The sequence below is a fragment of the Molossus molossus genome, unplaced genomic scaffold (assembly GCF_014108415.1).
Source record: "Molossus molossus isolate mMolMol1 unplaced genomic scaffold, mMolMol1.p scaffold_m16_p_20, whole genome shotgun sequence".
Lineage (NCBI taxonomy): Eukaryota > Metazoa > Chordata > Mammalia > Chiroptera > Molossidae > Molossus > Molossus molossus.
Window position 1 is genome coordinate 20,543,748 of NW_023425356.1, and position 125,871 is coordinate 20,669,618.

General features: G+C 41.2%; 2 protein-coding genes and 1 non-coding gene across 8 annotated transcripts in view; 1 reads left to right on the top strand and 2 right to left on the bottom strand.

Moving 5' to 3' along the window:
- Window positions 1-1,779, top strand: part of CELF3 (CUGBP Elav-like family member 3) — a 14,026-nt gene extending 12,247 nt beyond the window's left edge. For 5 of the 6 annotated variants that reach the window (XM_036272477.1, XM_036272472.1, XM_036272475.1 and 2 more), the window contains one exon: window positions 1,003-1,779. The gene's annotated coding sequence lies outside the window, so the exon portion shown is untranslated. Of the gene's footprint in view, window positions 1-302; window positions 337-1,002 lie in introns of those variants that run through there. The other variant, XM_036272473.1, reaches the window with a different exon arrangement.
- An 8,944-nt stretch (window positions 1,780-10,723) lies between these two features.
- On the bottom strand, window positions 10,724-98,767 carry SNX27 (sorting nexin 27). Its single transcript, XM_036271938.1, has 12 exons — window positions 98,469-98,767; window positions 68,007-68,238; window positions 36,139-36,331; window positions 34,244-34,308; window positions 32,557-32,661; window positions 28,452-28,530; window positions 26,008-26,171; window positions 21,765-21,854; window positions 12,612-12,761; window positions 12,175-12,303; window positions 11,713-11,772; window positions 10,724-10,853 (listed from the first exon to the last, which is right to left on the bottom strand). Exons 1-12 carry the CDS (start codon window positions 98,765-98,767, stop codon window positions 10,806-10,808), a joined length of 1,614 nt encoding a protein of 537 aa, XP_036127831.1. The 3' UTR covers window positions 10,724-10,805.
- Window positions 85,161-85,267, bottom strand: LOC118638096. Its single transcript, XR_004961053.1, has one exon. It is a non-coding gene; the product is annotated as a U6 spliceosomal RNA (small nuclear RNA).
- Window positions 98,768-125,871: the final 27,104 nt, after the last annotated feature.

Below are 125,871 nucleotides of genomic sequence, written 5' to 3' on the forward strand. Positions count from 1 at the left end.
GCACAGAACAGATGGGGGGGTCCCAGCCTCCGGCCTCGGGGGCAGTATTCGGTTCAGGCAGAGGAGCTGAAATGCTGGACCGCGGTGAGTCTCACCGAACAGGTCCCCTCCACTCCATCGCCCTCCACCACCTCCACCTCATGGCCCAGAGCTATGAGCTTTGGTTACTTTCATGTTGTTTAATCTCCTTTGGACCAAACCCTCGAAAAAATACAACCCAAGAACAATACCCACATTTTCTGTTTCTCCCCCTTTCCCCCCAATTCTGGCTGCTTAACTCCCCCCACCCTGGGGGCCCCCAGCCCAGGGCCCGTGTCCATTGTCGGCCGAAGCCCCCATCCCCGGACCCCTGCTCCGGGCCCCTGTAAGTTGCATGGAACGAGCGTGTTGTCTTTGGAGCCAATTGTTTGTTATTTGGGGAGGGGGCCGCGGAGGGAAGCGCCCCCCAGCCCAGGGTCAGGGCCGGGGGCAGCTCGCGGGATGTGCTTGGTTAACAGTGGTTGGTGACTGTGGTCTGTGCTCTGTGCATTTCTCTCTGGCTTTCTCCGTTCCTTTCTGGAAAGGAATGAGAGCACGGGCCCTGGGCTCTCCCCAGCCTGCTCTGCCCTCCCGTTAGCAGATGCCCTCTGCTCTCTCCTCAGGTGTCTGCCCCAACATGGCACCCTGCTCCTCCTTCCCGAGTTATCTCTGCCTGCCTGTTTGCTGTCTCATTTCTTTGCCTCTCTCCCCCTCTAGTCCCTGTCTCTGTATCTTCTGGTCTTTCTTTTTCTCATGGGCTGTTTGAATATTTCCTTCCTAATATCTTTGGTTTCTTGAATCATCTGCCCTCCCTCCCATCTCCTCCATCCCTGCCCCTTGTCCAATGGCTGGGGGGCCGGATGGTTCAGTTTGGACTGAGGCCTTTCTGGTGACCTGCCTTCCTCAGCCCCCTCCCCCGAAGCCCGTGACCTGCACTGGCTGCTGTCTTCCCCATGGCTTCACCTGTGTTTCCTTCCTTCACAGGTCTGGAGACACCACAGGAAGGGGCTCCTCACCCCCTCCCCACGCCTGGCCCTAGCCCTCTCTGCACATCTGCTCTGGGCCTCGACTGGGCTCTGGGGCAAAAGCTGCTTCATGGTTCTTGGGGCACAGGACACCGGCCCATTCCCGCCACCCTGCCCCTCCTCGAGGGCCTGTTTCCTCCCAGGTGCCCTTTTGGCCTTTGTGAGGGAGCGAGGAACAGGCTTGAAGGCTCTGGGGTATCTGCCTTCTGTTTGGGGCTCCTGTGATGGGCCTTCCGTGCCCAGCCTTCCCACTTGCCTCCGGCCAGTGGGCCTGTCCTGCCTGTGCAGCCCGGGAGGGCAGCGGGGCCTCCCATGTGCTCCTCGCCCCCTGCTCCCAGCCTCTTCCCCACAGTAGGGGTTTCTCAGAAGCTGGTTCTCATGCTCCCTGCCACCCTCAGCTAGAGGTAGGATATCCCTGAACCCTGGGTTCCCAGCCCTAAAACTCACTGCCTCCCCTAAGGGCCCCCCCTCTAAGGAGGGTGTGGGGGAGCCCTGAGGGCTGCCTCTCCGCCAGTCAGCCACAGAGACCCTCCTCCTCTCACGAGGAAAGACCTCCCCAAACCCCTAAAAATGTTTACAGTCTTTGCTGGTCCCTCCGTGTAAATACCACCACCAGCTGTGCGTTACCCAGCCGGCCTGGCCGGACGCTGCCATCTCTCTTCTGGGAGTTTAGACAATGTTTCCCCCGGATTTCTTCTCTCTTGATTTCTCCCTTTGCTTTGGGGGGTAATTGGGTATTTGGGAGGAGGGGTGTGGGGAGGGATACAGGGGTTTATTACCTGGTCATTTTCTTTAGGAAGAGGTTTTAGGGAAAAGCAGCGGGGTGGGGGTGGGAGTGGTTTGGGGAGACTGGGAGTCAGTTTCAGACACTTCTCTATGCTTAACTTATTTATTTATTGCATTTTACTTTTAAAGAGTTCGTCTTTTCTGTCTAAATAAAGAAAAAAGTTTAAAAGCATCAAATAAGAGTCCTGGGAGGCCGAGGGTAGGGTCTGTGCACGTTGGGGAGGAGGAGGGAAGTGAGGAGAGAGAGGCTTGGGAGGGAACTGTCGGGAAGGGCCAGCCCTTGCTGTGAGCAGTGTCCAGGCCGGCGTGGCTTCGCGACCCCCGCTTCTGTGGGGCTCAGTTCCGCGGGGCTCTGCACAGCTGGGCCCCGCCCCGAGGGAAGAAAGCAGGTCAGCAGGCCTCTTCTGTATCCAGCCGTGTACCTCCTCGGGCTCACATCCTGACCTGCCCTGAACTGGCCAGTGGGCAGACAGGTGCCACCACCATGACCAGAATTCACTCTTTATGTGTATCTCCTCATTCAGCCTCCCATCAACCCTGTGAGGCAGGAAATGATTTTACACAGAGACATGGAGGCTTTGGAGGGTCATCAACCTACCCAGACTCACAAAGTTGCAGGGGTTAAACCCAGTTTGTCAAGCCCCCAGGCCCATGATGCTCTCCTCTCACAGGTTCAACAACCTGTCCTTTGACCTGAGGCAAAGATCCTAAGAAGCACCAAGCAGACGGCAGCAGTGACCCCATCAAGCAGAAGGTGGGCTGTATGAGCCCTAAGGTCCCTCCAGCTCCTAGATTCTTCTGTGAATGCTTTAGGGCTGGGCGCAGGGAGCTCACACAGCTGGAGTCTCTCTGACTTCATGGCACACGGGACATTTGTTTCTAGGCAGCTGCCTGCTGCCCACCCTCATTATGCCCCTGCTTAGAAACTTGCTCACCTTCTCGCTGCCGTGCGGCCTCAGGCCAGAGCTGTCCTGTGACAGGACAAGTGAATCCCTGTAACTCACCCCCACCTCAGCCCACACTTTGGCCTTCTCTTAAAAAAACTGCCCTGAACTAAGAATAGTTCAAAAGAGAAGCAATATGTGAAGTACTATAGAAACGTTATCTGTGGACACTGTTTTAGGAGTAGTCTCTTGGATTGGTAGAGATCAGAGGTGGGATCTTACTTGGAAGGAAGAGAATCCATATAGACACAGCATCTGAAATCTTAATAGAGGTAGAGGGTCCGCGTGCGTGTGCGTGTGTGTGTGTGTGTGTGTGTGTGTGGTCAGAGACGGGAAGAGAGTGTAAAGACAGCAGGAGCTGGTATCAACATTATGAATTTTCCCTTCGCCACCAGTTCTGGGTCAGGACAGAACGACGGAAGAGGGGGTTTTAGCCCAAAGGGTATCTCCCAGAGTGATTTACCGGGACACAAGGGGTGGCACGTAACAGGACTGGTAAGTTTCTTCCCTCCTGGCATTCTCCCAGGTCTCAGGCAGCCGACACAAACACTGAAGACTGACTACATTTACTGTATCACTGCTCAGTAGCCGAGTCCCCTCCCACAAGGCTGTTGCCAGATTTTCTCCAGAGAAGCAGTAGATAATTAAGGTTGAATGATGGGGATGAAGGAGACACAGCGGAGTCTTTTTGGAGGAAACAAAACAACTTTTGGGCAGGGATTCTCTAGGTCCTTCGACAGCAAAAACGTAGGAAGCCATCTGAGACAGAAAAGGAGGCTCCTAACTTGTTTCTTGTATCAACAGACTTTTCAGGCCTAATGGCTTCAAATAGTAGAAAGGGTTTACAGGAGGGACAGTTCTGCTAGCTACCGAAGTTCACTTAACATCTCTTCTGAGCAGGAGAGACCTCGGTAATAAAACGGGACAGCAGCACAAATAGGAACGGGAACAACAGGGTGACCTCACTTCAGACCAAGCCAAAGGACTCAGACCAGCTCCTTCTGCAATGACCAAGGTGCTGCTCCAATGTAAACGGCAGCACTAAGAGGGAAGGAAAACACCTTCTCCAGGCAGAGGACTGGAGCCAACAGGTTAACAGCAGGGATGGGAGAAGCTTTCCAGTTACAGGAAGGAAAAGATACCTAGAAAAACACCCCTAGTCAGGGGGACTACAGCGATGAGAATGTGTGTGGGAGTTCTGGATAATTCTTTCCATGCATTCCCATCCCATCTAGTTTTAGCTCCCCTGAAATGTGCAAACGTCATGCAAGGGGTCCCATTTCCTCCCAGTCTATCCCCTGCGGTAGCTTGAGAGCCCCAGCCTCTGCCTTTCAGGATTTGCCTTCTAATTCTGCTAAAATTCCAAAGCCTTTCTTTCGCAGCCTTGGCTGGTGTCTGTGAAGGAAGGACTCTCCACCCACGGCCAGCCTCTCTCTCCTCCGTATCTGAGAAATGCAGAGCCCTGATGAAAGTTCCTGGTTCTCAGAAGATTCTCCTTCTCTGGCATTTTTTGGTCAATTTCCCTCAGTCAGCTTCCTCCCCATAAATGGGGTTCCCTTCCAATATGCTGCATCCTCTCATTTGCTGGATGAAAATGTCTCACCTAGTTTTTCTCCTGAACTCAGTTCTGCGCACCCTCCTCCCTCAGACCCCTCACTAGTAAGCAGCACCACTATGTACCCACACTTTGATTACACCCTCTCTCTCTCATCTCCGGTCCAATCCAAGTGCAAAGTACTGCTTCTCCCTCTAAAACACTGTCGATATACTCAGTCTCTCCATCTCCACTGTCATCAACACTGTCCCGGTCACCCTCACCCCGAGAGGCCTGCAGTGTCATCTTCCTGTTCCCCTCCTGCTCTCCTACCGCCTGTTCTCCACGGAACCAGTGATCTACACACGCACTCACAGCTATTTAGTGAGTGCCTACTCCGCCTCGTTCACCCCAAACAGTGCCCAGAACATCAGAGGTGCTCAGCACATAGGAACTATCTAGTTCTCATCTGGCGTAAATCACATTATGGACGGATTAGGTCGAAAGCTAAAATATTTTCTCCCCTGAAGTTTCAATTCTTAAATATTTCTATTTTCTTGTCACCTAGACATGAAACCTTGAGAGTTTTTCAGTCCTTGCACGTATGTTGTCATTAAGTCACAGAAGATTTAACTTCCATAATTTTTCCTATCCATCTCCCCCTTCCAATGACCACTGCCTCCACTCAGTTAACTAATCACAGCAGCCTCTTCATTGATTTTCTGTATATATTCCGAAACATCAATGTTTCAAAACTACAGCTGATTAAAAACAACAAAACTCTGGGTCTCCCCCTTCCTTCCTTGTTTTGTAGAGTACTTCACCCTGGCAGTCAAGGCTCTTCAAAGCCTTATCTTCCATCTTATTCCTACAGAGACTAACTCCTAACCAAACAGGACTGTTGGGCGTTCATCTGGACGAGGCTGACCCCCCCCCCCACTCGCTCCCCATGGCTAGCGTGGGGCGTGTTTGGCTCAATCCAGCTGAGTGCCTTCTTGTTGAAAAGCTGCTCACCCCAAACAGTGCACATTCAGCACCACTTCCTTCATGACAGTTGCCTCCACAGAGGTCCTTCTCCCCCTTTTTCTGGTTGTTATAGCACTTAAAGCTGCCACTGCTGTGTATCATGGTCACCTGTAAACATCTCGCTCCTCTAGGAGGCTGAAAGCACAGCATGCTTCTTGCTTCGCGCTTTCTGGGGCAGTACCTAACACTGCCCTGCACCCAGGAGGTATCCACGAAGTGTTCACTGACTCTAACTTCCATAATTCTAACTCCACAATTTCACTTCTACTTCTCTGTGGACTCTTTGCTTGAAGAACCCCGCCCCCCCCATTAGAATAGTTAACATTTATCAGGTTCCAATTACTCAACGTTGATGGCTGAGTAAATAAGATCCAGACCGATATCTCTCTCTAAACTGCCAAACAAAATGTCAAACTCATCCTTGCTTTATGGTCTTCAATCAGGGAGCAAAAGCAAATAGTCAAGGGTTATAAAAACAGGAAGGTTTATAAAAATAATAAAAATATCTGACCTGTCCTGGCCAGTTTGGTTCAGCGGTTAGAGCATCAGTCCGTGGACCAGAGTCCCAGGTTCGGTTCCCGCTAAGGACACATACCTTGGTTGTGGTTTGTCCCTGGCCCTGGTGGGGCTGTGTGGGTGGCGACCACTTGATGTGTCTCTCTCACATCGATGTTTCTCTCTCTCTTCCTCCCTCTTTCCCTCCCACTCTATCTGAAGATAAATGCAAAAATGTCCTCAGGTGAGGATAAAAAAAAAAATCTGACCTAACACAAATGCTGAGGTTTTCAGAGCAGATTCAGTCCATGAACTAGAAATGCACAGAAAGGAGTCTTACTTGTAAGAGTAGGTACTCATGCTCTGACAGGTTTGGCTCAGTGGTCAGAGTGTCGGTCTGGGGACCAACGAGTTGTGGGTTCAATTACCAGTCAAGGACACATGCCTTGGTTGCAGGTTCAATTCCCAGCCCTGGGCTGGGTCATGGGGGCGGCAACCAATGTGTCTCTCTTACGTTGAAGTTTCTCTCTCCCTCCTCTGTCTCCCACCCTTCTTCCCATTCTACCTGGAAAAAAAAACAAAAAACACAACAGGTAAGGATTTAAAACAAAAAAGAGCAGGCACTCAGGCCACAGCACCTAAGAGCACTCTGTGAAGCAAAGCGCAGGCACTCCGGTACTAAGCTGGCATCGGGCGGTATGAACCTTTCAGTCCAGATTCCAGGCAAGTTTCCTGAGTTACCTGAACGACGACAAAGTGTACACATATTGCTGGGGATGGGGAGACTAAGAGGTGTCCCAAGGACTCTGCCAGGCTCTATCTGCATAAGGCCGAGGCGAGACCTGTGAGCCAACATGGATTCTGTGCAGCCGGCACAATCAACTCTGAGACCTAAGGGAGAAGGAATCTCTGAAGGAACTACTGAAGGCAGGTCTGACCAGAGGCCTCCCAGCTTCTCTTCTCACCCTTCCCCATCGCCTGCCCTCAAAAGATTGCCTCACTTGCGACCTGGGATAACTGGCTAAATGTTCCTTCCATTTCCAGACTGAACATTCTAACTCAAACCTCAAAGGTCCCTCATCCCTCTTCACTCCTTTCCACGCAACCCAAAGGATTTGTAGTCTAGGAAACCAAAGAATAGTTTCATCAATAAATCAATTTATTTAAAAGAATATGTTACAATTAATTACACTAAGTGACATTACCAAACAATTTTAGAGTGGTTAGCTCTAGAACAAGGAATGAAAGAAACACTGTTAGCCATTATGTGTCTATTTTCTCTTCACATTTCTTAAATCACAAATAAAAAATACAAGATACTGCAGTGAAAATACAATTAGAGTTTCTCTCAAATAAATTAAAAGTGTACATGGCCTGGGGAAAACTGAAGCCCAGCTCACTGGCTTAAAAAGGGGGCATGATAGAAAACTGGTGTCCAACTTTAGCAATTGGTCAAGTGCCTCGACCCTGTATCACTCCCCTCTCGGATTCCAATCTCCCCCTGAGCCCTAAGCTTCCCACACACCTGAGATTATTGCTGAGGAGAGAGCTGATGTTGTCCTGGTGTGAGTGAGGCCTGGCACGATGTGCTCAGTTTTCGGAGAAGGAAGACAGGAGGTGGGATTGGACGATGAGGTGCTAAAGCACACCCATTGCCTCTATTCTCTCTCTCTCTCTCTCTCTCTCTCAGTATTCAACCACATCCTCCTTCCTCCAAAAGGAAGCTAATGTGACACAATGAATCTGGTGCAATAACCTAGCAGCATGTTGGGAGTCCAACAGACCAAATGGTTTCTACTGCTACTTCAGTCCAGCTAGCGCATGATGGAGAGAAGGGAGGGCACAACAGTCCCTCCAGGACTGGGGACTTGAGATCAACCAGGATGCAGTCCCTTTTAAGAAAACTGCCTCCTAGGAGCCAGACCCATAGCTGGCAAATTCTGAGATGAGAGAGAGGTGTCGCCTCCTGTCAATGCCCTATATTGCTGCTCCAAGCATTGGGTCAGGGACTACAAAAGGGGATAACCCAAAGCTACTGGCCTGGGTAATTAAAGGATGAAACCAGATGGGCCAGGCATGGAGATGTTGGACATTTATCTAATTCCTCCCTGAGAGCTCTGTCCAGGCCTAGGAGTTGCCCTGAGCACTCACCTGTGCTGAGCTTAGGCCTAGGGCAAGGGGAGGGCAGAAAAATGGAGAGCAGAATATAAAGAGCAGAGAGCCCAAAGCATGGCCCAAGGGGACCTTTCTGCAGGGACAGGCTTCTCAGGGCCTGCGTTTTCTCCTGATCCATAAAAAAAAAAAAAAATCAGGGCTTTTACCAAAGAGGATAGAAATTGAGTGTGGAGAAGGGGAAGTCAGTAAGAGACCGGGAAACTCCTGCTGGCTCTGCTGGGGCAAGGCAGGGGGAAAGGGGCGCCATTCCATTCCCCAGAGACAAACTGCAAAGAAGCCTCCCTGAACAGAACCCAGGACTAACAAAGGTAGCAGGGACTAGAAAGGAAATGCAGAGATGGGGGGAAAGAAGTGTCACACTAACACTGCGTCATGCAAAGAAGGCGGGATCCTCTGGAGCTCCACAGACACACTGGCCTCGCCTCCAATGCCCGGCCTGCTGTGGGTAGAAGAGTGGAAGGTGCTATTCCCTGGGGCCTCCCCTTACCGTGCTGCAGCTGGGTGTTTTGTTGGTGGTACAGCCTCAAGTAGTGGTTGTTCCTACACAGATTCTGCCAACAGACAACCTACTTATGGGGCCTCCACCCAATCTCCAAAGCACCAAGTGAATTCTGTCAGAAAGGGGGCAGAGCAGCATCTATGCATGCTAAGGGGCCTCCATCCAAAGGGCATCCCCACTACATCTCGTATCCAGAGGTCAGCGCCTGGGCTATAATGTGGCCTCCTGGATTTGTTCGTGCCTAGCCCACTCTGAGGGAACAGGGGCAAACTGCTGCTATTTTTTATAGTTGGAACAAAGCTGGTGTCAAAGTCTCTTTAGCATCTTGGAGTGGAAAATCAACATATCTTTCCAGGGTCCTTTGGCTCATTATTAAATTCATTTCAGCCAAAATAAATTACTCCTGTGTCAAAGCCTTGAAATCAGGGATCACGCTCTGCAACTTGAAATACTTAGCATTCCTACATTTTGCACTGTGATTCCACCTGGGTTTGGAGTAGGGGAGAAAAGACAGGACATCCTATATGATCCTACACACTCCCCTGGCAAACAGCTGCCAGGATAACAAAGTGAGAAAAAAAGAGGCCTCATGATGATCTGCAAAAACAAGTTACAAAAAAAGAAACTTCAAACCACCCCAACACTGCTCAGTGGAGTTGATGACAACCAACTATGGTTGCCTCCCAGTTAGACAAAGTAAAGGATGCCACCCTGTGGAGGTTTTTGTTTAGAAGGTGGAGAAGGGAAAAGAAAAGAAGGCTCAAAGATGTGTTTCAGTTGCATAGAGCCTGACTTAGAGGTCCGAGGGCACTATCTGAATACATAGCCGGGGGCGGAGATGCTGCCCTACTCCAGTCAGCCCTGGCCCCTATCCTGGGATATACTATGCTCTTAGGTCTCAGAAGTTCTAACTGCAAGGTCAGATTAGGAGCTCTTTAAGGGACAAAAAGGTTTTCTTTCTGTCTCCTTTTAATTAGAAGTTGAAATCCAACCCAAATCAACCATATTCCTACTACTCCTTCTTGGGTCCTCAGAGGGCTTGGACAGGCTGTGGCTTGGTTGGCACAGACCACTGACACATGCCAAGTTTCCCCAAGGCCTTGGGGATACTGTCAGATCCCTCCCACACAGCTGTTTAAGGAAGTCACAGAGAATGTAATAGTTATTGGTCACGAATCTAGTAGGGAAAAGCTTATGTACAGCTTATGTACATAGGGTACTTCTTCCTTCCTTTCCCTACCTAAGTCCAATCTTTGTGCCTAAAGGTATCAGCTTTAACTCTGGTCCCTAGTACTACCCCCCGCTTCAGAAAAGGCAGGGAAATGGGAAATTAAAACCATGAAGTGTTTCGGGTTCCTGTGACATTAACCTCCTGAGCCCACCCTCCCCCCATTCTAGGCCAGTTGAGGGAAAGTGTACAGGGGACCAACGGGAGCAGGAAGATGTGGAATGTGGCTAGAAAGCCATGAATGGGAGAGAGAGATGGACCAGGAAAAATGTCTTGGAATTAAGAGACCACATCAAGTCTGTAGACCCCTGCAGCCTTGCTGCCCTCTGGGGACATGCCCCTCCCCCCTCCACAACAGCTTCTTGGAAGAAAAAGAAACTTTGCTCCTTGCTCCTCAGACTCTACAATAAAACCATGAGCCAGAATCTTCACTCAATACAAAAAAGGGGGCAAAAAAACCCAAGCAGGTTGTAAACTTTTCGAGTCCTTCATGAGGAGAGGTATTTTCCCTGTAAAATTTTTTTTTCCTTTTAAAAGTTTGTTTCAAAATAAAGAGAGCAAGAGAGAAGTCATGAATTCTAGTGAAAGGTGTGTAAAAACACAAGCTAAAAAAGGTACTGCCATCAATATGAAATTTAAAAAGAAATATATATATGTATATACGTGCAGCTAATTCGTGTATATATAATTTTTACATACATACATATATATGTCTGAACAGTGCAAATGGATGGAGTTCATAGTTCCAGTTTTAAAAATATAGTACACGGAGAGTCTGTTGGTACGAGGCCCGGGTGAAAGGACAAAGATACCTTTGGCGAGTTGGTTGGGCTTATTTCTTTTCCTATCTTAACTCAGTTGACTCCTGGTACGGACCAATCTGTAGTTTTCTACTGGCTCAATTCCAGAAATAAGAAATTCAGAAGGATTATTAATAATATTTAGTTTAGGGCTTTTGAATATAATGACTTTTTTCCTTTTCCTCTTCTTTTGTGTTAATGGTTACTCTGCCTGACATGGGAGACAAAGGGGATAAGACGATGAAGGTGAAGAGAAGGGAAGGGATAAGAAAAGGCTAGGTGGCCACATCCCTCTGCTGTGACCTCACCATCTGGAAAATGTTCTGAAAGAAAAAAAAAAGGAAAGAGTTACTGGGAAGCCTTAGATGTCTACATCTCCTCCCATCTGGAGACAACCGTTCAAACAGAAATCAGAAAATATACAACTGGATGACTCAAGCTGAATGGCTTCTTCCCCCAATGTAACTTCCCATCTAGAACCACAGACTTTTAGAGCTGGAAAGGACCTCGGCTATTAATTATCTGGCTCAGCCTTTCCATTTTACACGTGAGAAAAGATGAGAAAACTGGACTCTAAGGAGACTGATTTGCCTGAAATCACAGAGAAAAAGCCAGGGGGGAACCCAGATCTGGTGCCCAAAGCCCAATGTTCTTTCTACTATACCAAGAATATACATTTTCATGTTCCTGACTCTTCTGCTGAACCTCAGAAACACTTTTGTGAGACTAAGTAGTTAATTATTCAGCATCTTCCTAATTCTCCTTCAGCACTGGCATATTCAGACAGCAGTAAAGCAGGAGCAAAGACCTGCCCACACATACGCAGTCTTGGTTGGCCTAGACAAGGTGGCTACAACTGCGTACCCTTCTGGGTCAGGAACAGCATGATGGAGAGTAATTTGATAGAAACAGGCAGAGGAGGGTCCATGAAGTCATGATAGACAGGGTAGCCTGCAGCCAATGGCCATCCTCCAGACAAGGGAAGAAGCAGGGCTTTTTACAGTCTGCCCAGCATCCAAAGGCTATCCTCTCTGGAAGAGTACCCTGGCTCACATGGGATCACCAGCCTAACAGTTCCAGAAAGATGGAGATGGAGGTAAGGCTACCAGGTATTTGGCCATAGGCCTATACATTTTAAACAAACAAAGATGAAATAAACTATTCAAGATTGTTTAGAGTTACCTCTTTTCTCCACTTGAGCTCACAGAACACCCTCTCGAAGCATTCATGCATGTAATTGAACTGAAAAAAAAAACAACAACAACAACATAGCAACACTCACTGACTTCTCAGGACCAGGTATCATAGGGCCTTGCCTTTGAACTTCTGCTCCCAGTCACCTCACCTTCCAAACTTGCTCAGCCTAGACAAAAATCCTGACCAGTCCCATGAAACCTAGGCCTGGCTCATCTACTATTCTCTGGCTCCTTCTAGTGGTAACTGTGAATCAAGCCGGAAGTGAAATTGCCAATCCTAGTTGGGCCTGAAGGAAAGACAGGAGAACCTGGGGCTCTAGAATTCAAACAGGTTCAGATCTCAAGACCATGGCTATCTCTACAGCTGTCTCTACTTAAGCATTTAGTTTAAGGAGAACATTAAGCCCAATCTACTTGCCCCAAGCATGCTTCCCCATCTACCACTCACATATGGTGTGAAGATTTTAACCCATCGAGGCTTCTTCTCTCCTCGCGCATATTCAAAACAGAAGGCCATTCCTTCTTCATCTGTATCCCATCGCTGCATCTCATCCCATTCAAATGCTATTACCTGGTTCTAAACAACCGGAAACAAGAATGTAAGTTTGAGAATGCTGGGAGCTTAATTAGAGGGTTCTGAACCAGGCAGCAGAAGAGAAATGGATAGAGATGTCTGCATCATTTCAGGGAAAACACTGACAGAAGAATAAAAGTCAGTGTAACACATGAAGGTATGGATTAGTGTGAATCCAGTGCCTATTTATCTACCCCAGCCCAAACAGTTTTGACGTCACACCACCACCACCACCCAGAAGGAACTAAAACACAAGTGAGTATCCAAGTACCACCAGTGTTCCTAGCCCCAACCCCATGCGGAACTCTCACCTCCAGCTGTCCTTCTTCAGTGCAAGCATGAAGTTTAAAGTGCGTGATGCTGATGGCTGTGATAACGTGCCCCTTCCTCCTGGAGTCACAGGCACAGTGGGGGAAGATGATTTCATTGTAACCCTCACAAGTTCTTAGCATGTTGAGGTACTAGGGGGGGAAAAAAGGAAAAATGTTACTATGGAACTAAACCACCATGAAGAGCTACTGAGATGGCACAGAACATAGAGAATCCTCTTATCCAACAACCTGAAGACCTTGCCTCTGGCCTCACACCCATCCCTAAATTGGAACAGGATTCCAAGACAATTCTTTATCCCACTTCCAACCTCCAATCTTTCTCTACTTAAAAAACCCGGCTGGGCCCTGGCCAGTTTGGCTCAGCGGTTGGAGCGTCAGCCTGCGGTACAGAGAGACCCGGGTTCGGTTCCCGCTAAGGGCACGTACCTCGGTTGCAGTCTGTCCCCGGCTCTGGTTGGTTGTGCGGGTGGCAGCCACTCTATGTGTCCCTTCATGTCGATGTTTCTCTCTCTCTCTCTTCACCCCGGCTGGAGTGACTCAGTGGTTGAGCGTCAACCCATGCACCAAGAGATCACCGGTTCAATTTCTGGTCAGGGCACATGCCCAGGTTATAGGCCAAATCCCCATTAGGGGGCATGCAGGAGTTGGCCAATCGATGTTCTATCTCATTGATATTTCTACCTCTCTCTCCCTCTCCCTTTCTCTCTCTCTAAAACCAATAAAACAAAACAAAACAGATATACAAATAAGGCCAGAAGAGACACTGTAACCAAAACTGCTAGGACTAGAAGGGAACTCACAATGCCACTCCGACTCTCTATTTCTACTGTACCTTAGGGATGGGAATCAAATCTATCCTTCTAATTAAGGAAAGAGGGCTAATGTTTCCATCTCTTCTCCAATCAAAAGTTATAATGATCTGTCCTGGCCGGTTTGGCTCAGCGGTGAGAGTGTTGGCCCATAGACCAGAGAGTCCCGGGTTCGGTTCCCACTAAGGGCATGTACCTTAGTTGCAGTTTGTTCCTGGCCCCCGTTGGGGTCGTGTGGGTGGCAACCAGTTGATGTGTCTCTCTCACATCAATGTTTCTCTCTCTCTACCTCCTTCTCTCCCTCCTGCTCTATCTGAAGATAAATGCAAAAATGTCCTCGGTGAGAAAAAAAAAAAAAAAAAAAAAATATATATATATATATATATATGTATAAATTTTAAAAATAAAAAAAGTTATATGATCTGCCCGGCCAGTGTGGCTCAGTGGTTGAGCATAGACCCATGCACCAAGAGGTCACCGGTTCGATTCCCGATCAGGGTTGTGGGCCCAATTCCCAGTGGGAGGCATGTAGGAGGTGGCCAAATGATGTTCTCTCTCATTGATGTTTCTATCTCTTTCTCCTTTCCTCTCTTTCTAAAAATCAATAAAGAAAAAAAAAGGTATAATGATCTTGATGATGATGATTAAGCTATCTGAGACTTAAAAACTAATCATTTTAGCCCAGCCAGTGTGGCTCAGTGGATTCAGTGTCATCATGGATTGAGAGGTCCCAGTTTGATTACCGGTCACGGCACATGCCTGGGTTTTGGGCTCAATCCCCAGTAGAGGGCTTGCAGAAGACAGCTGATGGGTATTTCTCTCTCTCTCCCTTCCTCTCTCTCGAAAATATCAAAAAACATATTTAAGAAAATCTAGTCATTTTACAGAACCCAGGGTAATATGAGACTTGCTTAATGCCACAGGTACTAAGAAGTGGTAAGTAAAGTTTATTTTCTTGGTCACTAATTTTTTCTCTATCACCAACTAGTCCCCAAATCAGCCCCACGATCCCTTGGGTCTCCTTAAAGAGCATCTAGACCAAAAAAACAAGTGACACATATGATCCACACAGGTACAATGCTACAAGCCTAATCCAGAGAGGTCTCTGAACTACTGACTAACTTAACTCTGTCCTTTCTCCTCTACAATTAAGGCTGGCCTCTCTTTCACTCAACTCACTAGTTTGAGATAAGAGAAGAGAGAGTAAAAGAAGACAAGTGGGAAGGAGAGTAGAAGAGAAATAGGGAAAAGATGATTAAAAAAAGACTCATGGACTCTGCCCTGGTTTCCTCTAGGGACTGCCTGGGAAACAAGCAAAGAGTCTTGCATATCACACAGGAAGAACAGGGAACACTGGTGATGTGTGTGGAGTGTTGGAGAGAAGACAAAGGCACAACACCCTAATAGATTTTAATTAGATGGGCAGGGAGACTAGAATTCACCAGAGAGTTGCCTTAGGCCTTACCAAGAGAGAAGAGAAGAAGGGACAGAGGCACCAAAAGGACCCTAGGCAATCTATGGCTCTGGTACCAATGAATGGCACCTAAGACAGCTGCTACTGACACCAGAGACTGTCTGGGAAAACTAAAGGCCCAGGGAAAAAATTACTCCCTTTCCTACTTTCTATTTAGTTCTGCTTAGGTAAAATAATAGCAACTTCAAAGGGGGAAATTATTTTATTATTATTATTTTTTTATCCTTACCCGAAGACATTTTTGCATTTATCTTCAGATAGAGCAGGAGGGAGAGAGAGGGAAGATAAAGAGAGAGAGAGAGAGAGAGAAACATTGATGTGACAGAGACACATCGACTGGTTGCCACCCACATGACCCCAACCAGGGCCGGGACAAACTGCAACCAAGGTACGTGCCCTTAGCGGCAACCGAACCCAGGACTCTTTTGGTCTGCGGGTCAATGCTCTAAATGCTGAGCCAAACTGGCCAGGGCTTATTATTATTATTTTTAATTCTCACCTGAGGATATGTTTTTATTGGTTTTAAAGGATCAAATCCACAACCTAGGCATGTGCCCTGACTGAGAATCAAACCCACACTCCAACCAACTGAGCCACATTGGCCAGGGCCGAAGGGAAAAAAAATTATAAAAGGGTAGCAAGAACACAGGGGTAGGGGTCAATTCAGAAGTGCCACAATACTTTAGTTGCATCATTTTTCTTCTCTCATTTCTCCTTCCACCACCCTATTCCATTCCCCTTTATCACCTCCTTCTTGTGTCAGTGATCTGTGGATACGGCTTAGCCCTGCTATTGACACTATGAACAGAAAGAAATCCCTGGACACTATACTTTGGTAAATATGACGGGCAGTGTCATAGAAGAGAACTCTTCTAAGGTAATAAGAAGCAAAGATTGGGACAGGAAGCAGTACAGAGGGTTAATCAAGAGCCTGGCCTTAAATCCTGTCCCTATCACTTCCTGTTGGGCAAGATACTTTTAATTCAAGCAAATTACTAAAATCCCAGGAGCCTTGGTTTCATCTTCTGTAAAAAGGGAATAATAGACCTACATCACAATTATTTGCAAGCATTACAGTCTCTAGCACAGCATTTAGTGCATAATTAGGTATCCAATAAATGATAGCTTAAAAAATAAATTTTTTTTTTTTATCCTCACCCGAGGACATTTTTCCATTTTTTGTTCAGGTAGAGTGGGAGGGAGAGAGAGGAACAGAGAGAGAGAGAGAAACATCGATGTGAAAGGGACACATCGAGTGGCTGCCACCCGCACAACCGACAAGGGCCGGGGACAAACTGCAACCGGGGTACGCACCCTTAGCGGGAACCGAACCCGGGTCTCTCAGGACCGCAGGCCGACGCTCTAACCGCTGAGCCAAACCGGCCAGGGCTTAAAAAATAATTTTAAGGACTCTATTATCCTTAGTCAAGGGACTCAACTATTTTCGCTCTCAAGAATGCCCTGTGACCCCAAGCAGAGGACCCTAGGGCCAGGTGCTCCCTCTCACATTTTGCACAGCTAGCTTCCAGGCCTATTTGCTGTGTTGATAGCAATTGACCTGGGCTTAGTGGGGAAGGAGTTCTGTCTTCATACCACAACCCAGCCCAAAGCCAGGGATCCACCATTTGTAGTTTTTAACAACTAAGCATTTCTTTTCTGTACAAAATCCAATAAAAAAAATTCCTATGACTTGCACCTTAAAAAAAAAAGAATGCCCTGAGAAATTATATATATGGAAATTACTTTTAAAAACTCCAGGGGAGCCCTGGCCAGTTTGGCTCAGCGGTTGGAACATCGGCCTATGGTCCAGAGAGACCCAGGTTCGGTTCCTGCTAAGGGCACGTACCTCAGTTGCAGTTTGTCCCCAGCTCTGGTTGGGTCGTGCGGGTGGCAACCACTTGATGTGTCCCTTTCACGTTGATGTTTCTCTCTCTCTCTGTTCCTCTCTCTCCCTCCCGCTCTATCTGAACAAAGAATGGAAAAATGTCCTCCGGTGAGGATAAAAAAATAAAACTCCAGGAGAAAAAAGTACAAGTGAGACAGATGAAACCCAAATGGCAGAAAGTTGAATGCTGCTAAAGCTGGGTAATGGGTACATGGAGGCTAAATATACTATTCTTTCAACTTCTTTATATATTTGAAAATTTTACAATAAAATGTTAGAAGAAAAAAGAAAACTGCCCTGCAATCAGGCCTGCAGCACTCAATTCAAGTCATCCTCCTAAAACAGTCATCAAAAACTTTCCGCATGCTCAATAAGCAGCAAATTCTGCTCAAAGATGCTGAAGAACCCTGCAATGCCAGAAGGCGTTACACAGCCTTGAGATTAGTTCTGTGCATGTACTTCAACAAAAATGGCTTACACATAACACATTTGCTGAGAGTTCTCTTCTTTGAGAGGCAACAGTACTACTATAAAAAATGTTTCTGCCATATATCTGAGAGTTTTACTATATAGATTTTTTTCACAGGGAGAAATATGCAGACAAAGGGAGAAATTAGGAAAAGACATGGGAAGAGATGAAGAGCTCTGCGTATCCTGAACAATCTGTGACCTTGCATAAGTTACTTTACTCAGGGGCTTCCCCTCTGCCATCTGAGAATAAAGGACACTGCTTCCACCCTCTTTTCTCTGATGTAGAGAAAACATGCTTTGGAGCCAGACAGAAATGGGTTCAAATCCTAGTTCTACTTCTAACAAGCTTTATGATCTTGGGTAATAATCTTCCTCTCTCAGACTCCACCCCTCCTCTGCAAAGTGGGGGATAACACCTGTATGGTTGTTGTAAGGAGGAAATAAGAATGCACACATAGTATCCAGAACAGTACCAGACACATATATGTGCCCCTCTATCCCCTTTGAATCAAAAAGCTGATTTATATCTCTATATTCAGAAATGTAATCCTTGAAAACAAAGGACCTCCAGGGGACTTCCTAATGACATCGTTCTAAAAATAACCTGAGTGGAAACTAAGGACATCTGTGGCTTTGGTGAGAAGACAGAAGTAAAGGGCCATCGGGGAAACTTAAGGTTTTCAAGATTCTCGGGTCAGGTAGCATTTCTCAACTGTAAATGGGTGATCTCTACATTCCTGGACTTGCACAAAGCATAAAGAGGTACCAGGTTTTATACACATCCAAAATTTCCAAAAGTAAAGTGCATTTTTGTTTTCAAACAGATTTACATAAGAGTGTAAGTTATATATTTAAAACACAGTATTTTCTTGTCCATTCTCTTTTCATATTAAATTTTGAGTACATATGCACCCTAAATTGCCTTCCTTGATTCACATACCACTCAGATGATGGTCCACATTAGACCAGAGAAAAGAAAAGGTATAGCTCAGAACACTTTGTGAATGTTCAATATTTAGCAAGGTAGGTAAATCAGAAACAGGACACATTAAAGCAGAGACTCAGTACTTAACAGAGCAGAACACTTTAGGTGAGTGGGTTGAGGTCCATTCTGAAGAACTATCTGTTCTCCCAAACAACTTGCCAAGGGTCAAACCAGGTCTAATATTGAAGTAAGGGCTTGCGAGGCACCTTGGGAGCCAACTCTCTCAAACCCCTAGAGTAGTGATTCTGAAGCAACTTAAGTTTCAGAATCACTCGGGTGCTTCTGTAAAAACCTTATTGAAAATTCCTAGATCCTACCACCCACAGAGATTCTGGCTTAGTAAATATGAGATGGGATCCAGATATCTACATTGTGAACAGGCTTTACAGGGGATTCCCATGAAATTGAACTGGGGACCATACTATGAGAAACACTGACTTTAACATTTACTGCTTTGTGTGAAATCACTATAAATTATGTTGAGAAACACTAACAGAAATTTCTTATTTGTCAGTTCAACAATGGCAAAATCAGGCGACTTCGACATAAGGAAAACTTAAGTTCCAAATGTCTGCTGCTTGTGTGAGAGTAAAAAAAGAAAAAAGAAAGACAAAATATCTCTTGCACATTACATTCTCAACCATCCAAATTTAAGATTCAATCTAATTTTGTAAGTAGAAAACAAAAACATTTTTGAGCCCTAGACAGTTTGGCTCAGCAGTTACGAATGCAGGGTCTTGGGTTTGCTTCCTGGTCAAGGAACCTACCTGGGTTGTAGGTTTAATCCCTGATCCCAGCGGGTATGAGAGGCAACCAATCGATGTGTGTCTCTCACCTCTCTCTCCCTCTCTTTCCCTCTCTCCTTCCCTCCTATTCCATCTGAAAATCAATGGGAAAAAATCCTCAGGTGAAGATTAACAAAGAAACAAAAAAAAAAACATTTTTTTTTTTATCACATTTGGGTTACAAACTATGGCAAAGATACAAACTGTCTTTTGTATTTAGAGAACAAGGCAAGTTCACAAAACTTAATTTATCTATCAAGAACTCTGGAGTATTTTTTTAAGATTCTCCTTGACAGCTGGCAATCTGAACATCTATTTTATAGGAAAAAAACTAGAACTGAAAAATTTGTTGAAGTTCTCACAGTGATATGGCAACTAATCATAGTGATATGACCTAATCTTAGGCCTATCAAGCATACAAAGTTGCTATAGATAATGGTATCAAGACCTATGGGCTCTGAAGGATTCATCTGTTTCATTGTACTGACCATGACTACTGACTAAAAGCTAATGTCTTTGAACACTATCATTTGAATACATGAAATCATATTTAAGTATGATTTGATGGATTTTCTTTAAAATCTGATTGTAGTATTATGGGGCTAGTACACACTTGTATGTTGGCAGTAGGTTTATAAGAGAAAAGAATTCCATAAATGTTTAAGCATATTTTATACTCAATTCCAATGACCCACAGGAAAACACATCAATGTACCAAGTGCATTTATATTCTTAGCTGGGTGATTACAAGATGCAAACTTGAGTTTGAAAATGATTTCATAATAGATTACTAGGCTTGTTAAATTCAGATTTTCTATATTTTGCCACAGAACAACCCCAGCCTATTTATTTATCTAGCACCTAGTACTGTGCCTGGCACACAGTCAGTATTCAACAAATACTTTCGGCTAAACGCATAAATGTGTTTGGATGCAAAAAAAAAAAAAAAAAATGATGCATTCCACAGTGGTATTATCAGAGGCCCTTATGAAATTATTTTGATTGTTTGGAAAAGGCAAAGAACTATTGCAGAGGTTGATGGTCTTTTAGTATTTGGCCCTTTTTACCAAAACGATGCAGATGTGTTGGTCAGAATTACACATTAATATGTAAAAGACAATGCCATTATCTTAAAGAACAGGAAGGTGAGTTTTAAAACCCTGTCTCTCACATATTAAAATTCCATGAAAAATTCTGCTAATTATATAGACTTAATCTTACTTAAAACATTTTTTGTTGCCTATTTCAGCCTACTGGTATGTACAACATTCGTAGATGGTTCCCTGATCTTTGGCAATTTACTTTTCATCATGTAAGTGATAAAATAACTATCCCAGCTAGATAAGATTACGGGCTAAGTTTGATAGCTGATTTGTATATTCTTATTCCAACCCAATTAATTTAGATGGATGAACATTACCTCATAGAAAGTATACAGAAGGTACAAAGAAATTCAAGTGATGTATAAGAATAATTACCAATGCAATTACTGCCTTATGTGGAGTCATGAAAAATTATAATTGGAAAAATTTCAAATATATGTGAATTTGCTAAGAAAGAAAATTTAAAATTCTATGAGAAGTTTTACAAGTGTTCATAACAAACGTCATTTTTGACAACTTCCATCCTTGTATTTATGGCAGATACAAATTAAAAACTAATTTTAAAACATTTAAGGAATATTCTAGGAAGCCCTCTCCATAATAACTTTCTGTGATGATAAAAATGTTCTGATAGCCCAGCCAGTGTGGCTCAGTGGTTGAGCATTGAGCCATGCACCGAGAGGTCGCCAGTTCTATTCCCAGTCAGGAAACATGCCCAGGTTGTAGGCCCAATCCCAGTGGGGGTCATGCAGGAGGCAGCTAGTCAATGTTCTCTTTCATTGATGTTTCTATTTCTCTCTCCCTTTCTCTCTAAAATCAATACAGTCGGCCCTTGTTTGTTGCAGTTAATCACTTCCGGACTCTACCGAGATAAATGAATTTCCGCGAAGTAGGATTCTTTATATACAGTTGTCCCTCAACACTTCGGGCTTCGACTTTTGCGGCTTCATTCTACTGCGTTTTTCTCAAATATAGTATAGTATTTTAAAAAACCGCGATTGAGCGAAGCCACGAAAGTGGAAGTCACGAAAGTCAGAGCACATAGTGGTGAGGGATGACTGTAAACAAAAAAAAAATGTTCTGGAGACAAATCACAGAACTTATATGCATGTATGCATAACCAATGGACATGGACAACAAAGCTGGGGTCAGAGTGGGGGGGATGCAGAGGAGGGTGTCAATGGGGTAAAAAAGGAGAAACATCTGTAACAAAAAAAATGTTCTGGTAGCCTGGCCAGTGTGGTTCAGTGGATTGAGTGTCATCCTATGGACTGAGAGGTCCTGGTTCAATTCCCAGTCAAGCCACATGCCTGGGTTGCGGACTTGATCCCCAGTGGGGGGCATGCAGGAAGAAGGCAATGGATGTTTCTCTCTGACATCAATGTTTCTCTCTCTCTCGGAAAAATCAATAAAAACATATTTTTTAAAATGTGCCCTGACCGGCAATTGAACCAGCGACCTAGTGCATGGGTCAATGCTCACCACTGAGCTACACCAGCCGGGCATGCCCTCTTTTTTTAATTAGCTAAGCTATTGACCAGCTGCAACATCTTTCAAAAATGACTGCAACAACAGGCTTAAAAGATAAGAAGAGGCATTTTATAAAGAGAGTAAACCTACCATGACCATTTTCCTTTGTTCATATAGCTTCTGTAATTGGTAAGACTTTTCCTCTGCTTTGATGTAACCTTTTTTCACATCATCGACAGCCTGTCACCAAAACAAAGGCAGGGAAGAAAGAAATGTAAAAATCACTATCAAGTACATTCTTGATAAAAATAGAGACACAGATTCATTTTCAAAGAAACTCTTATCCATATGGACATTCATCATCACCGGTGATGTATCTGAGCTGTCCAATACAATAGCTACTAGCCACATGTGGCTACTCTACAACTTGAAATGTCATTTACCAATATGCACTTAAGTAAGTCACTTAAACCCTCTCAGTCTATAAATCAGGAATAATATTCATCTCATAGGTAGACAACAAAATGAGATAACAGATTTTAAGAGTTTCGTATAGATAAATAGTTACTATTATCATTGCTACGAACATCATTTAGCTGTTAAGTTCTAAGAACCATACATGGATATTAATGTCCTCCCTGGGACTGCCTAATGAAAAGATTATGCCCATTCCCTCCATACAAATGAGGGCTCACTTAGGCACAGAGGAGATGCTCAGTAAGAACGGCCACACATGTCCTGAAGGACCGGAACACTTATTTTTTTGTTTTTAATCTTCACCCGAGGTTATTTTTCTATTTATCTTCAGATAGAGTGGGAGGGAGAGAGAGGGAGAGAAAGGGAAAGAAAGAGAAACATCATCGTGAGAAGGACACATCGATGGGTTGCCTCTGCACGAACCCGATCAGGGCCGGGGAGAAAATGCAAGTGAGGTATGTGCCCTTGGTTGGAATTGAACCCATGACTCATTGGTCTGTGGGCCTATGCTCTACCACTGAGCCAAACCAGCCAGGGCTAAATACTTGTTCTTTTTTATCCTCACCCCAAGACATTTTTCCATTTTTTGTTCAGGTAGAGTGGGAGGAAGAGAGAGAGAGAAACATCGATGTGAAAGGGACACATCAAGTGGCTGCCACCCGCACGACCAACCAGGGCTGGGGACAAACTGCAGCCGAGGTACGTACCCTTAGTGGGAACCGAACCTGGGACTCTCTGGACCGCAGGTCGACGCTCTAACCGCTGAGCCAAACCAGCCAGGGCAACACTTGTTTTTTTAAATCATCAAGAGACTTGACTGCTCTAGGCCAAATAAAACCAATTACTGGAAAGTTGAGAGCTAAGAGGGGAAACAAACAAATAAATACTGGTCTAACTAATTCCTTTCCCATGTAACAAAGTGTTATTTAGCTAAGGGAAAGGCTTTTCTGACGATCAAATAACAATACTGTATTTGTTTTATTCATATCCCCAATACCTAGAACTATGTCTAACTTGGAATAGCACTTAAATATTTGAACATTTCCCCAGGGCAGAAAGTGGATCAGAGTGAACATCTATTCCAGCAACTTTAAGTGAAATATTTTCATACAGGGCAGCAAAAATGTTCTCTCCTCTCTTCTCTCATTTCTAATCAAGATTATATATCTTGAAGGCATAGAGGGGAGAAATGGTAATGGGGAAAAAAAGGTTCCATTGCTTGACTAGCCCATGTGACTCTCACCAACTCTTCCACAATAACCAAACTCCAAACTCCTCTCAATTCATGCAAACATTCATTTTGTAAAAACTGTTGACAGTTCTCATCTGCTGTCTCCTCTCCTATTCTTTGTCCTGGCAGGTATACGCCTTTAAAATTCCATTACTATTATTTTAGCAAGCTTTCAGGAAGGTGTAGCTTAAAAGTGTGTTCAATCTGCTAGGTTTAACCAGAATTTAAATGTATCCTACCATAAATTTCGACCTTATTCATTTTTTTAAGGAAAAGGCTTATTATCATTTTGATCTAATATTTCATCAACTCTATGGTGCACATTTTTTCATATTTTATCATCTCTAAAATTGGGATGCATCTTATAATCAATGATGTGTCCATTTAATTGGTAGCTCTTTTCTCTTTTTTAGCAGCACATAAAACAATAGTATATCTTATAATCAATGGCATCTTGGAATTGATGAAATAATTAGATACATTAGATCTTCCCATGAAAAGATGATACAAAAAGAAACTAAAATTAAGTAAGGAAAACAATAATATCATTTTCCAAATGGCACAAAAGTTTACCTAGTCAAGCAAAACATCATTTGAACCCTTCTGCCCTACTGGGAATGTAAAATAGTGTAGCTGCTATGGAAAACAGCATAGCAGTTCTCCAAAAATTATAAACAGAATTACCATATGAACCAGCAATCCCAATTCTGGGTATATTAAAAGCAGGATTAAAGAGATATTTACACACCCATGTTCATAACAGCATTATTCATAATAGCAAAGAGGTAGGAAAAAAACCAATGTCCATCCACAGATGACTAGATAAACAAAATGAGGCATACACATACAATGAAATATTATTTTGCCTTAAAAAGGAAGAAAATTCTGTTGGTTATTATAACATGAATGAGCCTTGAGGATATTATGCTAAGTGAAATAAGCCAGTCACAAAAAGATAAATACTGGATGATTCCACTTACATGATCAGAAAACAGATCTCAGCAAAGCTATGCTAAGACTACACCCTATTGTTGAGCCTGTACTTGAACCAAATATTCTGACTCCGAGCTAATTTTCTCATTCCAATCATACAAGGCTCTGCTATAAATTCATTATTTATGGAGTCATAGTAATAATATAAACACTGAATACTGATCTAATACCTATTATAATTTGCCTATGTTAGGAAGATGGGAGAGAGAAAAAGGTATGGGTATTAGTGAAAATGGGGAACAAAATGGAGACTCTTGTCCTTTAGTGGGAAATGAAGAGATGCTGTCTGAATCTGGAAAACCACGTAGGAGCAATATAACCAAGTTATAACAGAGACATGAAAGTAAATATTTTTTTTAAAAAGCTAAAAGAGGTAAAAAATGATTGCCTTTGTGGAAAGATGAAGTGGGGCAACTAATATTTTTCATAATAACCTATGTAGAACTATAAACTGTAGAACTTTAAACTCTATTGAGACAGGTCAGTGAGCCAGGACAAGTAGAACAGGGAAACAGAGACAGATAGCTGATCAAACCGACAGAGCCATTTACAGGAGATACACACCTCCCTAGAGATAACATCTAGGCCTCAGTTGTATTTCAGCTCCAGACCCAGAAAAGCAGCAAAACCAGGTGGGTGAGACCAGGACCAGCTGCAGTGACTAATGACCCCCTGCCCTGACACTGACCAATCAGTGAGGACCACGACCCTGAAGGAGCACACCTAGAAAACTGATGAATATTCTGCTGAAACCCTCCAGAGACCTCCTCTAAGATTCCCACAAGTAAGAGAGAAATAAAAGCCTCAAGACAAAGGACCCAGTGCGCACTCTCCTTCCCAGCAGCATGCTCACAACCCCCACCCCCAGCATGTATCTCCTAGGCTCTAAGGGTCCCCACAAGGCTTGCAACCAGGGTAGCAATGGGCAGTGGCAATTTATCCCAGGCAAACCCCCTGAACCTGTCCCCAAGGCCCCCTTTTTCTCTGACTTCTTTAGTGAGCCAAAGCAGACCAGCCTAGGCTTATTTCCCCAGCCCTTTCTTGTTCCACTGTCCCAAGCTTTTTTTTTTCCCCAATTTTTTTTCTTTATTGATTTTAGAGAGAGAGAGAGAGAGAAACATCGATGAGAAAGAACACTGACTGGCCACCTCCTGCATGCCCCCACTGGTGATTTGGCCCACAACCTGGGCATGTGCCCTGACTGGGAATCAAACTGGCGATTTCTTGGTGTATGGGTCGATGCTCAACCAGTGAGCCACACCAGCTGGGCTCACTCTCCCAAGCTTTAATAAATGTCCTCTAAAATTCACCTGGACTCGTGCTGTGAAACTCTTCCTGCACAAAGTCAAGAACCCACACACTACTGGCCTGGCCCTAAGCAAACCCATTTGGGGCCAGGTCTCCTTTTCGGTAATACTATGTATGTGTAATTTTGATGAACATTTTTTCAGAAGGTCCACAGCCATATGCTCATTTTCTGTTGTTTAAATAAACACATTTTAAGTTCCAGGTTATCTTCATTTCTTAAGCGTATTAATCTTTTTGTGACATGGGATAGCACATTTTACAAATTTAACTAAGATCCAGGAGGCAAAGCAGGTTACCCAAAGATTCACACTGAATTGGCCAATTATCCACTCCATACAAACAGAAAAAAGAATCAGGCCTTTCCAAGAAGATTAATTCACCCACCTGATGAAAGAAGTAGGTAACAGCCAGGTCATTGTCATTTAAGAGGATTTCTTCTTCTGTCGTAAAAAGCCACTTTCGAATGGTCAGGCAGGTGCCTGGCACAGCTGATGTGTAATTCTGGACGTAGAGTTTATGAGGAAATTCATTAGGTGCCAGCTTACGTACTAAAGAGAAGACAAAACAAAGAAAGCTAGAGTGAAAAAATATATAAGAAACTTCCCTAGTATAAACTATAGATAAAATATAAACAGGAAGATCAAGAATGGCAGATTTTCGCCCTGGCCGGTTTGGCTCAGTGGTTAAGAGTGTCGGCCTGAGGTCCAGAGAGACCTGGGTTCAGTTCCTGCTAAGGGCACATCCCTAGGTTGCAGTTTGTCCCCGGCCCTGGTTGGCTTGTGCAGGAGGCAGCCACTCAATGTGTCCCTTTCACGTAGATGTTTCTCTCTCTCTTCCTATCTCTCCCTCCCACTCTATCTGAGCAAAAAATAGAAAAATGTCTTCTGATGAGCATAAAAAAATAAATAAAAAGAATGCCCGATTTTCATTAACCAGAACACTGGCTTAGATCCATCAAGGAGCTCTGCCTTAGGATGGCAAAATAACTATTTGTCTAACCAAATCTATCCCTTCTAATTATGACCATGGCCAGTTGGGCCTCAAACTGACTGAACTCTATCACCTGAATGACCTGCCATTCAGTTAACATGCTGACTCTGCAGATAATACCTACTACAAACTCAATTAAAATATCCGACCCATTATCTGGTAAGTTATAGTAATGTCTACTGAACACTTTTATTTTTTATTTTTTTTAATCCTCATCCGAGGACAATTTTCCATTTTGTTCAGATAGAGTGGGAAAGAGAGAGAGAGAGAGAAACATCGATGTGGAAGGGACACAATGAGTGGCTGCCACCCGCACGACCCAACCAGGGCCGGGGACAAACTGCAACCGAGGTACATGCCCTTAGCGGGAACCAAACCCAGGATCTCTCTGGACCACGGGCTGACACTCTAACCACTGAGCCAAACCGGCCAGTGCTCTACTGAACACTTTTAAAGCAAACCTCTCCTCTTACCTAGCTATGTGCAGAGTCTCTCATGCGGCAATTCTCAATGTTTTTGTTATTGTCAAGAGTTGAAAGGCTCTCCCTACCCCACCCCACAACTCTAAGACATTCATCAAAGTGAAAAGTGTCTTCTGAGTAAAGTTACGTCCTCTTTCTAACAATGCACAAGCAGGATGAAACACTACCAATTTTAATATCTACACTGATTTTCTTTGGAAAGGCTCAGTTTTCTTCTCTTGATGTTTACTTGGCTTTATAACACTGCAAAAGACAGGTTTAATATTTCCTTTTTTTAAATTAGCTAAAGTATAGCAAAGAGGGATAAGATTAGAATCCAAGTGTCCTGGTTCCCTAGCAATTCTTTGTAACATTTCTATCTGCCTAGTTAGACTGTAGGGAGTTGGCAAGATAAAGAATAATAGGGACATGGTCACTTCAAGGGGGATCAAAATTATTCTACATTGACCTGAGACAGCAAGGCAACTCAAGTCTACTGACTCTCCCCCTTTCTGGGATGAGAAAGATCTGATCAATCAATATTATGTCATTTCTGGCCTTAGGGGTGTAAACTATAGGAAATAAACTATTAGGAAATCTATGTCATCCAGGGCAAGCATTCAGACTTCCTCCCCTTTGTGGTCTCAATGCAACCAGTGTGACCAACATCCCTAGCTTTTATGAAATAATAAATAAGACAAGTTTCCTATATTGATATAATAAAATTCCTAGGAAGAGGTTATCTATTTACAAAACAACTTAGATATTCATCAAAGCAATGGTTTTAAAGCAATATATCTAACTCCCGAAAACAAAAAACTATTCTTGAAAATCTACAAAAAGCATAAAGATACTAATATAGTCGCTAAATAGAACAACCCCTCTTTTTAAGGCTGTTTCATTGAACTATATTAATTTTGAGTCTCTGATTTAAAAGAACCTCATGAAAGTATCCACTTCAGCCCTGGGTGCAGGTAACTTATACTTTACAAAAGAGGAAAAAGAATCAACAGTGACTAGATACCCTTTGACTTGGACTTAATGGATTTGCCTGGACTGCTTGTTGGAGACCATCCTAATGAATCAAATCTCCCCTGGGTCTTCGAGCTCTTCTCTAGGCAGACAGTTCTCTAGTCTGACAGATTCTGGGATTTTCAGTCTGACAGTATTAGAACAAAGTACTCCCAAACAAAACTTAATATTAGCCCTGGCCAGTTTGACTCAGTGGTTGAGCGTCAGTCTGTGGACCAGAGACTCCCGGGTTCGGTTCCTGCTAGGGGCATGTACCACCAACAAAAACAAAAACAAAACAAAAAAACCCCCGAACAAACAAACAAACAAAAAAACAACAACTTAATATTAGCCACTGGCACTTACCAAAGGAATGGTTAATCACTTCAAATAAGGCAAAGTAATTCATTGTTGTACTGTCCATGCCAACCTTTGCTGCAATAGCCTAAATTGTAAACAGGATAGATTAGTTTCAAAAGAACTAAATCAGCCAATGCTGTGGAAAAAGACAAATGTATGCATGTGGAGGGGGAAAACAGAGGTTTTGCTGTCTTGGTTTCACATAAACTAAATTCATGGTCTATAGCTATTCATCTTTGTACGTATGTACATGCACCCACACATACGTATGTATGAAATTAAAGGAAAAAAATACCTGTATTTGATCCAAACAGCTATGATCTCGTAAGTATGAGTTTCTCCCCTCTAATTCAAGCTGATAATAGTTTCTCCTTAAATCTATCAGCTTTCCTCTCAGCTCACAAGAGTCTTTTTTTTTTAAATCCTCACCCGAGGACATTCCTCCATTTTTTGTTCATACAGAGTGGGAGGAAGAGAGAGAGAGAAACATCGATGTGAAAGGGACACATCGAGTGGCTGTCACCCACACAACCCAACCAGAGCTGGGGACAAACTACAACCGAGGTACATGGGGGAACTGAACCTGGGTCTCTCTGGACCGCAGGTGGAAGCTCTAACCGCTGAGCCAAACCGGTCAGGGCCACAAGGGTCTTTTTTAACGGCACTTACAAGAAATGTGCTAGATAAGAACAGAACTTAAGAAAAAATAAATTCTTAAATATTCAGTCTTGTATATTCAGCCTACATTTAACATAAGCTATTAACATACAAGATCTATATCTCTGGTCCTGGCTGGTTTGGCTCAGCTGTTAGAGTGTCAGCCTGCGGTCCAAAGAGGCCCAGGTTCTGTTCCCACTAAGAGCACGTACCTCGGTTGCGGTTTGTCCCCGGCCCTGGTTGGTGGTGCGGGTGGCAGCCACTTGATGTGTCCCTTTCGTGTCGATGTTTCTCTCTCTCTCTCTCTCTTCCTCTCTCTTCCTCCCACTCTGTCTCAACAAAAAATGGAGGAATGTCCTCAGGTGAGGATAAAAAAAGATCTATATCTCTGGTTCTTGAGCTTAAAATACTGTTTATCAATTTTGTTCACACTTCACAAGTTATTCTTGTTTATTTTTCAGATAATCTGTGTCTCGAGCTGGGGACCTCCATTTCCTAAGAATCACCATGATCAATATAACATAAAAATAGCAAAATTTTGGGACAACAGAGGCATTTTAAACAAGGGTCAGTCCTTCTCTCTAGGAAGTAAGGTCCTAATACGACAAATACAAAAATAAAATAAAAAAAGACTTCATGTGCAAATAAATGAAAGTGAAATTATATATAAATAACAACAAAACACAAAGCAAAAAACACAAACTAGTAATACCAAAATTCCTTTTCATGCTCAATCCCCATATAAATAAGGTGGTTAACTGAACAAGACAAAATTATTGGATGTTAATGTCTTAGTACACCAAATATTATATCCTTCTTCCCAACTGCTCACATATCAGACCTAGGTTTATTCCTGACATGAGAGAAGAACTGGAGATTATCAGTGTTCTAACTTACTATTCTTTACTATTCTATACTATCCTGAATAGAAACTGAAATGCTCTCAAGGTTTGGAAAATGGGTTATAGCTAGAAGTCTCAGTAACAGGGTGAGGGGGAAATATGCAAATACATTAAGCCTTGCTAGAGAAATAGAAAGAAAAAAAACAACCATCAGCACCCTGGCAGGTTTGGCTCAGCGGTACAGCGTCGTCGCCAAGGGCATGTTCCTTGGTTGTGGTTCGTCTCCAGCCCTGGTTGGGGTCATGTGGGAGGCAACCAGTCGATGTGTCCCTCTCATGTCGATGTTTCTCTCTCTCTCCCTTTCTCTCCCTCTCTCTCCCACTCTTTCTAAAGATAAATGGAAAAATATCCTCAGGTGAGGATTAACAAAAAAAAAATTAAAAACAAAACAAAAACATCAGCAAGTGATAAAATTAACATTTTCCTTACAATCATCCCACCATTTTATAATCTCAGAAATATCTCAGATCCTACACATATCCTTTGCACTCGTATACAGTATATGAATATATATAAGAGATAGATTTTTTTGTTTGTTTGCTACAAAGGAGAAATAAGCATTAATATCCAGAAACCTGCTAGTCTCCCTGAAAATCCTGATCAAATCAGGACTGAAGACCAACGAAAAGGCCTAAAAGCAACAATTATACCCATCACTCAGATATCCAAGTACCATTTCTCACTGAAAGGAAACAGGACTCCTTAGAGAAATGGCTGATTCTAGATCTAGCATAGAAAATATACAAAGATGAGCCCCAAATATCTTTTTATACCAAAAAGCAAGGATGTTATAAACAAATAGGCTGCATCAAAAGAATACAGGAGCAGACAATGGAGGAGCTCCCATTAGTCAAAGATGGAAGAATCTGAGCATCACAAAGATAATACATTCATGCTGAATATCTAAAAACCCACATAACACTAACAAAATAAAATAAAATAATCTCATTGGACATCATTGGAATCAACTAGGGCACCAATTCTTAACTCTGAAAATTGGCAATATAAGGAAAGAAATATTTATCTTTCCCTTATCAAAAACTATATTTCAGGATAACTAAATACCCATAGTTGATAAGGAAAAGTTCTTTACAGAATAATTCTAGTTAGGAGATGTGAAGAAATAAGAAAATTTAAAAATCAACACTTTGCCCTGGCCAGTTTGGCTCAGTGGTTGGAGCGTCAGCCTGTGGACCAGAGAGTCCCAGGTTCGGTTCCCGCTAAGGGCACGTACCAAAAAAAATTAACTCTTTGCAACCCTTAATGAAGCCACTGGTTAAAGGAGCAATAATCAGTGATATGCTCATTTGATAAACGATCAATGGAGAACGTTACAATGGTGAGATTCGTTTATCACCACCTAAACCTACTGATACTGTATTCCTCCTGGTGAGAAGCAATATGAAGTAGCTAGCATCGATTATGAAGTATTCTTATCAAAATAGCTGAACCTGGATCTAATCAAGCCTCTAGAGCAAATGTCCACTTATAAAACATATAAGGAGACAGAAAGACATACTAAATGACACAAATATATAAAAGAAACAAACAGCCCTGGTTGGTTCGGCTCAGCGATTAGAGCCTGTAGACCAGGGGGTTGCGGGTTCGATTCTCAGTCAAGGGCACATACCTGGGTTGCAGATTCAATCCCCCACCCAGTTGGGGTCATGTGGGAAGCAGCCAGTAGATGTGTCTCTCTCACATCAATGTCTCTCTTTCTCTCTCTCTCTCTCTCTCCCCCTCCTTCCATCCCTCCCTTTCTCTCTCTCTAAAAATCAATGAAAAAATATCCTCAGGTGAGGATTAACAAAAAATAAATTTTAAAAATATGCATTCTTATTTTTAAAAATAAAATAAAAGAAATGAATAAATTCTGAATATGGGACATTCCACAGGACACGGACCCAGTTTCTGCAATGAAACAATGATATGGAAAAAAAGTTGGGGAAGGGAAGAGAGACTGCTCTATTTTAAAACAAACATAAAAACCAAATGTGATATATTTAGATCCAGTTTTTAACCAACCAACTATAAAAATATTATTTTTTGATAACTGGGAAAATTTGACTGTTGATTTGTTAATAGTTAATATCAAAAAAGTATTGTTAATTCTTAGGTTTGTTAATGGCTTTGTGGTTATGTAAGAAGAATGTTTACATTTTTTAGAGATGTATACTGAAATACACACAGGTCCAATAACATGAAATTTGCTTTAAAATATTCAAACAGAAGGGGGAGATATCTAGAGCAAATGTGGAAAAATCTTGATGACTATGACGTAAGTCGTGAACAGACAGAGGTTCATTGTACTATTCTGTTTTCGTGTACATTATAAAGTTTTTACAACTAAAGGGTCAAGGGGGCTAATCAGAACCGCCACTACCTGGGCATTTACTGTACCTTTCTTTTAAGGAGGACAAACAATACTAGCTAACATTTAATAAACTTATTTGCCAGATACTCCAAGCACTTATATGTGTTAACTTGTTTAATCTATCTTCTTTAGTTCTAAACAATGCAATGTCAAGTTTACTTGTTCAAATTTACTTTACCTGATATACTTGGTCTGTAGTACTGTTCTTTTTAACCCTGACTGTAACCGTTGTTCCATCTGGTAATGCTACTCTCAGCTCTACATCAGACACACCATTGTAATTCTGGGGAGAAGGCACAGAAAAAGAATTTATGAACCAGAATATCCTCATTCTCCTTATAACATGCTAGCTAAACAACAACCTAAACATGTGATAGAAAGTGAGTTCCAATGAAAAGGGGAGAAAAGATACCTTATAAATCAATATATTTATAAGTCATTAAGCTGACTTTAGGGTGCAGAAGTTAACCTTTAAGATGAACAGGGAGAAAAGAAATATGTTGAAGCCAAAATGTTCACATTTAAAAACAGAAAACTTATGTGAAACAGACTAGGGCAATCACAGATAAGATTTTTCACTTATTTTCAAACATTCAGAACTCACAAATAAGAAAAAAAGACAACTGAAAGCAGTAGTTCCAACCAATATTCTCTGGCTTAATATGGTTAGGCATGTTATATTGGCTCAAGTAGCATCCTAAATTCCTTTCTAAATCCTGAAATAATCACTTTTGCAAGGAAAATTGATGAAACTCAGAAATCTGAGTTAGTCTGATGCCCAATTTTCTTCTAGCAAAGAGTAAACAATATTTATCCTCCATAATTCAAAAGAAATCATTCACTCTCACTGCTTTTGATGATTAACACATTCCTCTTAACAGATTTCTGACCTTGTAATTTTTATTAGAGAGTAACAACTATTTAAGAACAAGTCCATCTTCATTTACCACTTTTTTAAAAAGTACTATTCAATGCCTAAAACCATCCTAAGCATTACTTTGTTATAAGCCCTCATCTGAAATAAACTTAGAATCTAGTTGGGAAAATAAGACATATACATACAAAATAATCAGTGGATAACACACTATTAATACAGTAGCATTACATATTCATTCTTCTACCAGTTAATATTTATTAAGCACCTATAATATGCTTGACATGTGATAAGACACTGGGAATAAAAAGATGATCAAGATTTAGCTCTTGTTCTAGAGATCTCTTGTACAGCATGGTGACCACAGTTAACAGTACTATACTGTATACTGAAATTTGCTAAGAGGGTAGGTCTTAAGTGCTTTCACCACAAAAGGAAGGAAGGAAGGAAGGAAGGAAGGAAGGAAGGAAGGAAGGAAGGAAGGAAGGAAGGAAGGAAGGAAGGAAGGAAGGAAGGAAGAAAGGAAGGACGGACTGCTAATTAGCTTGATTGTGGTGATCACAATATATACACACATTAAAATAGCAAGTTGTGTACCTCAAATATATACAATTCCTATTTGTCAATTATACCTCAATAAAGCTAAAAAAAATATTTAACTCTTACCTACTGGTAGCTCACATTAAAAATATAAAGAAATAATCTGATTATATGTATAAAAAATTAAGAGAATGAGATACCAACAAAGTGATAATTAAGTGGTACTGACTGCAAAAATTCCTGGGGGAATAACAAAATCAATGACATCAGTAACAGGGAAGACTTCAAAGAGAAAGTGGACCTAGCACTAGGTCTTAAAGGATAAGGAAAACATAAAAAAAAAAAAAAAAAAAAAAAGACTGAAAAAATAGACATCTGCTATAATTGATATCTTTATTTTCCCCCACAGTGAGCCAAGAGGTAAACATTCACTGTAGGGGTAGTCACTTACCTCGTCTGATTCTGACAGGAATTCCTGCATGATGTCACTCTCACCAATGACTCGTATTGAACACACTGTAGAAAACAAAGATAGAATATGGCACAAAGCTCAAAAATCAAGAATATAAAGCCAAGTACTTGTCAAGGTTTAAGTGTAAAACATTAGTACCAGGCAATGCTGAGGTAGTATGTCATCCCTAACATATGATATTTTAAGACACAAGAAATATTCATATAAATATGAACAAGAACAGAGGAGTAATAGAATGTACAAAAATATAGCTTGCTAAAAATATTGAACATAGCCAAGGAAGTCACAAAAAAAGAGAAATTAAAGTTCAGTAAATTTAACTTTGTAGTCTTGTGTGAACTATTAACGAGCTAGACAACAGAGCAAGGGCAAGGTCAATTACAAATAAGCCAAACACAAAATTGAAATACATAAGGAAAAGCATCTATTTGGCCTAGGATCAGGCCAGCTAGAGAACTATAAACATTTAAAGCCATTTGGGCCCTGGCCGGTTTGGCTCAGCGGTTAGAGCGTCGGCCTGCGGTCCGGAGAGACCCAGGTTCAGTTCCCGCTAAGGGCATGTGCTTCGGTTGCAGTTTGTCCCCGGCCCTGGTTGGTCGTGCGGGTGGCAGCCACTCGATGTGTCCCTTCACGTCGATGTTTCTATCTCTCTCTCCCTTCCTCTCTCTCCCTCCCACTCTATCTGTACAAAAAATGGAAAAGTGTTCTCGGATGAGGATAAAAAAAAAAAAAAAAAAAAGCCATTTGGGGGGATATGGGTAGGTAGTTAATTATTAAACTGAGCACATCTTCTCACCTCATAATTTGAGCTTTAAAACAACAACAAAAAGAAAGGAAAGAAGGCAGTAGGAAAGCAGACAGGTGGGTAGCTAATCGTCTAAATCTAAGCAAGCTAATTTCCTGACACCCTCATAAGCATGTCAAGTTACACTGATGATTTTACTTTATTTTATTTAAAAAAACTGTACACTTCTCATTTCCAAAGGGCTGTGTTTAGAGGCCATTCCCTGTTAGAAAAAAGCTAAAAACAAATGAGGTTTCACTACTTCTACAGGGAAAATAATTTTTCTTCAGGGATAAAGCTCTTTGCCAAAGTTTAAAAAAAATTCAACTAGGTCAATTAGTTCTCACACAAAGACACAGAATTACCAAATACCACATAAGACCATTATTCTATTAAATTAGTATTTTAAAGAAAAGCCTATTGCTCAGCTAGCAAAATATGTTAACGCTATAATGTAGCGAAGTAAGGTCTTCTCTGAGCCACAAAATAAACTTTTTTTTTTTTTCAGGATATCTGTGTCATTTCCCCCAACTTTCTAGATAAACAAGTGCTTCAGCATCTACATTCACAAATTCCTTATGTACTGTTTGGAAGTCGTTTCAAAACTTCTACCTATAACCTGCCTATAACAAGGGGACTTTAGATTTCCTACAACTCAGCAAACCTATCTATGGACACGTAAGAGGAATGAGGAGTTTTCAAGGAGGATATGCCAGTGATACTCCCACTTAGTTCCCAAATCAATTCAGTATGTTGTTGAGTCAGTCTGTATGTGTTTGCTGGCAAATAATATAACCCTATAAATAAAGGTCTTTAATGCCAAAACTAATTATGTATTTTTGTCTTTTGTTATTATGTGTTCAGTGAGTCAATAAAATAGGCTATTAATCACTGTACTGGACATTTCGGTCTTGGCTTCAAAGCTCAGATTATTCAACACCTATAGTTAGAAATTTGACTTACTTTTACTACTGTGTTTCATGAAACTTATGCAGTTTTTCATGAAACTTAGTTATGCAGTTTAGGATTTGCAACATCTACCTAGACCCTATGTCTACTCAAGATAGTAGAGTTTAATAGGCTAGCTTACCTTTTTCTAGATATTCTTCCAAACCTCGTCGTCGGGCATCTAATTGCTGCTCTGATAAAGAGAATGGCCACTTCCCTGGAAGTCGGGGAAATGTAAAGTTGGCAAACTCTCTCTTCAGGTTCTGGTGTAGGATGGCAAACTCCCGGTACCGCTTAGAACATAGCTGCCTCCCTGCCATGTAAACATTGTATACCTGGTGGGGGAAGAACAAAAAAAGCCTATTTACTACAAATTAAATCACAGAATCATCAAAAGTCAGGCTCAGAATGATATTGGTGAGGTATATTCTGCTACAGAGAAATGTTCAAGGTCATTGTAAATTTAAGACTTATTTTTAATAAATATGCCCAATATTATATGTATAAAAGAGGACTACTCCCTTCAAAGGGGCCATAATCTTATTTTTGTTAATAAAATTACCTCCAAAACACTTTTAAATATCTTCAAAAGTGCCCTGGCCAGTTTGGCTCAGCGGTTAAGAGCGTTGGCCCGAGGACGAATGAGTCCCAGGTTTGATTCCGGTCAAGGGTATGTATTTCAGCTGCAGTTTGTCCCCAGCCCTGGTTGGGTGGTGCAGGAGGCAACCAGTCGATGTGGCTCTATCACGTGGATGTTTCTCTCTGCCTGTCTCTTTCCCTCCCTCCCTCCCACTCTATCTGCTGATAAGCAGAAAAATATCCTCAGGTGAGGAATAAAAACAATCTTCAAAAGCAATTATGAGCTCTAAAGGCAGATGTTATTCTCAGAAAGTTAAAAGTCATTCAAAGACAATGTGGTAAATACTGTGAATGAACAAGCATGCAAATTTGGAGAGAGATGTAAAAAGCTAGGGTTAATTTTAAAGTAATGTAATCACTGATAATTGTGTGTGGCCCAAACTTTCAAAGAAAAGGTCTAAAGATGATATAAGCAATAGTGGCTTTTTTGTTAGATTTTTTTGTTAAAAACTCCTTTCCTGAAGTCAGACATCCCTAGCTTTGTTCATCATTAAAACAGGGTTAACAAAAAAATTAAAGAATACATGAACTCTAAGGACCTCCTCGTAATAATAAAGTTATAATCCTCATGAAGAAACCAGCAGAAATTTTTGTCTACTATTCACAGAGACATGCCAAGATTCTAGCACAGGACCTGGCACATAGCAGGCACTCAGCAAATATTTGATGAAGACATGAATGTGTGCATGTGCAATTCCTGAATATGTGCCCTTATAAAGGAAAGTGGTATAATATGTAATCGAAAAACATCAAATAATCCAACTTACTTTGTATTCTTGAACATATCAAATAATGCAGAGATGGGAATTTTAGTCCCAAATCACATTACTGGCTTAGCAAAAATCATTCCGAATTTTAAATGTATTCACAAAACAGGTCATCTATTCATGTAATCAAGAGTTCATCATTGAGAATGTATAGGCCAAAGCCTTTCCTTCAAGCTCAGGAAGAACTTTTTCCATGCTTCTATGCATAAATTAAATAAAAAAATAAAATAATTTATTCATTCAAAACTCGTTTTCCCACAACTCTCCTCCTATAACCCCTCCCCAAATTAAAAGCAAAGCCTCTAATCACTATCAAATGGCCTTCAGGGATGTATATGATCCTGATCAATGAGTTTTCTTCCTGTGATTATCACTCAAATTTATCACTGCTTGCTAAATTACAAAAGCATAAAAGAGAAAATGGTCTTCCCCTCAGACAAGACTACATATTCCCTTAAGGGCAGGTGGTCTCAAGAAGTCTTATTCAGTCTATCTGGTCTCAATAACATCACCATTCCTTTGCTTAAAAAGCAAGTCCACAGCCATATTGGTATTATAAATCAGCCTGCGTTCCTCACACAAGGAAGGAAGGTAGGTAAAACTAGCTAACGGAATTGCTGGTTCAAAGATATTCTCCAATGTCTTTTTCCAAGGTAGATGGAGTACAGTAGTTCTTTGACAAGCTAGGAGAACTACAGCTGCATTTCCTCCATGGTGCTCACTTGAGTGATCTTCAGTCCAGTAAAACATTTCGTAGGGTGGAAGAACCCTACAACTTGAGAGGCCTTTGTGACAACTTCAACAACAAATTCTAAAATTTGATTCAACTTTCAGTTTCTTTATAAGGTGAGAAGAGTAACATCCAAGAGTCCCTCAGCCACCCATTTAAATGTGATGTGAAGTCAAAGGGAACAGAAATATACATATGATGCTTGGTATAGATATAATCATTTAAAAAGAAAAAGAAAAAAAAAGACTGCTTCATTTAGTCTCTGCTGAGGTCCTCTGCCTAAAAACCATGAATATACATGGTCCATGAGAAATGAGTCTCACTACAAATGAGAATGTCCATCTAAAATATATTCTCTGGCCCTGGCCACTTTGGCTCAAGGGTTAGAGCGTTGGCCCACAAACCAAAGGGTCATGGGTTCAATTCCAGTCAAGGGCATGTACCCGGGTTGTAGGCTCGATTCCCAGCCCCAGTTGAGGTCGTGCGGGAAGCAATCAACTGATCTGTCTCTCTCACATGAATGTTTCTCTCTCTTCCCCTCCCTCCCTTCTACTCTATCTAAAAATTAATGGAAAAATATCTTTGGGTGAGGAATATACACACACACACACATTACATACATATATATATACACACACACACATACACACACACATATATATTCCCCCCCCCTGGACTTGAAGGATAACATAATCAAATATGAATTAATGATATATACCTAGTAGTCAGTGCTTCTGGGATCTTTCTATCTTAATTTAAATCCTCAGACTTGTTTGCTCACACATGGAATTAGATGAATGTAGTCTAACTTGTGAGAGTACACTGAATTTAACACGATCACTGGTCATTCTTCTCCAAATGACCATATCCTACAAAAACTTCCAAGTTGGAATATTTACACTGCAAAGCCAGCTGTCTGAGGGTAACGAGTTTCAGGTCTCTTGACATACACTTTGATGAGTTAGACCCCAATAAATGAAATGGAATTAATAATGGGTGGGGAAAACGTAAAGCTTATCTGATTAGTGATATAGTTTTGTCTCTGTATTCTGCAAGGCAAGCTACAAAATTCATCTTTGAAATAACTTCTAAATTTCTCAATATGTAAACATTGAAAATCGATGCCATGCTACTTCTCTCTCTATCCTCATGACTTAGTTCTATGGAATGAATGCCAGAAGATGTAACTGACACATTCCTTTTTTTAAAAAATGTTTTTATTGATTGATTTTATAGAGTGAAGAAGAGGGAGAGAGAGAGAAGAGCTTTTAAATGGTAATCTATCATTTTATGTAGGCTCTAAATATTACAGTGTTCTCATTTTCTCAAACTTCTAGTAACCAACCCACAGGAGTTGTGCTACTGAACACATAGAAGAGAATCTCCTTATACAATGCAAAAGTAATTAGAAAAAAAGTAGAATGATGACATTTTGGCTATGGCAATATCACCCAAGTTCAGCTTCCCAATGTCAAATAGACATTGAACTGGTTCATGATATCGATCTAGATCAATCTTCTTTGTACATATGATCAACAAACTGTTTCCAATGCCACCCTGCTTATTCATCTTGTTTTTAGCTAAAAATTCACCTTTAAAAGGATTCAATTTGCTATTCACAAACTGCTTATGATACCAACAGGAAATCTAGCACTCAGCTGATTTCTGGGTGTAATCCATGAGATCCTTAACTAAGGGATTCTTCCCAGATGCTAAAGAATTTAGACTCCTTCTTGGAAAGAAAAAAGCATAAAGGCAACAACGTGCTTTTAAATAACTCAGGTTTATCATGTGTGCATGTGTGTTTTCCCTAATGTGACTCATAAATGGTCTCTATAACTTTTCTTTTTCTTTACTTGGACCTCTGGTGTATAGAACTAGATTAATCATAATCCTTTGTTCATAACAGTCTCCTTATGATGAGCTCTTTGTTTGAATATCTGATTAGTTATTTTTAATCTTGTAAAAAGTAAACTAAAAGCTAAGACTTTGACAGTAACTTATTTCTAACCATACAGTCTGCCTCCTTCATCTCATCTCCCTGTTTCCCTAACCCCTCCCCTCAAATGATCATACTCAACCACATTCATTCTTCTCTTGCTTTTCCTTTTATACTTTTTTCCCTGTATTTATATATAACCCTTGAAATTTTATTTTTTATTTTAATTTTTAAAGGGTATTTTAGTTTTATACAAAGGTTATCTTACAGAATGATACCTTTTGGGATTTATTTTTTTCACTTAGTCTTATCCACAGTGTAATATATCTTTGTGGTTTATTCTGTTGTATATAACACACTATTATTTTGCTCTCTAAACTCTGTTCTCCCATTGATGGGCATTTGGGTTGTTTCTGAGTTTTTACTATTGTGAATGCTGCTGCTATGGATATTTGTATGCAAGCCTCCTGTTGTACATGTGTAAGAGATTCTCCTAGGTATATACCTAAGAGTGAAACTATAGACTAGTCAGTCTAAGGAGATAACACCAACCTGTAAGCTAAAGTAGTTGCATCAATTTATACTCCCTTCAGTAATATTAAAAAGATCCTTTTAATTTTTGCCAGTGAAATGGGTGTGAAAAGATTTCTCACTGTGGTCCTAATTTACATTTCCTTAATTACTACTAATGTTGACAATCTCTTCATGTTAGTATCCTTTTCTGTAAAATACCTTTTCGTATGTTTTGTCCACTGTTATATTGAGTTTTTGTGCTTTGTTCATTCATTTGCAGAGCTCTTTATATGTTCTTCATTTAATCTTTTCATTTGTGCGTATTGTGAATAACTCTTCCTAGTATATGTCTCCTCACTTTAAAGTATCTTAATTTTTTAAAATTAGTCCATTTCAAAAGTCTAATTTATCAATACTTTTATAACCAATGCTTTCTGTGTCTTAAGAAAGTTTTGCTATCCCCAGAATATAAAAGCTCTTCACCTATACTTTATACTAAGAGCTTTAAATTTTTTGTCATTTAAGTACTTAATTCATTTGGGACTGATTTTTCTATAGAGTATGAAGTATAGAGTTCCACTGGTATTGCTTTTAAAGCCAAGAATATTTCAAATCAAATTTTAATTAAATTACCCCCAAAAATAAATATTCTACTTTGATAGGGCAATCTGGGAATTTCTGGATGGTCTGTAATTAACCTCCCACTGTAAACAACTAGAAAACTGGATACAGTACAGGAAACAACTATTTTCAGATAATACACAGCTAAAAACTATGATTCATGAGAAAAGAGAAATAAACAAGATGAGCCTTATCATAACCTAGGCTTTCTATCTAGAGGTAACTCCTGAACTGTGATTTAGACAGGAGCCCCAAAACAGAGTTCAGCAACTTCACTGAGTTGAGGAAACAGAGACTAGAGTTTAGGAAGGCCAAAGCAGCTAGAATATGCAGAACAGAGTACATAAGAGGAAGGAGCCAGATACAGAGCTCCAGAAATCTGCATAAGATCCCCTTGAACTTTGGTTGAATAATAGTAATACCAGGGTAAACTGTAAAATAAACAATTCCTGGAGATCAAAAAGGGTATAGAATCATTTGACTTCACTCCAGCCAGAATAGAGAGACCTCCCTTTAAACTACATGGCATTCAGAAAAGAAATTTAAAAAGCCATGATTTAGGAGTGGGGCTAAATTATTTCTAGAGTAAAAGCTATTTTAAACTCACCTTAAAAGAGCTTAAAAAAAAACACAACACCTTAGACTTCCAGTCAAGATGGCGGGTAGGTAAAGATGGTACTCACGTCCTCCCACAACTACATCAAAATTACAACTAAACGCCCTGGCCAGTTTGGCTCAGAGGTTAGAGCATCGGCCTGCGGTTCAGAGAGACCCGGGTTCGGTTCCCGCTAAGGGCACGTACTTCGGTTGCAGTTTGTCCCCGGCCCTGGTTGGTCGTGCGGGTGGCAGCCACTCGATGTGTCCCTTCACGTCGATGTTTCTCTCTCTCTCTCCCTTCCTCTCTCTCCCTCCCACTCTATCTGTACAAAAAATGGAAAAATATCCTCGGGTGAGGATAAAAAAAAACAAAAATTACAACTAAACTACAGAACAACCATCATTCAGAACCACCTGACATCAAGCTGAATAGACGTCCTACAACTACGGAATTAAAGAAGTCACATGGAGACTGGTAGGAGAGGCAGAGGCACAAACCCGCTGGTCCAACACCCATGTGTGGTAGATAAAAATCAGGAGGATATCTTGGCTGTGAAGGTCCTTCTGGAGGAGTGAGGGGTCCCAGCTCAGGGTTCCAATGCCAGGAAGAAAAATCCCCAAAATGTCTGGCTGTAAAAACCAGCAGGAACTGAGGTTGAGGGAGGCTAAGGCTGCTGGAGCCCCAGGCAGTTCCTCTTAAAGGGCCCTACTCTGACTCGCTCCTTCTGGGCCCCAGCACTGGGGAGGCAGCTTGAAAGGCACCAGAGACCTATGGGGAAGAACTGAGTTGTTGGGCATCAGGGCAAGGGCTGGAGAGGTAGCTTTCTCAAAACATGCTGGCAGTGGTCTTTGTGGTCTTTGTTCCTTTGGTGAGTCCTTCCCTAACAAGGCCCGCTGACTCTCCAGCAACCTGGCTCACACTGTTTGCCCCACCCTGGTGATTCCCTGAGGCCCTGCCCCACCCAAACTTCAAGCTCACCCAAGCTATTTCCAGTGGCTTTACCATGAGATTGGCCGGCCTGTCTTGAATCTTGCTTCAGATTTTCCTAAAATCTCTCAAACAAGCAGCATCTGGTCTCAGTGAGCCCATACCTCTCATTAAGTGGCCCCAGGCCTGGCACTAGAAGCAGCCAGCCTTGGTTCACAACTTGGCTTTTCCTGGGCACCTCCATGCCCAGCACAAGAAGCAGCCGTATACAGATCACTTTGCAGCTTATGCCGGGTGGGCCCAAGTAGAACACAGGCAGTGGCTGACCTTGCACCAGAACCAGCACACCCAGTAGACAGCTTCAGACCACATTGAAGCACCACCACCCAACCACCTCCAAAAGTGACACATTCAGTGAGTGGACTCAGTGGGTACCAGAGCCCTGCTGAAGTAAGTCTTACTCTGTGTGTTGGGCCCCTACAGCAGTGATCCTCCAGGGGAGTCAGAGGCCAGTGGTCAGTGGGCACAGCCAGTCCTTGCAGCTGATCAGCCTGAGTAAATCCCTCCCCATTGATGTGCCAATAGCAGTCAAAACTCAATTACAACAGAAGGGTATACAGTCCACACTAGGGATGCACCTCGAGGGCCCAGCTGGGGTCATCAAAAAGGCTGTTACCACTAGACCATACAGGACACTTACAACAGTAGGCCACACTACAAAGCCTAGGAGACATAGCAACACTACCTAATACATAGACACAGACACAGGAGAGCAGCCAAAATGAAGAGACAAAGAAACATGTCCCAAGTGAAAGACCAGAACAAAATTCCAGGAAAAGAACTAAACAAAATGGAGATAAGCAATCAATCAGATGCAGAGTTCAAAACACTGGTAATAAGGATGCTCAAGGAACTTAGTGAGACCTACAAGGAACTTTAAGGAGAACTCCAAGGAACTTAGTGAGAACATCAACAACATAAAAAAAGACCAGTCAGGCCCTAGCCAGTTTGGCTCAGCTGTTAGAGCATCTGCCTGCGGACCAGAGAGACCCGAGTTTGGTTCCTGCTAAAGGTGCGTACCTCGGCTGCAGTTTGTTCCTGGCCCCAGTTGGGGTTATGTGGGTGGCAACCAGTCGATGTGTCTCTCTCACATAGATGTTTCTCTCTCTCTCTCTCTCCCTCCCTCTCTCCCTCCCATTCTATCTGAAGATAAATGCAAAAAATGTTCTAGGGTGAGGATAAGAAATAAAAAAGGACCAGTCAGGCCCTGGCCAGTTTTGCTCAGTGGTTAGAGTGTTGGCCTGTGGTCCAGAGAGACCCAGGTTTGGTTCCCGCGAGGGGCGCATATCTCGGTCACGGTTTGTCCCCAGCCCTGGTTGGTCGTGCGGGTGTTGGCCACTCAATGTGTCCCTTTCACATCGATGTTTCTCTCTCTCTTTCTTCCTCTCTCTCCCTCCCACTCTATCTGAACAAAAAATGGGAGAATGTCCTTGGGTGAGATTTAAAAAAAAAAAAAGGACCAGTCAGAAATGAAGGATGCACTAACTGAAGAATAATTTACAGGGAATCAATAGTAGAGTAGGTGAATCCAAGAAGCAAACCATCAAATTGGAATATAAAGAAGCAAAAAACACCCAATCAGAACAGCAAAAAAAAAAAAAAGAATCCAAAAAAAAAAGAGAACAGTGTAAGGAGCCTCTGGGACAACTTCAAGTGTACCAACATTCGCATCATGGGAGTGCCAGAAGGAGAAGAGAGAGAGCAAGAAATTGAACACCTATTTGAAAAAATAATGACAGAAAAGTTCCCTAACTTGGTGAAGGAAACAGACACACAGGAAACAGAAGTCCAGGAAGCACAGACAGTCTCAAACGAGATGAACCAGCCCTGGCCGGTTTGGTTCAGCAGTTAGAGCATCAGCCGGTGGAACACAGAGTCCTGGGTTCGGTCCCCACTAAGGGCACATACATCAATCGCAGTTTGGCCCTGGCCTTGGTTGCGGTCGTGTGTGTCTCTCTCACATTGATGTTTCTCTCTCTCTCTCTCTCTCCCCCCCGCTCCCTCCCACTCAATCTGAAAATAAGTGCAAAAATGTCCTCAGGTGAGAATAAAAACAGTAATTAAAAAAAAAAAATGAACCCAAAGAGGTCCACACCAAGACACATCATCATCAAAATGCCAAAGGTTAAAGACAAAGAGAGAATCTTAAAAGTAGCAAGAGAAAAGCAGTTAGTTACCTACAACAAAGGAGCTCCCATAAGACTGTCAGCTGATTTCTCAAAAGAAACTTTGCAGGTCAGAAGGGAGTGGCAAGAGATACTCAAAGTGATGAAAAGCAACAACCTACAACCAAGATTACTCTATCCTGCAAAGCTATCATTTAGAATTGATGGACATATAAAGAGTTTCCCAGACAAGAAAAAGCTAAAGGGGTTCATCACCACCAAAACACTACTATTATATGAAATGCTGAAGCGTCTTCTTGAAGGAGAATAAGAACAAAAATATGAACTATAAAATGGCAATAAATACATATCTATCGACAATTGAATCTACAAACAAAACGAACAAGAAACAGACTCATAGATACAGAGAACTTTTTGTTGCTATTCAAATGGAAAGGGGCTGGGAGGATGGGTGAAGAAGATGAAGGAATTGAGAAGTACAAATTGGGTCCAGCCGGTGTGGTTCAGTGGTTGAGCATCAACCCATGCACCAAGAGGTTGCCAGTTCAATTCCCAGTCAGGGCACATGCCCAGGTTGTGGGCCAAATCCCCAGTGGGGAGCATGCAGGAGGTGGCCAATAGATGTTCTTTCTCATCGATGTTTCTATCTCTCCTCTCTCTAAAATCAATAAAGAAAAAAAATTTTAATAAAAAGAATCAGAGTAATCTGTAAGTAATTTAGCTGCATGCCAGAAAAATTTTTAAAAATCCAATACTCTTTAAAGGAATATAACAAAATCTAACACCCAATAGTAGTAAATGCACAGTCTGCAATATCCAATCAAAAATTACCAGACAAGCCCTGGACGGTATGGCTTGGCAGTTAGAACATTGGCCTGTGGACCAGAGAGTCTCAGGTTCGGTTTCCGCTAGGGGCATGTACCAAAAAATAAATAAATAAATAAAATTACCAGACAAGAAAGAAGCATGAAAATTTGACCTGCAACCTGGAAAAAATATCAATCAGTAGAAATAGACTCAGAAATGACAGACAAAAAGGAATTAGCAGTCCCTGGCCAGTTTGGCTCAGTGGTTAGAGTGTTGGCCCACAAACCAATGAGTCGTGGATTTGATTCCAGTCAAGGGCATGTACATTGGTTGCGGTTAGTCCCTGGTCCTGGTCGGGTTGTGAGGGAGGCAACCAGTCGATGTGGCCACATCAGGCCCCATGGGTGTTTCTCTCTCTCTCCCTCCCTCCCTCTTTCCTTCCCACTCTATTTAATGATAAATAGAAAAAAATATCCTTGGGTGAGGAATAAAAACAAATAAATAAAATAAAAGTTAAAAAAGAATTAGCAGACAGGGACAGTAAGCAGTGATCATAGGCTGCTTCTGCTTTAGCATTTAGGAAGCTTAAAGAATAGCAATCCCACTCCAGACATAAGAGAGTTCTGCTCACTTGCAAGTCTTCTCCATGGGCCTTTTCTGCTCACAAGAATGACTAGAGGCAGGGTAGGACTCTAGAAATACTCTTCCTTGGTAGTCTAGGCATAAGGGAGGTGACTGGCATTGTTAGGAGACAGACACAATACATCATCCACTTCCCTTAGACCCTTCTCTTCTACTGAGCAAAAGCCTTAATTCTTGGGGAATGGGCAGCAAACCCTCTAATTCAGAGGGCAAAGACAAAGATCCACTGTTTCTGGGGAAAGAGTAAAAATAACAGAAAATCAACAAGGAAAGAGTGGCCTTAAATGATAATTAGACCAAATGGATTTAATTGATATTTTTAGAGCATTTCACCCCAAAGCAGCAGACTATATTCTTTTCAAATGCACATGGAATATTTTCCAGGATAGACCACCTTGGGCCACAAAACATATTTCAATAAATTTGAGAAGACTGAAATCACACCAGGCTTCTTCTAAAACCACAGTGGCATGAAAGTAGAAATCAATTACAAAAAAATAACTGAAAAACACACAAACACATGGAGGCTAAATAATATGTTACTAAACAATGAATGGGTTAACAATGAGATCAGCAAGAAATAAAAAGATATCAGAGCAGAAATAAACAAAATAGAGTCTAAACTAATAATACTAAAAATAAAAATAAAATTAATGAAACCAAGAGCTGGTTCTTTAAAAAGATAAACAAGATGGATAAACCTTTAACCAGACTCAACAGGAAAAAATGAAAGAGAAGTGACAACTGACATCACAGAAATACAAAAGATTATAAGAAAATACCATGAACAACTAACTAGATGCCAACAAACTGGACAATCTGGAAGAAATGAATAAATTCCTAGAAACATACACTCTTCCAAGTGTAAATCAAAAAGAAACAGAAAATCTAAACAGACCAATTACTACCAACAAAATCAAATCAGAAATAAAGAAAAACTTCAATAAACATAGTCCTAGATCAGATGGCTTCACAGGCAAATTTTACCAAACATTCAGAGAATAGTAATCACCTATCCTTCTCAAATGATTCCAAAAAATTCAAGAGAAGGGAAAGCTCCCGAGATCATTTTACAAGGCCACAATTTTCCTGACTCCAAAACCAGACAAAGACATTACAAAAAAAGAAAATTACAGGCCAATATCCCCGATGAACATAGATGCAAAAATCCTCAACAAAATATTAGCAAACAGAATTCAGCAATATATTAAAAAGATCACATACCATGATCAAGTGGGATTTGTTCCTGGAATCCAATGTTGGTTTAATATCCGCAAATCAATTAATAATGTGATAAACCATATAAACGAAACAAAGGATAAAAACCATCTGATCATATCAATTGATGCAGAAAGAGCATTTGACAAAATCCAGCATCCATTTATGATAAAAATGCTCAGCAAAGCAGGAATAGAGAAAACATACCTCAACATAATAAAGACCATATATGATAAACCCATAGCTAACATACTCAACAAGGAAAAGCTAAAAGCATATTCCTTAAGATCAAGAACAAGACACGGTTGTCTACTTTCACTACTTTTGTTCAACATAGTCCTAGCCATAGCAATCAAACAAAGAAAAAGGAAGAAAAGGTACCCAAATTGGAAAGGAAGAAGTAAAACTGTCATTACTTGATGATAGGATAATATTATATAGAAAGAAGCCTAAATATTCCACCAAAAAATACTAGAACTGATAAATGAATTCAGTAAAGTAGCAGGATATAAAATTAATATTCAGAAATCAGCTGCATTTTTAAACACCAATAAAGAACTAGCATGCCTGGCTGGTATGGCTCAGTGGATTGAGTGTTGTCCCAGGGACTGAGAGTTCCTGGTTTGATTCCCGGTCAGGGCACATGCTCAGGTTGCAGGCTTGATCCCCAGTGGGGGGTATGCAAGAGGCAGCCAATCGACATTTCTCTCTCACATCAATGTTTCTACCTCTTTCTCCCTTCCTCTCTTTCTAAAAAAATCAATTAAAAAATATATTTTTTAAAAAAGAGCTATCAAAAAGAGAAATTAAGAAAACAATCCCAGCCCTGGCCAGTTTGGAGGCTTAGCGGTTAGAGGGTCAGCCCGTGGACCAGAGAGGCCTGGGTTCAGTTTCCGCTAAAGGCACGTACCTCGGTTGCAGTTTGTCCTCGGCACTGGTTGGGGTCATGTGGGTGGCCCCAACCAGGATGTGGAGAAAAGGGAACCCTCATGCACTGTTGGTGGAATTGTAAGAGGGTACAGTCACTATGAAAAAGAGTAGAGAGGTTCCTCAAAAACTTAAAAACATAACTACCTCATGATGCAAGTAATTCCATTTCTGGGTATATATCCAAAGAAATCCAAAACGTTACTTCAAAAAGATATATGCATCTCCCTATGTTCATTTCAATGTTACTTACAACAGCCCAGATATGGAAGCAACCCAAGTGCCCATCTACAGATGAGTGGATAAAGAACATGTAGTACCTATGTATAATGGAATGTCACTCGGCTATACAAAAGAAATAAAATCTTGCCATTTGCAACATTAATGGACCTGGAAGGTATTATGCTAAGTAAAATAAATCGGAGAAAAACAAATACCATATGACTTTACTTATATGTGGAAAATAACAAAATAAACAAACAAATCAGAAACAGATTCAGAGATAGAGAACAAACTAAGGGTTACCAGATGGGAGGGGGGTTGGAGAGCTAGGTGAAAAAGGTGAAGGGATTAAGAAATGTAAACAAGCCCTGGCCAGTTTGGCTCAGCGATTGAGCGTCAGCCTGCAGACAAGAGAGTCCCGGGTTCGGTTCCCACTAGGGGCATGTACCACAAAAAAAAAAAAAGAAAAGAAATGCAAACAAGTAACTGTAAATAGTCATGGGGATGTAAAGCACAACACAGAGAAACAGTCAATAATACCGCAATGACTAGAGTGCCAGGTGGGTACTAGAATTATTGGGGGGATCACATCACTTATATATTAATTCTATAATCATCGAACCACTATGCTATACACCTGAAACTAATACAAAATAATACTGAATGTCAATTGTAATTTTAAAAACAATTTAACATAAAAAAAAAGGGTCAAAGAAAAATCTTTTACCCCTGGGGAGAGTCCGGAAAATATAAGGTGGGACAAGACGTTTAAGGTTGTTTGCATAGAAAATAATATGATAGCCCTGGCTGGTTTGGCTCAGTGGTTAGAGTGGTTAGACCAGAGAGTCCCAGGTTCAGTTCCCGCTAAGGGCACATACCTCGGTTGCAGTTTGTCCCCGGCCCTGGTTGGGGTTGTGTGGGTGGCAACCACTCGATGTGTCTCTCTCACATCGATGTTTCTCTCTCTCCCCCCCTGGCCCTCCCGCTCTATCTGAAGAAAAATGCAAAAATGTACTCAGGTGAGGATAAAAAATAATACAATAATTAATAAATAATAATACAAGAATAAACTCCATGTTTTGTGTAGTTATAACTGTAAACCTACTTTTGCCCCACCCTGTATCTTAGGCCCAGATTCCTATCCTGATACTGTAACTTAGGTTTGCTATATCAGGGGGAGGGACAAGAAACTTTCCCATGACTAACCACAGACACAGGGCTGACTGGCAGTGTTAAAGGAATAAGGGCAAAAAAACTGTCTCACTAGTAAGATACAGGTACACAGGGCCTGCGTAAGACTAAGTCTGAACCAGACAACATGGCACTGATATACCTCTACCAAAAATCTAGTCCAAGAGAAAAGCAAGAGCAGTCTACCAGTGGAGGACAGGCCAGAGTGTGGAAAGAGAACCTATCTGGGGTACAGGTCTGCAGGCTAAAAACTGAGAGGAAAGGGAGAACAGATCACAAGGAAAAATCCTCCACCCCAGCCTCCACTCTAAACACAGATAGTCTACTGTTAAGATTTAAAGCCTATGGCATAATAAAGGTAATGATAGCCACAAAAGGCAAATTGAGCTTAATTAACTCAATTCACTAAAAGAAGAATTAGCTTGCCCATTTTAAAGTTCAAACACTTTTTACTTCAGTCTCTAATATTCTACACATGATGCTGGGCATATAATCAAATATTACAGGACAGCAAAGCAAGACCAAAAACAAACTCAAAACAATTACGTCAAAGACATAAAGCAGTCTCAGACATATCAAGATGTTGAAACTATCATACAGGGACTTTAAAATAATTACAATTACTACATTATAAGATTTAATGGAAAGGGTAAATAACATGTGTGAAGATGGGAATATTCAGAAGATAGAGAACATTAAAAGAAAATGATATAAATAAGAAACATGGTAACGGAGATGAATTTCTCTAGCAGGTTCATCAGTAAATTGAATCCAGCTGAGGAAATCAGTAAAGTTGAAAAGAGGGTAATGCAAATAACCTCAACTCAAAAAAGAGACAAGAAAAAATAAAAATAGAATATCCGAAGGCTGCAGGAAAGTATCAAACAGTCCAACATACATGCAATTGAAATCTCAGAAGGATGAGAGAAAAAGAATGAAGCTGAAAAAATATCTGATGACACATTGGCTAAGAATTTTTTAACATAATAAAGTATATCAAACCACAGATCTACAAAGTTTAGAAAATCCCAAGCAGGATAAATACAAAAAAAGACTGGAGTGACATTTAAAAGGACTGAAAAAGAGACATCCATCCCCAGGCATGAGAAGCACAGACCAGCAGCTGAGACCCATACCCAAAAACTACAGCAAAAACTGAGCAGGAGTTGAGCCCCACGGGGCAGCAGCACTCCCCAGCCACCAGCGGCGGCTCCTGGGGCTCCATAGAGGCCTGTGCAGTCCTGCAGCTCACAAGTGCAGTGGGAAGCCGGAGCCCCAGAAGGACTGGTGCAATCCAGCTGCCCATGGGTCCTGCGGGGTGCTGGGGCGCCAGAGAAGCCTGTGCGACCAAGCAGCCCACAAGAGCGGTGGGAAGCTGGAGCCTGACAGGGACTGGTGCAATCCAGCTGCCTGCCCACGGGACCTGCAGGGTGCTGGGGCACCAGAGAGGCCTGTGCAATCCAGGTACCCTCAGGGCCTACAGTGTGCTGAAGCATCAGAGAGGCCTGTGCGACCTAGCAGCCCATAAGATAGGCATAGAGCCAGATCCCCAAAGGGAATGTGAGATCCAGTTACCTGTGGGACCTGCAGGGTGCGCGGAGCACCAGAGAGGCCTGTGTGACCCAGCTGCACACAAGATAGGCCTAGAGGATGTGAAAATGGAGGCGGAGTGAATGGAAGCTACACAGATGATTTCGCAGGACCAAACGGGAAATACACCTAAAATAAAGACAAATCCTCAGAAAAAAGCAACAGAAAAGCAGCAGGACAGGACTATATAACCAGGGACACTGGTAGAATCTGTGGAGACGCAAGAGGGTGGCGGGCTGGGAGCCCATGGACAACAACAGTCTTAGCTGTGAGCAACACCCTTGGGGAATAAACGCCAAGCCCACTCCACAACGCAGAGAGCCAGGACAGAGTGCTAAAATAGCCACAGCCACTCACATGGGGCCTACAGCAGAGGGAGGGCAGACTGGACTGGAACTCTGTGGGGACACCCGGAATTTGGAGGGCACTCAGAGTTTTTGCTGAGTTGCAGCCACAAAGGACAGTGGCCAGTGTGCTCCTTCCCAGAGCTGTGGGGAAAAGCAGCAGCTACCCCCCTAAGAGATTCAGCCTTTCCCAGGTGAGGCAAAGAAATGCAAATTGAGCCCTGGCCGGTTTGGCTCAGCGGTTAGAGTATTGGCCTGCGGTCCGGAGAGACCCGGGTTCGGTTCCTGCTAAGGGCATGTACTTCGGTTGCAGTTTGTCCCCGGCCCTGGTTGATCGTGCGGGTGGCAGCCACTCGATGTGTCCCTTCACGTCGATGTTTCTCTCTCTCTCTCCCTCCCACTCTATCTGTACAAAAAAAAAAAGAAATGCAAATTGAGGCTCATTAACAGCCAGCATCTATCCCACCCTCTGGAAATCCTCTTATACAGAACACCAAGGCTACATTCCAAGGCATTGAGTAACTGAGACTACTAGCCACCAGGAAGAAGCTAGAGGACAACTGAACCTTCCCTGGGCTTGCAAATCTACCCAGGAAAGTACGACGTGACAGTGGTGTTTAACATGGGGCCATCCAGGCTCATCCAAACCCAGTAGAGGGAGCCACAAACAGCAGAACACCAACACCCACAGGGAAAATTTGGCAGGCTCCAAAACCCACTAGATAGCCAAAATGGTGAAACAAAAAAACAAATCCCAAATGGAAGAACAAGAGAACTCTCAAAGATGAGATAAATGAAATGCAGCTAAGCAAATTATCAAAAGTAGAATCAGAGCCATGATCTTGAGGAAGCTCAACAGCATGAGTGAGGACATTAGCACCATGAGTAAAGATATAGAAACATTGAAAACCAACCAAGTGGAAATGAAGAATGACATAACAGAAATTAAGAACACATTAGAAGGACTAACCAGCAGAGTAGAGGAAGCTGAGGACCGGATCAGTGAATTAGAAGACAGGGTAGAAAAAAATCAACCAATCAGAAAACCAAAAGGAAAAAACAATTAAAAAACAGAAAGACAGCTTAAGAGAACTGTGGGACAACTGGAAACGTAATAACATTCACATCATAGGAGTCCCTGAAGAGAAAGAAAATGGGCAAGGGTTAGAGAATATATTTGAAGAAATAGTGACAGAAAACTTTCCTAACTTGGTGAATGAAAAAGACATTCAAGTTCAAGAAGCACCGAGAGCCCCAAGTAAGAAGAACCCAAACAAGCCCACACCAAGACACACAGTAATTAAAATGCCAAAAATTAAAGACAAAGAGTGAATCCTAAAGGCAGCAAGAGATAAGCAAAAGGTTACCTACAAAGGAAACCCCATAAGGCTCTCAGCTGACTTCTCAACTGAAACACTACAGGCCAGAAGGGAGTGGCATGAAGTAATCAAGGTCATGAAAAACAAGGATCTGAATCCAAGACTACTCTATCCAGCAAGGCTATCATTCAAAATAGAAGGTCAAATAAAGAGCTTCCCAGTCAAAAAAAAAGGCTAAGAGAATATATTAACACCAAACAAGCACTGCAAGATATGCTAAAAGAACGGCTGTAATTAGTAGAAGAAATAGGAAGAAAAATAGAACCACACTCAACAAAAATGGCAATAAATAAGTACATATCAATAATCACCTTAAATGTGAATGGTTTGAATGCTCTGATAAAAAGACACAGAGTAGCTGACTGGATAAGAAAGCACGACTCACATATATGTTGTCTACAAGAGACCCACCTCACAACAAAAGACTCATACATGTTGAAAGTGAAGGGATGGGGAAAAAAATCTTTCAATCAAACAGAAAGAAAAAAAAAAGCTGGGGTAGCAATACTCATATATGATAAAGTAGATTTTCAAATGAAGGCCATAACTAGAGACAAAGAAGGCCACTACATAATATTGAAAGGATCTATCCAACAGGAAGATATAACCTTGGTAAACATATATGCACCCAATATAGGAGCACCAACATATATTAAAAATCTTCTGGAGGACTTCAAAGGAGAAATCAACAGCAATACAATCAAAGCAGGAGATTTCAACACCCCACTGACATCACTGGATAAATCCTCTAGACAAAAAATTAACAAGGAAACAGAGACTCTAAATGAAGCACTAGATCAAATGGATTTAATAGATATCTACAGAGAATTACACCCCAAAACTACAGAATTCACATTCTTCTCAAGTGCACATGGGACATTCTCAAAGATAGACCACATGTTAGGACACAAACTAAGTCTCTAAAAGTTCAAGAAGATTCTAATCATATCAAGCATCTTCTCAGATTACAATGGCATAAAACTAGAAATCGCCCTGGCCGGTTTGGCTCAGCGGTTGGAGCGTCGGCCTGTGGTCCTAAGAGACCCGGGTTTGGTTCCCGCTAAGGGCGTGTACCTCGGTTGCAGTTTGTCCCTGGCTCTCGTCAGTCAGTCGTGCGGGAGGCAGCCACTCGATGTGTTTCTTTCACATCGATGTTTCTCTCTCTCTCTGTTCCTCTCTCTCCCTCCCACTCTACCTGAACAAAAAATGGAAAAATGTCCTCGGGTGAGGATAAAAAAAAAAACACAAAAACTAGAAATCAATTGCAACAAGAACATGCAAAGACATTTGAAAACATGGAGGCTAAATAGCATGTTATTGAACAATAACTGGGTTACCATGGAGATCGAGAAAGAAATTAAAAACTTCCTGGAAACCAATGAAAATGAACACACAACAACACAAAATCTAAGGGATGCAGCGAAAGCAGTTGTGAGAGGGAAGTTCACAGCACTACAGGTCTACCTCAAGAAGCAAGAAAAATTTCTAATAGACTATCTAACCTCACAACTTAAAGAACTAGAAAGCAGCCCTGGCCGGTTTGGCTCATAGGTTGGAGCATCGGCCTGCAGTCCAGAGAGACCTGGGTTCGGTTCCCGCCTAGGGCATGTGCCTCGGTTGCAGTTTGTTCCCGGCCCTGGTTGGGTTGTGCAGGAGGCAACCACTCGATTTGTCCCTTTCACGTCAATGTTTCTCTCTCTCTCTCTCTCTCTCTCTCGCCCTCCCTCCCTCCCTTCATCCCTCCCTCCCACTCTATCTGAACAAAAAAAACCCCAAGAACTAGAAAGCAAACAAAAAGAAAACCCTAAAGCAAGTAGAAGGAAGGAAATAGTAAAGATCAGAGCAGAAATAAATGACATGGAGACCAAAAAAGCAATTCAAAGGATCAATGAAACAAAGAGCTGGTTCTTTGAAAAGACAAACAAGATTGATGGATCCTTAGCTAGACTCACCAAGAAACAGAGAGAGAGAACCCAAATACACAAAATCAGAAATGAAAGAGGAAAAATAATAACTGACACCACAGAAATACAAAGGATTGTTAACAAATATTATGAACAATTATATGGCAACAAATTCAACAATCTAAGCGAAATGGACAAATTTCTAGAAACACATAGTACCCCAAAACTGGACCAGGAAGAGATAGAAAACTTGAACAGACCAATAACAACAAAAGAAATTGAAGATGTAATCAAGACTCTCCCAGCAAACAAAAGCCCACACCCAGAGAGCTTCATGGGGGAATTTTACCGAACATTCAAAGAAGAACTAATATCCATTCTCCTCAAACTATTTCAAAAAATTCAAGAAGAAGGAAGACTTCCAAATTCGTTTTATGAGGCCAGCATAATTCTAATTCCAAAACCAGAAAAAGACACTACAAAGAAAGAAAACTATAGGCCAATATCCCTGATGAACATAGATGCCAAAATCCTGAACAAAATACTAGCAAATTGAATCCAGCAATACATCAAAAAAAATTTTCACCATAACCAAGTGGGATTCATCCCAGGGATGCTAGGCTGGTACAATACTCGCAAATCAATAAATGTGATACACCACATAAACAAAATAAAAGATAAAAATCATATCACATCAATAGATGCTGAAAAAGCATTTGACAAAATCCAGCACCCATTTCTGATAAAGACACAGCAATCTGGGAAAAGAGGGATCATATCTCAACATAATAAAGGCCATATATGAAAGACCTACATCCAACATCATACCCAATGGGCAAAAATTTAAAGCATTTCCCTTAAGAACAGGAATAAGAGAGGGATGCCCACTTTCACCACTCTTATTTAACATAGCATTTGAAGTCTTAGCACAGCAATCAGACAGGAAGAAAAAATAAAAGGGATCCAAACTGGAAAGGAGGAAGTGAAACTGTCATTATTCCCAGATGACATAATACAATACATAGAAAACCCCAAACACTCCATCAAAAATTTACTAGACTTAATTAATAAATGAATTTGGCAAAGTATTAGGATACAAAATTAACATCAAGAAATTGAAGGCATTCTTATACACCAATGATGAACTCACAGAAAGAGAAACTAAAAAACAATTCCATTTACCATCGCAGCAAAAAAATTAATATACCTAGGAATAAACTTAAACAAAGAAATAAAGGACCTATTCACAGAAAACTACAGGTCATTGAAAAAAGAAATAGAAGAAGATATAAAAAAGTGGAAGTACATACCTTGTTCATGGATCGGAAGAATCAACATCATTAAAATGTCCATAGTACACAAAGCAATCTATAGATTCAATGCAATCCCCATTAATACCAACGACATACTTCACAGAACTAGAACAAATACTTCAAAAGTTCATATGGAACCAAAAAAACCTCGAATAGCCACAGCAATCTTGAAAAAGAACAAAGTTGGAGGGATCACACTACCAGATTTCAGGTTATACTGCAAAGCCTCTATAATCAAAACAACCTGGTACTGGCACAAGAACAGGCACAGAGATCCATGGAACAGAATAGAGAACCCAGAAATAGACCCAAGGCAATATGCCCAATTAATATTTGACAAAGGTGGCAAGAGCATAAAGTGGAGTAACGACAGCCTCTTTAATAAATGGTGTTGGGAAAATTGGACAGCTACATGCAAAAAAATGAAACTAGACCATCAACTTATACCATACACAAGAATAAACTCAAAATGAATAAAAGACCCAAATGTGATTCATGAATCCATAAAAATCCTAGAAGAAAATGTAGGCAACAAAATTTCAGACATCATACGCAGCAGAATTTTCACTGATACATCACCTAAGGCAACAGAAACAAAGGAAAAAATGAACACATGGGACTACATCAAACTAAAAAGCTTCTGCACAGCAAAAGACACAATCATCAAAATGGAAAGGCAACCCACTGTATGGGAGAGCATAACTGCCAATGATACATCAGATAAGGGGTTAATTTCCAATACACACAGAGTACTCATACAACTCAACCAAAGGAAGACAAAGAATCCAATTAATAAATGGGCAGACACCTCTCCAAACAGGACATACAAATGGCCAAGAGACATATGAAGAAATGCTCACCATCACTAATCATCAGAGAGATGCAAATTAAAACAACAATGAGGTATCACCTCACACCTGTCAGAATGGCCGCCATCAACAAATCATCAAACAACAAGTGTTGGCGAGGGTGTGGAGAAAAGGGGACTCTAGTACACTGCTGCTGGGAATGCAGACTGGTGCAGCCATTATGGAAAACAAGATGGTGTTACCTCAAAAATATTAAAAATTGGCCCTGGCCGGTTTGGCTCAGCGGTTAGAGCGTCGGCCTGCGGTCCTGAGAGACCCGAGTTCGGTTCCCGCTAAGGGCACGTACCTCGGTTGCAGTTTGTCCCCGGCCCTGGTCGGTTGTGCGGGTGGCAGCCACTCGATGTGTTCCTTTCACATCGATGTTTCTCTCTCTCTCTGTTCCTCTCTCTCCCTCCCACTCTACCTGAACAAAAAATAGAAAAATGTCCTCCGGTGAGGATAAAAAAATTTTAAAAAAATAAAAATAAATAAAAAATTAAAAATTGAACTGCCATTTGACCCAGTGATCCCACTTCCAGGAATATACCCTAGGAAGCCTGAAACACCAATCAGAAATATATGTACCCCCATGTTCATAGCAGCATTATTTACAATAGCTAAGGTCTGGAAACAGCCCCAATGTCCATCAGTAGACAAATGGATAAAAAAGCAGTGGTACAGATACACAATGGAGTACTATGCAGCTGTGAGAAAGAAAGATCTCTTATCCTTTGAGATGACATGGAGGGACCTGGAAAGTATTATCTTAAGCGAAACAAGCCAAACAGAGAAAGACAAGTATCATATGATCTCACTTATTTGTGGAATATAATGAATGGGATAGTCCCAGAGATGTGGAAATGGGTACAGCCTGACAATCCCCAGGAGAGGGGGGGTGGGGGAAAGATAAACCACAGAACTTATATGCATGTATGCATGAACAATGAACATGGACAACAAAGTTAGGGACAGGGCGGGGAGGGAAAGGGAGGGGGAATCAGTGGGGGAAAAAGGAGAAACATCTGTAACAAAAATAAATTAATTAAAATAAATGAATAAAATAAAATAAAATAAAATAAAAGGACTGAAAGAAAACACTATATCATCCCATAATTTTACACCCTCTAAAAGTATCTTGCAAACATAAGGCTGAAATAAATACTTTTTCAGACCAACAAAAGCTAAGAAATTCATTGCAAGCAGATCTGCACTACAAGAATATGAATGGAGCCCAGCTGGTGTGGCTCAGTGGTTAAGCATCAACCCATGCACCAAGAGGTCACTAGTTCGATTCCCGGTCAGGGCACATGCCCAGGTTGTGGGCCAAATCCCCAGTATGGGGCACGTGGGAGGCATGTTCTCTCTCATCAATGTTTCTATCTCTTCCCTCTCCCTTCTTCTCTCTCTAAAATCAATAAAAAGAAAAAATTTTTAATAATATTAATGGAAGTTCTTCAGGCAGAAGAAATATGGTGCCATGGAAAGTGGATTTACATAAAGGAATGAAGGACATCAGAAATGGCACATATGCCTGGCTGGAGTGGCTTAGTTGATTGAGCATCACCCTAAGCACTTAAAGGTTGCCAGTCTGATTTCCAGTCCATGCACATACATACCATGGTTGCAAGTTCAATCCCTGGGTGGGGCATGTACTGAAGGCAGGTGATCAATGTTTCTCTCTCACATCTATTTTCTTTCTCTCTCTCTCTCTCTCTTTCTCTATCTCTACCCATCCCTCCCTTCCTCTCTCTAAATATGTCCTTGAGTAAGGATTTAAATAAAGAAATGTCAAATATGTGGTTAAATATAATAAAACTCTCTTCTCATTTTTATTTTATTTTATTTTTATTTTTTTATTTTTTTATCCTCACCCGAGGATATTTTTCCATTTTTTGTACAGATAGAGTGGGAGGGAGAGAGAGGAAGGAGAGAGAGAGAGAAACATCAACGTGAAGGGACACATCGAGTAGCTGCCACCCGCACGACCAACCAGGGCCGGGGACAAACTGCAACCGAAGCATGTGCCCTTAGCGGGAACCGAACCCGGGTCTCTCCGGACCGCAGGCCGAGGCTCTAACCGCTGAGCCAAACTGGCCAGGGCTCTTCTCATTTTTAATGTCTTTAATTGTTTAAAGCAAAGACAACAAAAAGTATCATGGAATTTATTACATAGAAAAGTAAAATGGCCTTCCCTGGACAGTTTGGCTCAACAGTTAGAGCGTCAGCCCGCGGACCAGAGTCTCGGTTTCGCTTCCCGCTAAGGGCACGTACCTCGGTTGCCGTTTATCCCTGGCCCCAGTTGGGGTTGTGTGGGTGGCAACTACTGGATGTTTCTCTCTCTCTTCCTCCCTCTCTCCCTCCTGCTCTATCTGAAGATAAATGCAAAAAAAAAAAAAAGAAAAGAAAAGGAAAATGGCCCAGCTGGTGTGGCTCAGTGGCTGAGCAATGACCCATGCACCAAGAAGTCACTGGTTCGATTCCTGGTCAGGGCACATGTCCAGGTTGTGGGCCCAATCCCCAGCTGGAGGCATGCAGGAGGCAGCCAATCGATGTTCTCTCTCATCAATGTTTCTCTCTTTCTCCTCCTCTCTTCTCTCTAAAAATCAATAAAAAAAATTTTTTTTTTTAAAGTAAAATGTATGACAACAACAGCACAAAGAATGGGAGGAGGAAATGAAATATGCTATTGCAAAATTACTATACTAATAAAGGTAATATTTATAAATTAAAGATGTATAATGTAAATGTAAAATAACAAAGTATATCTAATAATACAATAGTGGAGATAAAAATGACATCATTAAAAAAATACCTCATTAATCAAAAAGAAGGTAGGAAAGGAGGAACAAAGAAAATAAAAAAATCAGATGAGACATAGATAACAAGGAATAACATGGTAGATTTAAGCCTAACTATATCTATAATTATATTAAGTGTAAGTATACATCTAGATAACACACACCAAATAAAAGATTGAGACTGGCCTGGCAGGTGTGGCTCACTGGTCGAGTGCTGACCTATGCATCAAGAGGTCGCCAGTTCAATTCCTGGGTCAGGGCACATGCTTAGGTTGTGAGCCCACTCCTGGTCAGGAGCATTCAGGAGGCGGCCAACTGATGTTCTCTCTCGATGTTTCTATCTCTCTCTCTCACTCTTCCTCTCTCTCTAAAATCAATAAAGACTAAATTTTTTTTTAAATTGAGACTGTCAGATTAGATACATTTTTTAATATAAATGTCCTCACCTGAGGACATTTTTGCATTTATTTTCAGATGGAGTGGGAGGGAGAAAGGGAGCGAGAGAGAGAAACAACATGAGAGAGACACATTGGGGCCGGGGACAAACTGCAACTGAAGTACGTGCCCTTACTGGGAACCGAACCCTAGACTCTCTGCTTCTCAGGCTGACGCTCTAACCCAGTGGTTCGCAACCTTCCTAATGCTGCGACCCTTTAATCCAGTTCCTCATGTTGTGGTGATCCCCAACCATAAAATTATTAATTTTTTTTAAGTATATTTTTTTCTTTATTAATTTCAGAGAGAGAGGGAGAAGAAGAGAGAGATGGAAACACTGATGAGAGAGAACATCGATTGGCTGCCTCCTGCATGCCCCCCATTGGGGATCGAACCCACAACCTGGGCATGTGCCCTGACCAGGAATCGAACTGGCAATCTCTTGGTGCATGAGTCAATGCTCAACCACTGAGCCACACCAGCCAGGCCATAAAATTATTTTCGCTGCTACTTCATAACTATAATTTTGCTATTGTTATGTCTTAGGCGACCCCTGTGAAAGGGCTGTTGGACCCACAGGTCTAACCGCTGAGCCAAACCAGCCAAGGCCAGAAACTATATAGATATGTTAAAAGTAAAAGGATGGAAAAGGTATCCAATAAAAATAATAATCAAAAGAAAGCTGAAGAAACTTAAGATGGAGCCCACTGCTAGATCATCCTCCGCTACCACGGCAGCAATTTTTCTTGGAAAGAACAATCAACGCATTCCAAGTGGCATCATCCGGGGAGAAGCAACTACACCCACCCTCTGGCATTGTGCAGGCCCAGTCCTCTGGAATCCACCTCACCTCATCCTATATTTTAAGTCCCGCTGAGGAGTGAGTGGTATAGGCTGGTTGGGCAGTTTCAGTGGTTCTCAGTGACTTGCTTTGGGATAAGGCCATTTCCCCCCACTTTCCAGGGAACCTCATGGGAGATATGTTAGAAAGACCCTCCTCTCCTAGCCTCTGGCAGATTCAACACCTGGGCTTAATAGGCTCCACCCACCTGAGTACTAGGAGCTCTGCCCTGCTGATGTCAGGGAAAATCCAGGACAGACTCAGATATGTTGCTCCAGGGTAGGAAAATATTCCCACCATCTTCCCTGAAGTCTGAATGGCACCTCCCCCTCGTGGGAAATACAGTAAACCCATCATCCTGATTATGCCAGCAGCCTTTACAGTGTCTATGCCTGGCAGCCAGCCAGCAGTGGGTGGAAACAAATTCTAGGGAGCCTTGGGAAGATTGCTGACCTGCCCCTGGGCCCTGTGCTGGTAAAATCCCGAGCACAGCTTGGTTTTTTCCTGAGCACAGCCAAGCCCAGCAGAGGCAGTCACGTACTGTACAATGCTCGCAGCTGTGGACAAACTGCCGGGAGACGAGGAACCTGCAGACCAAATGGCCAACTTTGGACCACATAAGAGCAGGATCCAACAAGCTTCACTTTTTTCTTTATTTTTATTTTTTGCTGCTGTTTTCTTTTACTTTTTTTTCTTCTCTTTTTCCCTTAATATTTCATATTTCTCTCTTTCCTTTTCTAATTCTGTTTTCTTCCTTTTTTCTTTTTCTTACAATATTTTTCCCTTTCTTTTCCTAATTGTTAATTTCTTTCTTTTTTTCCTCTTTCCTTTCATATTTTTCTCATATTCTTTTTCTCTTGACTTCTATTGTAAGTTTTTTCTTTTCTTGCTCTTTTTATTGCTACTGACAGTTGTTGGGTTTTGTTTATTTGTTATTGTCTATTTTTCGTTTGCCTTGTTTGAAGCTTGTTCAGTTCTGTCCGCACCAGTATAACAACTTGCATGACTGGTCAGAGTTGAGCCTCACAGCCAGCCAGCCTGAGGGTTGGTCGCACATACAATGGGACTAACAGCAATCAAGACCCAATTACAACAGGAGGGCCTACATGTTCCACACAAAGAACATTCCTAGAGCATCCAGCTCAGGATCAAGGAGACTGCACCACTGGGTCCCCTAGGACGCTTACTACATAGGGACACCCCACAAATATTGGGAGGCATAGCAACTCTATCTAATACACAAAAACAAACACAAAGAGACAGTTAAAATGGGGAGACAAAGAAACAAACCCCAAATAAAATAAAAGGATGCATCTCCATTAAAAAGAGTTTAGTAAAATGGAGGCAAACAATTTATCACATATAGTGTACAAAGTTATGGTTATATGGACACACAAGGAACTTAGTTAGAATTACAGTGGAACCTCAGTTCTTAAACTTAATTCATTCTGGAAGGCTGCTGGAAAACCAAATCATTTTTTCCTATTAGAAATCATGTAAACTGAATTAATATGTTCCAGATTCCCAAATGATTCCTTGTTTTAACCTTTCTTATATACAATACATGTCCACTGTATTCTTTAATCTATTTTAAAAAAAAAAAACACTTTAAAAACAAAAAGGACATAAAATGTAAATAAAAGTTTCACAAAAAGGAAATAAAATGTACAGTAAAAAACAAAAACTTAATAAGCAGCAACAAAAGCAAAAATACACAAAAAATTCACAGCACAAATTCCTGAGATGTTAACAACGTCAGGTTTATTAGTAAACTGTCTCACTCTCATGCAATCTCTCCTCTGTCACCTGAGAGACACATGACTGAGAGACCCATGACTGATCATAGGAATCAGCATGAAAGGGTTGTTGGGTTGAGAAGCAAATTGTTCAAGATGGGAGACGATGAAGACTAAGGTATGACTGACTGTACAAGGAACTTTGTGGGACTGAAAACAACATGGAAAATAAAATAGAAACTATGAACAAGAACCAGTTGGAAATAAAGAATACCATATCTGACATCAAGAATACACTGATAGGACCCTGGCTGGTTTGGCTCAGCCGTTGGAGCATCAGCCCACAAACCAGAGAGACCCGGGTTTGGTTCCCGCTAAGAGCACGTACCTCGGTTGCGGTTTGTCCCTGGACCTAGTTGGGGTCGTGTGGGTGGCAACCACTCAATGTGTCTCTTTCACATCGATATTTCTCTCTCTCTTCCTCCCTCTCTCCCTCCCACTCTATCTGAACAAAAAAAGGAAAAATGTCCTCAGATGAGGATAAAAAAAAAAAGAAAAACAGTCTGGTACTGGCATAAGAACAGGCATATAGATGGAGGGAACAGAACAGAGAGCCCAGAAATTAACCCACGTCTCTATGGTCAATTAATATTTGACAAAGGACACAAGAGCATACAATGGAGTAAAGACAATCTATTCACCCTGGCCAGTTTGGCTCAGCAGCTAGAGCCATCGGTCCACAGACCAATGAGTCATGGGTTCAATTCCAGTCAAGGACACATACCTCAGTTGCAGTTCATCCCTGACCCTGGTTGTGGTCATGCAGGAGGCAATAGTCAATCCGTCTCTCTCACATCGATGTTTCTTTCTTTCTCTTTCTTTCTCTCTCTCTCTCTCTCTCTCTCTCTCTCTCTCTCCCCCTCCCTCCCTCCCTCCCTCCCATCCCTCCCTCCCTCCCACTCTATCTGATGATAAACAGAAAAATATCCTCAGGTAGGATTAAGAAAAAAAAAAAAGACAATTTATTCAATAAATGGAGTTGGGAACATTGGACAGGTACACACACACACACAAAAAATGAAACTAGACCACCAACTTACATCATAAACAAGAATAAACTCAAGCCCAGTCAGTGTGGCTTAGTGGACTGAGAATCACCCCACGGACTGAAATGTCCCAGTTTGATTCCCAGTCAGGGCACATGCCCTAGTTGCGGGCTCAATCCCCAGTAGGGGGCTTGCAGGAGGCAGCCAATTAATGTTACTCTATCATATCAATGTTTCTATTGCTCTAAAAACTCAATAAAAACATTATTTAAAAAAAAGAATAAACTCAAAATGGATAAATGACTTTATTGTAAGTCACGAAACCATAAAAATCCTAGAAGACACAGACAATAAAATCTCAGACACCTCTCATAGCAATATTTTTGCCAATATCTCCTAGGGCAAGGGAAACAAAGTAAAAAATAAACAAATGGGATTACATAAAACTAAAAAGCTTCTGCACAGCAAAAGAAACCATCAACAAAATGAAAAGAAATCCCACTCTATGAAAGAAGATATTTGCCAATAATACATCTGATAAGGGGTTAATATCCAAAATATACAAAGAACTTATACAACTCAACACCAGGAAGACAATTCTTTTTTTTTTTTTTTTTTAGTCCTCACCCAAGGACATTTTTTGATATTTTGTTCTGATAGAGTGGGAGGGAGAGAGAGAGGGAGAAACATCGACGTGAAAGGGACACATCGAGTGGTTGCCACCCACATGACCCAACCAGGGCCGGGGACAAACTGCAACTGAGGTACATGCCCTTAGCGGGAACCAAACCCGGGTCTCTCCGGACCGCAGGCCGATGCTCTAACCGCTGAGCCAAACTGGCCAGGGCCAAAAAGATAATTCAATTAAAAATGGGCAAAGGTCCTGACCAATATGGCTCAGTTGGTTGAGCATGGTCCCTTGCACTGGAAGGTCCCCAATTCGATTCCCGGTCAGCAAACATGCCTGGGTTGCAGGCTTGATCCCTGGTGGGAGACATGCAGGAGGCAGTTGATTGATGTTACTCTCTCACATCGATGTTTTTCTCTCTCTTTCCCTCTGCTTTCCTATCTCTCTAAAATCAATAAAAACGTTTTTTTGTATTTTTTTTTAATGGGCAAAGGACCTGAAGAGACACTTCCCTAAAGAGGACGTAGAGATGACAAATAGGCATATAAAAAAATGCTCAACATCACTAATTACCAGAGAGACGCAAAATACAATCACAAAATGACATATCACCTCATGCCTGCCAGAATGGCTACCATCAATAAACCAACAAAAAACAAATGCTGGAGGGGATATGATGGAGCAAAGGGAAACCCAAGAACACTGCTGGTGGGAATGCAGACTGGTTCAGCCACTGGAAAAACAATATGGAGTTTCCTTAAAAAATTAAAAATAGAACTGTCTTTTGACCCAGTGATGCCACTTCTGAGAATATATTCTAAGAATCCCAAAACACCAATAAGAAAGAATATATGCATCGTTCATAGCAGCATTATTTACAATAGCCAAGATCTGGAAACAGCCCAGGTGTCCATCTGTAGATGAGTGGATAAAAAAGTTGTGGTATGCCCTGGCCGGTTTGGCTTAGCGGTTGGAGCGTCGGCCTGCGGTACAGAGAGACCCAGGTTCGGTTCCCGCTAAGGGCACGTACCTCGGTTGCAGTTTGTCCCCGGCCCTGGTTGGTCGTGTGGGTGGCAGCCACTCGATGTGTCCCTTCACATCGATGTTTCTCTCTCTCTCTTCCTCTCTCTCCCTCCCGCTCTATCTGAACAAAAAATGGAAAAATGTCCTCGGGTGAGGATTAAAAAAAAAAAAAAAAAAAAGTTGTGGTATATTTACACAGTGGAATATTATGCAGCTGTAAAAAGGAAGGAACTCTTACCTTTTGTGACAACATGAATGAACCTGGAGATTATAAAGCTAAGTGAAATGAGCCAGTCAGAGAAATACAAATATCATATCTCATTTATATGTGGGATGTAATGAACAAAATAAACTGACAAACAAAATAGAATCAGAGTCATGGATACATGGCACAGTCTGACAGACATCAGAGGGGCGGTAGGTGGGTGAATGGGATGAAAGATGGTGAAGAGAATATCCAAAAACATATATGCATAGCCTGTGGACACAGACAACAGTGTGGTTAGGGCCAGAGGGAGGCAAGAATGGGGTCTGGGTAGAAGAGGGCAAAGGGGATGAAAATGGGGGACATCTCTAATAATGTCAACAATAAAAATAATAAATAAATAAAATAAAACCATTAGTAATTTCTGTCCTTTTCTGAAGTCTACAGAGGTTCCAAAAGTCTTAGTTAATTCCCAAAAGAGTCTCAGGATCCAATCTGCTCTAGCTTAGGACTTACGCTTAATTTCTACTTTTTACATGCCTTATGATTGAAAGTATAGCACCTCTGAAACACAAAACTCTAAATTTTATGTGTATGATTCTGAAAATACATAGACCAAGCTGACATAAAATCTATGTTCTATCATCTCCAGCTAAATTACAGATGTAGTCAAACATCATTTGATCTTTCTGGAACTTTTCTGGCTTCCTTGCTTGCTTTTCTCATCTCTTCAATAAAGAGAATGTACCATAAATATCTTGTGGCTCATTCCTATACAGGGGACAAATCTCAGTGTCAAAGATTGCAACTTCAGTCAGCAGGTCAGCTTTAAACACATGTAGCCTGTCTGCCAACATCTAACAGAACTCATTGCTTTTTTTTTTTTTTTTATCCTCACCCAAGGATATGTTTTTGTTGACTTTTGGGGGGGGGGGGAGAAACATTGATGTGAGAGAAAAACATCTATCAGTTGCCTCCCATACACGCCCTAAATGGGGCTTGAACTGGCAACCTAGGTATGTGCCCTGACCCGGAATCAAACCTGCAACCTTTTTGTTTACGGGATGATGCTCCAACCAACTGAACCACCTGGCCAGGGCATTTTTTTCACAAAGGCAATTAAAGCATACTGCAAAGAGAAAAATTAGGTAGAATTGGGCTATCAGTGGCAATTAGTTTTGAAGAACAAACAAAGGAAAGGGGCCGGCACACATCACCCAGAATTCAAGACGGGCTTTCCTGCATTATCTACAACAGCAACAGAATGGAAATTGGTAAGATAGCTCACGTGAATTACATTTAGAATATAATTAAGATCTTGGTAAAAACCAGTTAATCATTCACACAAGCTATCTCCAAAGAAAATGAAAAAGAACAAGGTGTGAAGAGAAATAGAGGGCATTTGTAGGTTCTGAAGTGGACAAACTGTACTACCCAAATATTTTGGAAAACACCATCTTTTAAAATTAATCTTACTCCGTAGCTCTACAGAGTCAACAATGAGAGACATGGCAATCAATAAAAAACAAACAAACAAAACTTAAAACTGTCTGGAATAAAACTCAATTGTGCTTATGCAGAAATAGAACTTGCCCTGGCCAGGTAGGTCAGTTAGTTAGTGCATCATTCCAATACACCAAAGTTGAGAGTTCAATCCCCAGACAGGGCACATAGAAGAAGCAACCAATGAATGCATAAGTGGAACAACAAATCGATAATTCTCTCTCTCTCTCTCTCTCTCTCTAAATCGATACATTAAAGAAACAGTAAAAAAAAAAAAAGAAAGAAAGAAATGGGACTCTTCACTACTGCAGCTCACCTCCTGCAATAAATCAGATTCAGTGTCTTTGATTTATATGTAAACCAATCTTCCTGGTAGGCAAACTGACCTATGTTGTAGTCATTTATTTTAGTGCTTTCTATATATCATAAATGATAAGATTGGGGGAAACAAAAGCTAAATGTTTGAGGGTCGAACTGGGCTGACACTCACCACAAACTTCTCACCATTCTGCTCCACATGTTTGTATGTGGGGACCGATATGGGCACTGCTTGCTTTTCTGTGTAATCATAAAATGATTGTCCCAACGAGTCGTCACTGGGATCTAGGTTATCTGCCTCATGAGGAGGTACAGATAACACTGTCAAGATCAATTCCTTCTCGCCTGCTCGGATCAGGTCCACCACCTGCTTGTGTGTCGCCCCCTCAACATTCACGCCGTTCCTAAGGGGAAAAAGGGAAAAAGACAATCCCATAAACCAGAAGGGTCCAAACACCTTGTATCTCCACCCTCTTGCCCCCAATCCAGTGGCAGAATGAACCATAAAATCAAAAGATTAATTTGGTTCCAGAAAAGCTGTTTATGTTTTTACAGATCATAATATAAAAAAGTGTTGTGAACTCATGGCAGGGGGAAAAAATGGTAACAGGTGAAACAACCTACCCTTCCTCTATGCTAGAATTCCACACACAGCTTCAGGAAAACAAATGGGAAGGAAGGTGAAGCTGAGGAGAAAACAAAGCTTTTAAAGCTGAATAGTCCAGTCCAATATCTTCATCCTAACTAATCATGTATACAATACAATCAATGTGGCTTTCTATAATCCTGCCATTTAGCTGTACTTTGTCCTTTTTAAATCTCCTAGAAATTCTGTTAAAAGGAATTTCCCATAAAATGCATTCCCTTAATTTGTAAAGACTCAAAACGTATGACATAATTCTTTTACATTTGTATCTGATTTTCCCCCATATCTTCAATTAGTCAATTTTCCTTTATGACAAGTTTCATTACCTTGGCTCTTAAACAGTGTGTGTTTGTATGTACGTATATGTGTGTGTGTGTGTGTGTATGTATATATATTCATATTCATACACATTGGTTTCTTCTAACAGTTTTTTTTAAAGGCAATGTAAACCTCTCTAAAATTTCATTATCTGACTCAACTTCCTTTGTTCTTCCAATCACTTCTATTAATTTTTCTTATACTTCTATCTACTATTTTTCTGCTTTGTGCTATCTCACTTAAAGCCCTGTGTTTTTAGTTCACACTAAAAATATACATCTGAGGCTATGTAGTAAATCAACCTACTCATTCTCCTTCCTACTTCACTGTGTATAAAAAGACTGAAACTAGGAAAAGTATGAGGTTTGGAAGAACAATCATTTTGTCAAGAAAGATGCTGAGTCTCACAAAACTCACTCAGCAAACTGAACTACCTTCCCAGAATGCTGACCCAGCCTGCTTTCTCAGCAAAAACCATCAGGCAGCTGGCTGACCCAGAGGTTCCCTCCATGGCTATCCCAAGAGAGTTCAGAAATATATACCTGGCCTTCAGTCAATTTGATAAAATCTTATCTATCCTTTAAACTATTTTGCAGTCCTGTTCCAAACCATTAGTTTTTCCTTCCTGAAAATAATGCTAAGTTTAGTAATAAGCCTTCTATAAACTTTTCAATCAGTGGAATTGTCTCTGTCAGAATCTGGTATCTGAAACATCCATTTATATAAACAGGACAGACAGAAGATCACCCAGTTAGCCTCCTTCCTTATTTTGGGTTTAACAATCTAGCTAATAAATTCAGCACTCTGGATATTCCACAACCTAAATAACTTATACACACACACACACACACACACCAGTAAATTTACAATTAGCTAACACTAAAAGAAAATTAAGAGCCCCTTCCACTGATGGAAATTTGGACGTTTAAAATTTGAATCAGATCAGACTAATGAATAGGTAAAAATGGTCAACTCTGATCATAGAACAGGATGATAAAATAAAAAGAAAATGGGCTTCAGAACTAGATCTACATAGGTTCAAATCCCGATTCTGCTTTTTAGTATCAGAATTGGCCTTGATCACATTACTTAACCTTTTTTAGTGTTGCTTTCGCATCTGTAATATGGGGACAATAGTAAGTCCCCATATCTAACCTGAGTTTTCAAGTTAGAATACATTGCTCCTTGGGTCACTCACAGAAACAAGCCCCCAAAATAATCAGAGAAACTTCTGTGAAGCTTATTCCAAGAGCAGCCAGGGAGTAAGGGAGCTTGCTTAGATTTCACTTCTTTATTAGTAAGACCAAGCTTCAAATTGACTATAATCCCAAAAACCTCTTTAAAAACAAACAAAAAAAGAAAACAGGAAAGAACTACCACTGACACATTCTAAATACACTTGCTAGTATTTATTTGGTTCAACTACAGAAGGAATGCTGTACATTCCACAACTTAATATACAAAGCTGGAAATTCCTTCATTCTTCACAGAATGAAATAAAGTCAGTAAAAACCCCAGAATGTGCCCTGGCCAGTTTGGCTCAGGGGTTAGAGCATCAGCCCACGGACCAATGAGTCGCAGGTTCGATTCTGGTCAAGGGCACGTACCTCGGTTGCAGTTCGTCTCTGGCCGTGCTGGGGTTATTGTGGGGCAACTAGTCGATGTGGCTCTATCACGTCGATGTTCCTGTCTCTCTCCCTCCCTTCCACTCTATCTGATAATAAGTAGAAAAATATCCTCAGGTGAGGAATAAAAAACAAAACACAAAAACCCCAGGATGTCTGATTTCATAAAGGGCCCTCACCCCTCAAGAATTAAGAGGCCTTCACAGTCATAAACATGTTTATATAATATCCTTTTTCCACAAGAACACTACTATATGAGGTTCAAACTAGGTGTGGCCCAATTTGAACAATTCTGAAGACATAAATGAATGCAAACTAGAAATTCTGCAGTAAAGGTAATTTTCAGTAGCATAGACTTCTGGTTCAAAGCATGGGTTTTGGAGTCAGACACACTTGGGTTTGAATACTTAGTGTGCCATTTAACAGATAAGACATTCAATCTCACTAAGCCTCAATTTCCTAATCCATAAAATGGGGCTAATAATACCTACAGCTATCAGAGTTGCTGTGAGAACTAAAATGCGATAAAGCTCTAGAATATGGTAACCACTCAATAGTTATTCATGTGATAGAATTTTTATCAGTTGTACAAGCAAGTTGGTAGTATTTTTGCCTCCTAATAATACAAACCACTAATTTCTTTTGCCTTTCTTCTGTCTCCGCAACATGATCTAGTTGAAATTCATTTGAAAATACATCACTGAGCCCTGGCCAGTTTGTTCAGTGGTTAGAGTGTTGGCCTGCGGACCAGAGAGGCCCGAGTTTGGTTCCCACTAAGGGCACATACCTCATTTGCAGTTTGTCCTTGGCCCTGGTTGGGGTCGTGTGGGTGGCAACCACTCAATGTGTCTCTCTCACATGGACGTTTCTCTCTCTCTCTTCCTCCCTTTCTCCCTCCAGCTCTATCTGAAGATAAATGCAAAAATGTCCTCAGGTGAGGATAAAGAAAGAAAGAAAATATATCACTGAACTCTCAACCAATGATCACAAGACAGTCACCTTCATATGACCACTGCATCAGAGAACCACTAAGTCCTATACCACACAAAGTAACTACTGCCCAGTAGCATCTACCCATCTATGTTTCTTCAACAAAGAAAGGCAATAGCTTAAACATACTATCAAAAAATTTTCAACAGATATGCTATTAAACAAATATAGCAAAATGTTAATTCTAAAATACGTGACAGGTATGCAAATATTCACTGCGCAATTCCTTCAAGTTTCCTGTTTTTGAAGCTTTTCAAAACAAAATGTGGGGTGGGGGAGAAGGCTACCAAAAAACTCCAACAAAATGTTATTTTCTTAGGCAACTAGATGAGATGATACTCAATTTACTCTGTGTCTTTAGCACTATAAAAGTACACTTGACAATTTAAATAAATTTCTGAGGATATGTTTTTTATTGATTTTAGGAAGAGGAAAGGAGGGAGGGAGAGAGCGGGAGGGAGGGAGGGAGACAAGGAAGGAGAGGGAGAGGGAGGGAAAGAGGAAGTGAGAGAGGGAGGGAGAGGGAGAGAAACATTGATGTGAGAAACACTGAGTGGCTTTCTCACACACACACCCTGACTGGGAATCAAACTCACAATTTTTTTTTTTTTTTTTTGGTGTACAGGACAATGCTCCAACCGAGCCACCTGGCCAGGGCAAAATTCTCCTCATTTTTTACATAAGACCAAAATTGGGCCCCATCGGAAAAGCCTTCAGCTAGCTAATGGGAGTGGCTTTAAGTAAGACTTTTATTCAACTAAAGTGACCCAGCTGAGGCAATTGCAGTTAATATACACACTCTCAGAAACAAAAAAAAAAGTTCTAAATAGTCAAGATTTGTTTTTATGTAGTGCTTGTACAGAAAGTTATATATAATGAAACAAGATATAGATGGAAATATGACAGAGCCGATCATTATATGTAACACAAGAAGGAGCCATGCTAAGTGGTAAGCAAAATATTATTTTGAACCCCTGTGATATTCAAGAAATTAACTAAAGGGTAGTTAGTCCCTCAGAGGCAGTCTGTAAAATATAGCCAATGAATCCCATAACTGCAAACAATAAGATATACTTTTCAATTTTGTAGATTAAAACACAATGGCTACATGTCCACAAGAATAGCCCAAATAAAAAAAGAGTGACAAAGCCAAGTATTGCTAAGGGTGTGGAAGAAATGGAATTCTCATACATTGCTGATGGGAGCATAAAGTAAAAACAACCTGGCAGTTTCTTAAAATGTTAAACATACATTTACTATATGAGCAAAAGAAGTGGGACAGAAAAAAAATCTGATTGACTTGATTCCATTTATTTGAAGCTCCAGAACAGGCAAAACTATAGTGATAGAAATCACATCAGTGGTTGTCTTTAGGGAATGGGGGAGGATGGAGGTGAGGATGGATGGAATGAGTATTGAATGCAAAGAAAAAACACAAGGAAACTTTTTGAAGTGATAGAAGTGTTCTATATCTTCTTTGGGGTGGTGGTTAAAGGGGTCTCTACTTTTATCAAAACTCAAAACTCTACACTTAAAATGTGTGCATTTGACTGTACTTAAATTAAGCCTCAATGAAGTTGATTTAAAAATAAACATTACATAATATCCTCATTTATAAATATGAACTAGTAGTCCATCCCCATGAAACATAACCTCTATTCTACTTTTAGATTACTCTTCATTGTTTTGCTTTTATGAACAATGTTGTTATGAAGGTCCTAGCAGACCCCTATATATACCTGCAGTATGAAATTGTTAAAACAATTGATAAAAACACATCCTTTTTCCTTCACCTCCCATATCTTTGTGAAAAATAATATAAACCTTTAATACTTCCAAGTCTTACAAGTTTATTTCATGGAGTAATGAAGAGAAAATTAAGCCAGAGCTCATTTATACCCCTATTACTGCTTTGGCTTTTTGTCCTAATCTCCCATAAACAGGACACAAATTTCAAGCCTAGTGTAGTTAAGAATCTTAGCAACAAATGAGTATAAAGTCAAGCCAGAGAGCAAAAGTACCTCTCTCAAGTTTATTAAAGCTATAATGTGAGAGACAAGTCAAAATAACTAGCCCTGGCCAGTTTGGCTCAGCGGTTACAGGCCTGCGGACCAGAGAGTCCCTGGTTCGGTTCCCACTAAGGGCACATACCTCGGTTGCAGTTTGTCCCCGGCCCCGGTTGGGGTCATGTGGGTGGCAGCCACTTGATGTGTCTCTCTCACATCGATGTTTCTCTCTCTCTTCCTCACTCTTTCCCTCCCATGCTATCTGAAGATAAATGCAAAAATGTCCTCAGGTAAGGATAAAAATAAAAATAAATAAAAAATAGTCCTGGCCAGTTTGGCTCAGAGGTTAGAGCATTGGCCTGCAGTCCAGAGAGACGCGGATTCAGTTCCTGCTAAGGGCGCGTACCTTGGTTGCAGTTTGTCCCTGGCCCTGGTTGGTTGTGCAGGTGGCAGCCACTCGATGTGTCCCTTTCACGTCGATGTTTCTCTCTCTCTCTCTTCCTCTCTCTCCTTCCCACTCTATCTGAACAAAAAAGTGGAAAATGTCCTCGGGTGAGGATAAAAAAATAATAATAAAAAATAAAAGTCAAATTCACTAAACACTGGATTAATACCATTATATTACATTACAAATACAATTTAGACTTTTTTTTTTAGAAATTCTAGATTCCTGTTAGTTTTTTTTTTTTTTTAATATTTTTTCTTTATTGATTTATTTTGAAAAAGAGAGGAAGGGAAAAGGAGAGGGATAGAAACATCAATGAGAGAGAACATGGACTGGCTGCTCTTGCACGCCCTGCATTGGATTTCAGGCCCACAACCTGGGCATGTGCCCTGACCAGGAATCGAACCAGCAACTGCTTGGTGCATGGGTCGATGCTAAACAACTGAGCACACCAGCTGAGCTCCTGTTAGATTTTTATACATTCAAATCTGTAAAAAATTTTCTTGACAGAGTATTTAAAAAGAATTTGTTCAGCCAAATATATAACATTAGAAAAACCTTTAAAGGTATTGAAGTACATCAAGCAAATGAACTATATAATTTTTTTTTTCTTTATTGATTTGAGAGAGAGAGAGGAAGGGAGAGGGAGAGAGAGAGGAACATTGATGAGAAAACACCGACTGGCCACCTCCTGCATACCCCCCACTGGGGTTTTGGCCAACAATCTGGGCATGTGCCCTAACTGGGAATCAAACCAACGACCTATTGGTGCATGGGTCAACCACTGAGCCACACCGGTCAGGCAGAACTATACAATTCTTTAAACATATTTACGAAGACTACTTGCAAACATGAAAAAGTTCTTAAATTGTGTTAAATACAAAAAACAAAGACTATAAACTGTTTTAAAGATTTGTACATCTAAAATACAAAAATATTGCCCTGGCTGGGTGGCTCAGTTGGTTGGAGTGTTGTCCCATACACCAAAAGGTAGTGGATTCGATTCCCAGTCACAGCACATACCTAGGTGGTGGGTCCAATCTCCGGTCAGGCCCATACAGGAGGCAACTGATAGAAGTTTCTCTCTCCCTCTCTCCCTTCCCCTCTCTCTCTCTCTCTCTCTCTCTCTCTAAAAAAATATATATATATATATCAGCCCTGGCCGGTTTGGCTCAGCAGTTGGAGTGTCAGCCCACGGACCAGAGTCCCGGGTTTGGTTCCCACTGAGGGCACGTACCTCAGTGGCACTTTGTCTCCTCCCCAGTTGGGGTTGTGTGGATGGCAGCCAGTCGATGTGTCTCTCTCACATGGATGTTTCTCTCTCTTCCCCCCTCTCTCCCTCCCACTCTATCTGTAGATAAATGCAAAAAATGTCCTTGGGTGAGAATGGAAGAAAAAAAAAATCAGCAAATAAATCCTTGGGTGAGGATAAAATATACATATATATACACATATATACATATGAACATTGTGATTATGAACACATAAAATATTTGCCTATATAAAAGGTACAGTATGCCCTGGCCAGTTTGGCTCAGCAATTAGAGCGTCGGTCCACGATCTAGAGAGACCCTGGTTTGGTTCCTGCTAAGGGCAGGTACTTCGGTTGCATTTTGTCCCCGGCCCGGGTTGGGGTTGTGTGGGAGGCAGCCACTCGATGTGTCCCTTTCACGTCGATGTTTCTCTCTCTCTCTCTCTTCCTCTCTTTCCCTCCCACTCTATCTGAACAAAAATGGAAAAATATCCTCTGGTGAGGATTAAAGAAAAAAAAAAGGTACAATATGAAAATAGTTGAGTTATAGTGATTAGAACTATGGGTAATTTTTATTTTATTAAAAAAAAATTTTGTTCTTTATTGCTTTTAGGAAGAGGGGAAGGGAGAGAGAAACATTGATGAGAGAGAACACTGATGAGAGAGAAAATCGATTGGCCGCCTCCTGCATGCCCCCACTGGGGACTGGGCCCACAACCTGGCCATGTGCCCTGACCAGGAATCAAACTGGCAACCTCTTGGTGCATGGGTCTACCCTCAACTACTGAGCCACACCAGCCAGGCCTATGGGTAATTTTTTAAACTTAACATAATTGTTACATCTTTTCAATTACACAAAGCTTCTAAAACAAACCCCCTACCTTCTCCACAGCATATGATCTTGGATATTTGGTGAAGCCCCCACAAGCTGGAGGAAAAAAAGACAAACCCCACCCTGGCCGGTTGGGCTCAGCAATTAGCGTGTTGGCCTGCAGACTGAAGGGTCATGGGTTTGTTTCCCAGTCAAGGGCACATACCTGGGTTGCAGGTTTGATCCCCGACCAGGGCCGTGTGGGAGGCAATCAATCAATGTCTCTCTCTCACATGGATGTTTCTCTTTCTCTCTCTCTCTCTCTCTCTCCCTCCCTCTCCCTCTCCCTCTCTCCCTCCCTTCCAGTCTATCTAAAAAGCAATGGAAAAATATCCTCAGCTGAAGATTAAAAAAAAAAGACCAACCCCTGACACAAAGGAAGAGAGGCACTTCCTTTGACTTTTTACCACTGTTTCACTGCCCAGTTGTTGGGTATAGTTGCACTACACACTAGGCCATAAAGACAAGGACCACTCTACTGAAATGTGAAGTTATACCCTTTCTAATTTTGCAGTTAAACTGTCTGACTGGCTCAGGGCTCCTGTGCATCTAACTCTGCCTTGTTATCTTAGGCAAACAATCAAATCAGAGAATATTTTTATTGACTAATTGTCTTAGCAATCATGCTGTACTTTGCCCTGAGACTTGAGATAAGAGATTCAGACATGCATAAGCAATAAACATAGTCAAAGGAAGTAAAGTTTGAATGTGTCTGCATAAAAGTCCTACTATGCACAACTAAATATCAAGAACTTTTTGAGAACATACAGATGGCCAATAGACATATATAAAGATGCTCAACATCACTAATCATCAGATAAATGCAAATTAAAACCACAATGAGACACTTCATACTTGTCAGAAAAGTTATCATCAATAAATCAACAAACAAGTGTTGGTGAGAATGTGGAGAAAAGGGAACCCTTGTGCATTGGTGGTGGGAATGCAGACTGGTGCTGTCACTATGAAAAACAGTATGGAGAGTCCTCAAAAAATTAAAAAGGGTCCTGACCAGTTTGGCTCAGTGGTTAGAGCATCAGCCTGCTGACCAAAGGGTGGCAGGTTCGATTCCTGTAAAGGGCACATGCCTGGATTGCAGGTTCAATCCTCAGCCCTAGTCAAGGTCATGCAGGAGGCAACCAATCGATGTCTCTCTCACATCAATGTTTCTCTGTCTCTGTCTCTCTCTCCCCTCTCCCTCCTTCCGTTCCACTATATCTAAAATTCAATGGAAAAATATCCTTAGGTGAGGAATAACAAAAATAAATAAATGGGAACTGCCTTATGACGCAGCAATTCTACTTCTGGATATATATAGTCAAAGAAACCCAAAACACAGATTTGAAAGACTATATGCACCCCTATGTTCACTGCAACATTATTTACAATTGCCAAGATATGGAAGCAAACGAAGTACCCATCAATAGACAAGTAGATTAAAAAAAGTTGTGGTACATATATACAATAGAATATTACTCAACCATTAAAAAAAAATGAAATCTTACCATTTGCGACAGCATGGATAGACCTAAAAAGTATTATGCGAAGTGAAATAAGTTAGACAGAAAAAGACAAATACCATATGATTTCACTTATATTTAGAATCTAAAGAACAAAATAAATGAACAAACAAAACCGAAATAGACTCACAGAGACAGTGAAAAGACTGATGGTTGCCAGAGGGAAGGGAGGATGGACTGGTAAAAAAAGGTGAAGGGATTAAGAAATACAAATTGGTAGTTACAAAATAGTCACAAAGATGTAAAGTACAGAATAGAGAATATAGTCCATAATATTGTAATAACTAGTATGGTGCCAGGTGTGTACTGGAAATACAGGGGGGAACACTTGGGAAAGTATGTGACTGTCTAACCACTATGCAGTACACCTGAAATGAATACAAAATAACACTAAGTGCAAACCATAATTGAAAATATAAAATTTAAATTAAAAAGACTTTTTGGAATTTTGTTTCGGAAATAACATTTTGCATCTTACATTTTAGAACACCTAATTTATTGATAGGACAAGAAAAATGCAACTAGAGGAATTGGCCAAAGGGCTCTCTAATAAACAGCTTTTTCTTTTTTTCTTTTTTTAATCCTCATCTGAGGGCATTTTTCCATTTTTTGTTCAGGTTGAGTGGGAGGGAGGGAGAGAGGGAGGAGGGGGGAGAGAGAGAGAGAGAGAGAGAGAGAGAGAGAGAAACATCGACGTGAAAGGGACACATCGAGTGGCTGCCACCTGCACGACCAACCAGGGCCGGGGACAAACTGCAACAAAGGTATGCGCCCTTAGCGAGAACCGAGCCCGGGTCTCTCGGGACCACAGGCCGATGCTCTAACCGGCCAGGGCCAGCTTTTTCTAATCAACAGCAAATCTGGTTAACAATTTAAAAAGCACAACTTATCTTAATTACTTTTAATGTTAACTTATAACATATAGCAAATGAGATGATGACTAAATAAATAAGAAAAGTCCTTCCTTTTGGAAAGCAATTTCACTGGTAATGTGCATCTAAAGTCATAAAAATTTTCATATTCTTTCAACTCAAATGGCATTACTAAGAATTTATCATAAGGAAATCATCAAAATGTGAGCTCCATGAGGGCAAGAACTTTATAGTGGTATGCAGACAACTATCTTAAAGAACAAATAAAATAATCCTGAACTCAGAAAAAGTAGGCACAGTCATCATCATTAGGTTATTTCCAAATGTCTGTTCTTAATTTTTTTTTAAGCCAACAATAAGAGATAAATGGTCAAGAAAACTGCAGCACACACAATCTGATTAACTTAAAAGCAATCATTTAAAATGGTAAATATGAAAAATAAAATCTAGAAATACGTTTCAGCCACTGTTACGTTAAAAAGTAGATTACAAAAATGCAACATCTAAAAGATAACACGGGAGAAAACCTAGGTGATGTTGGGTACAACAATGAGATTTGCAGATACAACAACAAAAACATAATCCATGAAAGAAAAATTGCTAAATTAAATTTTATTAAAATTAAAAACTTCCTTCCTCTCTCTGAAAGACACTGTTAAGAGAATGAAAAAACAAGCCACACACTGGGGAAAAAATACTCAGAAAACACATATCTGATAAGACTTGTATCCAAAATATACAAAGAACTCTTAAAACTCAACAACAAGAAAACAAAACAACCCAATTAAAACATGGACGAAAGATCTGAACACGCACCTCACCAAGGAAGATAGAGGATGGCAAATAAGCTATGAAAAGTTATTAAACATCATTTATTATTAAAGAATTGCAAATCAAAACAAGATAACATACATACCTACTTGAATGGTTAAATTTTTTTTTAAACTCTTAATATCAAATATGCTGTGATGATGCGGAGCAAAAGCAATTCATTCAGTGTTGGTAGGAATACAAAATAGTAGAGCCACTTTGGAAGGCAGTTTGACAGTTTCTTAAAAAGCTAAAAGAAACATTGTCTTACCATAAGATCCAATAATCACACTCCTAGGTATTTACCCTATAGAGTTAAAAATTTATATTCACACAAAAACCTACACACAGATGTTTATACCAGCTTTATTCAGAACTGCCAAAAATTGAAAGCAACCAAGATGTCTTTTACATGTGAATGGATAAACAAACTGTGGTACATCCAGACAATGGAATATTATTCAGCTATAAAAATAAATGAGCTATCAAGCCACAAAAACACATGGGGAAACCTTAAATACATATTGCTAAGGGAAAGAAGCCAATCTGAAAAGGTTACATACTGTATCATTCCAATTATATAACACTTCAGAAAACACAAAGATCAATGTGTTCCAGGGGCTTAGAGGGATGGAAGGATGCATAAGTGAAGTACAGGGGATTTGGGACACAGTGAAATTATTCTGTATGATACTGTAATGGTACATAATGCATTTGTCAAAACCTATAGAACTTTACAACACAAAGAGTAAACCTTAATGTATGCAAAATTTTAAAAATCAGTTAGTAGATTGAGGGAATTCCCAGACTGTGATAAGAGAATCTAACTGTATTTCAAACAACCTCACTGAAGCGGGGCTGGGAGTGGGGCGAGACACAGACCTAAGTAACTGGAAATGAATGAATTCTGTAAGGCTAAAGACTAAAGGGACTGGATATAAGTACTGTATTCGTCAATAAAGTTATTTCCCACAGGGGTACAGGTTAATAACTGTATACTGGAATTGAAAAATTAGGTAAATGAATAGTGAATGTGGGAAGCCAAGTTTCTCACTATTAGTGTGGAAATGTACAGATCACCAAGGGGAGGGGGTCAAAATGATCCATTGGTAATGGAGTAAAGATACAAACATCAGTAAGAACTCATGTTTAACTTAATACAGATACAGATGGTTACATATAGAAATATTTATAGATATATGTATAGGGTGGGGCAAAAGTAGGTTTACAGTTGTATGTGAAACAGAATTTATTCTTGTTTTACTATTTATTAATTATTGTATTATTTTCCATATGAACAACTGTAGACCTACTTTTGCCCCACCCTGTATATACGGGGGTTAATATATACACATATATTTCTTTGCTCTGTTAGCTGAGAGGGCCAGAAAGAAACTATACCCTAGTACCAACGACCACACCTAGCGCCCAGGTTTTGGTTTCTAATACCATCTCTGATAAAAAGAAACAGGGCACTTTGGAGAAATGGCTCATTACAGGACTGGGGTAGGAAATATACAGATGAGCCTAGATCATTTTGCAGTGCCAGAAAATAAGGAATTACTCAAAACCAAACAAATACACACATTGATGGGAATACGGCAAAAGGGCACAGAAGCTAACTGCAAGAGCTACCAAGGGCGAAAACTAAACAAATGGAGCAACAAAATAAAGTGGTAGTATCAGATTATGTATCCCAAAGTGTAAAATAAATATCATGAGCCCATACTGATAAATGACTGAATAAGTGAACACATGGGCGCCGTGGCTGGTTTGGTTCAGCAGATAGAGCATCAGCCCGCAGACCAATGAATCGTGGGTTCAATTCCAGTCAAGGGCATGTACCTCGGTTGCAGTCAGTCCCCGGCCCTGGTCAGGGTTGTGCGGGAGGCAACCAGTCAATGTGTCCCTCTCACATCAATGTCTCTCTCTCTCTCTCTCTCTCTCTCTCTCTCTCTCCTCCCTCCCACTCAATCTAAAGAAAAACAGAAAAATATCCTCAGGTGAGGATTAAAAAAATAATAATAAAGTAAAAAAATAAAAATAAATAAATAAATACATGGGCAGAAGAGACATTCTTCTCCAATGCAGAAGAATTCCAAAAACAATTCATATAGAACTAAAAAAACTGATGAACAAAATTGACCCAGAGACATAGAGGTGGGGTACAGACTGACAAGCCTCAAAGGAAGGGGGGTTGGGGGAGATAAACCACAGAACTTACATGCATGCATGTATGCATGACCTATGGACATAGACAACAAAGCTGGGGATAGGGTGGGGGGGATGGGGAGGAGGGTGTCAATGGGGGAAAAAGAAAAACATCTGTAACAAAAACAAATTAATAAAAAAAATAGCCTTTATAAAAATTTATAAAACAAACAAATAATTATATAGACACTACACTCTAAAGGAGGGGAGCATAACTATTACCCACTCCTTAAGTGTGTCTACACATAGTAACTCCTATCCAAAGGGTACAGTATGAGAAGTGGGGAGGGGAAAAGGAGAATAACTTGACAGTGGAGAAACCTGACAAACACTACTTCAGCAAGATTATCAAGGTCAATAATAAGTCATAAATCATGAAGAGAGTATGTGCTCTTGATATGAACTGATGAAAACAGTTCCTCTGTGATCTTCCTCCAAAAAAAAAAAAACCCCAAAACCCCAGTCCAATCATGAAAAAAAATCAGATAAATTCTAATAGTCAGGCATCATATAATATACCTGACCAGTATTCCTCAAAACTGTCAAGGTCATCAAAATATGGAAAGACTGAGAAGCTATTATAGCCAAGATGAGCCTAAAAAGACATGACAACTAAATGTAATATTATCCTAGATGTGAAACTGGAACACACAGACATTAGGTTAACCTAAGGAAATCCTAATAAACTAAGGGCTTCAATTAATAATAATATATCAACATTGGTTCATTAATTTTAACAAATCTACCATACTAATGTAAGATATTCATAATAGGAGAAACTGTATAAAGTGGGAGTGGGAAAGGGATAAATGGGAACTTTCTGTACTATCTGTTCAATTTTTCTGTAAATCTAAAACTGTTCTAGAAAATAAAGTCTATTAATTTAAAAAATTAGATTTTAAGTTGCATATAAAAGCATGATTTCAACTTCATAAAAAATGCATAAATAAAAGATAGCCAAAATACCAAAAGTAGTTATGTTAGGGTGATAAAATGATGGGTGATTTTCTCCCTCTTCTTTGGTCTCCAAATTTTCTCTAACATATTTATATTACTTTTATAATTTAAAAAATAAAATTTATACCACTAAATATCAAAGAATGGCCAAATCCTGATACCACCAAACACTGACAAGGATATGGATTAAAAAGAACTCTCATTCATTGCTGATGGGAACGCAAAATGCTACAGCCACTATGAAAGACAGTTTGGCAGTTTATTACAAAATTAACATACTCTTGCCACATGATCCAACAATTGTGCTCCTTGGTATTTACCCAAAAGAGTTGAAAACGTATCCACTCACAAATCTACACACAGATGTTTATAGTAGCTTTGTTCCAAGTGCCAAAACTTATAAGCAATCAAGATGTTCTGCAGTAGGTGAATGAGTGAGTGAACTTTGGTAGATCCAAACCATGGAATATTATTCAACACCAGAAAGAAATGAGCCATCAAGCCATGAAAATACATGAAGAAAAGGTAAATGTATTACCAAGTTACAGATGACAGTTTGAAAAGGCTACATACTTTATGATTTCAACTATATGACAATCTGAAAGAAGCAAAACTAGGGAAACAGTAAAAAGATCAGTGGTTCTTCTAGGAATATACCCTAAGAAGCCTGAAACACCAATTAGAAAGAATATATGTACCCCCATGTTTGTAGCAGCACTATTTACAATAGCTAAGATCTGGAAACAGCCCAAATGTCCATCAGTAGACGAATGGATAAAAAAGCTGTGATAAATATACACAATGGAGTACTATGCAGCCGTAACAAAGAAAGATCTCTTATCCTTTGAGACAACATGGAGGGACCTGGAAAGTGTCATCCTAAGCAAAACAAGCCAAACAGAGAAAAACAAGTATCATATGATCTCACTTATTTGTGGAATATAATGAACATAACAGTCTGAGGAATGGGGTAGTTCCAGAGACGTGGAAGTGGGGTACAGACTGACAATCCCCAGAAGAGGGGGTGGTGGGGGAGAGACAAACCACAGAACTTATATGAATGTGTGCATGAATGGACATGGACAACAAAGCTGGGGACAGGGCGGGGGGGAGGGGGAAATCAGTGGGGGGAAAAGGAGAAACATCTGTAACAAAAATAAATTAATTAATTAAAAAAAAAAAAAATCAGTGGTTGCCAGGGCTTGGGGGAGAGAGGACCAAATAAGCAGAAGACTGGGAATTTTTAGGACAGTGAAACTACTTTGTGTACTACATATGTCATTAGAAATTTGTGCAAACCCACAAAATGTACAACACCAAGAATGAACCCTAAAATAAACTACAGACTGAATGACAATGATGTGTCAATGTAGGTTCATCAATGGTAACAAATGTACCCCTCTGATAGGGGATGTTTATAATGGGGGAGGTAATGCATGGGGCAGTGGGGCAGGAGGTATATAGGAAAAACCTCTGTACCTTCTGCTCAATTTTGCTGTGAACCTAAAACTACTCTAAAAAAGAAAGCCTATTAAATTTTTAAGTGTATTTTAAAATTAAGAATGAAATCTCAAAAAAGAATCTCAAAGTGGATCTACCTCTGTTGTCAAACACTAAAATTCACGATTCCTTAGTGAACAATTTAAAACAAGATGGAGTGAGTTATTCCATTTTTGCCATGAAAATCAAACCAAGATCTGAAATCTTCAAATCAGAAGAATGCCATAGCTTTAAACAGTTAAATAGTATTTTATTTTCACTTAGGAAGCTAGATCCACAAAATAATTTCACTAACTGCCACTTATCCCTGTTTCCTTCCCTTATCACTAATCAAAAAAAAAACAACACAAAAAATATCTGGCCTCTCTTCAGTTATGATTTAATGTAACCATTTTCTAGCCTGAACAACTGCTAAATACAACTGACCAGAAAATTACTACATCAAAGTTATTATAGGGTCTCAAAATGAGTTTGCTTTCTGTTCTTGATTTTTTTTTTTTTTATCCTCACCCGAGGATATTTTTCCATTTTTTGTACAGATAGAGTGGGAGGGAGAGAGAGGAAGGGAGAGAGAGAGAGAGAAACATCGACGTGAAGGGACACATCGAGTGGCTGCCACCCGCACGACCAACCAGGGCCGGGGACAAACTGCAACCGAAGTACGTGCCCTTAGCGGGAACCGAACCCAAGTCTCTCTGGACCGCAGGCCAACGCTCTAACCACTGAGCCAAACTGGCCAGGGCTGTTCTTGATTTTTTTTTTTTCTTTATTGATTTTAGAGAGAGGAAGGGAGAGGGAGAGAGAGATAGAAACATTGATGAGAGAGAACACTGATTGGCCACCTCCTGCATACCCCTCACTGGGCATGTGCCCTGACCAGGAATCAAACCAGCAACCTCTTGGTGCATGGGTCGACACTCAACCACTGAGCCACACTGGCCAGGCTGTTCTTGATTTCTTAAGACCACTGTCATATAATACAATAATTCTGACAGACTATCCTTTACCAGGAAAACAGAATGTAAAAAAGTAAAGTGTCTTGCCCAGCAAGTGTGGCTCAGCGGATTGAGTGTCACGCCATGGACTGAGATGAGAGGTTCCAGTTCGATTCCCGGTCAGGGCACGTGCCTGGGTTTCAGGCTTTATCCCCAGTGGGGGCCATGCAGGAGGCAGCCAATGGATGTTTCTCTCTCTCTCTCTTCAAAAAAAAATCAATAAAAACATTAAAAAAAAAAAAAAAAGTGAAGTATCTTGACTCAAACTATAGCCAAAAATAAAAACAAAAAAACCTACCTTTTTTCTTTTTAATATGGAACACTTCATGAATTTGCGTGTCATCCTTGCACAGGGGCCATGCTAATCTTCTCTGTACCGTTCCAATCTTAGTATATGTGCTGCCAAAGCGAGCACAACAAAAAACCTCATCTTAGTCTAAGCCTCATCTTTAGCAAATGAGAAGAAACAACAAAAGTCAACCACATGTAGACCAAATTAAATGATTTCCAGCCCTAGTTCACAAATTCTTTGGTGCCTTTAAGTATCAAAAGCAAAGTCAATATTTATACCAATATTTTAAAGCATCTACCTCAAGAAATTTAACACTGAGCAAAAGAGAGTATTAATGACAATAAAGTATGGATCTGGCAGGGTTATGAAACTGCAAACTGTGTCAATCAGCATTTAGTCCTCCCAAAGAGAAAAAAAGGAATAAATAACTTGTCAAATAAGCTGCTTACCATTGCTCAAACTTTTTACCCTTGGCTGGGTGTTCTATTGACAAAAAATGCTGCCTGAGGCAGGAAAAGTACAACTAAGTCTCATCTCTCTTTTAACTTTAATACCTCCAGCCAGACGTAACAAGGCTTTATTACTTGGGAAGAAGTATTAGATTCCTCAAACCTTCTAATTCCAAGGCAATCAGTTTACAAATTAATCATATTTGTCAGTCAGAAAAAAAGTATAATAATGCTTTAAGATATTTTAAAACTAAATATAAAATTATAATCAAACTATTCAGGAGAAAAGTTCATTGGTTATCTGATAATTATCTGTAAGGCCAATGTAACCACTGGTCATCAAGAATTAAAAACAGCCCTGGCTGGTTTGGCTCAGCGGTTAGTGTCAGCCTGTGGTCCAGAGAGACCTGGGTTCGGTTCCCGCTAAGGGCACGTACCTCGTACCTCGGTTGCAGTTTGTCTCCGGCCCTGGTTGGGTTGTGTGGATGACAGCCACTCAATGTGTCCCTTTCACGTCGATGTTTCTCTCTTTTCCTCTCTCTCCCTCCCACTCTATCTGCACAAAATATGGAAAAATGTCCTCAGGTAAAAATTAAAAAAAACAAAACAAAACTTGTTCATTTCCCTCCTGATAGAATACAAAATTCCAGTCTTAGAATTTTAAAATAGCTTCCTATATTAAAATTAATAAGGCTATAAACCTGTGTTCCAGGTTACCAGGACACACCTAGTTTATACCTATTATCCTGGCATAATTAATGGGTCCCTTTCATTTTCTTTTCTTTTTTTTTTTTTAATTTTAATTTTAATTTTTCCTCACCCAAAAATATTCTTCTATTGCTTCCTAGACAGGGTGGAAGGGGGGGGGGCGAGAGAGAGAAAGATCGATGTGAGAAAGACACATCGATTGGTTGCCTACCACATGACCCCAACTGGGGCCAAGGATTAAACCTGCAACTCAGGTACATGCCCTCAACAGGGAATGGAACCCGAGACCCTTAGATCCGCAGGCCAAAGCTCTCTATTATGGGAAATAGCAGAAACAATGCTTGAGAGTAAAATGTGGCATTTAATTATGTAAGCAATTTCCAAGTAAGAGTATGTGTTTTTTTTAATTCAAGCATATTGAAAAATAAATTGTTTTTATTAATTTTTGAACATAATATTGCTTCCAAGGACAGCAAAATAAGGTAAGGAGAATAAACACATTGACATTTAAAAAGCAAGTCTATTTCAAGTGAATTTTGGGAATAATCTATTGTACTTACACAGTTTGACCTCATGAAAACTAAACATACCACAACTTAATAAAAAAATACTAAGCACAATGGGTTTCCTCGCATGGTAGAGGCTAAAGAATTGATTTTAGTGAGAGAGAAAGGGAGGAGAGAGAGAGAGAGAGAGAAACATCAATGGCAGAGAAACACCAATTGGCTGCCTCCTGCACAACCCCACCAGGGATTGAGCCTGCAACCCCAGCATATGCCCTGACTGGGAATCAAATTGGGGCCTCCTGGTCCCTGGGCCAATGCTCAACCAACTGAGCCATACCAGCTGGGTGATTCATTCATTTTGTTTTGATAGGATTTTTTTGTTTTTTAATTTTTGTCTTTAAAAACTTGATCAGACCAGGCCGGTGTAGCTCAGTGGTTGAACATTGACCCATGCACCAAGAGGTCACCAGTCAGCACACATGTCCAGGTTGTGGGCCAAATCCCCAGTGGGGGGCATGCAGGAGGCGGCCAATCAATGTTCTCTCTCATCGATGTTTCTATCTCTCCCTCTCCCTTCCTCTCTCTCTAAAAATAAGAAAAAAAATTTTAATAAAAATAAAAAATTGTAAAGACCCCAAGACAGAGGTCACAAACTAGCACTTTATTTTTTTTAAAATATGTTTTTATTGATTTCAGAGAGAGAAAAAAGGAGCGGGAGAGCGAAACATTGATCAGTTGCCTCTCGTCCAAGCCCGGAACCCAAAACCTGGGTAAGTGCCCTGACCAGGAATAGAACCAGTGACCTTTTGGTGCACAGGATGGGACTTAACAGATCACATCGGCCAGGGCTCCATTTTTAATTTTTTGAGGAAACTCCATACTGTTTTCCATAGTGGCTGCACCAGTCTGCATTCCCATTAACAGTGAAAGTGCATTAGGGTTCCCTTTTCTCCACATCCTTGCCAGCACTTGTTGTTTGTTGTGGCCAGATGGAAGTGGGGGGCAGGGACTAGATGGAAGTGGGCAAAGGTGGAGGTGCGGTGGGGACATCTGTAATAGTATCAACAATAAAAATAAAGTAAAAAATAAATAGATAAAAGAAAAACTGTGATGAAATAGAAAAATAAAGACAAATACAAAACAAACAAAAAAGAATTCTAGATCTATCACTAATTTTTTTAAAAGCAGTTTAAAATACCTTCCTCTATGAAAGACAGTCTTTAAAAATTAACAACAACAGATATACTTCTGAAAGGATATGATCCTTTGTCAACCAAATATCATCCTTTAATTCAAATGTGATCAATTTCTTTTGGAAGGTAAGGAAAACAGAGTAGTTTCTATAAGCATTAGTCTATTTCAACATAATGAACAAGAAAGGTTTAGTAAGACCTTCTCTGAATCCCCAATATAAAGAACCACTGGGTAGGACAGGGAAACCTAGAATAATCAATCAGCACATAACTTATTAAGGAAAACTTCAGTGTCACATTTCCTTGGATTCCAAACACAGGTAGAGAAACTCACTGCTGTTTCCAAGTAAACATAGATGCACATTACATATCTTGAGAAAGCAGGAACAAAAAGTAGTTTTTAACCCTACCAGAATCAAAATGACCATAATACTGGATAAAAGAATTAAGTATCCTGCATGGTATATTCATTAGACAAACTATACTGATTACAAATTACCAACTTTAGAGATGATGAAACTGATGAGCAAAGTGGAAGAAGTTCCCAAAACTTTCAGAGAAGTCATCACATTTTCCAAGATCTCCAAATATTAAGATAATCAATCTCCTGATTTTTAAAATATAACTAGAACTAGACCGACAAATAGATATAAAAGTTGTAGTGCCCTGGCTAGTCTGACTCAGTGGTTAGAGCACTGGCCCCTGGACCGATGAGTCTCGGGTTCAATTCCAGTCAATGGCATGTACCTTGGTTGCGGTTGGTCCCCGGACCTGGTCAGGTCCTGCAGGAGGCAACCAATTAATATGTCTCTCTCACATCGATGTTTCTCTCTCTCTCCCTCTCTCTCCCTCCCTCCCACTCTATCTGATGATGAATGCAAAAATATCCTTGGGTGAGGATTTAAAAAAATAAAAATAGCCCTGGCCGGTTTGGCTCAGTGGTTAGAACGTTGGCCTGCGGTCTGTAGAGACCCAGGTTCGGTTCCCACTAAGAGCACGTACCTCGGTTGCAGTCTGTCCTCAACCCTGGTTGGGTCATGCGGGTGGCAGCCACTCGGTGTGTCCCTTTCACATCGATGTTTCTCTCTCTCTCTCCCTCCCACTCTAACTGAACAAAATATTGAAAAATGTCCTCGGGTGAGGATGAAAAAAATAAATAAATAAAATAGAAGAGAAAGAGAAACGGATATATGAGAAGCTGGACTGGATTGTGAGGTAAAATACAAATTAAAGGCGACCAGCTCCTCACCAGCTGTTCCTAGCTCTGGGTGTTAGAGCTTAGCTGTCCTTCGTTCCCTTCTTTATATAGTACAAGATAGCCCAAGAGACTAGATGCTCTGAAATTCTTCTAATTCTAACAGTAATTTTCTTCTTTGGCCTTGGAAAAGTTATTCAATCTCTTGGGGTAAATAATTAAATAAAAACTAAGTTTTCACAGGGTATCCTGGGTATTAATACACATACAACTACATTCTGACCTCAAAAACAGAATAAAACCTAAACTTCTTAATATTGCATTCAAAGCCCTTTTTGATCTAACCTCAAGCACAATTGTCTACAAACAGCAATTTTATTTATTATTATTATTATTATTTTTTAATCCTCACCTGAGAACATGCTTAGAGAGAGAGTAAGGGATAGAGAGGGGAGAAAGAGAGAGAGAAAGAAAGAAATATTGACCGGTTACTTTCCATACACAGCTCAACTGGGGATCGAATTTACAATCCAGGTATGTGTTCTGACTGGGAATCAAACTGGAAATGCTTTTTGTTGTTGTTGTTGTTAATCCTCACCTGAGGATATTTTTTCCATTGATATTTAAAGATAGTGGAAGGGAGAGTGTGAGGGAGGGTAAGGGAGAGAGACACAGATTGGTTGCCTCTCACATGCACCCCGATGTGGGCCCAGGGATCGAACCTGAAACCCACATATGTGCCCTTGACTGGGAATCAAACTCAAGACCCTTCAGTTCTCCAGCTGATGCTCTATCCACTGAGCCATAAGTGCCAGGGCAAACTGGCAACTTCTGGTGCACAGAATGACGCTCAACCGAGTCCCTCTGGCCAGCTACAAACAGTAGTTTTGTAAGAATTCTTCACATCTTCCTCCCTTTAATCAGTTTTCTCTGCCAATAACATCCTTCTCCCTTCTCTGCCTATTGAAATCATACTTATCCTTCAATCAGTTTAAAAGGCCTCGATGATCTATCTACCCACCAATCTTTTCAAACATACTCACTCTTTCCTCTAAACTCCCATTGTTTTTCTTTTATCTCCTTAATTTCATTTTGCTTTACACACAGTAAACTGCTTACATGTACCTTCCCCACTGTACTGTAAGCTTCTCATGGGTAGGGAGGGATGCAGGGCATCAGTGACTCATACAAGCCCAACAGTCCTTGACAGTCTGTGCTTAATTGTAGAACCAGACTGAATATGAGGTGATATTAGTGGGCTAACATCAAAAAAGTGATACCCTAAATAATTGTTTTTCAAATAGTGGATCACAACCTAATGAGTCATGAAATGTATGTAGTGGGCCACCATCAGCATTCAAAAAAGAAAACAAAACAAAAATACTAAACAGACTAAAAAATACCAGAGGGCATGGTAACAGTAAATATAGTTTTGTGAAACTAGTTTCAGGTGCTTTTTTTCTATTCATATTGGGCTGCAATATAAGATATATCTCTTACTGTGAGTTGCAATTAAAATACGTATTTTTGCCCTGGCCAGTTTGGCTCAGCAGTTAGAGTATTGGCCTGGGGACCAGAGAGTCCCAGGTTCAGTTCCAGCTAAAGGCACGTACCTCAGCTGCAGTTTGTCCCTGGCCCCAGTTGGGGTTGTGTGGGTGGCGACCACTTGATGTGTCTCTCTCATGTTGATGTTTCTCTCTTCCTCCCTCTCTACCTCTTGCTCTATCTAAAGATAAATGCAAAAATGTCCTCGGTTGAGGATAAAAAAAAAACGTATTTTAAAACTGCCTGAATATTTTTTTTCCAAATGTGGGACTGAAATTGTACCGCCCATACATAGGCGCTTCCTGGATTGTCTGAGTGAAGCACAGAAATCATCTATATAGCTGATCATCAAAGAATAGAATGACCCTAACTGGTTCTAACCTAAACCACGACAATATCCTTTTTGCTAGTAATGATGTCATCTAACAAATGAACTGACCACCGATGATGTTCCCACAGTACTGTGCAGTAATCACAAATTAGGTTTGCTTGTTAACTGAGTCTCTTTGCTTATCTACCAGATCATAAGAATTATTCTCACCCTGGTCAGGTAGCTCAGTTGGTTAGAGCATCACCATATACCAAGGTTGCAGGTTCGATCTCCAGTCAGGGCACACACAAGAATAAGATTTAACCAATGCATAAATATGTGGAAGAACAAATCGATGTTTCTCTCACTTCCTCTCTCTCTCTCTAAAAATCAATCAAGCAATCAGTTTTAAAAAATGATAATTAATCCTAATTCCCAAAGGGACTTATCTTAAAAAATAATTGTCCTTGAGAGCCTGGTAACAAATCCTCTCCTGAAACTAGTCAGTGGTGGATGGAAAGAGAACTGTTCTTCACAATAACTTACATGACCCAGACAAATCTTCATGTTACTAACAAAAAAAATCTTTTCCTGGTCACAGCCATGTTATGGAAGTGATTTCTGAGGGGAAGATAATGCTATTTCCAAATTTGTTTTATTTATTTGTCACTTCAACTACCTATGGTATTAAAAGTATTTCTTTGGGTTGTAATTATGATTGTCATGCTCTCTTCACCAACAACCAATAGATTAAAGATAATAACAAGTGCCCAGCCAGTGTGGCTCAGTGGTTGAGCGTCGACCCATACACCAAGAAGTCACTGGTTCAATTCCCAGTTACGGCACATGCCCAGGTTGTGGGCCCAATCTCCAGTGGGGGGCATGTAGGAGGCAGCCAATCAATGTTCTCTCTCATTGATGTTTCTATCTCTCTCTCCCTCTCCCTTCCTCTTTCTCTAAAATCAATAAAGAAAAAAAAAATTTTTTAAAGATAGCAACAAGTAAGGGCAAAGAATGACTGCTTTGGTCCTCAATCACCCACTCAATTTAACAATGAAAGAGACAGGGTATATAAAGATATAAAACAGTTACATTTCACAATACCTGCTATCCAAGTTTACAGGGATGTGCCTGGATTTTAAGTGACTATTCAGTCAAGAATAGTTGACTACTAACAGTCAATAGCAGCTGAGAAAACAAAGAAATAGAAAATATAATGGATTTAGAATCCAAAGACCTGGGTTTAATTCTGGTTAACACTCATTAGTGCAATACCCAGTTTCCTCTCTTATGAAACAGTGATAATACTAATACATTCACTCAGCAAGTATTTATTGAATAATACCTTGTATGTGTCACTAGGCATTTGATTGGGGAAAAAAAATGTAGTCCCCGCCCTAAAGGAGCTTACATTTTCCCTATCTCACAGGTTGTTGTGAAGATCAAATGTAAAAACACTGCAAACTGTAATACACACACTTCAAATAACAAAGTGGTATAATGATTATTCTACCTCTTAACCACCATCTTTATTACAACAGTTTAGCAAAACTCAATAAAGTATAGATCATCAGATATAATTGTCCCCTACATACTGAACTCATTTTCCTAAGAACTGGAATTCAGGAGCCTAAAAAAAAAAATCATTATTTGCTATACAGTCTTAGCTCATGACTCTCAATAAAACCATAAAGATAAAATGGACTGAGAATTTAAAGCCTATAATCTATAACCCAGGTAGGGTTGGGTGTGGGTTGCATTACCCACACCTGGCAAGAAAGTAAAAAATAAAGATTTCGAGGCCCCATGCAGGATCTACTGAATCCACCCGTAAAGGGTAAGCCTGAGATTCCATACTTTGATAAGCATACCCAGTCATTCTTATGCTCACTAAAGCTTCAGAATCACTGCCATAAAAATTCCTTGTGCAAAACCCATAATTTAAAACCATTTCCAAAAACTACCTGGAAAATCTGAGCTGAATAGAATTCAGCTACAACTGAAAAAGAAGCTCTTGAGAGGTACTTAGCAGTCAATGTTACATGCCTCACCCTTAACTCATAAAAACACTTCTTGTGGCACCAACCTCTTTTTACTCAATCATTTTCAAACTTTCACATAAAGGAAGGGAAAAAAAAAGGAATGTCCATGGGATATTTGTAAGTTATTAAAATTAACTTTCAATAGTCAAATACATGGTGACAGAAGGAGACTAGCCTTTAGATGATGGGCACACATTGCAATATACAGATGATGTATTACAAAACTGCACACCTGGCCCAGCCGGTGTGGCTCAGTGGATTGAGCATCTCATGAACTGAGAGATCCAGGTTCAATTCCTGTTCAGGGCGCAAGCCTGGGTTTCAGGCTCGATCCCAGTAGCAGGTATGCAGGAGGAAGCTGATTGATGTTTCTCTCTCAAATGGATGTTTCTATCTCTCCCTCCTCTCTCTCTAAAAAAATTTATAAAAACATGTATTTTTTAAATTGTACATCTGAGCCAAGTTGGTGTGGCTCAGGGGTTGAGCGTCAACCCATACACCAAGAGGTTACCGGTTCAACTGCTGGTCAGGGCACATGCCCAGGTTGTGGACCCAATCCCCAGTGGGGGCATGCAGAAGGCAGCCAATCGATATTCTTTCTCATCGATGTTTCTATCTCTCCCTCTCTTTTCCTCTCCCTCTAAAAATCAATAAAGAAAAAAAATTTTAATAAGTAAAAATAATAAAATTGTACACCTGAAACTTATATATGTTACTAACCAATGTCACCCCAATAAATTTACTTGTTTTAAAAACTCAATAAATTTATTTACATATGTGTGGCTTTAATTTTTCATATGGTTTAACGTTAACAAGGGAAAATTGATGGGTATATTATCCTACAGATATCAAGGAGGAAGGCATATCTTCTCTGCCTAGCACAAATATAGCATCATAATTTTGAATGGTTGCAAGTCAACCTTAGGACTCCATGCTTATCAAAGACCACACTACCCTAATACCAAAGAGACAACACAAACTAGCCAAAAGACAAACCTAATCCCTCAAAAATAGACACTACCATATTCATGTCCACTGCACGCTTAAACCATCCTAAGGGCATCTCTCATGAAATCAAGAGCCCTTGGAACTTACTTTAACCTTAAGAAAATTAACCTGCCCTGGCCGGTTTAGCTAAGTGGTTAGAGTGTCGGCCCGTAGGCCAAAGAGTCTTGGGTTCAATTCCGGTCAAGGGCTTGTACCTTGGTTGCAGTTCGGTCTCCAGGGTTGTGCGGGAGGCAGCCAGTCGATGTGTCTCTCTCACATCAATGTTTTTCTTTCTCTCTTTCTCTCTCTCTCTCCCCCTCCCTCCCTCCCTAACAGAAGAGAAATGGAAAAATATCGAGTGAGGATTTAAATAAATAAATAAATAAATAAATAAATAAATAAATAAATAAATAAATAAATAAAAATAAAAAAAGAAAATTAACCTGAAGTTAAATGTTAGTTCACATACTCTATAATTAGTGCAAAGATATATTTATTTGGTTCTATTTGTTGAAAGCATCCTTCACTCATTAGCCTCTAGGCATATACACATCAAAGGGAAGACACTCAATATATGTTACACTGGGAGAAATTACAAGGTGGAAACATTGCTAGGCAAGAAAACATTCCATCTGTAGTAAAATTTAGAGCCAGAGGGCTTGTTCTTACTCCAGTACCAAGCCCTGCAATATGACTCTTTCCCAAACCAGTCAGAATCAAGTCAGTTTTAAAGGGGAAAAGGACAAACTAAACCACAGTGAATTTAGTTTAACTATTACAAGATTTTAAAATACAAAGAAATTGATGCTATTCCTTTTGTCCAAGCTTGTATTTTTTCCCTTAAATCTCAAAGTTACTCTCTTTCACACCTCTAACAGTTGCCCATACAACTGCAATAAACAAAAATTGGAATAAAATTATTGTGCACAGGAGGAAAGCATCTAAAATAGGCAAAAGTCTTGGTTAAAAAGCAATTATCAAGGTCCATACAATCCACCAATGACTTCATACAAAGTACATCTACATAATAATAATCTACCTATGCCTAACCCTGACCCCACTTGGCACTTAATCAACTTAGAAAACTTTCCTGAGACAAGGAAGGTTAACTTAAGGTACTTGTGAGAGGCAGAGAAAAAAGCTCTAATGAACGTTGCCTAAAGAATGCTTTAGGAAAATTAGCATCAACCTAACCAAGATCAAAACAAGTAGCAGACACAGATATCGCTCAAGAATGTCTGTTTGTTCACTGATTCCTCCTCTCACCTGAAAACCTAAAGAAAAGATGCAGATTTTGGAAAAACTGAAGGAAAGAAACTGTATATAGCTGACCCCTGAAGGTGGTAGTTAGAGAAACCAACCTCTGAGCAGTTGAAAATCCAAACATAACTTTCTGACTCCCCAAAAATCCTTGGGGGATTGGTTCCAGGAACCCCCTTCAGATATTAAAATCTGAACACGGTCAAATTCCCTATATAAAATGGTGTAGCCCTGGCCAGTTTGGCTCAGCGGTTAGAGCGTCGGCCTGCGGTCCTGAGAGACCCGGGTTCAGTTCCCGCTAAGGGCACGTACTTCGGTTGCAGTTTGTCCCCGGCCCTGGTTGGTCGTGTGGGTGGCAGCCACTCGATGTGTCCCTTCACATCGATGTTTCTCTCTCTCTCTCCCTTCCTCTCTCTCCCTCCCAATCTATCTGTACAAAAAACTGGAAAAATATCCTCGGGTGAGGATTAAAAAAAATAAAAATAAAAATAAATAAAATAAAATGGTGTAGATCAGCGCATGCAGTTGGTCCTCCACATCTGTGGATCCCAACCTTAGAATGAAAACAGTACAGGTATTTATTGCATATAAATAGACCCATGCAGTTCAAATCCATGATGTCAAGGTCAACAGTAGTTGAGGTTTCAGAGAATTTAACAACTAGCTCAGTTCTGTGTTGTAACTATCACTATTTCCACTACAGTAGCAGAGAAGCTTCAAAGAATTTGGAAATCAAAACACAGTTGGGAAGGTGAGAAACCAATGTCAGGAAGATGTCTGATCATCACAACCTTCCAGGGAAAGGTTCTCTAAGCAAAGAGTGTTCTTTTGACATGCCCAATAAAACAGACAAACTTCTCTACTCACCACCAAGAATGTGCCAAAATACAATGTTTTTTCCCTAGGAAGAGGAAGAGACCTACACTAGAACTTGGGTCAGGGGAAAGCCCTGTCCTAAGGGATCATCTGAGGTCTCCTTTACAGTATCTAGTTTATATGTGGACTGTGCTGCAAAATCCACAATAAAGGCAAGAAGACAGCAACTGTTAGTTGGTATATAAAATGGTCAATCATGGTAGCTGTAGTCTGCCACAAAATTGTTTTAGTTTAGTTCCTTTAGCTCCAGTAAAGAGTAAATGATTTAGAACTTTATGATTTTATAATTTTAAATAACTATTTTAGTTTTAAATTCAAAAATAAACAAACAGCTGGATCCAAAGTAACTTACAAAGTGAAAGAAAAATAATTCCAAAAGCTTCTATCAAAGGAAACATCAGGCACAGACTTTGAGTTATTTAGAAAGAAAAAAATTAGGTACCCCACTACAAAGCAAAAGGTCACTATTGCAGTTTCTATCTGAATGCCCTTACTCCCAAAAGATTAAGCATATTTGGCCAGGGGATACCAGAAAATAGTATGTAGGACATTAACAGAAAAGAAAGCATCTATTTATAGGAAGAACAGAGGAAAGTTACAGTAATAGCTCCAAACACTTGCTTTGGTGAGCTACTCTTTCTTGAGGTGGAAGGTAAGAGGAAATAGAATGAGTGAATACCAAAGAGTAAAAACATCAAGAATAAGGGCAGGGGGCATAAGATGAATGAGAAAGGATGGGCTCCTCTATATGCCATACCTCCAAGATCTTATCCTCTTTGAAACCTTAAGCAAATCTACTGTTTTACTAGAGGAAAGCCTGAAAATTGTGGAAATTATAATTAAAATACCACTTATAAAAAATGAGGACGACTTCATGACAGCAAATCCAGCACTGAGGGAGACAGCAGAAGGGTAAAAAACATATACAAGACAGATTCAGTAAGAAGGAGAGAGATAAAGCATTGAAGACTACTGAGTAGAACGAAGATAAGGAGAACATACACCACCTACCAGTCAACCAGCAATCACTGTGTAAATTTTAATACAACATACAAAAAACACACAAATGTACCTCCTGGATTGGAGGCGTAGAGGAGGTCTGCACAGAAATCAGAGAGAGGCAGCATCCTGCCCTAGCATTAAGGGATGCAATGGGCAAGTAAGGATGAAGGGGTATAAAGGGAGAGGGACTGCAGCAAGGAAGAGGATGGGTTGCAGCAGCAGAAGGGGCCTAAAAAAGAGCAGGAAGGGAAACCTAGGGACGAGAAAGATCAGGATTAAATCAAGGGTGGAATCAAAAGAGGGCAGAGTAGGAAAGTGAATAGAAATAGTATGCCCTGAAAAAGCGGGGAGATCAAAGGCCCACAAGGGGATTATAATTGTAGACTAAAACAGAAGTATGAATACGGTACAGGAGTGACCACAGGGGGACAGAATGGGGTGCTGTCAGAGGGATGTGGTGATGGAGACACTAGATTCAACCTCATGGTGCAATGTTTAGAGAACATTGCACCATGTTTAGAGAGACTACAGTGTCTAAGACACCACCACCACCACCAAAAACAAACCAAGAAAATGCATGCAAGGGTTAGAAAAGAAGGTATACTAGAAAGATGAATACAAAAAAGGGAGGAAGGGGACACATGGAAGGACAGAATATACAGGGGCTGCTTAACCGTAAGGAGAGGGTAACTAAGGAAAGAAGTGCAGTGTGGAGGCATGTTTCCGGAGGAAAAGTAGATCAGGGGTCCCTACTTGGGCCAGAGGGCAGAAGGGACGGTCCACCGGGGCTGAAGCGAGTGTGGAGAACTATGTTGCTAAAGATGAGAACTTGGGGAGGACACACAGCGGTGGGATCAGAGAAAGAGACGTTGTCAGTGAGCAGCAAAAGAGATTCATTAAGAGCAAAGTGAGGGGCGGCGAGGAGGAGCAAGCAACATGCCCAAGGGGAAGGCAAAGGGGTAGAAAAGGAGCCAAAGGAATGGGGGCGGGGGTAACAGCGTTAGGGGCGCAGGAACAGAAACTGAAGACTGAAGAGAGCGCGGTGAGAGTCGCAGGAAACCGGGATGTGGGAGGTAAAAGAGTCAACCCCCAGGAGGTGCTAGGCCTGAGGGGGGCGGGGGCCCCCGAGGGCCGGTTCAGGGTTGGGGGTAGGTGCGGACGGAGGGTGACAGGAGTAGAGGGGAGATGCACAGACAGGCGGAAGGGGAAGGGATGGGGCGGGGTGGGGCGGCGGGCAGCCTGGATACTCACACCTCCAGAATGCGGTCCCCCTTGCGCACCCCGGCGCGATCGGCCGCCCCCCCGGGCAGCACGGCGCTCACATGCTGCAGCGGCGCGTACAGCTCCCCGTTGATGCTCCGCAGCTGCCCGCCCTCGCTCACTTGGCCCCGCACGTTGAAGCCGTAGCCGGACTCGGACTTGACGATGCGCACGACCCGCGGGCCACCGCCACCATTCCCAGCGCAGTGGAGCCCAGAACCCCCACCGCCGCCGCCTCCGTTCCTGTGAGGGGCCGAGGGGTGAATCCCTTCCCCGTCCTCGTCCGCCATCTTGCGAGCAAGCGAGCTGTATCCCCGCCCCCCTACGCCTCCACTCCCTCCCGCGTGCGCTGGCCCTGCTCAGCAGCCGCGACCCCCGGCGCGTGGGCCGAAGAGCTACGGGCTGGGGCAAAGGGAAGGCAGGGGGCGGGGGCGGGGGCGGAGGAGGAGGGACGGACGCTGTGCACTGTGGAGCCTCCTGGGAGATGTAGTTTATGGACCGTGGGGGCCGAGAGCGGGGTGCTGAGCCCAGGGGAGGCTGAGGTTATATGACGCACGGCGGGAGCAACGCCTGCTGGGAGTTGTAGTTTGCCTTTTATGCTCGTAGGCGTTTAATCTGTTGGATGGTGAATGTGTGGCCGACTGATTCAGCTGTTGGTGTTGGCACATTTTGTTTTTTTATTTTTTTAGGATAAATTAATGTTTGTGATTCAATACAGTCTTAAAGTATAACAACTCGTTTGCTCAATACTTCAGGTGTTCACATACATTATTTTATTCCATGACCCCAGCAACCTCTTGAGCCGACTGGATCATGAATTAGTTTCTGTATTTCACATATGAGGAAACTGAACCTTATGTGACCAAAGTCATCCAGCTATTAAGTAACAGGAACTAAAGCCCAGTTACATTTGTGCAACTTTTCATGTATTGCAACTATAAAAACTAGGCCTCAACTATACAAAAAAAAGGTATGTATAGAGGAAACTATGGCCTCAGTGACTTAAAACTGGATATTAGAGTGGCCAAGTAATTTCAATTAAGGAATGATTTTGAAGTTACCTTTATTTCTGATTCATTTTGTTTCCCCCAACAACACAGTAGAATTATTTGCAAATGGCAGCAATGAATGTATTTTGGCTCCCACCAGAACACAAACTTATATTGTGCAGAATGCCTGGGAAAAGCAAGTAAGAAGAACAAAAGTAAAAACAATATAAATATCTTAAGCATTTAATACTCAAGTCTGGTATTTGATTTTACCCTTTGGCAGGCTAATAAGTTAGTCTGTTACTGTTTCATGGATGTTGATAAAAAGATACAAGATTCTTGGCTCAGAGATAAAGGACTCATAATGCAGGAAGCAACATGAGCTTCAGCATGTTTGCATCAATTCCCCTTGACCCCCAAGCCTCATAGGCTCAGATTAATGCTTTGCCCTTGGTGAATTTACCTCACAGCTGAGGAACACAGAATGGGGGAGCTCACCATTTTATAGGAGGCGGTAAGTAAACCTGTCTTAGAGGAAGACATTACTTCATCCCTCAGAGTTATTCACTATAAATACAACTCTGAGAAATAACCCTAGTAAAGAGGAGCCTTGCATTCTTGGCATTCCCAGGAAGATAAGTAGAAGTATGAAAGAGGGACCATAGATAGATTTGTATCTCTGGAAGTATTCACAAGAAACTGATAACTTTGCCTCTGGGGAGGAGAACTGGACAACAGGAATGAGGACTGGTAGGAGAGAGACTTTTAACTGTATACCTTTTTGTAATTTCTGAATTTTTGGAAATATGAATGTGTTGCCTGTTCAAAAAATAAAATATAAAAATATTTAGAAAGGATCTGATTGAAAGAAAAGGTGATCAGAGCATCAACATCAAAAAATAAAATAAGACACCATGGTTGGTCTTGAGAACTCACAATCTAGTAAGAGAGTCAACAGAAAAAAGAACAATTATAACCCAGATCTTGGCGCTCCTGAGTAATGAGAGCTGTGACAGAGACCTGCATAAGTGGTGAAGAGTGCACAAGAAGAGGGGCCTTCAAAGTGAAACAGCTAGTGATCATAGATGAGAAGAGTTAGCAAGGCTGAGAAGGATAGTCGTGGAAAGGCATCTCTGACAAGGGGAACAGTATATTCACACAGAGATTTGGAAAAATGTGTAGTGTGAAAACTGTAAGCAAGCAGTTCAGTAGGACTGGAGCAGCATGCATAGGAGGAAGTGGGCAGGGGAGTGGACAGGGAAGGTGGGCAAGAATCAGATCTGGGAGGGCTTCAGATATTAAATATCATGCCTAGAAGTTTGAATTTCATCCCTAAGTATTTAGGCACCTCTGAATGCTTTTAAGCAGAGCAACAATATTACCAAAGTTGTGTTTCAGAAAATTCATTCTGCAGGAAGTTTAGAGAACAAAATGAGATAGGTCAGTTAAGAAGCAATTGCAGTAATTCAGGTGAAAATTAATGAGGTTCAAACTAGGGTAATGGTGATGGAAGGGGGATTTCCTGGAGAGAAAGGACTTAGCCACCACTTAGATCTCAGGCATGAGGGTGGGGAGGAAAGAATGTCATAAAAGTCCTGACTTGGTGGTGTGATTTCCCCACGACCAGGAAGAGAATGAGGAAGAGGTTTGCTGGGAAAATAATGAGTTCAGTTTTGGGTATGTTGGATTTGGGAGGCCTGCAGAAGATCCAAGAGGAAGAATTGATCAGCAATTTGTTGGATGCATGGAGGAAAGGTGTCTGGGCCAGAGCATAGATTTGAGAGCCATGGGCTCTGGGTGGTGGTGGATGAGAGTTCCAAGGCAGAGCATGTAGTGAGATGATAGGAGTGCCAAGGCCGGAATTCAGAGAATGCCCCCCTTAAGGAGACTTTAAGAGGAAGAGGATCGGGTGAAAGACAGAGGAGTCAGAGAGCTGGGAGACCCAGAGACAGTGGGGTCTTGGAAGGTGATAAAGCTGCTTTTGGAAATAGGACCTGGACAGTGTGCAGAGCACTTCCCATCCAGTAGCCTAGTCCCCACTATAACATGTAAATAGAAGCTTTCACAAGAAGCTAGGCTCAGATAACCAGCAGGCCCCAATCATATTGCCAGTTAATAGCAGAACTGAACCTCAAACCCAAGAACTGAACCTGACACCAAGGCCAGGACTCTCTCCACTACACAGCTTCCTTTTAGTTAAAGAAAAAAATGTTTCTCTTATCTTTTGCTATGTACAAAGTCGCAGGTTTCAATGAGCTTTTTGTGTAAAAATTATTTAGGTGAGAGTCCCACCTCTATACCTTCGCTTACATGTCCTTTGGTCCTAGGTGCCCTGCCTCTTTTTGTTCACTCTTTGCTGGTCTAAATTCTACTCATTCTTCAAACTCTGGTTTTAAACAGTGTTTCCATAAAGCCTTCCCTGCGGATTCCAGTTCACTCTGACATTTCTCTTTTCTAAATTTCTTCAGCAAATACTCCTTCCAGTGACATCTCCTACCCCCGAGGCAAGTCATGTGTAATTCCCTCCCCCTGAGTTTGGGCAAGTCCTGTGACTTGCTTCTAGACAATAGAATATGGCAAAAGAGAAGGGTGATGATGTGTCACTTACATGATTACAGTTACATTACGTTACAATCCTCCTTAGCAGACTGGAGCAAGAGAACCTCCTGCTGGCCTTGAAGAACAAAGCTGCCATGTCCTGAACTGCCCACAGAGAAGGCCCAGGGCAGGGAACTGCAGGAGCCTCTGGGAACTGAGAGTTGCCCTCAGCTGACAGCGAGAAAGTAGGACCCTCAGTCCTATACCTGTAAGAAATTCTGCCAAAAACTGCATGAACTTGGAGGAGGACACTGGACTCCACTAAGGAACACAGCCCAGCCAACACCTTGATTGCAGGATTGTGAGACCCTGTAGACAGCCAGCTAAACTGAGCCCAAACTCCTGACCACAGACACTGTGAGATAATGTGTGTTGTTTTAAGCTAATAAATTTGTGGCAGTTGGTTACATGGCAGTAGATAACAAATGTAACTCCTATTGCATTAATGGTCAGTGCCACTCAGTTCAGACCATAACAATTGAAAAGTTTTACTTTTCTAATCTGAACATAAGCTTCTCGAAAACAAGGAACTTGCCACATGTGACTTGTGCCCTCAGAGTGTACAAGAGGCACAAGAAAAGGAGCTCAACGAGTGTCATTAGAATGTTAGACCAGGGAAGGACCATAAAGTGGCTGATAACATCTGCTGCATAGGAACATGGTGGGGATCGAATGAGTAATATGTGGGAAACACCTAACATAATGCTTAGCATTTATTAATAATATTTACTAAATAAATATCACATCTAGCCCTATTCCCTCATTGTACTGATAAAGAAATAGCTCCCTCCATACCACCCTGCTAGAAAAGAAATAGAACCCAGTAAGGTGCAATGATTGTCAAAGGTGACTCAGCAGATCGGTTGCCAAGAATTTAACCCTAAGAACAATTAAATGGCTTAAGTGAGGCAATAAGGCATGCTGTGTGGACTCAGCGGTTGAAGAAAACAAAAAGGGGCCCTTTAGGCTCTTGCCCTAATTCTGATCCCTCTTTCTTCTTCACTACCTTTCTGCACTTCTTCCATGAAGACCACATGAAAAATTACTCTTTTAGTAAATTGAGTAACTGATTTGCAAGAGTGGACAGTACCTAGAGACTAGAGGATTTATTAGTCAAGACTCCTTTAGTTGCAGGTGACGGAAACTCAATGCAAACTAGCTTAGGCAAACAAGAGAATTCATTTGTATCTGCTTAGCGTGTAGGTATAATTATGTTAGTTCTCTATCTGCATTCTGTAGTTGTAGAATTTCAGAACCCTTTATCTGGTCATCTTCATATTATGCTCTTCTCTACCACTTGGCCACATACCACCTCTCTGAGATTGGCTGGGTTTCCCACTGGGGAGAAAGCGCCCTGGCTCTTATAACTACACTGGCTGGCTTTTTTCTGTCATTCCCCTTCACCACGCCTGACTGTCAAAGAGACATTCCCAACTGACATTTTTCACCATCTTTCCAGTTATGTGAGCTATGTCTCTCTTCATTTTCTCCATGCCCCCATTCTTTTCCTCAAAAATCAAACTCAGTTTTCCCAGGGTCCTTGTCCTAGAAATGAACTTCCAGAGCCAACAGTTGAGAAATAATGCAGTAGCTTTGGAGATCTCATAACAGAGTAATAGGGTCTCTGCATCGTTAGCATTATCCAGTGGGAAAAGGTGTGAGACTTGGGTTCTCTGCATTGGTTCCTGTTTAGCTTTGATTCTTAACATGTGTTTTAGTGCACTTTTGACTGCAAGTACAGAAAATTCAAAAGTGCTTTCAAACAGTAAGGAAATGTAGGATCTCACATAAATAGCAAGACTCATCATGGGTAATCCAGAGTTGGTTAATTTATCAGCTCATTCACATCATAAAGGATCCAGATTCTTCCCATCTCTTTCCTCTGCCATCTTCAGTGTATTGTTTGGATTGTTTGGCTAATTCCTTTCATGGTGGCAAGGTGGCTTCTGAGCTCCAGGCATCACCTATACACATGGCTACCACATTGAAAAGTGGGCAATAGCAAGTTTCTTCTTGTGTCTTTTTAAAAGCAAAGAGAAGCCCTCTTTAGAAGCCTTGCATCAGCCTTCTCTCATGTCTTGTGGGCCAAAATATATCACCTGCTGATCTTCTAAATCAGTCACTGGCAAAGGAACTAAAATGACCATGGTTGATTCAAATGAATTGAGACATACTCCTGCGGCTAAGAGTACCCACTCCCCTGTATGCACAGCTGTCAGTCTGAATCAAGAACAAAACTGGGGTGCTGCCAAAAGAAAGAGAATGAGAGAGAAGGGGTATGGGAAGGACAAATTTGGATTAAGCAGTCAATTGTATCTGATGCACTTATCTTCTCTTCAACTTGGCTTCTCCAACTATAACCTGGAGATGGTGACACCTACTTCATCTATCTGTGGAGATACTTAAAGAAATAAGATTTTGCAGGATACACATGAAAATAGTTTAATTTTCCAGGGGTGGGGAACATCCAACCCGCAGGCCATATAAGGCCCGCGAAATCAATACCAGCTAACATCACACACCTCACCAAATTAGCCTGACCAAATATACTAGGCTAATTTTTTTTTATCCTCGCCCGAGGACATTTTTGCATTTATCTTCAGATAGAGCAGGAGGGAGAGAGGGAAGAAGAGAGAGAGAAACATCGACGAGAGAAAGACACATCGAGTGGTTGCCATACACACGACCCCAACCGGGGCTGGAGACAAACTGCAGCGGAGGTACGTGCCCTTAGCGGGAATTGAACCCGGGACTCTCTGGTCCCCGGGCCAACGCTTTAACCACTGAGCCAAACCGGCCAGGGCAGCAGGCTAATTTTTTTTAATTGTTGAAAGTATTACAGATGTCCACCTTTTTCCTCCATTGACCCCCTTCCTCCCCAATCCCATCCCCCTCTTTCTTTCCCCAATCTAATGTCTGTATCCATTGGTTGTGCATATATGCATATAAGTTCTTTGGTTTATCTCTTCCCACCCTTCCCACCCCCATCCCTCTGAGGTTTGTCAGTCTGTTCCCTACTTAGCAGGCTAGTTATTTTTTTAAATCCTCATCTAAGGATATTTTTCCATTGATTTCCAGACAGAGTGGAAGGAAGGGAGGCAGAGAGAGAGAGAGAGAGAGAGAGAGAGAGAGAGAGAGAAAGAGAAACATCAATGTGAGAGAGACATATCGATTGGCTGCCTCCTGTACAACCCCAACTAGGGCCGGGGCTTGAAGCACAACCGAGGTACATGCCTTTGACCGGAATCGAACCTGTGACTCTTTGGTCCTCAGGTCAACGTTCTAACCACCAAGCCAAAACGGCCAGGACAACAGGCTAATTTTTAAGTTGATAATTTTGTGTGGCCGAAAATGATGTTATAAATATTTAAATGGCCCTTGGCAGAAAAAAAGTTCCTCATCCCTGGATGAACCTTGAAGAGACATTATGTTAAGTGAAATAAGCCAGTCACAGAAGGACAAATATTGTATGACTCCTGTTATACGAGTTCCTAGAGTAGTCAGATTCATAGAGAAAGTAGAATGGCAGTTGCCCAGAACTGGGGAGAGGAGGAAATGGGTGGTTTTTGTTTTAATGGGGACAGAATTTCAGTTGGGGATGATGAAAAGTTCTGGAGATGGTGACGGTGATGATCACACAACAGTGTGAATGTACCTAATACCACAGAACTGTTCACTGAAATTTGGTTAAAATGGTTTTATATTATGTACATTTTATCACCACAAAATTTTTTAAAAATAGGATTCCAAAATGGCAGGAGAGTGCATGGAAGCTACAAAGACCATGTTCTAGGACCAAACTGGAATTACAACTAAAATAAAGACAAATTGTCAGGAAAAAGTAACAGAAAAGCAGCTGAACAGGACCCATATAACCAGGGACAGGAAAAAAGGACACTGAATGGAGCGTGGTAGGTCTGCAGAGGCGTGAGAAGGCAGGCTGGGAGCCCATGGATAGCAGCCCATGGACAGCAGCTGTTTTAGCTGTGAGCAGCTTCCTCAGTGTTAAAATCCCAAGCTGGCTCCATAGTGCAGAGGGCTGGGACAGAGAACTAAATTAACTACAGCCACTTACTTTGGGCTCTGGCAGAGGGAGGGCGTACTGGACTGGAACTGTGTGGGGACACTTGGGATTTGGAGGGCTCTCAGAGTTTTTGCTGAATCACGGCCACACAGGATGGTGGCCATCTTTCTCAGGGAGTCCCTTCTCAGAGCTCTGGGGAGAAGCAGCAGCCCCTCCTTCAGAGATTTAACCACAACCAGCTGGGCCAGAGAAATGCAAGTTGAGGCTCATTAACAACCAGCATCTGCCCCACCCTCTGAAAATCTTTTTACACTGAACACCTGAGGGAGTTTTTCATTCTGGTGAGGGCTACAACCCAAGGCTCATCAAGAAACTGAAACTAATAGCCTCCAGGCAAAAAGCTAGAGGATAACTGAACCTTTCCTGGGTTTACAAATCTGCCCAAGAAAGTAAGACTTGACAATGGTGTTTAATATGGGTCCTCCCACACTCATCCAAACCCAGTAGAGGGAGTCACAAACAGCAGAACACCAACACCCACAGGGAAAATTTGGCAGGCTCCAAAACCCACTGAGATAGCCAAAATGGTGAAACAAAGAAACAAATCCCAAATGAAAGAACAAGAGAACTCTACTGAAGATGAGATAAATGAAATGTAGTTAAGCAAGTTATCAGAGGTGGAGTTCAGAGCAGTGATCTTGAGGAAGCTCAACACCATAAGTCAAGATATAGAAACAGCCCTGGCTGGTATGGCTCAGCTATTAGAGCATCGACCTGCTGTCCAGAGACCCGGGTTTGGTTTCCGATAAGGGCACATACCTTGGTTGAAGTCCTTGGCCCTGGTTGGGTTGTGTGGGTGGCAGCCACTCGATGTGTCCCTTTCGTGTTGATGTTTCTCTCTCTCTTTCTTCCTCTCTCTCTCCCTCCTACGCTATCTGAACAAAAAAAAATGGAGAAATGTCCTCGGGTGAGGATAAAAAAAAAAAAAGATATTGAAAACCAACCAAGTGGAAATGAAGAATGACATAGCAGAAATAAAGAACACATTGGAAGGTCTAAACAGTAGAGTAGAGGAAGTTGAGGACTGGATCAGAGAATTAGAAGACAGGGTAGGAAAAAATCAACCAATCAGAAAACCAATAGGAAAAAACAACTGAAAAACAGAAAGACAGCTTAAGAGAACAGTGGGACAACTGGACACATAACAACATTCTCATCATAGGAGTTCCAGAAAAAGAAGAAAATGAACAAGGGTTAGAGAATATATTTGAAGAAACAGTGACAAAAAAACTTCCCTAACTTGGTGAAGAAAGAAGGCATTCAAGTTCAAGGATCACATAGAGCCCCAAGTAAGAAGAACCCAAACGGGCCCACACCAAGACACATAATAATTAAAATGCCAAAAATTAAAGACAAAGAGAGAATCCTAAAGGCAGCAAGAGATAAGCAACAGGTTACCTACAAAGGAACCCCCATAAGGCGATCAGCTGACTTCTCAACAGAAACACTACAGGCCAGAAGGGAATGGCATGAAGTAATCAAGTTCATGAAAAACAAGGATCTGAATCCAAGACTATTCTATCCAGCAAGACTATCATTTAAAATAGAAGGTGAAATAAAGAGCTTCTCAGACAAAAAACAAAAAGGCTAAGTAAATATATTAGCACCAAACCAGCAATGCAAGAAATGTTGAAAGGACTGCTGTAATTAGTAGAAGAAATAGGAAGAAAAATATAGCCACAATAAACAAAAATGGCAATAAATAAGTACATATCAATAATCACCTTAAATGTAAATGGATTTAATGCTCCAATCAAAAGACACAGAGTAGCTGACTGGATAAGAATGCATGACTCATATATATTTTTTTTCAAGGGACCCACCTCACGAAAAAAAGACTCACATAAGTTGAAAGTGAAGGGATGGAAAAAAATTTCCAAGCAAATGAAAAGGTTAAAAAAAAAGCTGGGGTAGCAATAGTCATATCCAATAAAATAGATTTCAAAATGAAGGCCATAACTAGAGACAAAGAAGGCCACTACATAATATTGAAAGGATCTATCCAACAAGAAGATTTTACCTTGGTAAACAGATATGCACCCACTATAGGAGAACCAAAATATATTAAAAATCTTCTGGAGGACTTCAAAGGAGAAATCAACAGCAATACAGTCATAGCAGGGGACTTCAACACCCCGCTGACATCACTGGATCTATCCTCTAGACAAAAAAATTAACAAGGAAACAGAGACTCTAAATGATGCACTAGATCAAATGGATTTAATAGATATCTACAGAGAATTACACCCCAAGACTGCAGAATTCACATTCTTCTCAAGGGCTCATGGGACATTCACAAAGACAGACCACATGTTAGGACACAAACTAAGTCTCTACAAGTTCAAGAAGATTGAAATCATGTCAAGCATCTTCTCAGATCACAATGGCATGAAACTAGAAATCAACTGCAACAAGAACATGCAAAGACATTTGAACACATGGAGGCTACATAACATGTTATTAAACAATGAATGGGTTACCAAGGAGATCAAGGAAGAAATTTAAAACTTCTTGGAAACCAATGAAAATGAATACACAACAACACAAAATCTATGGGATGCAGCAAAAGCAATTCTGAGAGTGAAGTTCATAGCACTACAGGCCTACCTCAGGAAACAAGAAAAATTTCTAATTCTCTGTAAACCTTACAACTTAATGAACTAGAAAGCAAACAAAAAGAAAACCCGGAGCAAGTAGAAGGAAAGAGATAATAAAGATCAGAGCAGAAATAAATGACATAGAGACCAAAAAAACAAACAAACAATTCAAAAGATCAATGAAACAAAGAGCTGGTTTTTCGAAAAGATAAACAAAATTGATGGAACCTTAGCTAGACTCACCAAGAAACAAAGAGAGAGAACCCAAATACACAAAATCAGAAATGAAAGAGGAGAAGTAACAACTGACACCACAGAAATACAAAGGATCATTAACAAATACTACTAACAATTATATGGCAACAAATTGGATAATCTAAGCGAAATGGACAAATTTCTAGAAACACATAGTCTCCCAAAACAAAACCAGGGAAGAGATAAAAAACGTGAACAGACCAATAACAACTAAGGAAATTGAATATGTAATCAAGACTCTCCCAGCCAACAAAAGCCCAGGCCCAGACAGCTTCATGGGGGAGTTTTACCGAACATTCACAGAACTAACACCCATTCTCCTCAAACTATTCCAAAAAATTCAAGAAGAAGGAAGACTTCCAAACTTGTTTTATGAGGTCAGCATAATTTTAATTCCAAAACCAGATAAAGACACTACAAAGAAAGAAAACTACAGGCCAATATCCCTGATGAACTTAGATGCCAAAATCCTGAACAAAATACTAACAAATTGGATCCAGCAATACATTAAAAAAAATTATTCACCATGACCAAGTGGGATTCATCCCCAAAATGCAAGGCTGGTACAATGTTCACAAATTAATAAATATGATACACCACATAAACAGAATGAAAGATAAAAACCATATGATCATATCAATAGATGCTGAAAAAGCATTCAACAAAATCCAGCACCCATTTCTGATAAAAACGCTCAGCAATGTGGGAATAGAGGGATCATATCTTGACATAATAAAGGCCTTATATGAAAAACCTACAGCCAATATCATACTCAATGGGCAAAAACTAAAAGCATTTCCCTTATGAACAGGAACAAGATAGGGATGCCCACTTTTGCCACTCTTATTTAACATAGTACTGGAAGTCTTAGCCATGGGAATCCGACATGGAGAAAAAAATAAAAGGGATCCAAGTTGGAAAGGAGCAAGTGAAACTGTCATTGTTCACAGATGACATGATATTATACATAGAAAACCCTAAAGACTCCATCAGAAATCTGCTAGATTTAATAGATGAATTTGGCAAGGTAGCAGGATACAAAATTAACATCAAGAAATCAACAGCGTTCTTATACACCAATAATGAACTCACAGAAAGAGAAACTAAAAAAACAATCCCAGCCCTGGCCAGTTTGGCTCAGCGGTTATAGCGTCGGCCTGCGTTCCAGGAAGACCTGGGTTCAGTTCCCTCTAAGGGCACGTGCCTCGGTTGCAGTTTGTCCCCAGCCCTGGTTGGGTTGTGTGGGTGGCAACCACTCGATGTTTCCCTTTCACATCGATGTTTCTCTCTCTCTCTCTTCCTCTCCCTCCCTCCCACTCTATCTGAACAAAAGGTGGGAAAATGTCCTCAGGTGAGGATAAAAAAAAAAATCCCATTTACCATTACAGCAAAAAAATTAACGTACCTAGGAATAAACTTAACCAAAGAAGTAAAGGACCTATTTGCAGAAAACTACATGACATTGAAAAAAAAAATAGAGGAAGATATTCCACAAAAAAGTGGAAACACAAACTTTGTTCATGGATTAGAAGAATTAATATCATCAAAATTTTCATACTACCCAAACAATCTATAGATTCAATGCAATGCCCATCAAAATACCAATGACATATTTCACAGAACTAGAACAAATACTTCAAAAGTTCATATGGAACCAAAAAAGACCCCAAGTAGCCACAACAATCTTGAAAAAGAAGGACAAAGTAGGTGGGATCACAATACCGGATATCAGGTTATACTACAAAGCTACTGTAATCAAAACAGCCTGGTACTGGCACAAGAACAGGCACATAGATCAATGGAACAGAACAGAGAACCCAGAAATGGACCCAAGACATTATGCCCAATTAATATTTGACAAGGGTGGCAAGAGCATACAATGGAGTAAAGACAGCCTCTTTAATAAATGGTGTTGGGAAAATTGGATAGCTACATGCAAAAAACTGACGCTAGACCAAGTTACACCATATACAAGAATAAACTCAAAATGGATAAAAAAAAAAACTTAAATGTGACTCATGAATCCATAAAAATCTTAGAAGAAAATGTAGGCCACAAAATTTCAGACATCATACACAGCAGAATATTCACTGATACATCACCTAAGGCAACAGAAACAAAGGAAAAAATGAACACATGGAACTACATCAAACTAAAAAGCTTCTGCACAGTAAAACAAACAACCATCAAAATGGAAAGGGAACCCAATGTATGGGAGAGCATAATTGCCAACGATACATTAAATAAGAGGTTTATTTCCAAAATATATAGAGTGCTCATACAGCTCAACAAAAGGAAGACAAAGAACCCAATTAAAAATGGGCAGAGGACCTAAACAGACACCTCGCCAAATAGGACATACAAATGGCCGAGAAACATGAAAAAATGCTCAATGTCATTAATCATCAGAGAGATGCAAGTTAAAACAACTATGAGTTATCACCTCACACCTGCCAGAATGGCCGCCATCAACAATTCATCAGCCCTGGCTGGTTTGGCTCAGCGGTTAGAGCGTCGGCCTGCAGTCCTGAGAGACCCGGGTTCGGTTCCCGCTAAGGGCTCGTACCTCAGTTGCAGTTTGTCCCCAGCCCTGGTCGGTTGTGCGGGTGGCAGCCACTCGATGTGTTCCTTTCACATCGATGTTTCTCTCTCTCTCTCTGTTCCTCTCTCTCCCTCCCACTCTACCTGAACAAAAAATGGAAAAATGTCCTTGGGTGAGGATAAAAAAAACCAACAATTCATCAAACAAGTGTTGGCGAGGGTGTGGAGAAAAGGAGACTCTAGTACACTGCTGGTGGGAATGCAGACTGGTGCAGCCACTATGGAAAACAATATGGTATTTCCTCAAAAAATTAAAAATGGAACTGCCATTTGACCCAGTGATCCCACTTCTAGGAATATATCCTAAGAAGCCTGAGTCACTAATCAGAAAGAATATATGCACCCCTATGGTCATAGCAGCACTATTTACAATAGCTAAGATCTGGAAACAGCCGAAGTGTCCATCAATAGATGAGTGGATAAAAAAGCTGTGGTACATATATACAGTGGAATACTATGCAGCTGTAAGAAGGAAATATCTCTTATCCTTTGACACAACATGGAGGGACCTCGAGAGTATTATGCTAAGTGAAATAAGCCAATCAGAGAAAGACAAATACCACATGATCTCACTTATTTGTGAAATATAATGGGGCTGACAAACGAAATAGGTTCAAATTGACAAACCTCAGAGTAAGGGGTTGGGGGGAATGGATGAGATGAACCAAAGCACTTATATGCATGTATGCATAACCAATAGACATAGACAACAGTGCTAGGCGGTGGGGGAGGGGGCGGGATTGGAAGGAGGGTGTCTAGGGGGGAAAAAGGAGAAACATCTGTAACAAAAATAAATTAAAAATTGGAGGAAATTTTAAAAAAATAAAACAGTGAAGCTATTTAAGATATAGAGAAAAGGAATTGTGCTGAACTTGATAAATGTACAATATTATTCATGGTTCTCTCTAATAACTGTAATGCTGAACTTTTGTCTATTTTAATTAGTGGGTGGAAACATTTTCCCAGCCTCAGCTATCACTTCTTTTCCAATCATGTACCATCTTCCCCTCTCTCCTTAAACCCATGATTGTTTAGACTAAAGTGCAGAGCAAGACATTACATCCCCAAAATGCCCTGCAGGGAACACCCCTGCTATCCCCGCTGACTTTCCCCTTGAAGGTTACCTGCAACTGTCTTCCTTTGTTTCCTAGTCCTCTTTCAATGGACTGGCTCTCCCCACATCCATACCAAGAGCCTGGGGACAAGGAGGCAGAGAGGAGACTCAGAGCCAGAGAGAAGCACAAGTACCAGCAGGTGTTGGCAGCTCCTGCAAAGTCTATTTACTGCCAACACATATGCACTAATATTTACTGATCCCTCAGATGTTTGCAAATGAGGCAAAGCTGTGAGGAGCTGTGCAGAGAAGTGACAACTGTGTATTCAACCCCAGCACCCCTGCATGGCTAGCCAGGTCACTCCACTTGAAGCTACCAAATCCCCACCCTCCCCCCATGTCTGGTGTCCAGAACTGAGTTCTATCACATAAACTTGAAACCAGAGGTCTCTATTCATATTTAATCTACTCACTCCAGTCTTTTCAAGAAATTATCTTGATTATGAAGATCTTTTAACATGGAGCACCCACCACTCCCTTAAATTCACATCCCAGAGCTTAATCACACTATCAGAAAGTTTCTCCTTACATGTGTTCTTCTGTAATTAAAATAGATTCTCGGCAAATGGCATCCGAGAATGACCTTCAAAGCACTAACACTAAATATTAGCAACCAGGTGTCCGCGTTTAGTTCCTGATACCAGGCAAAAGACTCAGGGCTCCCTCCAGAAATGATTTTTCTTTTGTTCAGTGATCCTGGTCAGGCACCTTGCAAAACACCTGCTGGTTACAGAAAAGGGAATCCATTTCTGTTCAGCCAGCATTGACTGAGTACCCACCACATGCCAGGCACTGGGCCAGAGCTGGAGACACAGAGATAAATCATCAGCCCCTGATCTTTAGGAATTCTTGGGTCTGGGGGGGGGGGGGGGGGGAGACGCAGACATGAAAACATACAATTACTCTACAGTGTGATGAGTTTTGTATCAGCTGCTATGGGAACACTGATGAGGGAGGATTAACTTTCTGGTGAGTCTCTGGGAATTAGCGAAGACTTCACCAAACAGTGTCATTTGAGTGGGGTTTTAAAGGATGAGTAAAAGCTTGCTAGAAGGATATGGCAGGGGAAATAATTCCAGGAAGCGGGAACAGCATATGCAAAGGCAGAGAGGTAAGGAAGGACATGATGTGTTTGGGAACAACTGGCAATGTGACAGAGGTCCAGAAATGAGGCTGGAGGAGTAAGGCAGTGAGCAGCTTAATCCCTAGCTCTCTTGCTGTTGAGTAACTAAGATTATCTTTTTATGTAAAGATCATATCTTGAAGTCATTGCTTGTTGGTGTTCCAGGTCTTTTGCAATGTTGTAATCTACTAATGGGAACTGTCTTCTCAAGGAATCAAGTTTTTTTTCTATCTGAAAAAGCCCTTGGACAGGTCATCTGGACTCTGGGTCATTGTGTGATCTGAAATTGATTACTGCTTTGGCTCAGCGGTTAGAGCCTCGGCCTGCGGACCAACAAAATGTGATTATTGCCGATTAGTACTCCCAGGAGCCTGGTATTTGATAGAGGAGAGAATGGGGGGCAGAGAGGTAAAGGGCCCACCCAATATCATCACAGTAGGATAAGCCAGGCAGGGGCCCAGCCCTCCTTATAACCCTCACTGAGCTTCCTCCCCTTCCTTTCATGTCCTTGAGGTGCCCAGTTGGTGCTCTTCATTCAGTAGACACATGATAACTCTGGTTATTTCATCCTCTCCAGAACAAAACAAAACAAAATTTAGTATACGGCTTGCCTGAGCTTTCTGGAAATTTCCAGAACCAATTCTCTCTGGAGTAAGGGCTTATTAAGCCTGAGAAAAATGAACTGACGCCTCTCACGGAACTCGAGGAAATACTGGTCTAACACAGGAGCAGTACAAATGAGTTTTTTTTTAAAGATCTTTCAGTCTGCCGGTAGGCAACTTCAACTAGGACAGGGATATATTTCCAATTTTTCATAAAATATTTACTTTCCTAGAATCCAATTTCTTTTCAGTGCTGGTCTTTTATCTTTCTGATACTAGACTTCATTTGCAGAACTGCTCCCTGGTCTCACACCAACCCTTTGCTAAAGAAGTGAGGGTGATTTACAACAGGAAAACTCGGGCACCCAGGGGAGGTCTGTGGTGAGAGAGCCTGCTTGTCTTCTTTCCTGGCCACGTGGCTACCTGCCCAGGTACTTGAGGACCTACTGCCCTCTTGTGGCTACAACCTGGAGTGCAGTAATTCCTCCACTTGGCAAATTTAAAAACTCCTCTCGTTTTCAGGTTCACTGGCTGACTTACTAAATTGCTCTGGTCATAGGCAATCCAGTTCCAGAGCCCTTATTCTCTATGGTGTAATTTATAACCTCACAGGTGGGGCTCGCGATGGTCAACACAAAGCCATGTGGAAGGCCCATATATAGCATGCCTGGTACACAGCAGACACTGAAAATGCTAATTATTGTTAGTAAATATTTTACACATCTAATCTGTTAAAGGTATAGGTTTGGCTTCTCTGCACACTCCCTCCAGACCCAAGTAATTTAAGAGCTGAAAGATACTTTAGTGCAACCTCCATTTTTAGGCTATTTTTCTTCCTAAGAGAAGGAGCCCAAAGATCAGAGAGATTAAGTTTTTTACCTAAGGACACACCCTTGTTAGAAAAGCAGCCTGGAATGTACAGGGAAGGGGGAGGAACAAGAAGTTACCATTTGAAACTTAGAAAGACACAATGATGCTAAAGAGTGGCAGGCTGGGTAAACCAGGTGAGCCAAGAGTTTCTGGCGGAATGGTGGGCTTCGCTCCATCAACAACCCCTCCAACTTCTGCTTCCCAAGGAAAGCTGCTTTGTAAGTGCCCACAGGCCCTGGAGAAGGACCATCTCTCTGCCTTTCTTGAACATTTTCTTATGCCAACGACACAGCACTGCAGTGTAAGAGATCTAGATTCTTGTCCAAGCCTCATCCCCACCTTTGGGCCTCAGTTTTCTCATCTGTAAAATGAAAGAGTTGGATTGGATGCTTTCCAAGGTTTGTCTTAGCAGTGATAGTCTATGATTATTTGCTCCTGGCATACAGATATTTGGTGGTACTATTAGACTGGGAGCAACTTGAGAGCAGAGTTTGGAGCTTTTCCACTTCACATCCCCAAAGCCTAACCCTGTACTTTTAACAAATTAGAAGCTCAAATGTATTTACTAACAACAACTAGCATTTTCAGTATCTGCTGTGTGGCAGGCATGCTACGTATGATCCTTACACATGGTTTTGTGTTGACCATCGCCAGCCCTACCTATGAGGTTAAAAATCACAGCATTGAGCCCTGGCCGGTTCGCCTCAGCGGTTAGAGCGTCGGCCTGCGGTCCCGAGAGACCCGGGTTCGGTTCCCGCTAAGGGCATGTACCTCGGTTGCAGTTTGTCCCCGGCTCTGGTCAGTCGTGTGGGTGGCAGCCACTCGATGTGTCCCTTCACGTCGATGTTTCTCTCTCTCTCTGTTCCTCTCTCCCCCTCCTACTCTACCTGAACAAAAAATGGAAAAATGTCCTCGGGTGAGGATTAAAAAAAAAAAACATCACAGCATTGAGAATAAGGGTCCTGGGACTGGATTGCCTATGACCAGGTCCTGGTTCTACACTTCCTAGCTCTGCATCCTTACTCTCTCCATGTATCAATTCTCTCATCTGTAAAATGGGAATTAAATTACAGTACCTGACACATTGTAAGCACACAGTAAATGTTACTAGGTAGACATTATTACCTTCATTTTATGGATGTGGAAATTAAAGAGGAGAGAGATTAAATAACTTTTCCAAACCAGCATGTTCAGTAAATAACAGATTTAAGATTATAAGCAAGATCCAAAGCCCAGGCTGACTCCTTAAGCTCTATGCTACTCTATTTCCCTGTAGTTGTATAATTGACTAAATACAAGAAAAAATGAATGAATGAACAAATTCTCTATCGCTGATGGCAATGCTAATAGTTGGCAATGGACTCTTTTTTTTTTTTTTATCCTCACTTGAGAACATTTTTTCCTTTTTTGTTCAGATAGAGTGGGAGGGAGAGAGAAGAGAGAGAGAGAGAGAGAGACATCAACGTGAAAGGGACACATTGAATGGCTGCCACCCGCATGACCAACCAGGGCCAGGGACAAATTGCAACCGAGGCACGTGCCCTTAGCAGGAACCGAACCCGTGTCTCTCTGGACCGCAGGCTGACGCTCTAACTGCTGAGCCAAACCGGCCAGGGCAGCATTTGACTCTAACATGGGGAGGATATTAGTACTCAGGATCTGCCTCTTCCTCACTTTCTGGAACAAACTGAGTATATGAAAACAATTTAAAAAAAGAAACAGAGGTAAGCTCCCTCTTCAGCAGAGGAGAATACAGGGTTCTTCTAAATCAGTGAGGATTTACTAAGTATCTACTTTGTGGCAGTACTAGGGTCAGGCACTCTGGAAATTAGAGATATCCCTGACCTTTAAAAGTTTGCAATCTAGTTAGGGAAACAAATAGATGCAAAGCCCGGATTATAATGGTATAATTATTTCATCCTAAAACAGGGTGAAATAGATTATTTGTGTTAATTGAGTTCAGAAAGGAAACACATAGCACAGTCTTGAGAATTCCGGGAAGGCTTCCTGGAAGAAGAATCCAGACTAAGTCTTGAAGTATAAGTAATTTTCTTGGATGTTATCTTTGATTCTTTTCTCTCCATCTCCTACATCCAATTGGTCAGTCACACAGGCTTATCAGTTCTTTCCCAGTGATTCTCACACCAGTCATTACTCTCCAGTCCAGTAGCCATTATCCCAGCTCAATCCATCATTACTTTTCATGTAGAGGTGTTCTAACAGTCTATTAACTTGTCTCATTGCTCCCAGCTTTTACCTTTTCAATCCACGCTATCCACTTCTTTTGGATTAGCCTTCTTAGTTTATCATGTTACTCCTATGATTCATTCATTCCAACTTCCCTTCAACTAATATTTATTGTGCATCTACTGTGTGCCAGGCATCACTTTTCACTCTTCTATACACTAGGGATACACCATTCTTCTATGTACTGGGGATTCAGTGTTGAACAACACAGGCAAGGAAGATCCCTGCCCACCCTGGGACTTACATACTAGTTTTTAAAAACTCCGATGGACCCCTGGCCAGTTTGGCTCAGCGGTTAGAGCGTCAGCCTGTGGTCCTGAGAGACCCGGGTTCGGTTCCCGCTAAGGGCGCGTACCTCGGTTGCAGTTTGTCCCCGGCCCTGGTCGGTCGTGCGGGTGGCAGCCACTTGATGTGTTCCTTTCACATCGATGTTTCTCTCTCTCTCTCTCTGTTCCCCTCTCTCCCTCCCACTCTACCTGAACAAAAAAAAAAAAAGGGAAAATGTCCTAGGGTGAGAATTAAAAAAAAAAAAAAAAACTCCGATGGAGACCTGTTACTTTCAAGATTTGAGTCCAGACTCTTCTGGCAAGGCCCACCCCATTTGTCTCCCAGTCCCTCTGACCTCCCACCACTTTCCAGCAGGATTCTTCAGCTGGGCTCGCTGTTCTCCACACATACCGCATTTATCTCCAATTCCTTGGACCTACCTGCCCAAACCCTTCAGGGCCTAGCTGGAGCTCCACATCCTCCCCACCATCCTCTGACCTCCTCTCTCATGTTAGCATTTCAAATGTTATATTATCATTCACCTGTTCCACCTGGCGGTGTTTTCTCTCCCACCCACCTGACAAGATTGCAAGCTGCGGGAGGGCTACAACCCTGTTCTATGTATTTCCATCCTGATCTCCCTGACCCCTGGCACAATAATGTGCAAATAATAGTTTTTTTTTCCCTTCCTCTTCCTTTTCTTTGTTTCCTCCTAACAATAACAACTAACATCTGTGAAGCACTTTACAAAGTGTTTTCATACACACTATCTTCTATAAGCTGCACAGTACCATGTATCAGTTATCAATAAATATTTAATGATGAATAGGTCACAAGAGGAAGGCGTTCCAGGTGAAGGAAGTTTCACCAGCAAACGCACAAAGACAGAAATAATGGGCACGAGCAGCAGGCAGTGTGGGAGCACAACCCCACTGGAGAGAGAAGAGTGAACCGGAGAACATTTGGAAAACGAAGACTAAAAGTAACAAAAAAACAAACAGAAAAACAAATCCCACCTCACTAACACGGTTAGCAGCTAGGTGTATTTATTTATTTTTAAAATAAAAATAATAATATTGACTCACATAAATACAGTCATTGGTTTTTTATTCTAGCAGTTTATATTATATTTGAAAATTGAATATATTCTTTTTTATTAAAGTATAGTTGACATACAATATTATATTAGTTTCAAGTATACAACATAGTGATTCTACATTTATATACCTTATGATGTAATCCTCATGATAAGTTTGGTAACCATCTATAATTGTACAGAGTTATTACATTATTGACTATATTTCCTGCGCTATGAATTATATCCCTGTGACTTATTTTATAACTGGGAGTTTGTACCTCTTAATCCCCTTTACATTTTTTACCCATCCCCCAATCCCTTCCCTAGGGGTAAACATCAGTTTGTTCTCTGTATCTAGGAGTCTGTTTCTGTTTTGTTTGTTCATTGTTGTTTTTTAAAGATTCCACATATAAGTAAAAATCATAGCATTTGTCTTTCTCTGACTTATTTCACTTAGCATAATACCCTCTAGGTTCATCCATGTTGTTGCAAATGGCAAGATGTCACTTTTTAATTGATGAATAATATTCCAATCATCCATCAATGGACACTTTAGGTTGCTTCCATATCTGGCTATTGTAAATAATGCTGCAATGATCATAGGACGCACATATCTTTTCAAATTAGTGTTTTCATTTCCTTTGGATAAGTACCCATAAGTGGGGCTGCTGGGTTGTTAGGCAGCTCTATTTTTAATTTTTTAAGGAACCTCCATACTCTTTTCACAATGGCTGCACCAATTTACATTCCCACCAGCAGTGCATGAGGTTCCCTTGTCTGCACATCCTTGCCAACACTTGTCATTTGTTGACTTTTTGATAATAGCTGTTTTGACATGTGTGAGAAGTGTATTTATTTCTAGCCTTTTTAGAAACAGTTTTTCTTTTGCAAAGCTGTAGTAAGTGTCCATAAAATTTTGTGTCCTACTTTTTTTCACTTAACATTCTAAGCACAGATCCCTGATGCAACATAGTCTTCATAAAGGCCATTTGGAGTGAATGTGTAATATTCCAGAGTGGCTGCATCTGAAATGAACTTACCCATTGCTCTACTATTGGACACGTTTCCCATTTTACACCATTGTAAGCACTGCAACAAACCTCTGGTGCAGAGAGAAGAAATGGAACAAACCTGGGTCTTTGGTAAGACCTCAAAGTGCTCTATGGAGGCTCACCTGAGCCTAGAGTGTCTCTGGACTTTTCTGTCATGTGAGCCAGTAAAATTGATCTTTTATTGCTTAAGCCAATTGGAGTTGTATTTTCTCTGACTTGTAACGCATACTATCCCACCTAACATAAGGGCTCCAAAGTCAGGACCACCCTTGTCTTCCTCACTGCCATGACACCATCTGAATCCTCAGTCCAAGGCATGGTGGCCTTCACAGAGCAGGTGCTTAATAAATACATGCTGAAAAAAGAATATGAACTCTTTTTTTTAATATGTTTTTAAAAAATTTTTATTTTAGCCCAGCCTATGTGGCTCAGTGGACTGAGCGTCATCCCTTGGACTGAGAGGTTCCTGGTTTGATTCCTGGTCAGGGCACGTGCCTGGGTTGTGGACTCCATCCCAGGAGGGGGTGTGCAGGAGGCAGCTGATTGATGTTTCTATCTCTCTCTCTCTTCCTCTGCCCCCCCCCCAAATCAATCAATCAATCAATACATACATATTTTTTTAAAAATTTATTTTAGAGAGAAAGGAAGGGAGAGGGGAGAAAGAAAGATCGATGTGAGAAAGAAACATCGATCTGTTGCCTCCCATAAGCACCCCAACCAGGGATTGAACCCACAACCCAGGTATGTGCTCTGACTGGGAATCAAACCTGCAACCTTTTAGGGCACAGGACAATGCTCAATCGACTGAGCCACGCTGGCCAGAACAAGAATATGAACCCTTATCCTGACAGTGATCTGGAAGAAATTTAATATTTTTATCAATTTTTTCGAGCTTATCAATAAAAATGTTGCCTCTTCCTCATATTTGCCACTAATAATTCCTTAGTCTTTTGACCTTCTTTAGTTTTTTAATGCAGAAGTTTTACATTTTTATGAACTAAAATATTTCCTTCGTGACCTTTATTTTTTAATTGAGGTATAATCAGCATATACCTTCATGACCTTTAATACTAAAATTCTAAACGGATCTCTTCTCAGAGTTGATATTCAATCGTACTTTCTTCTAGTTTCTCTACAGTTAAGTTGTAATATTTAATTTACCTAGAATTTATTTAAGTGTATGGTTTGAGGTTAGAAGTTTTTGGTTTTGGTTTTTAGCATTTTAACCAACTGTTCAAATACATTTTCCCCCATTGGTTGCAATGCTTCTTTTGTCCTTTTAAAATGCTTATCTGGGAGGATAAAATATAAAATAAAATAATAATAAAATACTTATCTGAAATTGGGTATTATTTCTGCTTAGCCAGTCTGTTAAATTGATGTACAAGCTAATGTTTTACTTCTGCCAAGGCTACTACTCCTCCCAGTGAAGCTGTCCTGAAAATTTTCTTTGCCATTTCCCCTGTTTATTCTTCCAGATGAATTTAAAAATAATTATATCTGATTCTAAAAGGACTCTATTGGGACTTTTACTGTAATTACACGAAACCTAAACATAAATCAAGGAGGAACTGACATCTTTACCATTTTAACTTTGCCATCCAGGGAAGTTTTTCTTCATTAAGTTTTCCCATATTTCTCAACAAAATTTGGTCATTTTCTTCACATAGATCATTCACCTGCAAATAAAAGTCATTTCTGTGTATTTTATAATTTATGTTGTTTTCTTTTCTTTCTTTAATTTTTTTTCCCTTTATTGATTATAGAGAGAAAGAAGAAGGGAAAAGAAGAGAGAGATAGAAACATCAATGAGAGAGGACATGTATTTGTCTTGGCTGGGAATCGAACCAGCAACCTCTTGGTGCATGGGTCTATGTTCAACCACTGAACCACACCAGCCAGGCTAATTTACGTTGTTTTCTAATTGGGAGATTACGGGTGTATATGAGGAAACTGGTTAACTTGACGAAGTCCAATTGACACTAATTGTCAAGGCATTCTTTTGTTTTCTGGGCTGTCTCCCTGCAAGTACCACCCATAGATCTGAGTTATGCCCTCTGGAGCTAGACAAGCAAAACTGCTCCTCCTCCCCCAGGACAAAATTTCATCTCTTTGAAGATTGCTATCATGTTTCCCCCCAGACTCCTTTTGTCCTGGCTAAACAACCCCAACCCGTAGGTAGTGAGGAGGGTAGGTTTGGGGCAGGTTAGACTAGAGGATGGGGGACCAGTGAGGTAATCCAAGCTTAAAGACTGGATGAGACAAGGCTGTGAATATGGAAAGGGGCAAGTCTGACAGATTCCAAAAGAGGAAACATTAGGACATGTTGACGAACAGGACAGAGGGATAAAGGAAGGAAAAGAGTCAAAGATGATTTTAAAATGTCTAGCCTGAGCCCTGGCCGGGTGGCTCAGTTGGTTGGTGTTATCCTGTACACCAAAATGTTGTGGGTTCGATTCCTAGCCAGGTTGCGTACGGGAGGCAACCGATCGATGTTTCTCTCTCTTTCTCAAAAAAAAAAAAAATCAATAAAAACATCCTTGGGTGAGGATTAAAATAAAATAAAATAAAAATTTCTAGCCTTGCCCTGGCCGGTTTGGCTCAGTGGTTAGAGCGTCGGTCTGTGGTCCAGAGAGACCTGGGTTCAGTTCCCACTAAGGGCACGTACCTCGGTTGCAGTTTGTCCCCAGCCCTGGTTGGGTCGTGCGGGTGGCAACCACTCGATGTGTCCCTTTCATGTTGATGTTTCTCTCTCTCTCTCTCTCTCTCTCTCTCTCTCTCTCTCTCTCTCTCTCCCTCTCCCTCCCTCCCACTCTGTCTGAATAAAAAAATGGAAAAATGTCCTTGGGTGAGGATTAAAAAAAAAAATGTCTAGCCTGAATTACTGAAGAGAGTGATTTCTGTCTACTAAGAGAGAGTGAGAGAGATTGAATAAAGGAGATAGCCGGGAGTTAGTCAACTTAGGTCCTCCTGACCCTGAGATGATAATATATCCAAGGAGAGAGATCTGTGCTATAGATCAGTTGTAAGATAATAGAAAAAATATACATTGGTTTTGCTCAGTGGTAGAGCATCGGTCTGCAGACCAATGAGTCCCGGGTTCGATTCCAGCCAAGGGTACGTACCTTGGTTGCGGTTCATCCCCAGCCCTGGTCGGAGTTGTGCGGGAGGCAACCAGTCGATGTGTCCCTCTCACATGGATGTTTCTCTCTCTCTCTCTCTCTCTCTCTCTCTCTCTCTCTCTCCCTTTCTCTACCTGAAGATAAATAGAAAAATATCCTCAGGTAAGGATTAAAAAAATAAAATAAAGAACAAATATATATTGGTCTCTGCTCCTGGTTCCTGACACAGGGCTCCTAAAGCTCTTGTAGTTTCCTATGTGCTAAGAGCACGAGGAGCATCTTTTGTTGAGGAGACTCTAAGTGGGCTCCTGGGTGGGAACTGGTCACCAAAAAGACCAAGCCATGATCAGAACCTTGGAATTTTTGGCCCTATTCCCTACCCTCCAGAGAGGAGATAGGGGGTAGAAATTGAGTTACTAATTGATCGTGCCTACACGAGGAAGCCTCCCTAAAATCCCAATAGTGTGGGGTTTAGAAAGCTTCCGAGTTGAACACATGCATATCAGGAAGGTGACACAGTCCAACCCTACAGGGACAGAAGCTCCTGCACTCAGGACGCTCCCAGACCTCACCGTATTTATCGCTTTATCTGGATGTTCACCTGTGTCCTTTATCATATCCTTTAATAAACTGGTCAATGTGTTTCCCTGAGCTCTATAAACTGCTCTAGCTAATTAATCAAAGTCTGATTTGTAGCCAAGTTGGACATAAGTTGTGGGTAACCTGGTGACCTTCTATTTGTGGGGGGCAGTCTTGTGGGACTGTGTCCTTAACCTGTGGGACTGATACTATCTCCCAGTGGACAGTGTCAGAATCGAGTTAAATTACAGAACACCTAGCTGGGGTCACAGAGAACTGCTTGGTGTGGGGGAAAAGCCTGGTGATCAGATGTGTCAGAAGTGAAGTGTTTTTGTGTGACTAGTAAGTACAGGAGACACACAGGTGGAAAAGTTTTTCCTAAACACCAGTGTTTTTCCAATTTTTTCCCCACTGTAATGTATTTTATACAGCTGGCCAGTTCACATACAAACACACATAGATAGACATAAAACAGATGTAGGGGTCCTGGAACTCCTGCAGACATATGCAAGTTTGGGCCCAGAACACAATGAGAGGGAGGAAAGGCCTTGGTGGATAATCGGCACTGAATTGATCAAGTCGTGAGGACCAAAGACTTCCTTCCCCTCAGCTATCTAAGATCCTGCCCTCTAAGACTTGGCAACCAACACCCTGCCAGGAAATTAATTACCCTGCCACCATTTACCCTCAATCCCATGAGCCACTGGGCTCCAGGGGAAGATTCCAGGGGAAAGGCCACTCACATTTTAGAGTTCAAAGTAGGTCTCCCAGCCAACCCACAGAGCACACAGAGGTGAAATTGCTCACCTTTAAAAAAAAAAAAGCTCCTTTATCCTTAACCTAGATAAGGATTTTCCTTGGAGAAAGGTGGGGGGGAGGGGAGGGTGCAGAATATTTAGGTCTCTAACTTTGAGTTTCAAGGCCATGGTGCTTAGAATTGGGACAGAGAAGATAGGAAACAATTTCTCCTTGCAAAGCTAGAGTCCTAAATTGAAGTGCGGAAAAGAGGCCAGGGGCCCTAGGCTAGCATCTACTGTTGGGTCAGAGCCTAAACAAGCTCAGGCCCAAGCTCACAGTGCTTGTCTCCAAGGAGTGAGAGCGCCCCGGGGATCATTAGAGGACCCACAAAAAACAGCAACACAATTTGAAGAGCTGATTAAAGAGAAAAGGCTGCTGTTCTTTCCTAGGGGACATTACCCTCCTCGGTCAAATGATCATGTCAGAGTATCTTTCCAGAGTAAATCATCGATCATTTCATAGTGAAAGTTCCTTTTATTCTTTTTTTGTTTTGTTTTGTTCCTCACCCGAGGTTATTTTTCCACTTATTATTCTGATAAAGTGGGAAGAAGGGAGAGAGAGAGAGAGACAGAGAGAAATATCGATGTGATAGAGCCACATCGACCAGTTACCTCCCGCACAACCCAGCCAGGGCCGGGGACAAACCACAGCCGAGGTACATGCCCTTGACCGAAACTGAACCCGCAACTCATTGGTCCGCAGGCCGATGCTCTAACCGCAGAGCCAAATCGGCCGGGGCTGAGAGTTTCTTTTAAATATGAGCAAATCAACTCCTGACTTTAGAAACTCAGTTGTTTAAATGTACCAATGCAGCATTTGGTTGAAATACCATGTCCCTGTCAGAAGAGGGGACCAAAGAAGAGGTAGGAGGATGGGAGCAGTGGTTGGGAGGCGAGGGTGCTCCTGCAAGCTGCTTTCCCACGTCGGGCTGATGCTCCTGGTTTACGGGAGGCTGCTGATGGCTACGTGTCTGGGCAGCTCTCCACACTCAGCTCCGAGAAACTGGCCTTCATGGTGCAGGTCCCAGGGAGTCAGACTCAATCTCCCCTCCACAGAATGTTCGAGGCACGGAAGAGCTGATTTACGAATGACATAACCAGGGCAGGCAACAAACAGGCCACTAACGTCAGGAGCAGCTTACTCACTGCACCTTCGCGGGCCCTGTGCCTTATCTCGTTGTCCTCTGGTCCCCACCCTGTTTCTCTAATTAAAAAGGCTGCCAAGATGTAACCTACCTTTCCCTCGACTCCTTTCTCCTCCCAGAGACCCTCCTTCGCCTCTGTGGCAAGCCCCTGCTCCTTTTTGGTGGTGATACAACTAAAGTCTGGGAAATACACACCAGGGGTACTTTTTTTGTCCAAGGAAGCTCTCGGTGCCCTGGTTCTAGTCTCCGGAGTGTCCCCAGAACACTTGATTAC

What these genes read in the sequence shown, in the direction of transcription:
- SNX27 (XM_036271938.1), bottom strand. Translation starts at nt 98,767, where the DNA reads ATGGCGGACGAGGACGGGGAAGGGATTCACCCCTCGGCCCCTCACAGG. An exon ending in TCCTGTCAGAATCAGACGAG is followed by an intron (nt 32,662 to 34,243) that starts GTAAGTGACTAC and finishes CCTTCTCCCCAG; the next exon opens with AATTACAATGGTGTGTCTGA. An exon ending in CTACAGACCAAGTATATCAG is followed by an intron (nt 28,531 to 32,556) that starts GTAAAGTAAATT and finishes TTTACAATTTAG; the next exon opens with GCTATTGCAGCAAAGGTTGG.